This window comes from Pan troglodytes, chromosome 13 (genome assembly GCF_028858775.2).
Source record: "Pan troglodytes isolate AG18354 chromosome 13, NHGRI_mPanTro3-v2.0_pri, whole genome shotgun sequence".
NCBI lineage: Eukaryota > Metazoa > Chordata > Mammalia > Primates > Hominidae > Pan > Pan troglodytes.
The window spans coordinates 142,197,312-142,340,027 of record NC_072411.2 but is presented as its reverse complement, the minus strand read 5'-3'; the positions used below and the strand labels follow the sequence as shown (position 1 = coordinate 142,340,027).

Genomic DNA, 142,716 nt, shown 5'->3' with positions numbered 1-142,716 from the left:
CCAGGCTGGTCTCGAACTCCTGACCTCAGGTGATCTGCCTGCCTTGGCCTCCCAGAGTGCTGGGATTTAGGCCTGAGCCTCCATGCCCGGCCCCTACTGAAAGATTTATAAGTTGTTTCTTATATATTTATAATTTGTTTCTTATATTTCCATTGTTTCCTAAGGGACTGCAACAAAAGTCTGTCTGCACCAGAACAATGATTTTTGGAGGCGAGATTCATAATAATAGATGAAGAGTGTCAGAAGGTAGGTTCCTTTTACAAGGGCTGATAAATTATCCTCCAAGCATGAAATGCTAATTAACACTTCAAAGTGCTGAGTTGGCCTATTTCCCCACAACCTGTGATGATTAAATTTAATTAGTATTTTTGAATTTCAGCTACTCTGACAGGCCCAAAGAAAAAATGGTACTTCAATGTTATTTGTCAAACCGTATTCACTTAATTTTAAGTGATGTCAATCATATTTTCTTACATTTATTGGCCACTGATAATCCTTTTTTTGAAGTTTTAAATCATATTCCGTGTTTATCTTGGAATATAGAAGCTGTTGGAAAGTTTACCTCTCATGAATCCATTTTTAAAAATTACTAGAAATTTGACCAAATGATGCTTGACTTGGGATAAAACATCAATTTAAGAAAAATAAATGTTCAAGAAACACAGCAGTGAATAATGAATTCAGAGGCAGGACTTCCAAAATGGTGGCATGAGGGTTTCTATAAATCTGATCCTCCAGGCCAGGTGCAGTGGTTCATGCCTGTAATCCCAGCACTTTGGGAGGCCGAGGCGGGCAGATCACTTGAGGTCAGGAGTCTGGCCTGGCCAACTTGGTGAAACCCCCATCTCTACAAAATATACAAAAAAAATTAGCTGGGCATGGTGACAAATGCCTGTAATCCCAGCTACTCGGGAGGCTGAGGCAGGAGAATTGCTTGAATCCAGGAGGGAGAGGTTTCAGTGAGCCAAGATTGCACCATTGCACTCCAGCCTGTGGGACAGAGACAGACTTGTCTCAAAAAAAAAAAAAAAAAAATTCTTCCATTAAAGTAACAAGAATACTGGCAAAATTATCAAAGTCAACTTTTTCAAAATTCCAGAAATTAGCCAAAGTTCATGACACTCTGAAAAGCGTTTACAAAAGAAAAATGACTGAAACTTGGTTAGAATAGCAAGGGCTATGGCATTTTAACTTGGTATCTCTCATCTCATCTTTCCCACCACCATGGTGTGGTAGCCTGGAAAACCAGCGGCCTTGCAGCCACCAAAAGGGAAAGGCTGGTTTTGAAACTTCTCAAGAAGACAACCCTAGAGCATTGTCACTGTGACCTGCAGTTCCCCAAGAAATCCGTATTTATGTCATGGCTACTGGATCTGACCCAGAGTAAGAGTCAGCAGCAATTGTTTACCTTTGCAATTGCCTAATGCTGCAATATCATTATTTCTAGGGCAAATAAGAACTCAACTAAAAATTTAAAAGAAAGACATGGGGTGTAAGATATCCAGAGGCTTTGAAAAGCTCCTATGTATTCCTGGGGATCTAGAAGTCTGCATATAAGCATATGTCTGCATACCTGCCCAGGAAAGACTAGAGGAGCCCAGTCAGTCACCTCTGGCTGACCTTGAGGCCCTGTACAAGCAGAAAGTAAAGGTTAAGACAGATTTGAAGGAGTGACTCTAACACACACAGATACCCTTAGGAAAGGGTGGAAGACTTACTGGCTGATGGCATTTAAGAAAATCTAAATGAACATTGACTGACAATTAAGTCAAGGTGAGTCAAGGGTGACTCTTAGAAAGCCAAGCTTAAAAATAAAAACCAAAATTTAAAAAATACCCAGAGGCTTCTGTGGCCATAAACTGTAGAGAAAACAGACTCTACAGAATAATCTGAGGAAGTTCATCAAACAAACAAACAGCAACAAAACCACCTACAACAAACCAAGGGTGGGCTTATACCAGAGTTGTCACATTATATTATTTAAAATGTCAATGTATCAATGAAAAATGATGAGACACAAAGAAACAGGATAGTATGTCTCACACAGAAAAATAAAGCTGTCACTTAAAACTGTTCTTAATGGTACTTAGATGGTGGTTTGTCTAAAACTTATTAGACAAACACATGAAATCAGCCACTGCAAACATGTTCAAAGAACTGAGGAAAATCATGTTTAAATAATTCAAGGAAAGTATGTACAATGATGTCTTATCAAATGGAAAATACCAATACAGAGATAGAAATTACCCATCATATTATTATATATAATATACATATATATATATGAAGATATATATATATGTATATCCCCAAATAGAAATTTTTGGGACAAAAAGTACTATAACTGAAATAAAAGAATTTACTAGAGGTGCTCAACTATAGAAAAAAGAATCAGCAGACTTGTAGATAGGTCAATAGAGATTATTCATAGTAAGAAACAGAAAGACTATAGAACGATTAAAAATAATCAAAGCATCAGAGACTTACAGGATACCATCAAGTGTACCTACCCATACATACTAGGAGTCCCAGAAGGAGAGGAGCAAATTAAGCATAAAAAGGATTTGAATAAATAATGGTGGAAAACATCCCAAACTTGATGAAAAATATTAATCTATAAATAGAAGAAGCTTAATGAATTTCAATTACAATAAATCCAAAGGGATCCACTCCTAAACATATCATAGTCAAACTTTCAAAAGCCCAAGACAATAAGAGAAAGCAGCAAGGCAAAAAATGGCTCCTCATATATCTAATACTCAATCAGATTAATGCTTAACATCATCAGAAATGATGAAGCCAGAAGGTAGTGGAATAACATATTCAAACTGCCAAAAGAAAAATTATATAACACTGGAATAACCTAATATAACACTGGAATAACCTAACATAACACTGGAATAACATGAAAAATGGCATCTGACTTTTCGTTGTACACAATGGAGGCTAACAATGGAACAACATTTTTAAGGTATTGAAAGGAAAACACTGTCAGCATAGAATTCTATGCCCAGCAAAAATATTCTTCAAAATGAATGCTAAATGAAGACATTATCAGGCACAGAGAAGCTGAGATCATTTGGAACCTTCAGGCCTGCACTAAGAGAAATTCTAAAGGAAAATCTCCCAGCGTAAAGAAGATGATATTAATTGGAGCCCTGAATCTTCAATGAAGGAATAAACAGGACTTGAAAGGGTAAGAGTGAACATATGAGCAAAGGCAAAATAATTTTTTTAGAAAGCAAAAAACAAACAAACAAAAAGTTCAGGAGGGGAGTACATGAAATTATACAAATGTAACATTTCCATATAGTTCATCTTATAGCATAGTATTAATTGAAGATAGACTGTAATATGTTAAAGGTACATATTTCAACTTCTAGAATAACCCCCTGAAACTAACTGTATTAACTTCCTATTGTTGCTGTAACAAACTCTATTATCTTACAATTCTAGAGGTCATAGTCTAAAATGGGTCTTATGGAACTAAAATCAAGGTGTGAAAAGAGCTGCATTTCTTCTGGAGTCAATTCAGAAGAGTCTGAGTTTTCCTGTGTCCAGAAGCTGCCCATATATCTTGGCTCTTGGCTGCATCACACTGGCTTGGGTTTCCACCATTATATCTCCTTCTGTGACTCTTGCCTTCCTCTTCCATATTTTAAGGACTCTGCGATCACATTGAACCCACGAAGATAACCCAGGGTAGTTTTCCTATCTAAGGATCCTTGTCTTAATCACATCTGCAAAGTCTTTTTGCCATGTAGGGTAACATTAGCAGATTCTGGAGATTAAAATGTGGACATCATTAGGGGAATATTATTCTGTCTACCACACTAACAAAAGAAATGTAGCTAAAATATCAATATGGAATATAAAGCAGAACATTTTAGAAGTGCATAATTTATCCAAAAGAGGAGAGTAAAAGAGAAACAAAGAAACAATGAACAAAGGAAATAGACATTAAAATGGGAGGAAATAGAAAGACATTAAAATGGGAAACTTAAGACATGTCATTTATTGTATTAAGTGTAAATTGAGTAAATACTCTACACAAAAGAGTTAACTTTATTTTTAAAAAGCATTTAAAAATTTTAAAATACGTAACTTTGCTTAAAAGAGGCAAATTGTTTTGAAACAATGAAGTTGAGTGCTGTTGACTCAACTACTCTGTGCTGAATTCAAAGAGATCTGTCTCATTTCCTTAGTGGTTTCCTGAGCTCTAATAGATAGGAACAAGCATCTTTCTCCTCAAATATCCATTGCAAAGGCTGAAAAGTATTAAATTAGCATTTTCCCTTTCCCAGGAAGAATGGGGGATGTAGGCCAAGCAAAGCAGAAGAATTTTCCAAAAATGCTTGACTGTGAAATTCTCAGCCCAACACAGGTTGACCAGTCAAAATAATTTTCATCCTATAATTAGCTCCAAAACTCAAAGACTAAATAGACAAACTAAAGTAATCCTTGTGGTTAATATTGCTATTGCATTGCTTAGAAGGAAAGCTGTTCCAATAGAATTCTCTCTTCTTCTGAGAGCAGGAACCTAACAGAGATCCAAGGAACATTTAAGTTTAGCAAAAGGTTATTTCAGAAAGCTAGCAGAAAGGAAAGTTAGTGGAAAGCCAATCAGCTCAGACATTTTGTGGTGCTTATCCATATTTTCGCCTGCATGGAATGCCTTACCTTTCTGAAAAATGCCTTCCCGCAACACTGGGTGGTTTGAATGGATGCTGCCATCTTCTGACACGTTTGGAATCTTTGTCACTTGTGTTTTGCCAGAAGAAGGTACCTAATAGCAAGTGGGGCCTAGAGGACTTCCTTGAGATTTTTTGAAGCTCATAACCAGACGAGCAACCCCCCGAGGAGGTGAAGTAGGATAAACGAAGCATGGAAACTGTTGGCAACTTTCTTGCTGTACAAAGAAAAATCATCCGGGACAAAAAAGGCCAACTGATTAACAGACTGTATGAAATTCGAACATCCCTTGAGCCTTGTGCCCAGGTACCCTTGAGACCAGCTGGTCACCTGCTCTGCCTGCCGTTCCACAAACCTTTCAGCAAATTCCTATTCTTCAATGTCTTAGTTGCAGTTGGACTCCCTTCCTTTCCAAGGTAGAATATATGATATTTTTCTCATGAGCGACTCTTCCCCAAGACACCAAATATTTCTCTCCACCTCAGAGGTGACTCTGTTGCAAGTAGTTAATAGTCATTCCAATTAGAGCTGAAGACCTCATACTATGATTTGCCTTTCTGATGTAATGTTTACTTTCTAGCTTCTGAGCTCATAATTGACAATGACATTACTTTTATTTGCAGCAGGATTTCTAGATGTTGCAAAAATCATTAATGGGTTTCTTTGATTTAGGTAGTTATAAAAAGTGAGAAAAATTAAAATGGCCTTTTTTGTCTGTGTCAAAGACTGCCAATATTGAAGATGACTGGAATTGTAATAATAGTATGCCAATAAATTCAACAACATATTATTTTTAAGATAGAGACCGTGTCTCGCTCTCTCACCTAGGCTGCAGTGGTGCAATCATTACTCACTGCCACTTTGAACTCCTGGGCTCAAGCAATCCTCCTGCCTCAGCCTCCTGAGTAGCTGGGACTACAGGTGCGTGCCACCAGGCCCAACCGAAATCAAAAACTTCAATGAAAAGGCCAAATATTTTTAAAATGTACCTAATCAAAACGGAAACAAGCAGAATAGAAAACCTGAAACAGCCATGCATCTATTAAATACATGGAATTTGTAAACAAAACCTTCTTACCAAGAAAATGCCAGGACCATGTGGTTTCATTGAAATTGTTAACAAAAAATTTAATGACAAATAACACCAATCTTACAGAAATTGTTTCAGAAAATAAACGCGGTGCTGTTTTCCAGCTCATGGTTGAAGCTAGTAAAACCCTGCTATCAAAACATGAAGAAGACGCTACAAGAGAAGGAGACTTCAGACCAAGCCTTCATTAACATAGACATAGGCACAAGAGTCTCTAAAAATATTAGCAAACAAATCCAGCAATACAAAACAGGGCATCTCATCATGACCAAGTAGGGTTTCTTCCATGAATTCACCATTAGAATACCCATAATTTACCATATCAACAGAATAAAAGAGAAACACCATACCCCTAGCATCTCAATAAATTCAGAAGAAAAAAGGCCTTTGACAAAAATTCAACACACATTCAAAGTAAATATTTCAGAAAATAGGAACAGAAGAATTGAATAAAACTGTCTCAAGCCAGAAAAAGAGCATTGACAAAAACTTAAAGCTGACATCATGCATGATGTTGAAAAACTGAATGTTTTTCCGCTAAGATCAGCAATAAGGCAAGGATATCTGCTTTTACTACCTGTAGTTAACATTGTGCTGAAGCCTTCGGCAAATGCAGAAGGCAAGGGAAAAACCGCATAGAGATTGGACCAAAAAAAAAAGAATTTAAATGTTGTTTATTCACAGCACAATTTTCTACATATAAAATACTCAAGAATCTATAATTCAACTATTAAATCTAGTAAGTAAGTTTGGTAAGGCCATGAGCCATGATTATACAAAAATGAACTGTTTTTCTGTAATTAGCAACAAACAAATAGGAAAAATAAAAATTTTAAAAGGTATGGAAGATGCCTACCCTAAGAACTGCAAAACATTGGTAAGATAAATTAAAGAAGTCCTAAATAGAGAAATGTATGATGTCCATATTATTTAAATGTGAATTCCCCCTAGTGATCGCAGATGGAACCATCAAAATATAAAAATTAGTAAAGAGTAATTGAAGTATTAATAAGTAGGTAAACAATTATTAGCTGTTTGAACAATAAGAGCAAGGACACATACTTTAAGATTTATGTAGAATTTTGTAAACGTTGAGAAAGATGAAATGAAATTAAACTATTTTAAAGTTCTAACATTATCTTAGTGGTAATAAATATAATTAATCTTAATAGATTGTAATAAGAGAATAATGCATGTTGTCTTTTGTAGGATAGCCAGAAAATAATAAAGAATATATAAAAATTTAATAAAGGAAAAATTGAAATACAAAAAACAATTCAAGTGAAAGTAGATAAAAGTAAAAGTAGGGGTATAAAAGAGAGGCCAACTTTTAAAAAATAGGCAAAAGATGTCAACAAAATTATGTCAGCATTTACATTAAGTTATTTAAGTATTCTGTTTAAAAGACTGAGATTATCAGGTTGGCTAAGACATACCTTAAATATAACGACACAGGAAAAATGGAAGCAGAAGTAAGGGGAAAATCTATGTCATAAAGTTAACCAAAAGAAATCTTGTACAGCTATAGCAATATCAGATGATTCTACCTTAAAGCGAGAAGCCATTCAAGAAATAAAGAGAAATGTTACAATGATAGAGGTGGGTTTGTATGCTGTGCAACCTAGGCAGGTTGTCTTACAGCCCTTTATGAGCTCAAAATTTCTTGGCAGTGATGGAAACTCACCTGATGCAGTATCCACCTGAACCACTTAACATTATCCTTGTGGTACCTGGGAATAGGCAAGGGGAAATGATGCAAGCATGAAGTTTATACATTCTCCCATATCATGAGTAGTAAACTCTGTTGTCTCTACCTTCTGTCGGCATCCATGAAAGTGTGGCAGACTTAATTGGTAGCTCATAATTAGGTAAAATCTCAAATTCTTCACAATTCCTGACAAATATGGATGGCGAATAAACCCATGAAAACATGCTCTACATTGTTAGTAATTAGAGAAAAGGAAATTAAAGTCACAACAAAATACCTGGCACATTCACTTGAAGAGCTAAAGAATGGCATTACTAAATCTAGGTTAGGATGCAGAGCAATTAAACCCTCATATGTTGTTGGTAAGAATGTAAAATGGTACAGCCTATGAAAAGTTGTATGTAAGGTCAAAATACAATTTCTGCATAACCAAGAAATTGCATGCCTTATGTATTTATCCAACAGAAATAAATCTCTGTACACACAGATACATACACAAATGCTCATAACAGCTTTATTCATAATAGCCAAAATATAGAAACAACTCAAATACCAATCAACAGATAAGTAGATTAAAATATGTGGTATATTCATATGCTGGGGATACTATTCAACAATAAAAAGGGAACAAATTATGCACCCAACAATATGGATGAATCTCAAAAACATGTTGAGCAAACGAAGCCATACTGTATGATTCCACTTACACAAAGTTTTAGAAAAGGCAAACATAAATCTATAGTGACCAAAAGCAGATCAATATTTCCTTGAGCAGTGGGTAGAGATCATTTGCTGCAAATGGACATAAATGAACTTTTTTGGGATGACTGAATGTTCTATCTTGATTGTGGTAGTATTACACAACTTTATACATTTGATAAAATTCATAAAACTCTACACTTAAAATAGTGTATTTTAATACACTATAGCTCATAAGGTTGTATCAAAAGGAACATTCCAATAAGAAAAATCTATAGCAATTTGATACTTGGTCAAATATTATAAGTTCTCCCACCACACACACATGCACACACACACACACCCCCCACACAAAAATATTCAGGTTAATTTATTCTTATTTCCATTGTTTCAAGATAATTTGTTAAAGAGGCTATCTTTCCCCATCAAACTACCTTAGTACTTTTACCAAAAATCAATTTACCATTTATATGTCATCAATTTCTGAATCATAGCATATTCTATACCACTGGACTACATATCTGTCATCATGCCAATCTCACCCTGACTTTATTACTGTAACTTTATAGTAGGTGTTGAAATCAGGCAGTAGATATCCTCCAATGTTGTTTTTCATTTTTTTTTTCAAAATGGTTTGAACTCTTTCTTCAAGGTCCTTTCCTTTCTACACAAATCTAGAGTCAGATTTTCAATTTGTGAAGGCTGCTAGTATTTTTATTGGGAGTGCTTTAATCTATGGATCCATTTGGGAAGAATTAATATCTTAACAATATTGAAATTTTTAATCCATGAACATGGTATATCTTAGTTTAGTATGGTATATTTTATTTTAGGCCTTTGTCATTTTCTTTTGGCAATTTGTTTTAGTTTTTGGTGTTTCTCTTATCAATATTTTGCAGTACTCAGGCTGAGAATTGACAAAGCAGTAGGGTCTTCTGGCCCAACAACTGGTTGGAGACCCAAAGTCATATGTACATGTGTGGGGAAAAATGGCTGAAAGGTGAGACTAATTTTTCTGGGACCCCTTGACACAGGAGCCCAATGCACTGTGGCTTCAAACCTGTTGGTAAAGTCCAAATGGGGGCTACAGTTAGATTGAGTAAATTGGACACACTAAACGAGAATCCATAGAATTTCCAGAACTCATAGAGGTTATTAATTTGAAACAATATAGAACACCTGGTAGACAGAAAGAGATGACCACTTTAATTGACAACAGAAGCTGGAATGGTTATAAAGAGATTGTTTGTTCTATAGCTTTGTGGGGCCTGTGGAAAGGTAGATGGATCATGGACACTATCGGTAGATAATCAAGCCTTAAGTAAAGTGGTGAAGCCAATAGCTTCAGCAGTTCTTAATGTGGTTTCAATAATGCAAAAAAATACAGCAAGAAAAAGGAGACTATGCTCAGTGACTGGTCTTGGAGGTGTTTTTTCCTCAATCTCAATCTCAGAAAAGAGCCTTTCATGTAGAAAGGATCTCAATTTACATTTATTGTACGGCTACAGGGTTGTTTGAATTTACCAGCTTACTGTTATGATTTAGTTAGAAGAGATTTCAAATTGATGCAGGTCTTGAGTGTAATAAAACATAAAAAAATTGATATTGCAATAATATCAGAAACTGAAAAGCAAGCTAGAACTGACCTAAAGAGGATGCTGATACACGTGACTAACAGAGGCTTGTTGATAAATCCAACAACAATAGAAGGACATGTCCAAAGGGTGAAATTCTTAGGAGTAACATGGGCAGAAACCACTCTTGACACTCCACAGGCAACTCAAATTTAATTGCTGTCATTGCCTAACCCTGAAACTAAGGAAGAAACACAGTGCATGATTGGGACATTTGGATTTTCAAGGATGCATATTCCACAGCTGGGAATATTGGTAGCTCCAATCCATGACACTACCTGAAGGAGGCCACATTTGAACAGGGACCCGAACAAAAAGCAGTAGCTCTATCGATGTTCTTGAGCCCTAATGAGACACACTCAGACATAATTCCAGAATTATCTGCCACTTACACTGCATGCAGGAGCTCATAGCTAAAGCCTATGAGTGCCACCCAGTGGCAAACACAGGGATTTTGAATCAGAATATTTCCAGATGCATCAATATGACACGGACTATTTGGGAGATAATAACTAGTTTGCTATTGGGCATTCATTGACACTGCCTCTGTGATTGAATGACAGGAAACGATCTTGAAACCTGAAATGCCCATAATGTCTTGGGTGATGTCAGAGAAATACTGTCATCAGGAGAGCAATTCCCAGAAGAGTTCCAGAATAAAATGGAAATGGTTTACACACGAGCATGCTACAAGGGGATGCCTGGAAAGTATTCATTGTATTCACAAAACAGCAGCCTCTTTTCCTCTGTGGCTGACTTTAGGACCACCTGAGGGACTGCTAGATCCCATTGCCACATGGGAGGTGCCCTATGAGCAGCCCTGGATTGACCAAGGATAAGCTGCTTGGTTTAGGGACAGCGGTTCCAAGGAGGATGGGTAGCATCCTGTTTGGAAGGCTGCCACCCTATGACCAACTGATGGAAAAACTGATTGAAGAAGGTAAGAATAAATCAGTTCAGTCAGTGGAAGTGCATCCTGTTTTCCTTGTGGTACTGGAAGAATTGAACACCAGTAAGAGCCCTTGTGTTTGGGTGTTTACGGACTCATGGGCAGTGGCAACAACCTGGCTATGTGGGCAGGCAGGTGGGCCATGGAAACTGCACTATTAAAGAATTGGGTAAGACCCCATAGAAATCACTATGGGAATTTCAGGGAGTGCATTAAAGGACATATCAATGTCTGAAAGAACTCCCTTCCAGGATCAGAAAGTGATTGGAACCAGCAAATGGAAAGCCTGGTGCACTCACTTGAGGTGGCCACCAGGGCCCATGGAATGAGTGGACGTGGGGGCTGGAGCTGTGCAAGGAGGGAGTGCACCTGGATATGCCCCCCCCACACACACACACACCCTCTGAGGCACAAGATGCCAGCAACAACTGTCCTGTCTTCAAAGAAGAGGGACGGAGAATGGAGATGATATGAAGCAGACTCCCTGGGTGGGCGCGGGAAGGGGGACGGCCCCACACATAGCTGGGCAGTAGACTGTCACAGCACTACTGGTCACTCCAGGACATTATAAATTGGCCATGCAGGAAGAGACACTTGCTCTGGACTGGGCATTGCATACCCAGTGGTAAATGCAAATGCTCAAAATACTATGAAAGGACTGGAACAGAAGATGCTATACCAGTTTGCTCCATGGAGTTACGTTTCCTCAAGAAAGAGCCTAGGAGAGCCAGAGTGACACCATTTTAAATCAACTCCATCTTAAAACTAGCAAGGAACACTCCTTGCCAGTCATGACCCATGGTCCTAAGATGTTTACAGCTAAGGAGGCAGCTTGGTGCTGTCTGCAAAAACACACTCCTGCAACAACAGAAAGTCCAGATGTGCTGATGCCCATAACAATATAGGCTTTCTAGATAATTCTAGCTATGCTTTGATGGACTCACACACAAAAATGTTAAGGACAGTTTTCTTTAAATCAATAGAATAATGCATTTTGTCATGCTGTCAGCTCACCCGCACACAGACACAACTTAGCTTAGTCATTGCGTGGACGAGACACTTACATAAGAAAAAACTTAAAACAAAGCTGAGGTGCTCCCCATCTTGCTTCCTTTTTTTTTTTTTTTTTTTTTTTCAGACAGAGTCTTGCTCTGTTGACCAGGCTGGAGTGCAGTGGCGTGATCTCGGCTCACTGCAACGTTCACCTCCTGGGCTCAAGCAATTCTCCTGCCTTAGCTTCCTGAGTAGCTGGTACTACAGGTGCACACCACCACACGCGGCTAATTTTTGTATTTTTAGTAAAGACGGGGTTTTACCATGTTGGTCAGGCTGGTCTCGAACTTCTGACCTCAGGTGATCCACTCACCTCTGCCTCCCAGAACGTTGGGATTACAGGTGTGAGCCACTGTGCCCAGCCCCCATCTTGCTTTCTGAGGATGCCCTGCTCTGTAACAGAGCAGCTTTCAATGAACTCTTCTCACTGCACTCTGTGACTGGCCTTGAATTCCTTCCTGCGTGAGACCCAAGAACCCTCTCATGGGGTCCAGATCAAGACCCCTTTTTTCCAGTAACAGATGCAACTAAAACCAGGTGAAAGGCTTGAGCAGGTACATCAGGGAAGGAACCAACTGGCCAAGCAGCAGTGAGCAGGTGTCAGTGTTATTAGCAACAAGAGGAATGCACACTGGAAACACAGGCAGATGCCCAAATGGACAATAAAGATAGAAAATGTGAGATTGTCCATGTTGTGTGGATCGATATTCATTTGTTCTGATTGCCAAACAGGACCCCAGCATACAGATGCACTCCAATGTGCTTATCCATTGACCTGCTGAAGGGCAGCAAGGCCATTGCCAGCTTTGGGAGATGATGGATGGGGCTGCTATAAACATTCGTGTGAATATAGCTTTTGTGTGAATATACGTTTAACAGAAGCTGTGAGACCATTTTCCAGAGCAGCAGTAACATTCTGCATCCACACCAGCAGCGTGCGAGGCCCCAGCTTCCGTGCCTCCCAGAGAGCATGTAGTGCTGTCCCTGTGTTTTATTTCAGCTACTCTGATGGGTGTGCAGTCGTGTCTCATGATGGCTTTGATTTGCATTTCCCTTGCGGCTAATGGTGATACACATCTTATAAATCCTCTTTGATAAAGTGACTGTTCCAGTCGTCTGCCCATTTCTTTTATTCTTTTTTCTTTCTTACTTTCTTTTTTTTTTTTTTTTTTTTTGACAAGGTCTTGCTCTGTTGCCGAGGCTGGAATGCAGTGGCACAATCACAGCTCACTGCAGCCTCTACTCCCCTGCTCAAGTGATCCTCCCACCTCTGCCTCCCGAGTAGCTGGGACTACAGGTGCGTGCTGCCACGCCTGTCTATTTTCTTTTTTTGTAGAGATGGGGTCTCACTATGTTGCTTCTATTTCTTAATTGAGCCCTCCTTCGCTCTGTCTACTAGCCTTCCTGAGAGTCAGAAAGACCTTGGCAAGTTGGAGTATTTCTTTACAGGAATGCCCACCCTCCCCCACTGCCTTCTCCTCTCTTGCATTGGGCTTCTCTCCAAACAGTGTAGCTCCCAGACTTCCTAGGCAGGGACAGGCCTCTGGGTGCTCCCATTTCTTCTGCCACCAGAAAACTATCTTTTGGAAATATTTGCAAGACCGACCTGTTTGGGCTAAGACTGATACAATGATGTTTATGTTGGCTGTATATTTGAGAAAAGAAATTATCTTATGTCAGAAACTCAAATTTCCTTGTCCCCTTGACAGTGACAACATTCCTGGATTCTGGAATAGAGTATGGTCCCTCCCTGTCCATGTTCCCTGGACCAGGTCATGGCCATTGAGTCTAGAAAATGCCTCTGTCCCCAAGCAGAAGTCACACCCCTCTCTGACCCCAAAGAGAGAGGGTAGCAGAAGTTGTGGTGGGAACAGGGCTGTATGGGTGGACTCTGAATGGACAGGGGAGGAAGGTTGGTCAAGCGGCCTGAATGTCTGGACAGGGCACCAGAGATGGTCAGCAGTAAATGGGGTGAGTTTCTTACCATCCAGGGTTGGGGCCACTCCTCAGCCAGGCACCATCCCACACATAAGATTCCAGGCTAATTGGCAGTGTGGGGCAGTGACTTCTCCGTGGCAGGATAATTGGACCCTGGAGTCCCTACATCTGTGCACAACGGGGAAGGAAGACACAGCCCCTTCTTCCCTGGTGCCGCCTACAAACCAGCTCTCAAGACTGGCCGGGCTGCCTCAGAGGCCGATGGGCCACAGGTGCCAGTGGGCAAGACAGAGGGAAGTGCTGGGCTGCACCAGGCTGAGGACAACCACCGTGACTTCCGCAGCTCTCCAGGGTAGGTTCCTTCTGCCAGTGAAGTGACTGGGTCTGGGGGGCAGCCCCAGGATCTGATCCCTCAAGGGCAGTGGTCGGGGTTGAGATCCCTGCCCCATGACTGGCCCGGGACGTGACTGCACAACGTGGGACTCCCCCTCGTAGGGTCCTGCCTCCCACCTCAGCTTCCTCTCCCTCTGCAGTCTGACATCTTCACCCAGGGGCACAGGCACAATTCCCATTCCCATGTGCCCACCCTCTGGCTTGCCTGCCTGACCCCCAATGTAGAAAGATGGAAGAAGCCACTGCAGGTCTGCTCACCCCGCATCTGTGCCAGGCATGGCATGTGGGTGGCACCTGCTCTGCTTCGCGCCCTCCCTGCCTGTCCACCACACACCGCCTCTCCCTCCCTCCTGCTGCAGCCTGCTGAAAGCATGCTGGCAGGCACATTTCTGAAAGGCCATGTTCACTGGGTCTCATGCCAGTGACCGGCTGCAGGGCCTGAGCAGGCAGGGCTGTTCTGGGGGGCAGGCGCGGGAGGTGGCAGGCTGGAGCTGCTGCCAGAACACCCACCTGTGCCTGTGCCCTCGAGACGCGGAGGGACCAGAACTCAGGTGGAGGACAGCCCCTTGCCTGCTCCACCTCCTCCTCTCTGCTCTTCCTGCTCACTCTCTGTCTTCCTCTCTCCTCTTTTGCCTCCCTCATTCGAATTTCCTCTTATCCCATCTTTGATGAGGCTGAAAATGACAGGAGGTTTTCCTCTCAATTGGGAGGTTTGAGGGCTGCGAGAAGGACAAACAGACTCAAAAAGCCCTGAGCTTCGCTTCCCGCAAACATGATGCTCCAGCCAAGTGGATCAAGGGTGCCAGGGAGGTGTCCGTTCGGAAGCAGGACGGTTCCCCTGACCCTGATCCAGCCACGGGCCTGACCAGTCCCCCTGTCTGACTCCCACAGGGAGTGACGGCCCTGAACCATCACATGAGGCCCCAAACTCAAACCTGTATCCAGTCCCAGACCCAACCCAAACTCCATCAACAACTAGCAGCTAGGGGGCGCCCCTCATCCCCTCACATTGGGCCTGGGCCAGACTTCGCCGTCTTGGTGATTTTGGGGACAGGCGTGACAAGGGATGGGCAGGAAGACGTAGGTTTCTAAGACCCTCCACCGCCTAGACCTTGCTGCCGTGTCCCCTCCAGCCGCACGCTCATCTCCACTGCAGCTCAGAAGCATGCGTTCCAGGCATCCTCCCTGGGGACAGATCTTCCCCAGAAACACATTCTGGAGGACTCTTGTTTGGTGTTTGTACTTTCCATTGTGATATTAACTCCACAGAACTGGGTTCAGAAAAGCTTTCAAGTAAAATACCTACTTACACTTCAAGACACCAGAAGTAAAAGGATGAAATGTTTTGGGAAATGGTAAATTGTGAAAGTACACCAAATTGTATCACTGTTTTCCTTCCTCCTGAGAGGCATCTGTTCCTGCTAGCTCTGTGCCACTTCCTTTCCAATTCTGCCTGCCCCATTAACATTGAGCTTCTGCCCCCAAACCCTCCCTGATATGCTTTCCCTCTGCCGTTACCAGTGGCCTCCTACCTGCCAATCATGCTCCCTCCTCTTGGAGGGGCCCCCGTGTCCTGGCTTGGGCCACATGTCCCCGAGTGTCTCCCCACGTCTCCCACCGCCTTCACCAGCCCCTCTTCTTCCTCCTCTTCCTGCTTCTAGAGGGGGAGGCTTCTCAACTTTTATTCTTGCCCTCTTAGTCTTCACGTTTTCCTTGGTCAATCTCATGCACATCCCCGCAGGCAGCACAGATTGACTTCCTGGTGTCACTTTCGATTCTCAGGGACCCAGCCAGGAAGCCTCGTTGAGGCTGCCTTCAGCACACACTGGACAGGTTTGTCCTTCCCAAGCCTCCTGCCCTGGCCTGCGCTCCTGCAGCCTCTTTCCCTGATGACCTCGGGGTCTCTGCACGGGCTCCCCCTCCTCACCTGACTCCTCCAGCCTGATCTCAATGAGGTGGTCAGAGTCAGCCATTTACAGTGTGGGTGGTGCCATGCCACTGCCATCAGAGTGACAGCCAACGTCCTCACCATGGTCCTCACCACCTCAGGCTCTGAGTGGGCTCCTTCTGCTCTTGGTTGTCACTGTCTCCTGCCACTCCCTATCACTCTGCTGCAGCCAGCCTTGCCCCAACCCCCTGACCCCCTTCTTGCACTCCCCAACCTTCAGCCTTTGCACCGCCTTTTCTCTCCACCTACGTGTGTCCGACAGACAGCCACAGGCTAACTCACATCTTCTTCGAGACTCTGCCCTGGTGTCACCTCCTCTCTGGCACATCCCCACCACCACCCCCCAGCCCACCCTGACCTTCTGTTCCCATCCACTCACCACCTTCCACACTCTAAATAATTTCCTTACATATCATGGGTATTATTTATTTTTCTAATTATTTATTTTTCTGACTTCTTTCCTGCCTTCACTAGAATTTACATTTCATGAAGGCAAGAGTTTGGGACTGTTTTTTCTCCTGATTTATCTCAATTGCCTGAAACAATGACTGGCACATATTAGACACCTAATAAACCTTGGACCGACCCCCTACACATCTTGACATCTGACCTCAGTCTCTGGTGGGCGTTCTGGATGTCAGGGGTACTCCTGGAGCTCTCTACAGGGTGTCCCATAGGCGCTGCAAACCCAGCATGCCCCAAACTAAGCCCCTCATCTTCCTCTCTCTCCTCAAGTGCACTTTCCCCCTCTGCAGGGAAACCCTAATGAAAGCAGAAGCCTGGAGGCGCCCTGAAATTCCTCATCTCTGGGAGCAGCTAATAGCATCGGGAGCTCAAGTGAGCCCATCAGGAAGAAGCTACGTCTGAGGCAAGTCCTGAAGGGCAACTGGCAGGACAGCAGTGGGGACTGAATCAGCACGGTGCTCTCATGGCACTGAAGAGGTGCCTCCTGCAGCAGCCAGGGATTCCAGGAGGGGCAGGAGCAAGAGAGGCAGTGAGGCCATAGAGAGGCTGACTCATGAGCAAGGGGCTTATGCTAAGAACATGCGATGGACGTGGCCAGGAGAGAGGTCTGCGTGTCATTCCCTGAATGTCATTCCCTGCTACTGGGATGATGGATCAGACAGAGTCAGGAGAGACTGGAGGAAGACCAGTGAGAGAGCGGTGACAATAATCCAGCCTGGGAGGGACGGAACCTGAACAAGGACAGGGTGGATGGCAGCCCACGAGCGTGGAGACAGCAGACCTGATTCTGGAGGCATTTAAGACGTGGGGCAGAAGGACTCAGGCTTGCTCGGGTGTGGAGGGAGGGGAGGGGAAGGGTCCACACTGGAGCTCAGTGGGGCATCCGGGGGGAGTGGGCAGCCGCACCACTCCCTGAGAGGAAGAGCACGGGGGCAGGGGCTCCATGGCCAGGGGAGGTCTCGAGTCATTGGCTGGACACAGGAGTTGGTTCTGCAGAGGGATCAGGGGCAGCCTGGGAGTCATCAGCTGGAAGTGACCACAGGAACCGCAGGGGCGGGTACGTTGTTCTGAGTGTGGACGGTGGGGACGGAAGGCTGGGGCCACAGCGCCAGACACTGAAGGAAAGGGGAGCAGAACAAGAGCCAAAATGTGGGCCCAGAAATGAGCAGAACGTCGCTGGCATCTGGGGACAGCCAGTCCCCGAGGTACACGGCGACAGAAGCCGCATGGCAGTGGGAGGAGGGAGTATAACTGCCTGTGAGTCTTCATGTATGGGAGGAAGAGGCCTCATCAGAGGCATTCGTGGGAATGTGCACCCCAAGAAGACAGGGGACATGGGGACCCAGAGGTATCTGAGTAGGAGCAGAGACACATCATTGCCTGCCTCGTGCCCTGCTCTGCAGCTGCAATCAGGTAAGCAGTGGGCAGACGGGGCAGGGGCTCCCAGAGAGAGGGGCCATGATGCGAGCAGGGTGCATCTTGCACTGTCCACAGGGTGCATTGTGAGTGCAGGACCTTGAACGGTGTTGCCTCAGATCTTCCAGCTTTTCGAAAGAAACCAGATATCGGTGCCTCTGTGTGAAATGTTCTGATTTTCAAAAACAAAGGTCAAAGTGAAAGTTTTAGAGAATTGTCCTTCTGAAACGTGCAGGATAAATGACATCCCAATATACCCAATATACAGGCGTGTGAGGAACGGGCTTGAGAGGTGCTCAGAAGCCACTGGAATTCTCGGTCTGCCCCACCATAAAATCTGTCTCCCTATTTATGTTTAAGAAGCAGTGGCTCATGCCTGTAATTCCAGCACTTTGGGAGGCTGAGGTGGGCGGATCACCGGAAGTCAAGGGTTCGAGACCAGCCTGGCCAACATGGCGAAATCCCATCTCTACTAAAACAGACACAAAAATGAGCTGGGCACCTGTAATCCCAGCTACACGGGAGGCTGAGGTGGGAGAATCGCTTGAACCCAGCAGGCGGAGGTTGCGGTGAGCCGAGATCATGCCACTGCACTCCAGCCTGGGCAACAGAGTGAGACTCTGTCTCAAAAAAAAAGAAAAGTCACAAATAATCTTTAATTGGATTATTCTTTAAAAATCAGTGCTGAAAGGAAATCAACGAGCAGGCTATGCGTGTCGGGCCCACGGGCTTCCAGCTTGGGCTCTACCCTGTCGTGTCCACAGAATAGCAGCTTAGGAGAGGCTGGAGGACCGGCAGGCATCGCAGGCTCTGTCCATCTGAAATGCACTTTCTGATGTAACATATGAAGAACAGACCCAGTTGGTTTTTAGCATGGGTTTAATGAACTATCTTGACATCACGTTTAACACAATCCAGGCTTTCCTTGCTAATAGTATCACAGAAATCCTCAGCTCTGACATAGGGCTTTCTATACTTTCTCTATGCTGTTCCATTGACTTTATGGTGGTGCTCGTTATCTTTAATATTTATTTTATTAAGTTATTCTTTTATTTTTATTGTAGTTTTTCTATCCAAAATAGAAACGCCTCTTCATTAACCTGCTTCTCTTTTCTTCTTCCTGAATTATTTTAGCTATTCTCATCTGTTTATATTTCCAGATGATTTCAAGAATTATTTCATCCTGTTTCAAGAAAAATAAAATTTGGTGAGATTTCAAATAGAATTGAGTTAAATTTCAAAATTGATTTGGAGATATTGACATTTTTACAATATACTTTTTTTTAATCTAAGAATATTCTAATTAGTCATTGTTGGTATATAGGAAGACTACATTTTTAATATTCATTTTGAAACCCCTTAATTATAATAGTGTAGCAGATTTTTCAGCTTAAAAGTCCTGCCATCTGGAAATAATGATAATTTTGTCTACTTCTTTATTCTGTTCTGTGGTAGCTAGTACAATGGCACATTGTTACGTAGCAGTAGTTACAACAAAGAGCCCTGTCTTAATCCTGACCTTGGCGGAGCAGGAATGATCCTGGTATTTAGCTGTGGGGATGCTGTAGGCTGTTGGTTGAGGCTAGTATTATTTATCATGTTAGGAAAAATCACTTCTTTGGGGATGACAGATGCATGAAAGTTTTGGGAGAGTTTTTAATCAAAGCCTTTTAGCATTAGCTAGACTTCAAATGTGATCCTTTCAGCAGATTTGCTGACCTCGAAGTCTCTTTGCACCGCTGAAATAACCATGCTAGTGCAACGTGAGCTCTTCTAAAGTGCTGCTGGGTCCTAATTGCTGACATTTTATTTGAGTTTTTTAAGTATAGTAAAAAAGAAAAAAATCATCGATACATAGTTTTTCTTCCCTGCAATCTTCATCAGGCTTTTGTATCAGGAATTTGCTATTTTGTAAAATGAATTGAGACTTTCCCATGCTCTCTAAGGGTTTACCTAATGTAGGAAAGATCTGCTCCTGGCATAGCTAGAAGCTGGGCACAGGCAAAGTATCTGGGCCTGTCGGTTTTCTCGGAAGCAATTTTAACATCATGATGCTGTTGAGCTTTCTGTCTTCACTCAGTTTTCTCAAAAATAGACTTTTTCTTGACTTTAACAGTCACTCTTATATGATTGCTCTTAATCATCTTCTAAGCCCCCAGTCTTCCTTGTCATCTGTAAACTGAAGCTGGAAGAGGACCACTGAATAGAATACATATTGGGTGCTTAGTAAATAGCGCCAACCCTTCCCCTGTCATTTGGTGGGTCTCCATCTGCAGTTTACTCTTTTTTTAGTCTCTGAAATTGCGTTGCATGCTCATATTTTCCTGTTCATTAAACTAGAGTTTCATCTATTTTACTGTCCTCAACTCTAAGCCTACTTCAGAACAAGTTTTTGCTGCTATCGATCAATTCTATTATTTTTTCTAATTCATAAAAAATGATTTTTATGCCATTGTTTTAGGGAAATGTGTTATCTGTGATTCTGCTTTGGAGACAGATTGAACATTTTTCGATGCCATTGCCGATGATTTCTCCACATTTTCTAAACAAAAGTGTGTATTTTCTCAAGGTTGTGAGTTTATTATCCCTCAAATCAACATTTCAAAAATTTTACTATTCTAATTCCAATACTTGGCATTCTAATTTGTTTTTACCTTAGAGATCTGTCAAGTAGTGAGAGGCATGTACTAGAGTCTGCTGCTGCTACTTTATTTCTGTCTCTTTTTTTTCCTTTTTTTTTTTTTTTGTCTCTTTGAGACGGAGTCTTACTCTGTCACCCAGGCTAGAGTGCAGTGATGCCATCTCCGCCCATTGCAACCTCCGTCTCCTGGGTTCAAGTGATTCTCATACCTCAGACTTTGGAGTAGCTGGGATTACAGGTGCCTGCCATGACGCCAGGCTAAGTTTTGTATTTTTAGTAGAGACAGGTTTCGCCACATTGGCCAGGCTAGTCTTGAACTCCTGACCTCAGGTGATCTGCCCGCCTCGGCCTCCCAAAGGGTTGGGATTACAGGCATGAGCCACTGCGCCCGGCCCCTGTCCATTTCTTCTGATACTAAAGTCAGGTTTTTGCTGACTCCGTGTTGAGGTTATATTATTCACTAAAAGGTTTATAAGTAAAACAGACCATTTGGGGTCTGAAATTTTACTTGATCAAATGTTAATTCTGCAATCATGCTTTCTTTTTGTTTGATTATACATCTGAGCCTATGGTTGTCATTTCAACCTGAGTTGAAGTTTTTCGTTGTGCATCTTGGCATATAACCGCAATTACTTTTGCACCAACCTAATACAATAGATTTTTTTTTTTTTCTATGACTTGGGCATTTTTTCCTTTTACCAGGTGAGTTTATCCTACATACATTTATTGTCACAACTGATTTTTTTTTTACTCCAGTCATTGTTGTAGTTATTTTTGGGTGCTTTCTTATGATTTCCTTTATTTCTATATTTTTTGTTCTTTCAAGATTTATAGGATCTATATCCTTTTAAAAACCATGATTTACTATTAAAATTTTTAAGGACTCATATTACTCTAACAATAAACTCCAGGAATATAACATACCCTTTTGATTATCTCATCTGAAAATGAGGCAAAAGACACTTTTTTTCTTATTACAATCTTATCCTCTCCCAAGGTTTTCCTCTTGGAAAAACAATTAGATAATCAGTAATTGTTTGGAAAAAGAAGAGTAACTGGTTTAAATCTAGTTACTGGCTTTGACTGTATTTAAGCCCAGTTTCTCTTTTTTTCCAAACAATTACTATTTTTCATTATATATTATTTCGATTAACAAGGAGAGACGTTTGCATTTTGTTTTGTAGCTATCCGGACAACATTTGCTAGAACTGGATACGCTGTGTCTGAATGTGTGTTTCTTCACTGCCCGTGTTTTTACGCTGTGAAAGTCTTGATCGGGGATTGTTATTATATCTCAGGTTAATACCTGTGACATTTTGAGTTTCTTATTGAGGAAGAGTTTAAAACTCCTACATTCAGACCAGGTGCTTGTGCAGGCTGCCTCTCTGCTACCCTCAGGCGTGAATAATTCCAGGTCTGGACACAACATTCGAGTTTCATACCCTCCAGCCCTCGCTAGAAGTTTCTCTGCTGTTTTCTGGACTCAAGTTTTTGATGAAAACTAAAGCTAACTCAACGGATCTTCTATTTTATATACAAAAAATATACTTATTTTATTCTGGCTGGATGCCTTTAGGGTTCTTTTTCCTTGAAGTTCCTAAACTAGCCATGCTCTCCCTGGTACCTGGTGATAATCCTGCTATCCTTAGTCTGTTTACAGCCACCAAGCGGCCCAGCCAGTTGCCTCTGCCCTTCTTAAATTTTGCTGATTTGTAGCCATGAAAGGACTTCCAAATAGAGTTTCCATCAGCCATACAGCCCACTCACACCCAGCCCTCAGCCCTCCTCCCTGCTGACCCAGAGAACTGTGAGATCCAGACTCCCACCATCCATGTCCCCTGGGCCACAGAGCTCTCTGGGCACCCTGGTGAGGCTTTCTGGACACCTTCTTCCCCCCCATGGGCTAGAGGGTGGTAACATCCTCAAAGACTCTTGGCTCTGGGCCGCCTTTCTTCACTAGCTTTTTGTGTCATGAGGGTAGCCCTCTAGTTGTACATTTTATACGTAATTTCTCCTTTTCTTTAAAGATCCGGGATTTAAGGACTAAGAGGAGAGAGAAGAGGGGGCAGGTGGTTGTGGTGGTGAAAAGAAACACGTGCCATCACCCAATCGGCCGGCTTTTGCTGCACCGTGTTAGTTTGGGCAGACCCTTGTCACTCCTTTAACTTTCCCATCGACACTCATTCCCCTACGGCTTGTGGAGTTTCTGCTGCATGGTGGGAAGTGCTCTTGGTGCCTTGGTCAGTAGTGAGAGGGGCATAGCTCCTGTCCTCAGGAGCATGCGGCCCAGTGGGTGCGCAGCAACAGGTGCTTCACAAGCACCTCCCAAATAGAGAGCTTCCACCAGCCCTGCAGCCCGCTCGCACCCAGCCCGCATCCCTCCCAAATAGAGAGCTTCCATCAGCCCTACAGCCTGCTCGCACCCAGCCCGCATCCCTCCCAAATAGAGAGCTTCCATCAGCCCTACAGCCTGCTCGCACCCAGCCCGCATCCCTCCCAAATAGAGAGCTTCCATCAGCCCTACAGCCCGCTCGCACCCAGCCCGCATCCCTCCTCCCTCATGAACACAGCAAGTGCAACCAGGAGAGACAGTGCGGAGATGGGGGTAGGTGTGGGGTGATGGGAGCCCAGAGGACGGCCACAGCAGAAGCAGCCAGAGTGGGGACGGGGCTGGGGGGCATTCCAGGTGCAAGAAAGGATGTGAGCAAAGGGCCAGGGACTCCACTTTATACAGTTCTACGACGTATACTACTGTGGTTTAAACTCATTTTGTGTTTAATCGGTGTACTTAAAAGAAAGCTCTTTTATTAGATTTCATTAATGTAACTCCTATGCACAATATTGCTACCATTTATGGAACGAATACTGCATGCCAACATGAACCAGGCATTTTAACAACTCCCTACATTTCCTATGTGTTTTCTTTAAAGATCTGTTGAATTCATATTACTTATTTATATTCTTAATCATTTACCTACTTATTCATGCTCTAACAGATGCCATCAATATATTTCTATTTCATCTTCATTTTCAGTTTTCTTTTCTGTATTTCAATTTCTCTGCTATTTGGGGAAGCAAACTGCTGTTGATATTATTCTGTCGTTTCTGATCCATCCTCTGTTTTCATTAATTATGATATCTGTGCAATATCATAATTGAAACTTTTGTCATTTTTAAAGGCACACGATACACTGCGCAATACACTTTATTCTCATTCAGTCATTTAATCTATGTGCGTTTTTCAGTATAGATTTGGAATTATGGCCTGGGAAAATGTTGAGTTATTGAATTTTTAATCCAGTGCATAACGTTTTCTTTTTGAAGGAGAATGTAGCAATTTAAAAATAAGTCACGGATCACTATTTTCAATAAATGTACACTCACGTGAAACAAAATTCAAAACGCAGAAAAAGGGTTGCCATAAAAACATCTGTGTTCCAGTGACCTGCTCTGCCCCTCAGGACAGTGAGTGTCCCCACCACCTTGTACCTTCACGGGTCGTCCGCCCTATTTACATACTTTTACTTGTATGAGCGGAGGCATACGATCCGTGCTGTTTTGGACATTTAAAACTGTGGCTACAGACCTTGGAAACCATTCCGTATCTACAGACGGACCTGCCCCTTCTTTTCAGTGACCACATAGTGTTCATAATAGGGATGTGACAAAACTTACTTAGCCCATCCCTTATTAATGAACAATACGGTGGCTTCCAAGTCTTTTGTTTATTAATTTAAATATTTGCTTTAGGTTCGTTCAACCAACCTATGCCCTATATCCCTGTATTTCCTTCTGAAGGGGTCTTCTCTGCCTTTTTTCTGAATAATACTATTTATTTTGTGACTTTGTGTTTTCATTGCCTGTTAGTGTAGTGTCACAGGGCAACCAACAACTGAATCTACACATCTTTATAATTCAAATGTTCTAGCCCATGTCCACATGGGTTCACTGCTTCTGTTGTGGAAACCACATTGGAAGGGCAGCGGCCTTGGTGTTAGAAGATTCCAGTCTGTGTCCTGGTGCTGCCCCGGCCCTGGGTAAGTCCATGAACCTTTCTTTTTGGGTCTCAGACTTTCCATCTCAACTTAGAGATGTAAGCCTTGTTTTTCCCAGGACTGTAGTGAGGATTAATGGATGTGTTTTATATAAAAATACACACTCAGGTGTGGGTGGACGGCTCCTCCCTCAGCCACAGGCCCCTCGAGAACGTTCTAGACTTCCTCCTCTCTGCTGCCATCTGTTTTCTCTCTTCTGGGATTGCACTGCAATCTCTCCCTTGCTGATATTCCCCTCAGATTGACAGGGATAAGGATGTGACCACTTTCCCTTCTTGGCCTGGGAGGCTCTGGCTGCTGCTGTGGATGTGCCTGAGTCTGGGATCTGGCCAAGGTGGACCTGGGCCTCACCCCTGCCATGGTGTCACTTCCTCCTGTAAAATCAACCCTAAAACCAGGTAACAGGTCATATATCTACCAATTTAGAAAGAACAGACTCAAACAATACATCCAGAAGCCTGGGGCAGTCAGCGCTCATCCCCTGGAGTACACCGGACACCCTGTGGATGCCCTTCATGGTTATTGGGTCCCTTGGAGAAGTCCAGGTGGTGAAAAATAGGACACAGCTTTGAGAGATGAGGGAGACTGGTGGTGACAGGCTCAGGAGGGCATTCCAGACCCAGTGTTACAGGCTGAGACCTAGAATCTATATCATCAGAGGTTAGTGCTTAACATGTATCCGGGTGGGGAGCTGCTTTTGCTCCCCACTGGTGCTCTGGGGAGCCACGTGGCCTCTCTTTACACCAAAACTCCCTATCTGGGTCCAGCTCCACTCTCCCTCTGCCCCAGCTGCCCTGCAGCCCTTTCCTCTTGCTCTTTGATGTTTTGTAGGCGCGCAGCTCCCAAGCACAGAGGCATGAGTGGGGAGAATGTCACCAAGGTCAGCACCTTCATCCTGGTGGGCTTCCCCACGGCCCTGGGGCTGCAGTACCTGCTCTTCCTCCTCTTCCTGCTCACCTACCTCTTTGTCCTGGTGGAGAACCTGGCCATCATCCTCACCGTCTGGAGCAGCACCTCCCTCGACAGGCCCATGTACTACTTTCTGAGCTCCATGTCTTTCCTGGAGATCTGGTACGTGTCTGACATCACCCCCAAGATGCTGGAGGGCTTCCTCCTCCAGCAGAAACGCATCTCTTTCGTCGGGTGCATGACGCAGCTCTACTTCTTCAGCTCCCTGGTGTGCACCGACTGTGTGCTTCTGGCCTCCATGGCCTACGACCACTACGTGGCCATCTGCCACCCGCTGCGCTACCACGTCCTTGTGACCCCGGGGCTGTGCCTCCAGCTGGTGGGCTTCTCCTTTGTGAGTGGCTTCACCATCTCCATGATCAAGGTCTGTTTTATCTCCAGTTTCACGTTCTGTGGCTCCAATGTCTTGAACCACTTCTTCTGTGACATTTCCCCCATCCTCAAGCTGGCCTGCACGGACTTCTCCACTGCAGAGCTGGTGGATTTCATTCTGGCCTTCATCATCCTGGTGTTTCCACTCCTGGCCACCATGCTGTCATATGCACACATCACCCTGGCTGTCCTGCGCATCCCCTCGGCCACCGGCCGCTGGAGAGCCTTCTCCACCTGCGCCTCTCACCTCACCGTGGTCACTGTCTTCTATACAGCCTTGCTTTTCACGTATGTCCGGCCCCAGGCCATTGATTCCCGGAGCTCCAACAAGCTCATCTCTGTTTTGTACACAGTTATCACCCCCATCTTGAACCCCTTCATATACTGCCTGAGGAATAAGGAATTTAAGAATGCCTTGAAAAAAGCCTTCGGCTTGACTTGAGCTGCGCCATAGAGGGGAGGCTTTCTAGTCTTCTAGAACTTCATCTCCCAATATACAGCCAGCCTCTCTGAGGAGGCCATTTGACTGTTTGCATTATTGTAGTACCGCATTTATTTAAAAATTACTTCCAAATCTATTTTTCTCCTTCAGGAAAAAAACAGAGGTTGAGGTTAATAGCGTAGGTATTGTTGTTGGTGTTGTAACACCAGTACTTTCTTGTTTTTGTAGATGAGCAAAGCTGTAGTTAGTAAAGCTTAATGAATTTTCCTCGCCTTTAAAATTACCATGCACATTTCAGAAAGCAGCAAAACATGTCAGATCATCTGAGATTTTAAAGTCCCCAATAAATTGCAGTGTGTTAGAGTACTAAATATTTAACCATGTGGCAAAATGAGCTCCAGGTGTCCCTGAAGCAAAATGTGTCTGGGAAAAGTAAGGGCACGTAGCCTTCTGTTTTACACCCAAGGAATGTTCTCTGATTGTCTTGGGTGGACGCCCCCTCTGCCTTTTTCCTAAATAAACCCCTACTCCATGCCCAGTCAGCTGCTGAGAAAATAAAAATTGTTTTATTATTGCATGAGTTGATTCTGATTGAACCTAAATATACGCAGATGCCCAGGCAGGCAGGGCCACCTCTGTCCTATTCACTGTTGTACCTGGCAGCCGAGCACCTAAATACACACAGATGCCCAGGCAGGCACGGCCACCTCTATCCTATTCACTGTTGGACCTGGCAGCCCAGCAGAGCATCTGGTGCCCGATGGGCATGCAGGAGACAGAGGCTGGGTATGGGCTGGGTGGGACGTGTAGGGGATCAACAGTGCAAGAAGAGAGAAAGCAAACCCAGGTGGGGGCTGCAGGGAGGAGTGGAAGAGGGCCACCTGGATGGCATGATATCTACACCTTAAAACAGGAATGGAGGTTATTCAATTTAAAGGGTGGAAAAGGAAGGGTGTTCCAGGCAATTTCGATGATAGCAAAGCCTCAGAGGCAGGAAGCAGCATGGAGCTGTGCAGAGCTCAAAGACGCAGCCTCATAGGAGCCTGGTGTTCACCAAAGGGGAGACTTGAGACAAAAAGAGGACAGAGCCCCAAGAGCTCACATGTATGGTGGGTAAGGTCAGAGCCCAGAGAGCTCCCAGGTGTAGCGGGCAGATCAGGACCCGAGAGCTCCCAGGCGTGGTGGGCAGATCAGGACCCCCAGAGCTCCCAGGCGTGGCAGGCAGATCAGAGCCCCGAGAGCTCCCTGCATGGCAGGTGGATCAGGACCCCCAGAGCTAACAGGTGTGGCGGGCAGATCAGGACCTGAGAGCTCCCAGGCATGGCAGGCAGATCAGGACCCGAGGGCTCACAGGTGTAGCAGGCAGATCAGAGCCCCAAGAGCTCCCTGCATGGCAGGCGGATCAGGACCCCCAGAGCTAACAGGTGTGGCGGGCAGATCAGGACCCGAGAGCTCCCAGGCGTGGCGGGCAGGTCAGGACCCGAGGGCTCACAGGTGTGGCAAACGGATCAGGACCCCCAGAGCTCACATGCGTGGCGGGCAGATCAGGACCCGAGGGCTCACAGGTGTGGCAGGCGGATCAGGACCCCCAGAGCTCACATGTGTGGCGGGCAGATCAGGACCCGAGAGCTCCCAGGCGTGGCAGGCAGATCAGGACCCGAGGGCTCACAGGTGTGGCAGGCAGCATGGACTCATCTGGCAATTAAGGTGGGGGTAGAGGTACGTTCAGTTTCCTGCCTTGGACCGTCTATTTGGCAGGTGTGTGACAGATGGAGAGGGGACCCCGTGGGAGGCAAGGAGGCTGTGGGGGAGGCTGCTGGGATTGTGCACGTGAGGGATGAGCACTACCCTGGGTTGAGCAGTGGATGCAGGAGTTGGATGCAGTGGCCGGGCCCATTTGAGAGCTATGTAAGTGTTCAAATCAGCATTTGGGGTTGGAGTGGGAATAGGAAGGAACTGAGGAATGCATCCAGATACCTGTTGGGGACCGAGTGGACGCCAGAGCTGAAGGAGGATGTGCAGATGAGTGAAGGCTGTTGAAGGCTGAGGGAGTGGGTTTGGGCTGTAACTGCCACAGAGGCCCCCAGAGAGTCGGAACTGATCGCACCTGATCTTACAGTAGGCAAAGGGGTAATTCCTATCAAACGGGTAGAAATCAGATCCAGGTGAAGACTTCTTCCAAGGCCAAAGGAGACATGGGATTTCATGGGAGGGCGGGATGGGGTAGCAAAGGGCTTTGTGGGGTCTGATTTAAGGGATCAAGCTGACTTGGGGTCAGGAATTTAGAGCCTGCCTCTCAGTGGGTTGAGCAGGAGAGGGCATCGGGCTTGGGTTTGGCTTGCTCCCAGTGAAGCCTGGTGGTGCCTTGGCCACATGCATGCCTGTTCATCCACAGCTCTTCATCCACGGCCCTTCATCCATGGCTTTTCATTCACAACTTTTCATCAACAGCTCTTCACCCACGGCTCATCCACGGCTCTTCACCCACGGCCCTTCATCCACGGCTCTTCACCCATGGCCCTTCACTCATGGCTCTTCACCCACGGTCCTTCACCCACAGCTCTTCACCCACAGCCCTTCACCCACGGCTCTTCACCCACGGCCCTTCCTCCATGCCTCTTCACCCATGGCCCTTCGTCCATGCCTCTTCACCCACGGCCCTTCCTCCATGCCTCTTCACCCACGGCCCTTCCTCCATGCCTCTTCACCCACGGCCCTTCACCCATGCCTCTTCACCCACGGCCCTTCCTCCATGCCTCTTCACCCACGGCCCTTCCTCCATGCCTCTTCACCCACGGCCCTTCGTCCATGCCTCTTCACGCACGGCCCTTCCTCCATGCCTCTTCACCCACGGCCCTTCGTCCATGCCTCTTCACGCACGGCCCTTCCTCCATGCCTCTTCACCCACGGCCCTTCCTCCATGCCTCTTCACCCACGGCCCTTCGTCCATGCCTCTTCACCCACGGCCCTTCGTCCATGCCTCTTCACCCACGGCCCTTCCTCCATGCCTCTTCACCCACGTCTCTTCATCTACACCTCTTCAGCCACAGCTCTTGCCCGGTGGGCTTCTCACAGCAGGGCAATGTCTTGCTGCTGTCTGCCAGGGCCACCTTCAACACCTGTCTTCTTGTTTCTAACATGTACTTTCTAATAATCTCTTACTAAGTCTATCTTTATCAACTCTGGCATCCATTCAGTCCTCTGCACATTTTTTGAGCCAGAGACAACCAAGAAAAGCTTCTTCAGCTCATACTGTAAGCTTCAGCCCACTCTAGAATTGGCCTTGTGAGTCTGGTTTTAATATAGAAACTGTTTTGTAGTCAATCGCGCATCCTCAGACTGCACAGGGCCCTGAAGCCCACTCCTCCTCTGGACCAGACAGTTCCCTGCTGGCTCCCAGGCGCCCAGGTCTGCTCTCACTCGCCAGGGGAAGGGACACTCGGACCCCTGGGAACCCAGTTGGCTTGGAGAAGCTGTCTGGGTAGGAAGGTTGCACAGCGGTGCTTCAGCCACCACTGTACGTCCCAACACTGGGAAATGATGAAGGTCTAAAATCTGCCTGTATCTGTATCTGAGTTATGGAAAAGTTGCTTTTCCTCCTCTGTATTCATTCTGACTGAGTTTGGATCCATTTGCAGAGCCTGTGTCCACCCCATTAAAACCCACTTGTCTCTTCCACATCTGCCAACCTCTAGGCTGCTGCTGGACACCCACGTTGTTGCACAGAAGCACCACTGTCCACTGACTGTCCACCTCCAGCTCATGTCCTTTCCAGAGTCCACTGCTCTCCTCTAAGTCTCTGGCGCCCTCTCAGTTGGTACAGAGTGAGCGCTGAGACTTCCTGCCATCCACAGTCAGGACCTCCCTCCTGGGTCTCCTGGGTGTCATGACCTTGGGTTTGCCTCCTTCATGTGCAATTGATCATCTGGGTCTCCACCCCCACTTGGCCTGCTGAGTCAGACCCCATGTCCCTGCCTTATTTGGAGGAAGGGCTCTAGGCTGGGTAGCCAGCCCAGGGACCCAGGCACAGGCTCAGAGTGATGCTACTGGTGCCATTCTCAGGGCTGTGGAGAGCTGATTTTCCTCCCCAGGCAGCTGGGCTGGGACATGGTTTGTCTCCTGTTAAATTACTCCATCTTCTCTGTCCATACCCTTCTCTGGTCACAACCAACTGAGTCATTCATTCATTTACTCATTTATTCATCTAAGCACCTACTATGTGCCAGACACTAATCTAGGCACTCAAGGTAAATGATGAACAAAATCGACAAAAATCTCAGTCCTCATACAGTTTACAATCTATTAGATGAGAGAGAAATACACAAAATAAATAGGTAAAATACTCAGAATGGTATTCAGGGATACATGCTAAGGAAAAAAAAATATATCAGCTCTAGTCAGCTGAAAAATGGCCCCAAAATATAGGTCTATGTCAAATCTCTGGAACCTGTGAATACAACTTTATTTGGAAAAAGGGTCTTTGCAGATGTAACTAAATTAAGGATCTGGAGATGGGGAGATCAGTGTGGATTATCCAGGTGGGCCCTAAATGCATTGATGAGCATCCTTATAAGAGACACATGGTGGGGAATTCCAGTTCTTTAATGATGGCATAGAAGCTGGCTTCTCCACCTGCCCCTGCCCCCATACAGAATGAACAACAAATACATAGCACCAAGAGTATCACCGGCAACATCCAAGAACTCAAATATGAGGAGGAAAAAGATCGTGCAACCACAGAAAAGTGAAAAAAACTCCAAGCCGACAATAAGAGAATTGGACTTCCATATTCACGACATCCCTCTCCCCAAAACTGCCCAGCACAAAGGACACGGAAAATGTCCCCCTGACTCACAGTTTCTACGCTGGAAAAAGTGAGATTGAGGTGGACAACCAGCTTCCTCACTCTCTTAGGTTTCCTGGCAGGAGATCTGCCCCAGCCTCAACCCACAGGAAGTGCTGCTAGCACTGCTAGCACCTGAAGGGAAAAACAGCCTTAAGGCCAGCAGAGACAAAGCGGGAAGGTAGGACTACCAACCCCAGCTCTGGAGACTCTGTTCTGTAACTCAGCCAAATAAGATGTCAAATCAGTGTGGCAGTTCAGCAGCACCATGCTGTAGGAGGTTTGTTCCACACCTTCCCCGGGCACAGACTGTGAGCCAGCCTTCCCACACTACCAGGATATCCCCTCTGGGGCCTCCCTCATTTGGGATGGTTGGCACTCTGACTGTTTACTAGAGCTGAGGCAAACCTGGGCTTAAGGAATCATCTAGTGTTGAAAAGAAAGCAGCAACATAGTGAGGTGGCAGGGAGGGAAGAAAGAAAATCAATAGATAAATTACAAGGAGTCTCTAAGCAAACAAATCTAATAAAAGCCAAACAAGCCAGACAGAGAAGACTGGAATAAATAATTAACCCTTCAGTGAAAAACTATAGATGTACATCTATGGGAGACAACAGCAAACAGAAAACATGACCTCCTTAAATGGACAAAGCAAGGATCCAGTGACAGACCCCAACAAGACAGTGATATGTGAACTCTCTGAACAACAATGCAAAATTGCAGTTTTAAGGAAACTCAGTGATCTCCAAGATAACACAGAAAAACAATTCAGAAATGTATCAGAGAAATGTAACCAAGAGATTGAAACAATAAAAAAACAAACAAACAGAAATCTTGGAACTGAGAAATACTTTTGCTGAACTGAAAAATTCATTAGGGCCTCATAAGAGATGAATGGATTAAGGAGAGGAAAGAATCAGTGAGCTTGAAGACAGGTTATTTGAAAACACTGAGTCAGAGGAGAAAAAAGAAAACAATGAATAAAAAGGAATGAAGATCACCTACTACCAGATACAGAAAATTACTTCAAAAACCTGAACCTAAGAATTATTGATGTTCAAGAAGGAGTTGAGCAAGGGCAAGGAATAGAAAACTTATTCAAAGAAATAATAACAGAAAACGTCCCAAAACTAGAGAAAGAGATAAACACCTAGGTACAAGAAAGTCTAAGAACACCAAACATAATCAACCCAAGTAAGACTGTGCCAAGGCATATAATAATCAAACTCTGAAAAGTCAAGGACAAAGAGAGGATCCTAAAAGTAGCAAGAGAAAAAAAGCAAATAATTTATAAAGGAATTCCAATTTGTCTGGCAACAGACTTCTCAACAGAAATCATACGAGTCAGGAGCAAGTGGGATAACATTTTCTAAGTGCTAAAAGAAAAAAAAAAGGTCAGTCAAGAATACTGTAGGCAGCAAAGATATCCTTCAAATATAAAGGGGAGATAAAGTCTTTACCAGACAAACAAAAGCTGAGAGAATTCGCCACCATCAGACCTATCCTACAAGAAACACTAAAGGTAGTTCTTCAATCCAAAAGAAAAAAACATTTCTGTGCAGAAAGAAAGCACGTGAAGGTATAGACCTCACTGGTAAAATTAAATACATGGACAAATCCAGAATACTATAATACTGTAATTGCAGTGTGCAATGCATTCATAACTTGAGTATGAGGCCCAAAAGACAGCTCTATCAAAAACAGTAATACCCACAGCGACTTGTTAAGAGATAGGCAATATAAAAATTTGTAAATTGAAACAACATAAAGTTAAAATGTGGAGGGGGATGGAGTTAGTGTAGAGGGTTTTCATTTTTCCTTTGTTTCTATTCTTTGTGACATAAGTCTTCATCTTTAAAATAATAAACATCCAATATCTATAAGATATTTTTGTAGCTTCATGGTAACCACAATGCAAAAGTTTATAACAGATTCACTAAAAATTAAAAAAGCAATAAATTAAACATACTACCAGAGAAAATCACTTAGCCACAAAGGAAGACATTAAAAAAAAAAAAATGAAAATGGGAGTTACAAAACACCTAGAAAACAAGTAACAAAATGGCAGTAGTAAGTCTCTACTTATCAATAATAACATGGAATGTAAATGTACTCAATTTTCCAATTACAAGGCACAGAATGGCCAAATAGATGAGGAAACAAGATTAAACCATATGCTGCTTACAAGAAACTGACTTCATCTATAAGGACACAAACTGAAAGTCAAGGGTTGGAAAAAGATATTTGATGCAACTAGAAACAAACAAATATCAGTAGTAGCCATACTTAGATAACATAGGCTACAAATAAAAGACTGTAAAAAGAGACAGACAATGTTACTATATAATGATAAAGAGGTCAATTCAGAAAGAGGATATAACAAGTTTAAATAGCTATGCACCCAATACTGAAGCTTCCAAGTATATAAAGCAAACATTAAACAGATCTAAAGGGATAGCAGGGGACTTCAACACTCCACTTTCAGCAATGAACAGATCATTCAGACAGAAAATCAACAAGGAAATGTGGGAGTTAAACTATGCACTGGACCAAATAGGCCTAACTGACATTTATAGAACACATCAGCCAGCTGCTGCAGAAATACATATTCTTTTCAGCACATGGAACATTCTCCAGAATAGGCCACATCTCAAGCCATAAAACAAATCTCAACAAGTTCAAAAAAGTATAAATCACTTCAAGTACCTTTTCTGATCATAATGGAATAAAACTAGAAATCAATAACAAGAGGAACCTCAGAAAATACGTGAACACATGAAAACTAAATAACATGCTTCTGAACAACCAATGGATCAATGAAGAAATTAATAAGGAAATTTAAAAAATAATTGAAACGAATAAAAATGAAAATATACCAAAATCTATGGGATATAGCAAAAGCAGTACTAAGAGGGAATTTTATACCAATAAATGCCTATTTCAAAAACGTAGAAAGACTTCTAATAAACAACTTATTGATACACATCAAGGAACTAGAATAGCAAAAACAAAGCAAAGCCAAAACCAGTGGAAGGAAAGAAATAATAAAGATCAGAGCAGAAAGTAAATTGAGACTTAAAAAAAATACAGAAGATCAATTAAACAAAAAGTTGTGTATTGAAAAGATAAACAAAATAACAAGTCTTTAGCTAGACTAAGAAAAAAAGAGAGAAGACCCAAATAAATAAAATCACAAACTAAAGAGGAAACAACAACTGAGACCACAGAAATACAAAGAATTATTAGAGACTGGTATGAAGAACCATACACCAATAAGTTAGAAACCTTGGAAGAAATAGATAAATTCCTAGACACATACAACCTATCAAGAGTAAACTATGAAGAAATAGAAAACCTTAACAAACCAATAAAAAAATAACTAGATTGAAGATGTAATAAAAGGTCTCCCATCAAAGAAAAGCCCAGGACCCAGTAGCTTCAGTGATGAATTATACCATGCATTTAAAAAACTAATAACAATGGTACTCAAACCTTCAAAATATTGAAGAGGAAAGAATACTTTCAAACTCATTCCATGAGGCCAGCATTACCCTTGTACCAAAACCAGGCAAGCACACAACAAGAAAAGAAAACTACAGGTCAATATCCCTGATTAACACAAATGCAAAAATTCTCAACAAAATACTAGTAAATTGAATTCAACACGTTAAAATGATCATTCACCATGATCCAGTAGGATTGATCCCAGGGATGAAAGAATGGTTCACCATACGCAAATTGGCACATGTAATACATCACATTAAAAGAACCAAGAAAAAAGACTGCGATCATATCAACAGATACTGAAAAAGCATTTGAAAAAATTCAACATTTGTTTATGATAAAAAACTGGGTTTAGGAGGAACATACCTCAAAATAATAAAGGCGATATATGACAAACCCACGGTTAACATCATATTGAATTGGGAAAATTTCAGAACCTTCCCTTTAAGGTTTGGAACTAAACAAGGATGCCCACTTTCACCACTTTTATTCAAGCATAGTACTGGAAGTCCTAGCCAGAGCAATCAGGCAAGAGAAAGAAATAAAAGGCATCCAAATTGGGAAGGAGGAAGTTATATTAGTCTTGTTTGCAGACAACATGATCTGATAGTTAGAAAAACCTAAGAACTCCACCAAAAAAAAATGTTTAGAACTAATAAACGAATTCAGTAAAGTTGCAGGATACAAAATCAACATGCAAAAGTCAGTACTATTTATATATGCCAACAGTGAACAATCTAAAAAAAAATTAAAAAGCAAACCCATGTATAATCACTATGAAGAATATAAAATACCTAGGAATCAATTTATCTAAAGAAGTGAAAGATCTATAAGATGAAAACTATAAAACACTAATGAAAAAAATTGAAGACGACACAGAAAATGGAAAGATACTTCATGCTTATTAGTTGGAAGGATTAATATTGTTAAAATGACAATACTTCCCAAAGGAATTTGCAGATTAAATGTAATCTCTATCAAAATACCAATGATATTCTTCAAAGAAATAGAAAAAAAATCCTAAAATTTATATGGAATCACAAAAGACCCCTAATAACCAAAGCAATCCTGAACAAAAAGAACAAAGGTGGAGGCCTCACACGATGTGACTTCAAAATATACTATAAAGCTACCGTAACCAAACCAGCATGTTACTAGCATAGAAACAGACACATAGACCAATGGAACAGGATAGAGAACCCAGATATAAATCCACACATTTACAGTGAACTCATTTTCAACAAAGGTGCCAAAGACATATGATGAGGAAAGGATAGTCTCGTCAATAAATCGTGCTGGGAAAACTGGATATCCATATGCAGAAGAATGAAACTAGACCCCCATCTCTCACCACATACAAAAATTCAATCCAAATGGATTAAAGACTTAAATCTAAGACTCAAAACTATAAAACCACTAGAAGAAAACATTGCGGAAACACTCCAGGACATTGGTCTGGGCAAAGAATGATCTTGTGTAAGACCTGGAAAGAACAGGCAACCAAAGCAAAAACAGAGAAATAAGATTACATCAAACTAAAAAGTTTCTACACAACAAAGGAAACAATCAACAGAGTGAAGAGACGACCCACAGAAAATGTTTACAAACTATCTATCTGACAAGGGATTAATAACCAGAATATATAAGGAGCTCAAACAACTCAGTGGCAAAAAAAAAGCAAAAAACCCAAATGATCTCATTTAAAAATGGGCAAAAGATCTGAATATATATTTCTCAAAAGAATACATACAAATGGCAAACAGGTTTGTAAAAAAACGCTCAACATCACTAATAATCACAGAAATGTGAATCAAAACCACAGTGAGATGCCATCTCATCCCATTTAAAATGGCTTTTATTTTAAAAAAGACAGGGAATAATAGTTTTTGGTGAGAATGTAGAGAAAGCAGAACCCTCATTCATTGTTGATGAGTATACATTATTTTTGGTGGAGTTCTTAGGTTTTTCAAACTATCAGATCATGTTGTCTGCAAACAAGACTAATATAATTTCCTCCTTTCCAATTTGGATGCCTTTTATTTCTTTCTCTTGTCTGATTGCTCTGACTAGGACTTCCAGTACTACGATTGAACAAAAGTGGTGAAAGTGGGCATCAGTACAGCCACTATAGGCAACACAATGGAGGTTTCTCAAAAAAATAAACATAGAACTACCATAAAATCCAACCTTTCCACTACTGTGTATATATCCAAAAGAAAGCAAATCAATACATTGAAGAAATATCTGCACTCCCATGTTTATTGCAGCCCTATTCACAATAGCCAAAATATGGAATCAACCTAAGTGTCCACCTCAATGGATGAATGGATTAAAAAAAGTGGTACTATATGCAGTGGAATATTATTCAGCCATAAAAAGAATGAAATCTTGTTATTTGCAGCAACATAGATGGAACTGGAGGTCATTACGTTAAGTGAAATAAGCCAGGCACAAAGACAAATATCTCATGTTCTCACTCATATGTGGGAGCTTAAAAAGTGGATCTCATGGAAATAGTAGATTGGTGGTTATGAGAGGCTGGGAAGGGTATAGGGGACTGCGGGATGAAGCGAGGTTGATTAATGGATACAGATGTATAGTTTGATAGAAGAAATAAGACTGAGCATTAGAGATCAGTAAGGTGACTATAGTTTTCAGTAATCTATTGCATATTTCAAAATAGTCATAAGAGAAATAATTTGAATGTTTCTGGTATAAAGAAAAGACAAATATTTCAGGTGATGAATAGCCCATTTACACTGATTTGATATTTACAAATTATAATTGCATTCAATTATCATATGTACTCCAAAAATATATTCATCTATTATGCATAAATTTGAAAATAATAAACACTCATATAAGGAGACACACAGAAGAGATCTGACACACAGATCATGGGAGGTGATGTGACCTGAGATGTAGAGATCAAAGTGTTGGTGCCACAGACCCTGAAGCCAGGAGCCCCCAGAAGCTGGGAGAGGCCAGACAGGGTTTCTCCCCTGGCAGCTGGGAGAGGCCAGAGAGGGTTTCTCCCTTTCCTCATCTGGCAGGGGAGGAAAAAGGAATGTCCTGGCTGGGTGTGGGATTGTAGGAAGTGAGGGAGGGGGCGGGCTGATGCGGAAGGAGAACATTCCAGAGGGCACAGTGAGTCCCAAAGCCCCAAGCGGGGTGGCAGGAGCCAGCCTATCTGAGGAGCACCTGGGGCCATGGAATTAGAGTGGAGAGAACAGGGGAGGTCGGAAAAATTGGACCAGAGAGGAAACAGAGGTCAGGTGGGACAAATTCTTCCCTCAGAGGGTGCGGGCTGTGCAGGAACAAGGGTGGCCCATGGACAGCAGCTCCTCCAGTAGGGAGTGTGGGAGATAGATAGCCACTGAGGAGGGCGAAGGGCCCAAACAGGGAGCCAGGAGCGGGCTCAACAGCCTCTGCTTGGGTGCCCTCAGCCAGGCAGGGGCCAGCCTGGCCCCAGAGGCACAGGCTCACCTAATTGGCAGTGTGGGCCTTTCCATCATCAGGGGGATAATTGGACCCTGGAGTCCCTATGCTCATCAGAAAAAGCCACAGTGGTTTCTCCCCAGTGCCTCAGGCAGCCCACTTCTCAAGAGCATGTTCAAGGCTTGTCTGGTCACTGTGGCCAGACTAGGAGTTGCTGGACACAGGCAGAAGCCACTCTTCACTCCTGCAGGCAGCTGCAGACGTTTGCAGTGAGGCTTCCAGACACCCCAGGTAGGATCCAGCACTTTCCATGTTGCCGATGGGCTCCTTTCGCTGTGATTTTAGGGTACGTTGTATTCCTTGCATGGGGAGAGAGCTCTTCTTTTATGTGTGTGATTGACACTCCCCACTCCACATGCCCCCCACATACAGTCTGGAGCAGGGACTCCCCTCTGCAGTCTCACGGCCAGCACCAAGCAGGATGGCTCATGGATGCTCCATAAATGGCCCTTGCATTTTTGAGTACTGTGCTGGGTACATATTCATAGGCATTGGGTTATGCCCTGATATCTAACATCACACCCAGAATTAGCCAGCAGCCTCAGGTGGCTGAATGGGGCAGACAGCATTTGCTCACTCATCATTGACGAGGACTGGTTCTGGGTGGCTCTGTCAGGCACCAGGGAAGGCATCAGAGTAAATGGCTGCAGGCTGATGGTACGTGCAGCCGGGAGGAGCTACTGCAGTACCCGTCTCACGGACCACCCCAAAATACATCCGTTCTGTGGTATGGAAAGCTTCACTTTCCTCTCTCAGATTGGAGACCTAGGTTTGAATTTGTGACTGGGCAAAAACAGTCTTTGTAACATATTGGAGAACCTTGTTTACGATGAAAGGATGCCAGCCTCCCTCGGCAGCGTCCGCTTGGACTTTCAGTCTGTCCACAGAAACCAGGGAGGTACAGCCAAGTTAAAAAGGCAGCCATGCCCGCAGCGATGGGGTACCCTGGAACAGAAACGGGCACTCGAGGGAAAAAAAGATGAAAGCCAAAGTCTGGAGTTTAGTCCACAGTAATACCAATGTCAATCCCTTACTGTGACAAATATGCCCTCTTCATGTAGGAAGTTAACCTTGGAGGAAGCTGAATGGAGGGTCTCCCAGAGCTCTCTGCACTCTCTTCGTAACTTTTCTGTAAATCTAAAATTATTCCAAAATAAAAAGTTTATTTAAAAGAAAATGCAGCCATTGTCTAACAAGTTCAGGGGATGGAGAGAGTGTGCTGTAAAGGGCCCTGAATTTGTAAAGTAACACAGTTTCAATTTAATGAATCAATCCGGTATTAACTAGCCAACTCATTAATGATCAGTTACCACTATCCAAATAATCAAGAGAAATCTATAGGTGCCTCTACTGTTCTGGGTTAAAAGCACAAGAACCAAAGCTCGCTACCCCCACCGCCAGCTCTCCCCAGCAAACCCAGTCAACAGGTGGGGGCTGCTGGCCTTCCAAGGAGCTCCTGTGGACCCCAACTTTCCTCCTTGTGGACTTTAAAGCCCCCTGTGGCCACTCAGCTGGGAAGAGGACACAGTCACCATCCTGGATGGTGTCTAGAGAGGCTACATTCAGACTCACAGCTTGAGACCCCTTTAATGGCAGGGGTTCTTATTGCTTTTGTTTTGGGGAGACAGTAGGCGGTGACTGGAGTGAGTAGTAAATGCTTGTGAAATTGATCCTAAACTCTGAACTGCACGCTGGCATTTTAAGGCAGGGAATGGCCATGCCGCCCCAGTGGATGATCTTGGGTTCCCACAGAATGCTCACCCTAGACGGCAGGAGTACAGGTGCCTTTCCAAGTGTAAACCTGTCCCTGGGCAATTCCCTTCTAGAAGTTTGTTTTTCAGCCTGCAACTCTTCCATGAACTCGACTTGTCTAGCCAACCCCCTACACGTCACCATGAGGCTCTCCAGTAAGTGCCGTGCACCACACCTCCCCAGCACAGACTCCAGATTATTCGGCACCCACCTGGCCCTCTCCTAGTCTTCTCATCAATTTTTAGCATCCTGGGCCAGAAACCTGGGGTCACCCTCCCCAGCTGTGAGCTGGTGGAAGTCTGCCATTCAACCCACCTAGACTGCCAATGAAAAGAACCACCAGATGCCCTGTGGGGCAAGGGGCTGCGGCTACCCTCTCTCTCCCCCACCTGTGGACCAGGTCCCCGAGAGCCAGGCAGCCCTTTCCTGGGAGCCCTCCCTGCATTCCTCTGGCTGGTTAGCCCAGTTTGGGGTTCTGCCCTGGTAGGCTGATAGCCCCTCACCTCATGCCGAGGCTGCTGCCCTGATTTGCAGGAACCCTCAGATGAAGGACCCTAAGGAGGGCCAGCTCTGTGTCCATGCCCACTTGGATCTTGAGAGCTGCCCCGAGCACGTGTGGACTGGTAGTGCCCCTGGACTCAGAGCTTTGGGTTTTGCCCACCCTGGAGCTGCCCGGCTCTGTTCCTCAGCATATACTCTCTTCCTCATTCCTACTTCATGGTTATATGTAAATGCAAGCACACAGAAGTTTTCTACTTTAAAATTCAGAAGATGAGCAGATCACTGCTCTCTCCTGGTGCTCTGGGGAGCCACGTGGCCTCTCTTTACACCAAAACTCCCTATCCAGGTCCAGCTCCACTCTCCCTCTGCCCCAGCTGCCCTGCAGCCCTTTCCTCTTGCTCTTTGATGTTTTGTAGGCCTGCAGCTCCCAAGCACAGAGGCATGAGTGGGGAGAATGTCACCAAGGTCAGCACCTTCATCCTGGTGGGCCTCCCCACGGCCCCGGGGCTGCAGTACCTGCTCTTCCTCCTCTTCCTGCTCACCTACCTCTTTGTCCTGGTGGAGAACCTGGCCATCATCCTCACCGTCTGGAGCAGCACCTCCCTCCACAGGCCCATGTACTACTTTCTGAGCTCCATGTCTTTCCTGGAGATCTGGTACGTGTCTGACATCACCCCCAAGATGCTGGAGGGCTTCCTCCTCCAGCAGAAACGCATCTCTTTCGTCGGGTGCATGACGCAGCTCTACTTCTTCAGCTCCCTGGTGTGCACCGAGTGTGTGCTTCTGGCCTCCATGGCCTACGACCGCTACGTGGCCATCTGCCACCCGCTGCGCTACCACGTCCTTGTGACCCCGGGGCTGTGCCTCCAGCTGGTGGGCTTCTCCTTTGTGAGTGGCTTCACCATCTCCATAATCAAGGTCTGTTTTATCTCCAGTGTCACGTTCTGCGGCTCCAACGTCTTGAACCACTTCTTCTGTGACATTTCCCCCATCCTCAAGCTGGCCTGCACGGACTTCTCCACTGCAGAGCTGGTGGATTTCATCCTGGCCTTCATCATCCTGGTGTTTCCGCTCCTGGCCACCGTGCTGTCATATTGGCACATCACCCTGGCTGTCCTGCGCATCCCCTCGGCCACCGGCTGCTGGAGAGCCTTCTCTACCTGCGCCTCTCACCTCACCGTGGTCACCGTCTTCTATACAGCCTTGCTTTTCATGTATGTCCGGCCCCAAGCCATTGATTCCCGGAGCTCCAACAAGCTCATCTCTGCCGTGTACACTGTTGTCACGCCAATAATTAACCCTTTGATTTACTGCCTGAGGAACAAGGAATTTAAGGACGCCTTGAAAAAGGCCTTGGGCTTGGGTCAAACTTCACACTAAGACAACTAAATGTCCTAGAGTAAAATCTGTAGTGATGAAACAACATTGTATATGGCACTTTGTGCTCTAAATTAATTTTTAAGTTAAATTTAACAAACCTACAGAACTAAGTGAAATTTAACAAACCTACACAACTGTGCACACGTAACAAGCCTTCGTCTGCATATGTTTTCACAAAAGGACTGTGCTCATGGAACCAGCTCCCAGATCAAGAACTAGAAGCTGCCTTCACGCCCTCTCCCAGTCATTAACCCTCCTCCACAAAAAGCACTGTCCTGACTTCCAAAACCAGATGCTAGCATTGGTGTTTCTGAGGGGCTTACACATAAAGTATGTGCCCTGTTATGTTCAGCTTCTTTCATTCACCGTGCTGCTTGAGTGAATCCTTGATGTTTTTGCATGTAACAATAATTCATGCATTCTCATTGCTATCCAATATTCATAATAAATAATACATTTATACTGTATAATACACAATGCATAATACATTCATACTGGGATAATACATATACTGGGATAATGCATATACTGTATTATGTATTATATACACATAATACATTATGCTGGGTGAAACCCTGTCCCACCTGTCCCAGCAGGTGTGAGCCACTGTGCTCATCCATAATTTATGCATCTAAACACAGATAAGGTAAGTCAAAATATAATGTCATAATCTTATGGGACCACCATCTTATGTGCCGTTCAGTTCATCATTCACCAAATGTCATTGTGTGGTGCACTACTGTGTCAGTTGAGAATATTTGTGCTGGCTTATTTCTGGATCCTCTGTTCTGTTAAATTGATCTACGTATCTATCAATATCACACCCTCCATCCATACCACACAGTCTTGATTTATATGATTATGTAGTAAATCTTAACACTGGAAGAGTGACTCCTCCCACTTTATTCTTCTGCTTCAAAATTATTGTGGCTATTGTACAGCCTTTATATTTTTATATAAATTTTATAGTAAGCCTGTCAATGTCTACAAGAGAACCTCGCTGAGATTTTGCTAGAAATTCCATCAAACCTAAAAATCAATTTGGGAAGAACTGACTTCATTACTCTGTTGAGTCTTTCAATCCATGAACATAGTAAACCCCTCCAATTATTGAGGTCTTCATTCTTTAAATCAGTGTTTTGTACTTTTTAATATGCAGACTCTGTGTGTGTTTTGCTGGATTTAGACCTAAATATTATATTTTCTTTGAAGCAACTGTAAATGGTATTCCATCTTTTATTTCCGTTTCCTTCTGTTTGTTGTTAGTACATAGGATGCAGTTGATTTTCATATGTTGACATTGCAGCCTGCAAACTTGCTGCGCTCACTCATTAGTTTCAGGAGTTTTTTTGTAGATTCCTTTGGGTTTTCTATGTGAACAGTCATGTCAACTAAAAATAGACAGTTTTATTTCTTCCTTTCTGATCTGTATGAATTTCATTTTTTATTTTTTGCCATACTGCATGGCCTATTACTAGAACTTCCAGTGCTCTGTTGAATAAGAGTGGGCAGAGCAGATATCCTTGCCTTGTTTCCTCCTTAGAAGGCAAACATTCAGTCTTTCATGATTAAGTACAATGATGCAGAGTTTTCATGCATGTGCTTTATCAAGCTGAAGCAGCTCCCCTTTAGTCCTTATTTGCTGAGAGCAGTTTTTGTTTTTATCATAAATGAGTATTTAATTTTGTCAAGTGATGCAGAAAACTGCATCAGGCAATCTGGTCATAGATTTTGTCTTCTTTCACCTGCTGGTAAGGTGTATTACATTGGTTGATTTTCAAATACCAGATTAGCCTTGCATCTTCTGAATAAACCACCTTGGGTTGTGGTGTATGATTCATTTCATATAGTGTTGGATTCAATTTGCTAACGTTTCGTTAAGGATTTTTGTGTCTAAGTTCACGAGAGATATTGGTCTATTGGGGTCTGAAGTTATTTTCATGCTGTCTAATATAGTGTGGACGTCAAAGCGACCTCCTAGAGAACATTCCTAGCTCTCAGAACGTTCTATCTGGGGAGGGAAAAGGGAAAAAGGGGGGCGAGAAGCGGAGGGACGGGGAAGTATATAGTAATACTTCCCTTGAACCAGTAAAACTGTAATGCCCAACCTGGTTTTTACTAACTGTTTTCAGATTCTCCCTTTTCCTTTAATCACCTAGCCCTGTTTCCACCTGAATTGACTCTCCCTTAGCTAAGAGAGCCAGACAGACTCCATCTTGGCTCTTTCAGTGGCAGCCCCTTTCTCAAGGACTTAACTTGTGCAGGCTGACTCCCACCACATCCAAGAATGCAATTAACTGGTAAGATACTGTGGCAAGCTACATCCGCAGTTCCCAGGAATTTGTCCGATTGATAACGCCCAAAGTCCCGGGTCTATCACCTTGTAATAGTCTTAAAGCCCCTGCACCTTGAACTGTTCACTTTCCTGTAACCATTTATCCTTTTAACTTTTTGACTACTTTACTTCTGAAAAATTGTTTTAACTAGACCCCCCCCCCCTTCCTAAACCAAGGTATAAAAGTTAATCAAGCCCCTTCCTCGGGGCTGAGAGAATTTTGAGCGTTAGCCGTCTCTCGGTCGCCAGCTAATAAAGGACTCTTAATTCGTCTCAAAGGTGGTGTTTTTCTAACTCGCTCAGGTACAACAAAACATCCATGCAAATAGGTTGTAAGAAGTTACGTCTGCATGCTGTGATACCTAGAGGAACCACTACGAAAACTATACATAATGATATTTCCCAAGACATTATCAGTAAATCAAGATGGAATTCTACAAAAATGTACTGTATCCATTGGAAGGTACAAAAAAAAAAAAAAAAAAAAAAAGGCAAAGGAAACAAGACAAAAAACAGCAGACATGAACCCTAAAGCTTGTTAAATGGATTTCAGGGGCCCCCAGGATCTAAAAACCAGACCCTCCTGCGTTGGGGACCGGGAATCCGTATTTTTGACAAAAAGCAATTCTTCAATTATAGAAACATCCATAGAACCGGCCTTAGTTTACACAGCTGCATTCCCACTGTTTTACAATCGCATGATCATTTCTGAAAAGTTGAAAACAAAGTTAAAGAATATTTAAGGGGTTAAGAACAGAAAGCCCGAGGAACACAAAAGATTATAAAAACCCTTCCAAACAGCAGGCATACTTGGAAGGAAACCTCACATGCAAGGCTCCTTCGTGGAGCCCAGAGCCCAGGTCCTGACGGGAGCACATTTTAAGAGATGGACTTGCCGGCGCGGTGGCTCACGCCTGTAATCCCAGCACTTTGGGAGGCCGAGGCGGGTGGATCACGAGGTCAGGAGATCGAGACCATCCCGGCTAACATGGTGAAACCCCGTCTCTACTAAAAATACAAAAAATTAGCCTGGTGTGGTGGCGGGCGCCTGTAGTCCCAGCTACTCGGGAGGCTGAGGCAGGAGAATGGCGTCAACCAGGGAGGCGGAGCTTGCAGTGAGCGCGATGGCGCCACTGCACTCCAGCCAGGGCGACAGAGCGAGACTCTGCCTCAAAAAAAAAAAAAAAAAAAAAAGAGATGGACTTGGAGCGTGTGCTTTTGTTTTCTATGCTATTCAATGTGTTCACAGCAGGTCCCCTGGATGAGACCACTTAGCCTTCAGCTCCGGAGGCGACCCAGGCCGGCCTTGCCAGGTCCCTCTCCCTGACAGGCGCCCCTCGACAGGGGTCCCACCCCGTCCCTCCGCTCCTCGCCCCCTCTTTTTCCACTTTCCCTCCCCAGCGAGAACGTTCTGAGAGCTAGGAATGTTCTCTAGGAGGTCGCTTTGACGTCCACACCGCGCCTGGGGGATTCTGCGGGGAGCACAGGACCCTGGGACGAGACGCAGAAGTCGCTCCACGCCCTGGGCGGCCTCAGCTCCCGCGACACCGCAGCAACTCAGAACCCAGGCAGGGGCCGGGCAGCCAGCATGCCGCCCCCACGTTCACCTCCAACTCCCACCTCTCGGCCCTCGCCCCAACCCGCAGGACCCTAGCAGCGCGCTGGCGGTCTCCGCGGAAGCCCCCGAGGGCCTCGGCGCGGCCCCGCCCCCTGGAAGGTTCCCGACAGGCGCCGCGGGCACCCCGGCCGTGACGTCACGGCAGCGCGCCGGCCGCGGGAGAGGGCCCCGTCGCGACCGCGTCCTCTTGGGTCCTTGATTCTGAGCTGACCGGGTAGCCATGGCCTTGCGGCTCCTGAAGCTGGCAGCGACGTCCGCGTCCGCCCGGGTCGTGGCGGCGGGCGCCCAGCGCGTGGTGAGCGGGCGGCAGGGTGGCGGGGTGGCGGGGTGGCGGGGTGGCGGGGTGGGGAGCAGTTCCACATCTCCCCCGGCCTCTGGCGGCGGCTCCCAGGGTCGCTCTCCGGGTGGGTTTGGGGGACCCCTCCTGCCTCCGGAATTGTTTGGTCTTTGGTCGTGGACAGACCTCAGGGGGCCACGAGCTTCTCCAGGCCATTTTATCTCAGCTTTAAGCAAAACGCTGGAGCGCGGAGGTGATCGGCCCCGAGGCTGCCCTGATGCGGGAGGCCCGTGTGCAGGTGGCAGGCCGGGGGCACGCGCGCTTGTCATTCGATAATTCACGTAGCGGCCCTGTCAAGAGCCGTTTAAAGGTCGGGCCCTGCTAGGTGCTTGGGTGATGCCATGTTGAGCAGACACGGAGTTCAGTGCTTGTGTCCTCTTCCTTTTGCCTTTACTCTTACTGACTACTCTCATTGCTTAGCACTTTGCCCCCGCCTTCTTCAGTGAAATTGTTTCATACATTTGTAACACAGTTGGATTGCTTTGTCACATTCTGCCTTACATCCTGGGATCCTTCTACCTAATGCGTTTTTTAAAATGTGCATACATTGAGCGCATTCTTTGTGCTATAAGGTTCTATGGATTTTTTCTTTGTGCCATAAGGTTCTATAGGTTTTGACACGTGTGTAATAGCATGTCTCCACCATTATAGGTTCGTACAGAGTAGCTTCACTGCCTTAAAAAATTCCCCTCTGCTTTACCTATTAAACCCTTCTTTTCCTCCAACCCCTGACAACCACAGATCTCATTAACATTTCCATAGTTGCCTTTTCTGGAATGTCATATAATTAGAATCATACAATATATTGCCTTTTCAGACGCCTTGAATACTTGGAAATATCTATGTAAGATTCACTTATGTCTTCGTGGCTTGGTAACTCATTTCTTTTTAATCACTGAGTAATATCTCATTGCATGGATGTACTTCAATTTATTCAGCAATTGAAGGGCATCTTGGTTGCTTCAAGTTTTTGGCAATTATGAATAAAGCTGCTGAAATCGTGTACATGCAGATTTCTTTTTGGAAATACATTTTTATATCATTTGGGTAATACCTGGAAGAGTGATTACTCATGTAGTAAGACTAGTTTTCTAAGAAGCTGCCAAGCCATCTTCCAGAGTGACTGTGCCATTTGACTTCCACCAGAAGTGAAGGCTGTCCGTCGCCAGCATGCGGGGCTGTCGGTTACTTTGGATTGCTATCCATTCTGATAGATGCGTAGTGGTATCTTGTTTTAACTTTGGAATATCTCATGACATACAGTGTTCATCTTTTCATATACTTATTTGCTATCTGCGTTAATTTCATTTGCGAGAGGTGTTTACATCTTTTGCCCATTTTTAAATTGGATTGTCTGCTTTGCCTTGTTTTGTAACTTGTTTCTTCCTTACTCTTCAGTTATCAAATCAAGATTGAAAAATATCTTGATATTTTATATTCTCCTGTTTTATTTAAATTTCACTATAAAGTATTTTAATATTTTTGTGTTTTCCTGAGTACTTAGTATTCCATAATATGGATATGCCTTAATTTTGTTTAACTATTCCTCCGTTGTCGGACATTTAAGGGTTTCTATTTGCATTTTTGATGTTACATCATACTTCATTGAGCATCCTTATAGGTCAATCTTATGTATATACTCTTTGAATGGATTCCTAATGCTGTAGACCCAGTGTCCTCTAGGTTTCATTACCATTAGCAGTTTAGGATGGTACTCATTGTCTTGTCCTAACTCTGTAATCATTTTTTAAATTATTTCTCATTTTGACACATGAAAAACTAATGTTTCCTTGTTAATAGTCTTTTGTTTTTTTGTAGCAAGGTTGACCACTTTTTCATGTGGTTTTTGGCTATATTTTATAATTTTAAAATAAGCTGTGCGTTTTTATTCTTTGTTTTCTTATTGTTCTGTACAATTTCTGTATATAGTAAGGTTATTATCCCATCATATCTGTTGAACTTTTTCAGTTTGTTTTACTTTTGGTTATGTTTCTTTTCTTTTTTTGGAAGGAATGTTTTCACTTTAGTGTGGAGAATAAATTGGGATGCTGGAGACAGGCACTGAAGCAGGCCTTTGCCTTGTAGATGAGAGGTGTGAAGATGTCTACAGAGTCAGCACATGGCATAGGGAGGTGATGCAGTGTCCAGAGAGTTTGGAGAGTTAGGATTTTGTGTGTAATTCTGCAGTTGAAGGAAGGAGAAAGGTATCAAAGACGACACTCAAATTTGCTCTCTTTTGCTTGTTAGGTAGTGGATATTCCTTGCTGTGAGGGAAAGCAGATTTGGGGGCTAGGGTATGGATGTTGCATTTCACCTTAGCTCTGTTACCTTCAGGTGCCTTCAGGACATCTAGGTGGAGCTGTTTAATAGGCAGTGGGGTAACTAGGTCAGGACCTGGGGACAGAAGCTTGGATTAGAGAAATGTTTTTTATTCCCTTCCCTTCACTCCTGAGCTTCCCTCCATCCCTGTCTTTCTTCCTCCCATCTGTCCGTCCATCCATCCATCCATCCACCCCTCCCTCCCTCCCTCCCTCCAATTTTTATTGAACATAGTAAACATATTTAATAAAAATTTCAGGCATTGTTCCAGGGCCTGAGGATTTAGCAGTGAACAAACAGTATATCTGCCTTTAACGAAACTTACATGGACAGAGTGGTGGGGGATAGACAGATAATTAAACAAATTAATAGGCAATGAAGATGTAGATGTTGGCATTTTTATCACCAAGAGGTTTCTTGGTATTTTTACCTAATAGTTACTAATGCCTACAGGAACCAGAGTGGTCACAATGTGCTGCTGTGTGATTTTGTGTTTTTCAGAGAGGAGTTCATAGCAGTGTGCAGTGCAAGCTGCGCTATGGAATGTGGCATTTCCTGCTTGGGGATAAAGCAAGCAAAAGACTGACAGAACGCAGCAGAGTGATAACTGTAGATGGCAATATATGTACTGGAAAAGGCAAACTTGCAAAAGAAATAGCAGAGAAACTAGGTATGATTTTATGTTACACAGAATGATACCTTTTTCTCAGATATATGGTTGCTTATTTCACTGGTTTTTCTTCAATATTAATATTAAATAATATTAAATATTTAATAATTGGGCCTAAGGTGGGTATTTTACATTTTTGTTTATTGAAAAAGCTGTTTTATAAAGCGAAACAAGAAAAAGCTGTTTTTAATCTTTTATGTTTGGAAAATTTGTGAAAATCCATGCTGGTTGTCAATTTGAATTGGAATTTTATGTGGGCAGTGTAAGCAGGTCACTTCCACGTAAACTGTCGTGTTTGAGCTTTGTGACAGCCTCTGAAATAGAGCCAAGGACGGTACTCACTCACAGATGGGTGTACTCCTCAGTGAGCAGATGCCACATAGCTGGGTCCCAAAGCCAAAGTTAGAGCCCCTTCCTGACTCCTGGTGCAGCTGAGTGTCCATTGTACCTTTCTGTAGCACCTGCATGACAGCAGCTGCCCGCTAGAGGGGGCTCCTGTGGTTACAGGGAGCAGTCCTTTCAGGAGGAACCTGGATAAGGGCACTGTGCAAGCTCTTTCGCTCACATGCTTGCTCGTATATGTTGTGTGTTCCCTTCATACGTGATGAAACCCAGGCATGTAGGTGACTTTCTCTAGGTCTTTGGCTCCATCCCTGGCGGTGAGATTTGGGCGGGCTGTGTGTTTTGGCTAGTCCCCACTGCTCCCTGCGGGGAGTGAGTGATGTGCATCAGACTGCATCCAACTGTTTCTCCTTTCAGGCTTCAAGCACTTTCCTGAAGCGGGGATTCATTATCCAGACAGTACCACAGGAGATGGGAAGCCCCTCGCCGCCGACTATAATGGCAACTGTAGTTTGGAGAAATTTTACGATGATCCGAGAAGCAATGATGGCAACAGTTACCGCCTGCAGTCCTGGTTGTACAGCAGTCGCCTGCTGCAGTACTCGGATGCCTTGGAGCACTTGCTGACCACAGGTGCAGTATTTCTGGGCAGTTAGATCTGTTCTGTACTTGAACACTATTCTAGAATTCAACCACGTTAAATTGCCACTGAGTCGAGCTTTCCTTTAAGGGTGTTTGATGAGGTGAGTTCTGTCTTTCCAATAAGATCATGAATTTCTTGAGATTGTGTTATTTTTGCTTCAGAATTAATTTAATGCTGTTTCACTATGGATACTGGAGTGAGATTTATGGATTGTATAGAATTCTCAAGGCACTGCTTTAAGCTTCTATACTTACATATTCATTTAGATATGAAATGTGTCAAAACAAAGGGGAAAAGAGAGCACAGAAGTGTCCAGGAGGAAACGGGATCACACTTATGAAGACTGTGCATGTGCCATGCAGACAGAGATGTGGATGCCAACAACATAGGGTTGTCCCGGAGGGCCCAGAGATAGGCCGGAATCACCATAAAGCCACGAGGCAGACGTGAATCTTGATAAGATGACGGGGGGAGGCAGAACACACAGGGTCCCATAGGCCAGTGCAGTAGGGGAGGATGCTTCCCTTGAAGGTATCCAAAGCAGAAAGGAAGAGCTGTGTACTGGGGAGCCTGGGAGACGGAAACAGGGATCAGAAAGTATAGTTAGGAGAGGAAGGGAAGGTGGATGAAAGGGCATGGACATGGACTACTTGTGTGCAGAATGAGGTTAGGGTCCAGGGAGGGGTTACTGTAATCATTCTGGGAAACAGCAGTGCATGCTAGACATCCTGAGAGTTGGACGACAGATGCAGTGCCAATTTTTGGTCAAAGCTACCATGCCACGGCGGTACTCAGTTCACAGGTAGCAGCAAATGGCACATCTGTGTGCGGAGAGAGGGAGATGGGTGGATTCTTAGGGCCTTCGTGTCTGTTTTATATTGCAGTGCTTGCTGCTTTCATTGATTGGCAGTGCCCCTGATGAGCTTCTCACACACAAGCTCAGCCGCCACTAGGGTTGGCTTCATGGGGTCTGAGCCGTGAGAACAAGAATGTGGTTTTCACTGGGAGTGGCCGGCTCACGGGCTTCTTCTCAGAGCTGAGCTAGGAGCCGCTGCCTATGCTCCTTCAGGTCTCCACGGATGCAGTGTGTGTCCATGACACGTATCTACACAGTTGTACGGCGGTGGAGTTATTGTCTTGCTTTGAAAAAGTTGAAAACATTTTATTAGTGCTTCTTTTTTTCTTATATGAACGTAAACCCTGATCTTGGTTAGTGTTACTCCTAAGAAAACAATGTGGTGTGCTGTTTCTGGTTTGAGGTTCTTTACCAGGAGCCAATCCAGGAGCTGATGTCGTAGTGTGGACTTCACACTGACATCCGGGCTTACTCCACGTTCTTTTTAAAGCATTCTTCAACCCTGTCTTCTGACTACTCATTTCTTAAAATGAAAAAGAAACATTTTACTTGTTAAATAAAACCTTGCTTTTTTTGGTGCTATAGTAACCTATTTCCCATTTAGAAAAAAAAAGTGCAGCTTGCTCCCATCTCAGTATTCTTGGGGCAAATTGGAACTGGGTTAACGTATTCATTAAATATTTAGTGCATGTCTGCTGTGTGCCAGACCCATTCTGGGAGCTAAGGGCGCCACAGGGAGGGAAGCCTGTGTTTTAGTAGAGGGATGAAGACTCGATGTGGAAACAGGAATGTCTTGCCCCAAGTGAGTGGTGGCTGCTCTGAGGAAGGAGGCTATGGGGAGAGGCTGGGTAGGAAGATTAGGGGAGGCCTCTGCCCAGACACAGCAGGGCTGACTGCAAGGAGGCTGGCTGGGGACCCTGGGGACTAGTGCTCTGAGCTGCGCAAGTGTCCGTCGGGGCTGCTGTGATAGTAACACAGCCAGTGAGGCTGGGAGTGGACAGAGGTGAGGTTGAGAAGTAGCCCAACATCAGTAGATCTGACTGGAATGGTGGGGGCAGGAGCAGGATGGGGGTGGGCACCGTAGGGGTGGAATACGTTATTTAAAAACAAGCACTTTTTGTATTAACTGGATGCTTTCTGTTATAGCTGACTTAATGAAATGATGTTATATTGCTCAAAACTGAAAAGATACTTCAGTTTTTGAAAATGGTTTCCCACTTACAAACATGTATATGTTCTTTTCAGTATTTTGGTGTGGAAATGGAATTGTAAATGATATTTTCTTTTTTCTGAAATGCGGTGATCAGTTGACAGTGCTTTGCTATCTGTCTGATTTTCAATTTCTGTTTGCCTATGTTTAAACAGGACAAGGTGTTGTGTTGGAGCGCTCCATCTTCAGTGACTTTGTGTTCCTGGAGGCGATGTACAACCAGGGATTCATCCGAAAGCAGTGTGAGTCAGCATTGCAGACCCACTTCTGGGTGTGTGGTGCGACTTTGCAAAGGCTGTGATAGACTCACCTTGCACTTACTGTGTTTATGAATGTCTGTTAGATAGATGAATAAATGCCATTACTTAATCGGTCTCCGCTGGAAAAAGGAACTTCCTAAGTATCTTCCACCCTTTCTCCCTCCTGAAATAGGTGTCTTTTGTGCTATCATGTCTCCCTGTGAAAGCAGATTGGAGCCCTGGACCTCAAACACACGCAGCTTAAAGTGCAGCCCCCACAGCCTCCCGTTAGAACCTCCCCTGCTCTTAGCTTGCCCTAGCAATACCTAGGCTGTAGCTCTAATTGTAACAGACTTTCCAGTTTCTAGTGTGTGATTTTGATGAATTGGGATGTTAGCCCTGCCAGTTGCCAGCATCATCACAGTGCTTCCCTCTGACACGCTGCCGTTTTTCAGGACAGTAGCTTTGTGTTGCTGTATTGGGGAAGGTCTGACAAGTGGCAAATGGAAAGGAACAAAGACCCCCTGGTTTGAAGCAGGCTGACCTTGAGGAGTCAGGGTGGGGTTGGGGTGTCTGTGACTAGGACTGTGTTGGGCGGTGCGTTGAATAGGCCTGGTGGATAGTCTGACTGACGGCATTTTCATCTGTAGACTGGGGTGGCTGGAGCCAGTGGAAAGCTGGAATCTGGGAGCTCAGAGGAAGTACTGTTGATTAATGAAAGAGGAGGCCGAAGCAAGCCAGGTGACCATTCTGTGGAGGAGGCGCCTGCTTCTGGCTGCTTGTGTGTCCTGGTGTTGCCGGTACTCCACCTGTGAGCTTGCCGCCCGCAAGAGCGCTGCAAGCCCGTGCTTCTGATAGGGGCTGATCCTCCCTGGACATGCTGAGCAGCGGGTCAGGTCACCAGCAAGTGTTTCTGGAGTGCCTGTGGTGTGGCAGGCTCTCTTAGGTGCTAGGGATATGAATATGAAGAAACTTAAGACAAGGCTCCCACGGGCCTGGGGTTGGGGGCTGTTGAACCAGTGGGGATGGTTCATTGTAATCAAGTGTACTTAGCACTCCTGAGCATTACTCCTGGGTGCTTTGGGGGCACATAGGAGAAATGTGTAACCGGCTGGGAGATGGGATAGTGTCAGGGACAGCTGTTTTGATGAATGGCCTGTCATCTGTAGCGCAGTGGGAGTGAGGGACATGTGGGGATGGTGGAGAAGCCTGCGTCTGCCACAGGCTGGTGGTGGTGTCCTATAGTGAGGGCTGGGTGCTGGGGGAGAATGATGCTGGATGAGGCTGCACGAGGAAGGAGCTGCGCCTCGGCGAGGATGCTTGGCTTCTGTCCTGAAACTAGTGAGGGACCACTGGAGGATTTTTAGCATGGCAGAGACATGGTTAGATGTAAGTTTAAAATGGTTGCAGGCCTTCATCTGAAGGATGCATTTGGTGAGGAGAGACGGAAGGGGAAGGAGCCTATCTGGGAGGAAATTGGGGTGGGACAGGCGTGCACAGCAGGGAGGCTGCACTGGGCAGTGGGAGTTGCCGCTCAGGAGGGACACTGGGCAGGCCTGGGTGGGTGCTTTCCTGTGTGCACAGTGGGGAGTGGCGTGGACCTGCCCTGGCTAGTGGGCCGCTAAGGGGGAAGGATGCACAGGGGCAGTGGACCGATGTGGCTTCATGTTTGGGTGTTGGATTCCTGAGTGTGAGGTTCCCGTGGCAAGGTGGCAGGAGATACCTGTCGGCATCTGCTGAGTGTCTGCTGAAGTCTGAGGACTGGCCTGGGCTGGAGTCTGCAGGCGTTGGGGGTCCAGCACTGACCGTGAGCATGCTTTCCTTGGGAGAGCCCAAGGGGTGATGGGGGAGGGCTGAGACCAGATCCTTTGGGGACCATTTCTGGGGTGATGAGACCCCCACTGAGGGATTGAAGCTGAATGATCAGAGGTGCACAGGAGGAAGCAGAGGGGATGTGGGGAGGGTTGGTTGTTGGTGTCACATGTGCTGTGACTCTGATGGGAACTGAGAAGTGACTGTCGCGTTTCACCTTTCGGGGGCTGGTGATGTTAGCCAGAGTCGTTTGAGTGCTGGGCTGGGGGAAAGCAGATCATGTTGGCTAAAGGACAGGTGGCATAGAGCAAGGTGGGGACCACCTGAGAAGTGGGTGTACTGACAGGAGTAAGGGTGAGGGTGGGAAGCAGGGTGAGAGCAGACTCGGTGAAGGGAGGTTTTACCTCAGCAGCAGGAGAGACCGGCCTGCTACCGGTCCAGCAGTCAGGAAGCAGACCCGAGGTCCCGTGTGCTCTGCCTGGCTGCGGGTTTGTGTTTGTATGCTCAGGTGAACGGTACTCCACTGGCAGCCTCCATCCTTTGCTTTGTCACACCTCCTCCTGGGTGGTCTTCCTTGTTCTTTAGCTCATGCCGTTCCTGACCCTGAGCCAAAGGCTCATCCCACAATTGCCTCTAGAGTGAGGTTACTAGGAATGCTCACTGGAACTTTTTTTTTTTATTTAATTTTTAAAATTTTTATGTATTTATTTTGAGACTAGGTTAGGAGACTGGCTAATGTTTGTATTTTTGGTAGACATGGGATTTCACCATGCTCCTCAGGCTGGTCCTGAACTCCTGGGCTCCAGTGATTTGCGCCCACCTCGGCCTCCCAAAGTGCCAGGATGACAGGCGTGAGCCACTGTGCCCAGCCCATTTCCTTTAAAGCAAAATAGTTGTCTTTCTGTGGACCCTAGCATGGCCGTCTGTCACTTCTGGAAGGTTCCACACGTGAAAAGCTGCAGAGGGGATGGCTTCTCAGCATGGCCTCTCCACATGCACTGGTGTGCACTCTCTGTTGGCTTCTGGGAGGTCGGGTGTGCATGAGCACGTGCAGGTGCAGAGTGCTCTGAAGAGCGGCAGGGTTCCCTTGGGTGGCACGGGCCCTGCGGGTGCCGTCTGGATTATGCATTCTGTGTAGTGATCACTTTAGGAGAATTATTCCTCAGCCTTAGCTGCTTTCAATTTCATTTTGTCACTAAATCTGACTCAGTAGATACTTCTGTGCAGCTGATTATACTACTGAACCGGGATAAATGTAGCTTGATGATTTTCAGCTGAGTTATTTGAAAAATAAAGTATTTAAAGCTGTTCTTTATTCTTCAGAGAAGACCAGACTCTTGTATCTATTATTACTATGAAGAAATATAGTAGCATGTATACTATATACCTGCAACATATATACTGCAAGTATATGGAATATATTTCAGTTCAAAGATCACTGAACTGTGACCTCCATCTTGCGTGACCTACGTCTTGCCTCAGGAGCAAAAGTGAACCCTTAAATGTGGCTAAGATGTGCTAAAGATCTGTCTTTTAGGATGATTAAGGTCACAGTTTAAATGCTGGTATTTTACTCTGTGTAAGTAGCTTAATTTTTCTGGGCCTCAGACCTTTGGTTTGTAAATACAGTGGAGGCGACAAGCCCTGTTTGCAGGGTTGTGGGCACCACAGCTGCTGTCTGCACATGCCCTGTGGCACCTGGAGCACAGTCACATGCCATGTGTGTGGTCAGTGCTTAGAACTGTGACCGAGATAGGGTTTGTAGATTGGTACGTGGCTTTGAGAATTGCATGTATGTTTGCCCTTTTATTCAAGGAGGAGTGTGTTTTGGAAACCTGTGTGGGGACTGGTAGGTGACAGTGCCCCTTTCTCCTATGTGCCAGGTGTGGATCACTACAACGAGGTGAAGAGCGTCACCATCTGCGATTACCTGCCCCCCCACCTGGTGATTTACATCGATGTGCCCGTTCCAGAGGTCCAGAGGCGGATTCAGAAGAAAGGAGATGTAATGCAGTTTTCAATCAAAGGCCAAGCATCTCTATTTTGAATGTAGATCAGCACTAAAAGCCCTGTTTTAATAGCATTTATACTAATTCCTACCAGTCCTCACGAGGAGAGTGACACACACCCTGTTCCCACTTGAGAGAGGGCATCTGCAGGGGTGGAGGGGAGACCCCATGGCTGGGCCTGGTGCCACAGCCTGCGGGCCTGCCGCCCTCCAGTGCTCTGCGGTCCCACTGTGGTCCCCGAGTCCCCTCAGCTGTTTAAACTTGGGAGGCTGGGGAGGGCCTCCTGGCAGAGCGTCCTCCATCCCTCTGTCACGTACCTTTCTGTTCTCTGATGAGGTTTTTGTGTCCTATTGTTTTCTTCCACATTGGAAGCAATTTCTAATATCCCTTGTCACTTCAATCTATTTAACGCAAATCGTGCCTCTCCCCCTTTTTCTTACTTACCAATTCTAGAACAGTAGAGCAGTGATATCCACACACATCCATTTACTCTTTGTAGTTTTCATTGGATCTTAATTAGGTGGCCTCGAAGCAACGCCTTTTGAAGTGACCCTGTGGCCGTCGGTAGCTCTGTTGGCGGCTTGATGGAGGATCCTGAGATGAAACAAAGACCGTCTTTGCCCTATGGCGAGTTCTTTGTTTTTTTTTTTTGAGACAGAATCTCGCTCTGTCACCCAGGCTGGAGTGCAGTGGCACGATCTCGGCTCACTGCAAGCTCCGCCTCCCGGGTTCACGCCATTCTCCTGCCTCAGCCTCCCAAGTAGCTGGGACTACAGGCGCACGCCACCATGCCCGGCTAATTTTTTTTGTATTTTTAGTAGAGACGGGGTTTCACTGCTTGTTTAATACTATGTTATTTTTTCCTGGAGGAGAATATGGTCTCCTTTTTGATACTGTGATGAAAATGCAGGGCTACCTGCCTGTTCCTCACTCTGATGCCCATCCTCAGTGCTGGAATTCTTGTAGGTGCTCAGGAAATACCTCTCTGGATGGTGGGTTCTTGTCAGGGCAACAGTAAAGCTCTGGTTATTTTTTGCTGCTCCTGAAAGATCCATGGGACTAACTTTCCTTCTCTGTTGCAATAGTAGAAACAGCAAGATGTCTATGTATGCCTTTCTATTGCCACTCTGGAACTTGTATTGTTTAAGCATATGCTTGTAAGTATATTGTATAGCTAGACTTCTAAGAACCTTCCATCAAGTGGCAAAAGGAGGGAACTACAAGTTCAAAATGTTTGTTTCTCAGTGGACTAACTGGACACCTTTGCTTATTATGCTGACATTTATTGAGAAAAACAAAGTCATACATTTAACATTCTCTAGATAATTCTTTTGTTATCTGGGAAAACAGTATTTCAAAAATAATTCTGAGGTCTAAAGTAGAGCTGTCAACTTTTTAATTTTTCCAAGTAAAGTCTTCAATACTGTCATCAGCTAAAATTACCCCATTTTATAAAAGACATCACATTATCAGTAAGTCTGTGTTCTTATTTTGATTTTTATTTCAATGCAGTCTGTGTCTCAGTATTGCACCTTTTGGGAATAACTGATAGGAATATCCGAAAACCATTTCTAGATTCTAAGAAAACAGTCAAAGTGATCAATAACTACATATTTTATCAAGTAACTTCAGGTCAGAGTTCTGAGATGGTTGTGTTATGTTGCGTGTTACGGGCTTATATTACACTAGAGTTTCTTTTATAATCAGTTAACATTTAATCTTATTCTACTTGGCACATAGCTAATGATAGAGATTTAGAATCATATCACCTCTTTTATACTTTTGTTGATTTCACTCACTCCTCTAATACAGAGCACCTCCTATATGCAAGGCGCCTGTGCCAGGCACCTAGGAGGCTGCAAAGATGAACAAAGATGGTCTCTGCCCAGACACCAAGTCCTTATTGGAAAATAGAACTCCCAATTACTGCCTTTCCCCCTTTTGACAGAGCAATGAAGTGCAGCATTGCCTGTATCATCCTTTCCCTGTGCCCCGTCGCATTACTAGAATTAATACATGTTCAGTAAATATTTATTCTTTGAATGATAGGGTTTTTCTTATTTTGAACAGCTTTAATGAGGTATAATTTATGCTCCATAAAATTCACCCATTTTAAGGGTACGACTGAATGATTTTGGGTAAATTTACCAAGTTGTTGCCACTCTTGCCATAATCCAGTTTTAGAATGTTTTCATCATTTTGTAGGTTGAAACCGCAGGCCTATTCGTTTCTTTCTTCCTTCCTCTCTCTCCTGTAAGTGTTGATTGAGCATCCACCCTGTCCTAGACCCTGCTTGGTGCTAGGGATATACCAGTGAGCAGGGTGGATGAGGTCCTCACCCGTGAGCTCATATGCTGATGGGGGAGACCTACAGCAAGCAAGGAGATAAATAATAAATACATCAAATAGAGGTAAATGATGTGAAGAAAACAAAACGGGCTGAGAAGATAGTGTGAAACTGTAAGGAGTTTTAAATTTTAAAACTTGCTACTCATAATTAGATTTTCAAGTTTCTGAAATTGGCATAGTGCATTTCAGATGATGAGAGAGGTGACAGCCGTAGAAAGTGGGAGAAGTGGTTGCAGGGAGATGGGTGAGCGATGGAGGTGGCGAGCAAGTTGGAGAGATGCAGGGAGAGCCAGGTGACAAGAAGAGAGTGTGCTGAGGACAGATGGCGGACAGACAGGCCACTGCCCCCAATTTTTGGTGCTCTTTCATTCCTGCACTCAGGCACGAGGCAGACAGGAAAGACAGGCAGTGCTGCTTCGTAACAGGCATCTTTCTTGCCCTAAGTATACATCTTAGAATGTGTGGAGAAAGTCACGCTATGGGAGCACTTGGGCAGGCTCAGGTGTTCACTGTAGTAGAAGGAGAATGACTCTAGCTGATGTTGGGACCCTTTACTGTCACCCCGCAGTCCCCACACTGCCCCGTGTGAGTTGTAAGAAAATGGTGCTCAGTGATTGTCTTCGCATTTTATATACGCACAGGTCAAAGAGAATGAACTCTAAATGTTTCCCAGTTTGATTTTTCTGCTTTTGTTTAGCCACATGAAATGAAGATCACCTCTGCCTATCTGCAGGACATTGAGAATGCCTATAAGAAAACCTTTCTCCCTGAGATGAGGTGAGCCAAACACACGACTGATTTACGGGGCTAAAACTTCTTCGCCACTCGTTTCTTAGGCCCCAACAGCCCAGGGAGTTTTCTGTCTTATTTACTGCAGTGGATATTGTCTGAGATGTTTAATCTGATGTTTATAAATAAGAAAAACAGGAGACATTTCAGTTTGATTTTTGTGGGGTTTATTGGTTTATTTGTTTCGGTTTGCTTATCTTGTCAGTACTTTTGCTCTGCTATATTTCTGAATTTTTTTGATGCTAGAAGTAAACCAAGCTCTATTCCATGACAGGTTTTACCATAGAGAACTTGTGTATTTTTACTTCAGGTGGCAACTAAACATTCGTGTTTACCTAGAAGGATTGATTGGAAGTGTATTCATGGAGAAAATTCATGAAAGATAACACTTTCTCTGGACATTCTTAATTGATGTCCTTGAGAGATGTTTGGATTAGATGAAGGAAACACCACCAGACTGTTTTTCTTTCTTTTCCCCCTTTCTTTCTTTGTTGAAAGCACGTGGAAAATGTGGTTTCACTCATCCTATGGCTTGTCATTCTGCACTTCTTGGGTATATTCGTGTGTAAGGAATGTCTGCCACACTCATTCACGTCCAGTTAAACTCAGATTGTTTGAATAATGCTTGAAATGAAGATTTTTATACTATTTCTCATACTTTTTAAAACCCTAAGCCTCTTTTGGTGCCTAAAAATCTCATGTTCTTGTTGTTTAAAATTTCAAAGTAACTGTGAAGTTGTGAATAAAAACAAAAGTATAGCAATTTTAGAAAAAAAGTTTTATTTTTAAATTTATTTTAGTTAAATACTGAATATTTACAATGAACAGCCTTAGAAGATAATATTGTTAGACCATAGGTAATAATAAAATCGAAAGTGAATAAGAGAAATGTTCTATTCAGGGAGTTTTTTCTGTACCGTAAGTATTAACGTTTATGTCATCTCTGCTTGTTTGTGGTGAGCGTTTCTTTCTTAGGTGGTAAGAAGACAGGGTGGCCTCTGGCTTCCTTTTAACCTGTTGTACTGCCCTGTTTCCAAGGCCACAATACCAAGGGAAGTATCTAGAGCCAACGTGAATAAACAGCATAAACAGAGATAGTTGACCCTAGAGTTTCAGGCTCAAAAATTACTCTTGGAGATCTTCTGGCTTCAAAAACATCACTGAGAAAGAGCTTTGTCATAAGTTCTCAAATGGAGTTTCTAGCTACAGCATCAGCAAAATAATGGCTGGTTTCAGCCCGCGCACAGGGCAAGAGTTTCTTTTACTTTGCCGCCCTCATAGACTCGTTAAGCCTCAAGCATTTATTTCTTACCACTTGGTCTTGCTGTGTTTTTAGCTCCTGTTTTAGGAACAGATACAGTCTCTGTTCATTGTTAAAGTAGATCTTACCTGACAGCTCAAGCCATATGGATTGATGGGAGCCACTTGATGTAGGGGTCATTTGTCACACATTGAAGAATGAGTACCAGATGTACTCTATGCAGTATGCATTATTTTAAGTGCTGAATTGTAGACCAAGATCAAACTGCAGCTTTGTGATGGACTTGGATCTTAAAAGTTTTCTCATAGAAATTCACTATGAAATTTGGCTGAAACTATTTTGTGTAAAATTGCAAGAAACCTATGACGAGTTGTATTTTAAAATTTATTGGCCATTAGCATTTTAGAATTCAGGAGTTATTTTCCAACAGAAACAATATTAGGTTTCCCGGGCTTGTATATTTAAACCATGGTTTAGTTAAATACTGAATATTTTTATTGTTAGATCTTAGGTTAGACCTTAGAAGACAATATTGTTAGATCATAGATAATTAATAAACAGTAAAATCAAAACTAAATAAGAGAAATGTTTTTAGTTTTAATACTAGTATTTGAAATAAAGCAGATTGACCTGACAAGATGATGGCTCCGTTGAAGTTCTGTGTCTCCTGTCTTTGAGCAGTTCCTCCTGTGTTAGCCCTTCTCTTTGTCACGTGCTGATATATGGTGATGTTTCACTGTTTTTGTATTTGTTGCTTATGAATGCATAAAGAGCATTGCAGCCTTTTCCAAAATATTTGTATTGTGGGATTTTAAGAGGTACAATGAGCTAACTCTCATAGGAATGTGTATTTTCTGGCTTTGTCAATATTTGTGACCCAGATCTTAGGCGTACATGTCTTTCTCCTCATTACCTGAATTGTGAATGTGTTAATGAGTATCAACTTAGTTTCACCAACATTTGGCCATTCCCGTGTTCAACATATATTTATTTACTCAGCTCCAACACTGCTAGCTCCCAGTGTCAGTGTTAGCTGAGACACAGAGGTACACAAGACAGGGTAGGGAAGGCCTTTTTGAGAAAGAATCATCTCCTCTGAGATTTCAGAGACAAGAAGAGGAGCGCTGAGTGACCAGCCTGACATGTAGCGAGTTTTGTAACTGTCTTTATTGTTTCAGATTGTTCTAAGGTGGGTGAGGAGCTGGGGAGGCTCTGGAAGTATTGAAGTAACTTGGGGGTTCAGTAACACAGCTTGTGGCTCTCCTCGGCCCTGAGCGACCTATAGGAATAACCACCATTGAGGTCGCACGTGAACTGCTGGCCCAGCCCTTTATGGGGGTTTCCTCCAGATCCCTGACTCCACACTTGATACCTTCTTATTTTAGGCCTCCTTTCACAAGGCAGTGGGAATGAGAGGCAGGTGTGACTGGACGGAGGCGGTTTTATTTGTCTGTTGCCGAGGTTGTTAGCATGCTGAATGGAGGCGCACAGAAGATAGAAAATGGACTCTCCAGGTTACTCTCATCAGGTAGTTTGGGGTCTGGAGCTCATTAAGGGCAGGAGCCCTGTCTTCCCCACCTTCCGTACCCCACACAGCACCTGGCTCCTGGTGGGGCTTCAGCTAATGTCTGTTCAGTTATGTGTGTTGAACGAAACTGTCACATCATCCTGATCTCTCATGACCACTCTTGTGCAAATACGTCAGATAGTTTGTGACCTTTCATATTGCTGTGTGAGAACAAATAATGTTTCTGTGCCAGCCCTGTTCATCAGGGATGTTTAAGACCTCTGTCTCCTATACACTTCAGTTGAATATTCACTTAGGTGACTTGCAGAGGGAATTATTCTCCTTTGTCACTTTGTGCCTTTCTCTTCGTAATAACAGTGGGTAGCTGTAGAGGTTCAGGAAGCAATACAGCAAGTCCTGTAATTAGCGTGGCCTTTTCCTTGCCAGCCCTAATGGCAAATGCAGTAAGTTACTTTCCTCACTATGGATTTATTGTTCACTCTGCTTACAGTTTCTGACCATTTATGTTGATCTTAAGGGTGCTGTGAGGAGTGCAGTGATCTCGTTGCAGTAAGAATCTATTATCCAGTTGTATGACTCTGTGAATTGTGAGTTATAGACTTGTGTGGAACAGATGTGTTACTGAGTGATTGTAGAGCTTGAAGACTTTTTTCTTTTTCCTACACTTTGGAAGTGATGTGAGTCAGTAATGATGAGACTTAATAAAATACAAGCACTTTACCTGTACTACGTAATTTAATCAACCAGTGGTCTGTTGAAGATGGTCAGCAGAGTTGGTGAAGTTTGTTTGGTACCATTGTAGGGGTCAGATGCTGATTTCAATATGAGAATAAATAGCTTGTACGTTCTTGGAGTGTTTACTTACCCTGTATGTTTACATCCTAAATGTGTGGAGGGTGCTGTGGTGCAAAGATGCCCTCTGCCTGTGCTCGGTTAGGCCCTGGCCTGTGGAGGGTGCTGTGGTGTAAAGATGCCCTCTGCCTGTGCTCGGTTAGGCCCTGGGCTTCGTTGTTCTTCCCTGCAGCGGGCACTGCATTTGGCGATGGTATGTGCAGCTGCTGACATGGCTCATGTACCTTGCTCCTGTGGACAGTGATGGCTGTGGCCTGTCACGCCCTTGGCTTGGGGGCAGTGTAGTCAGGAGAAGGGAAACGAGGAAATGGTCTTGCTGTTGTCACTGTCAAGCCAGCCATGAGAACATTCTGGCTTCTTTTAACATGTCCTCCTGAACCAGTCAAGCTCTAATGCACCCTCACATGCCCAGCACAATGCCCAATGCAGAGAATGTGAGGTTTTAAATTTGAGCAGGAGACTTTAGCGGTATGTATTCATTTGTACATTTAACTTCAGCTTGGAAAAGTTTACACTGAATTTCATCTTGTTTTTTCTTACAGTGAAAAATGTGAGGTTTTACAGTATTCTGCAAGGGAAGCTCAAGATTCAAAAAAGGTAAGAAAATGGTTGAAAAGTTGAAAGTTATTCCTACATTTGATTCATGTGTAAGGTTCTTGCAAATCAGATCGTCAGTTAGATTCCCACTGGTCTTAACAAACATCACTGTTTTATCACCTGAAAGCAGTGCCAGTCAAACCCATCATCACACTCGCCTGGCCATGAGGTTTCGAGTTTCTTTCAAGTAATTCGGTTTCTACGATCTGAAAATTACAGATGTCACAGAATCTTGGGTCATCCACTCCACCATTTTTATTAAAGAGATGGAAAATTGAAAGTTGGATTAGTTAATGGGAAAGATTTACATGTAAAGATAACAGTTTTCCTTAAATTAGTGTGTTTTGTGAAAGTCTAGTAAATCTTGGTGTAGTTTTCAGGGAACTTTATGAATAACAGCCAGACAAACATTAAAACATCTGAAGAAGAATAACGAAAGAACATTTGCCCTCTCACATACAGAAACAAACTATACGATTGTAGTAAGGAGAGCATTGTGGTGTTAATGCAAGAATTAATAAAGAGCTTAATGGAACAAAACAAGAGTCCAGAAACATGTATGCACCTGTGTGTAAGTATCTTCAGTTTGGCAAAGTTAGTTCCTTAAAGGATAATTACAAAAATGAAGTAGAGGAAAATTGTTTCCTAAATGGTACTGAGGCAATTGAGCATCCATTTGTTAAAAAACAAGTTTTTTATTTTGTATTTTATATATTAAGCATAAATTACTAAAAACAAAATGAGGTGTAACAATTCTAGAAGAAAATACAAGTTTCAGGATCTGGTCTTGAAGTGTGAGTGGTGCCTGTGTAACAGAGAAGCTTTGCATAGTTGGCTGCTGGGGTGACAAGCACGCTTCAGTTGCCTCTCAGCATTGGGAGGGTGAGAAGAGGGAGGTTAACTGAGCTTTTCTGCACAGAGAGTAGCATTCTCCTTGCAGAGGGAAGCCCTGCATTCTCGCCCAGGCTCTCCTACTGCCAGTTGTAAAGTTCTTTTGAGACCTTGGTTTATTCTACTCAGACTGATTAAATTACATTTCATTTTCTCCTCCGCCTTCTGTTTCTGTTTTTAGAGTATTTATATACCTTTGAGAGACTGTTTAGGTGGCATGTATCTTAGAAGAAGAATAATACATTTTGTCTCTAATAATATGTTATTTGAGTTCATTTTTGAATTTACCCAAATTCCCGAAACTAAAGAGGGTTCATGAGTTTGGCCTGTTGTGAGGAGAGAGTGCGTATGGAAAGATTACTCCTCTGGAAGGTCAGACTGTGTAGACAGCCAGCCTTGAGGCCGGGCACCTAGATCATTAGGTCTCTCTAGGTAATGGGTTTCTATCTTATTCTTTTGTCATTTTGAGGCGCTAGGTTTTGCCTTTTAGAAGGAACTTACTTGGGAAGAAATGAGTAGCCTGTCCTGAAGGCTGATTTTTCTCCCCTAGTCTTCATTGTTCTCACCTGTCCTTTTCTCCCAGCCTGCAGGGTAATGTCTGTCCTACTTGATCCCTGAGTGTTAGCTAGGCAAGGCCATACTGTGATGCAACTCTGAACCCCACCATTTCGTTAAAGGTCAGCCAGCTTCACTTCCATTCTGTTACGGTGTGATTCTTCCTGCCAAATATTCATAGCTTATAATGTATTAAAATGTTACCTCGTGGCCAGCCATGGTGGCTCACGTCTGTAATCCCAGCACTTTGGGAGGCTGAGGCAGGAGGATCGCTTGAGCCCAGGAGTTTGAGACCAGCCTGGGCAACATGGCGAGACCCCATCTCTACTAAAAATGCAAACATCAGCCAGGTGTGGTGGCGTATGCCTGTAGTCCCAGCAACTCGGGAGGCTGAGGTGCTGAGGTGGGAGGATTGCTTGAGCCCAGCAGGCCAAGGCTGCAGTGTGCTGTGATTGTGCCACTACTTTCCAGCCTGGATGATAGAGCCAGACCCTGTCTCAAAAAAAAGTTATTTCATTTAAATTTCTAAAATGGGGTTCTCTGTTTAAATTGGAATTTTTCCTGTCTTAGGCGGTAGAGGACATTGAATACCTGAAGTTCGATAAAGGGCCGTGGCTCAAGCAGGACAATCGCACTTTATACCACCTGCGATTACTGTAAGTGCATCTGTGTGGGGGCTGCTGCATGTCTGGGGTCTACTTGCATGATGGGGAAACTTAGGGAAGTTTGAAATAATTATGTTTCAAGTTAGGTGTTAGCAGCACCAACCCAATACTTAGAGGTATTTTCTCTTCCAAACAGCTCCTGAACCCCCTGGTCTGATACTTAATTTATTGAGTGCCATTATTAATTTAACAGGCATTTTGCTTCCACTATGTGCAACACCGTTCCAGATTTAAGAGATACAGTGTCAGATAAAATTCTTGATGTCTTTGAAAATGTGTTTTAGTAGGGGAGACAGAGTAAACAAATAGATAAACTGCGTCAGGTCACAAAGGCCAGGGAGAGAAGTAACCCTGAGTAACAGGGTGGTGAGTAGCTAGGGGTGACAAAGGGCCTCTCTCGGGATGAGGCCTAAGTGAGGCCAGGATTAGGTCCTGTGGGCTGTGGGGTGAGCAGAGGGCAGGGGCTCGGCAGGTGCAGAGGCTCTTCAGGCAGGAGTGTGGTGGGAAGGTGCGCCCAGCAGCCAAGCCAGTGTGGCCGGAACAAGTGTGGGGAGGGGAGGCCACAGCAGAATGGAGCAGGACTAGGAGGGGAGGCCGTGGCGGAAGGGGGCAGGACTAGGAGGGGCGGCCGTGGCGGAATGGGGCAGGACAAGGAGGGGAGGCCACGGTGGAAGAGGGCAGGACTAGAGGGGAGGCCACTGCAGAAGGGGGCGGGACTAGGAGGGGAGGCCACTGCAGAAGGGGGTAGGACTAGGAGGGGAGGCCACAGCAGAAGGCGGATAGGTCTTGGTGCATTTGGTGGGTTTTCTTCTGATGAGATGAGATGCCGTTTGGGGGTTTGAAGCAGAGGAGTAATACGATATGACTTATATCCATTCAGCTATTGTGTGGATTCTTTGGTATCTATTAAATGAAAAACAAAAACCATACCGATTAGGTAAGGTTGAAAAAAGCTGTCTTTGTCTGCACCACTCTATTGAAACTGCTCCTGCCAAGGAGACGGCCTCGCCATTCCAGATGCGGCAGACCCTTGTCTGTCTTCATGCTGCTCCCTGGCCCTGGAAGCAGCACCGCTGCCCCTCTTCTCCACTCCCTTCTCCTGGTTCCATGCCCTCCTCCTCCCCCACTCTCTCACTCCTCCACCAGCTGCTGTCCTCTGGGGCCGGGCTCTCTTTTTCTGGTTCCTTCTGCCTGCTGCCAGGCTCTAGCAGGCACAGTGACCCCGGGCAGTGTCTCGTCCATTGAATTCAATTTCTTGAGGACGTACCTAGTCACACAGCTGTGGATAGCGTGGATACCACCGTAGGTCTTGGCGCAGACCTTTACCCTGCACAGCCAGCAAATATCCCTCGGCTGCCTCTTGCAGTGTCTCTGTGCGTTGACCTTCCCACCGGTGATCCCCAGCTCTGCCTCTTCTGTCCTGGCTGGTGCTGGCCACCTGGGAATCTCATCCTGCTTGGGTCTGTCCTCCACCACCCACCCCCTGCTGCTTCTCATCACTGCAATGCCCAGTTCCTGGTATGGGCCTCATATCCAGCGTGCACTCAGGAGATGTATCTGGAGTGAGTGACTTTGATTTCTTTTAGGGCTATAAATTCTACAAAATTCAGAGATGATTTTGTAATGAAAAGTGCTGTTGTATCATAATTCTGATTATTTATAAATCAAGATTGGAGTAATTTGAGGGTCTTTGACTTGTGAAAATGCAGGAAACATGAGTAGCTATTTGGGGATCTGCCTTTTGTGTTAAGCCTCGAGCCCTTGGCCTGAGCCTGCCCTGTGCTGCTTCCTGCCTCTACCCAGGATGCTCTGCGCAGACTGCACCAACACTTTGCCTCTCGAGGGCCTGGAGGCACAAGGATGGCCGGGGCACTCAACTTCCCTCTCCTCAACGTTTGGAAGTAAATTAGGAAGTTGGTGCCTACAGATGGCAGCTCTGTTCTTGGCCCTGTGATGTTGGTGTTCTTAGGCCGTTGGTGCTTACCTTCTTTCTCTACCTGATGGGATGTGAGTGATACAGTAGTCTCCTAGGATGACCAGAGGGACAGCTGGCTCACTGCACATGTCACTAAAAGTTCACTGATCAAAATGTAAACAGAATGTGTAATAAGTTTACTTCTGGCCAGGCAGCATTCACGTCTGTAAACCCAGCACGTTGGGAAGCTCAAGCGGGAGGATTGCTGGAGCCCCGGAGTTCGAGACCAGCCTGGGCAATATAGTGAGACCCCATCTCTACAAAAAATTTAAAAATTATCTGGGTATGGTGGTGCATGCCTATAGTCCCAGCTACTTGGGAGGTTAAGGTGGGAGGGTCACTTGAACCTGGGAGGTTGAGGCTGCAATGAGCTGTGTTCACGCCACGGTACTCCAGCTTGGGCGACAGAGACCCTGTCTCTCAAAAGAAGTTCACTTCTGTTTGATGTTTTTAGTACAGCATTAATAAGCAAAAAATAGGTTTACATTAAAAAAAACTAGTCATTCTACTTAGTTTGTTAATTCCTGCCCCACTGTTAAAATAGTATTTGCAAAATCAGTTTTCTAGTTAGTGGAATGGATACTGAAGGGTGAGCGAGGTAGGCACACTGTGGGGTCCTCATGTCAGACTGAGGAGACGGGAAGGGTCAGGTCAGCCCTTAGCTGGCTGTGTGACTTGGGACAAGTCACTTTATCTGCCTGTGCCTCCATATGTAAGATTATGGCAGTGAGGTAGAGTGCTAGGCCATGTGTAGTGAAGGAAAAAACAAATATAAATTTCATATATTATATTCATGTATTGACTACTGTATAAAATGGTGTTAATCTAAAAGTAGCTTACTGAAACGATTGGCTCTCTAGAAAGTCTTTTGAAAGGAATCTAGCAAATCTTCCATTAGAAAGTAAAACAAACAACAAAACCTGCTTTCCTTGTCTTTTTTTTTTTTTGAGTCAGAGTTTTGCTCTTGTTGCCCAGACTGGAGTGCAGTGGCACAATCTCAGCTCACTGCAACCTCTGCCTCCCGGTTCAGGCGATTCTCCTGCCTCAGCCTCCTGAGTAGATGGGATTATAGGCATGCACCACTATACCCGGCTAATTTTTTGTATTTTTAGTAGAGACAGGGTTTCGCCATGTTGGGCAGACTGGTCTTGAACTCCTGACCTCAGGTGATCCACCTGCCTCGGCCTCCAGAAGTGCTGGGATTACAGGCGTGAGCCACTGCGCCGGCCTTCCTTGTCTTTCTGAGCCATTACTAGGAGATGGAAGTAAAGCACAAAGCACTGCTTTTGGCCTCTGAATAAATATTCTGCATCCTGGAGACAATGGCCAAAGGTTACAGTGCCTACTCCAGGTGGACAACACATTTCAACCTGAGGGCCGTGAGTTTGCTGATTGACAGGGCGACCGACCAGAAATTAGAGGGGTCCTCTGAGGTGTCTGAATGTAGAAGTTTCTCTGAGTCACTGAAGTCAGCTGATTATTCCCTGTGCAGCCATTTTTGTTGCAAAGTCAGTGTGTGCTTTGCTGTGAACTGTGGCAAGGGCCATCAAACATTGGTTCATTCCGATTAATTTTAACTTTAGGACAGGGATGCGTAGGTGATGGAGACCAAGAGGAGAAAATAAAAGTATATTTCTGAGAAGAAAATGATTGTTGTAATACCAGAGACTCACCATTTCATAACCAGGTCAGAAGGACCCGTTGAGAGGGACTCAGCCACTCACCTGTCACTGTGCCCCTGGGCAAGGGGCCTAACCTCTCTGAGCCTCTGTCTCCTTGTTGTAAAGCAGGAAGAAAATAGAAGCTACCTCATAGGACTGTTGTGGGGATTAAATGTGGGAATAATTTGAAAGGCTCAGAACAATGTGTATATATCATAAGTACTAAAGTTTTAGGGACTATGTTATGATACTGTTTATGGTATATTATTATACTCTGATTGTAGATGCATGATGTGTTTACATTTCTCCATTAATATTTTTGTTCTTTAATACTAAGCTTTTTTTTCTTTTACTTTTTAAGTAGTTTTTTTCTGATCTTAGAAATAATTTACATTAATTATCCTCAATTCACGCTTTATGGAAATCTACAGTGAAGTTGAACCAACCCACCTCCTAAAGACAACTGTGTTGAAGATGCTATTCATATTTTTTTCTGTGCATGCCCCAGTGCAGTTGATTGTTGTAAGCCAGAGTCCCAGTGTGCCCCGCCCCTTGGTGGGAGAGCTGACCTTCCGAGTGATGTGCTCACCACCCTTACAGGATTGAGCACCACAGGGCTTAGCACTGCTTTGTGTACGTAGTTCTGTGTTGCTTAACGACAGGGATATGTTCTAAGAAAGGTGTCGTGAGGCGATTTCATCATCGTGAAAACATCATAGTGTGTGTTTACATAAGCGTAGATGCTATAACCTGCACACCTAGGTGGTATGGTGGAGCCTGTTGCTCCTAGGCCATAAACCTGTACAGCATGGTACAGTACTGAATACTGTTGCCAGTTGTAACACGACGGTAAGTATTTGTGTATCTAAACATAAAAAATAATATGGTATAAAAGGTGAAAATGGTCCACCCGTCTAGGGCATGTACCGTGAGTGGAGCTGACGGGACTGGCAGTTGTTCTGGGTGAGTCAGTGAGTGAGTGGTGGGTGAATGTGAAGGTCTAGGACATCACCGTACACTGTGGTAGACTTTGTAAACAATGTACAATTAGGCTACACTAAATTTATATAAAAAGTTTTTTTCTTCAGTAAGAGATTAACCTTAGCTTACTATAACTTTCTTTATAAACTTAAATTTTTTTCTTTCTTTATATCCTTATTCTAGAAGTATTTTCTGATTTTTAAAATTATTTATTTTTACTTTTTAAACTTTTGTTGTTGTTGTTGTTAGTTAAGATACAAACACAGTGGCCTGGGCCTACCCGGGGTCGGGAGCATCTGTATCATTGTCTTCCACCTCCACACCTTTCTCACTGGAAGGCCTTCACGGGCAGTAACACGCGTGGAGCTGTCACCTCCTGTGACAATGATGCCTTCTTCTGGATGCCTCCTGAAGGACCTGCCTGAGGCTGTTTTACAGTTACTTTTTTAAATAAGTAAGATGAGTACTCTAAAAATCACGATAAAATGTCTAGTATAGTAAATAACCTAAACCAGTAACATGGTCATTGATGAGAATATCAGGTATTCTGTACTGTACATAATTGTATGTGCTGGACTCTTCCACGGCTGGCAGTGCAGTAGGTTTGTTAATGCCACATCACCACAGACACGGGAGTCATGCGCTGAGCCACGGCACTGTGACAGCTGCTGTGATAGGAAGTGTTCAGCTCCATTAGAATCTTGTAGGACCACATTGTATATGTGACCTGTTGTGGATGGAAACGCCATGCTGTGCATAACTGGAAACCGGCAGGAACCTGTCACACGGTACAAACAACATGGGTTTCACAGGAAAGCCACGGGAAGGCTCTGTTGTGCACTCTCCATCAGTATAACTTTGTGAATTTGCCGTAACATTTCCATTTTCCCAAAATTCAGCTTTAGCTGCAGCTGTCAGGTTCCTCGTAGGAAACAGATGGCACATTTGACCAGAGAACAGAAGAGAGTTTAGTAAAGGAACCATTGATAAAGAGCAGGGCAGGGTTGAGGGAAGCAACAGGATGGTGAGACACCCAGGCCATCCACAGTGGGAAACTGGCAGTTGAGGGCGGGGGCACTGGGTTTTGGAGTCCAGAGCTGCTGCTGCTGCTGCTATGGAAGAGGCTGTCCATCATCAGATGGAGCCCGAGGGGGATGGGGAACCCGCATGCGGGGAACCAGCAGAACAATCGTCCCCCCAGCTGCACTTGAAGTCAGAGGGCAGCAGAGCCCCTCAGATGCAAGGAGCCAGCCTCTGGGCACAGAGCACCTTGGAGGAATGGTAGAGAGGAGATCTAAAGGGCCAGGTGGAAAACAGCGCCAGACTGTCCACCCAGAGAATGCAGAGGACGGTCGGCATTCACCGTTATTCTCTGTCCAGAATGAAAACGTGCATCCCTACGTGGAACAGGGGCAGCCACCATGTCATTGTGCGGTGATGACCATTCATAGTCTTGAGTTGGTCACTGCAGGTGTTTTTCATATAAAGTAGAGGGGGAAAGAAACAACCTGCCACAGAGTTCCTGGAGTCCCCGCTTCTGTGGTGAGTTCGGAGACCCAAGTTCACTTTGGTAGCTTCCTTGGTTCCCACAGCCTCCTCCCCTCTGCCAGCAGCTCAGCTCCATGTGGTCCTTACCTGGTGCAGCATCCTGAGCCTGTGTGCTGTGGGTTGGAGCCTTGGGGGCTCCCTCTGTGGTATCTGCCTATCTCTATTCAGAATAAGATTTATCACAGTGAATGAGGACAGATACGCAGACAGATCAATACAAAAAAAGACATGTTGGACTCTGGAGAAATCCATGCACAGGCTCTTCCTCCTGTGAGGGACACTGACACATTGATTGAGCAACTTTCTCTAGCAGTGAAAAATACAGTAACATATGGGCAGTATTTCTGCCTGGAAAGCCCTTTAGACACTCAGTGCCCGTAATTTTTACTGGGAGCTGGTCACGTAGGAATCCTCTGCTTCGCAACTACTCGGGTTCCAGACTCCCAGAAAGAAGGCAGGTGTTCTCCATAACTCCCATCGTACCCTGGTAGGGCTGAGTTTGCTGCCCAGCCTCATCAGCATGGGGCACTTTTTAGAAGCTGAGTTTCCAGAAGCCAACCAAGGGCCAGCCTCGCAAGGAGGCCCTGCCACAGACAGCAGCATAGGCCTGCTCTGTGTGTGGCGAAGGAAAGGCTTTCTGAGAGCGCAAGAGCTGTGCTTCTGGCAGAAAAACTTCAGGCAGGGGAGGCAAATCCGAACCTAGGAGATGTGGTTTTTTACCTTGGGCAGAGCCTGGGATTTTAACAAGACTGAGGTTTTGTAAGAGAGGGGCAAGGGAACTGAGCACAGACAAAATCGCATGTGAGTAGTGGTGAACCATGACGCTTAGTCTGGGTAAGGAGGAAAGTGAAGGAGGGAGGGGTGAGGGGCCTGAAATGACAAAGTGGATGAGAGGCCAAAGGCACACCCTCTTGGAAGAGAAAGTCGGGAACAAAGGTTGAATATAGAATCAAATCACCTGCGCTTCTGACACCACAGTGCCAGGATTAACGGTTGAATGCAGGTTCTTCCAGTCTTTAAATATGTGTGTGTGCATATATTTCTAAATATATCTTGTGTGTATTTTTGTATTCTACTTCCAGTATTTTGAGCATGTTCCTGTTTTGTTAAACATTTTAAAATTTGATTTTTTCATGGCTCCCCATATATGCTGCACTTACCATTGATTGAGATGCAAATCAGGGCTTGGCAAACTGTTTGGCCTGTGGGCCAGATCCAGCCGTCAGCTGCTAAGAATGATCCTTACGTTTTTAAAGGATTGGAAGGAAAAGAAAGGATTATGTGATGGAAACTGTATATAGCTCTCAAAGCCTGGTATTTGCTATCCGGCCGTTTACAGAAAAAGTTTTGATTTCTCCGACACTGCATAATCTGCATAATTTACTGTTTCTTTAAAATAGATCTCTTGGATTATTTCAGTTTCTTCATGTTCATAATACAGTAAAGAGCATGTAGTACCCCTTCTTGTTCAATTTCAGGTTACTTAAGGTATAAAAGTGGTCAGAGTATATGAACGCATTTTACAGCTATTGAGTTTTTGCAAAATGATTCTCCGGAATATGTGTACCAGTATTCATACTTGGACCTGGTCCTCTGAATTTCCCTATAAAGAATATAATTAAACAAAATGCAAACAAAAACTTTCGATTCTGATACCCATACAAGTATTTGTTTTACTTTGCATTTTATAAACACTAAACTTCAATTTATATTTTTATTGGCTATTTATTTGCTCTTTGTGAATTTTCCCTTCATATTTATTAACTTTTTCGAAGAACCAGGTTTTTGTTTTGATAATTTATCCAGTTGTTTTCTGTTTTATTGATGTATACCCTAGTTTTATTATTTTTTCTCTGCTTTCTTTAGGCTTCACTTGTTCTTTTTCTATAGATTCCTAAGCTTATTGATTTTAGATCTTTTTTCTTTTCTAATATAGTCAGCCCTTTGTATCCCTGGGTTCTGCATCCTTGGATTCAACCAACCTTGGATCAAAAATATTTGGGAAAAAAAAAGCCAATAAAAATAACACAGCAATAAAAAAATAATAAAAATGTAAAAATACAGTATAACGACTATTTATATAGCATTTACATTGTATTAGATGTTATAATACTATATTATTGTATTACATTGCATTAGGTATTATGCATACTCTAGAGATGATTTAAAGCGGGGGTGTCCAATCTTTTGGCTTCCCTGGGCCACATTGGAAGAAGAAGAATTGTCTTGGACCCCACAAGATAACAGCTGATGAGTTAAAAAAGAAAGGCAGAAAACTCACAGTGTTTTGAGAAAGTTTATGAATTTATGTTGGGCTGCATTCAAAGCTGCCCTGGGCTGAATACAGCCGTGGGTTGGACAAGCTTCATTTAAAGTGTGTGGGGAGTGTGTGCATAGTTGATATGCAAATACTGTATGGTTTTATGTGAGGAACTTGAGCATCCTCAGATTTTGGTATTAGTGGTGGTCTGGGAAGGAAGCCCTGGAGAACAGAAGAATGGTTGCACATGCATCAGTGCTGTCAGTTGCCCTGTCGGTGCTGCTTTTGCTGTATCACACAAATGTGGATAAGTTGTATTTTTATTTTCGTTCAAAATGTTTTAAAAAATATTTTGAGACTTTTTCTTTGACCCACGTTATTTAGAAGTGTGTTGTTTAATCTCCAGGCATGTAGGGATTTTCTAGGTATCTTTCTGTTGTTGATTTCTAGTTTAATTCTCTTGTGGTCTGAGAATACACTGTGTATGATTTCTCTCCATTTACATTTATTAAGGTTTTCTATGGCCAGTGTTTCCTATCTTGATTAGTGTTCCAGTTCAGCTTGAGAAGAGTGTAGATTCTGCTGTTGCTGGAGTGTTGTATAAATGTCAGATCGAGCCAATTGACGGTGGTATTCAAGTCATCGGTATCCTTACTGATTTTCTCTCTGCTGGGTCCATCGGTTACTCAGAGTTGGGGTCATCAGTATCTTTACTGATTTTCTCTCTGCTGGATCTGTTGGTTACTGAGAGTTGGGTTTAAATTTCCAACAGCGCTGGATTTGTCTATTTCTCCCTTGGGTTCTATTAGTTTTTGCATCATATATTTTGAGGTACTGTTGTTAGGTACATAGTTTATTATCTTAGGTTGTTATCTTCTTGAAGAATTGGCCGCTTTATTGTTATGTAATGCCCCTCTTTTTCGCTGATGTTTGTCCTTGTTTGAAGTCAGCTCTATCTGAATTTAATATAGCCACTGCAGCTTTCAATTAGCGTGGGCATGGTGTGTCTTTTTTCCTCTTCTATCTCGAGTCTTTAGTTTTCTTGTAGACAGTAAGTAGTAATTGGGTCTTGTGTTTTAATCTACTCTGACAGTCTCTGTCTTTTAATTGCTGTATTTGGACCATTCACGTTAGAAGTGAGCGTGAAGATAATCAAGTTCCATTTTACCATGCTTTTCCCTGTTTTCTGTTTGCTGCATTTGTTGTTTCTCCCTGCCTCTTTTTCTGCCTTCTCTGGATTTCATTGAGCATTTTATAAGATTCTCTTTTATCTTTTCCCTTAACATCTTGATTGTACTTTAAAAAAATGTTTGTAGTGGTTGCTGTGGAGTTTCCAGTATACATTTACAACCCATCTAGGTCCACTTCGTGATGGTGCTGCTGCTCCATGGGGCTGCAGGTACCGACGGCACAGTCTTCTTGGCTCCTCCTGCTGTCACTGTGACATGGCTGCCATTCCTTCCACTTTTCTTTTTTTTTTTCTTTGAGACAGGGTCTTGCTCTATTGCCCATCGCCCAGGCTGCAGTGGCATGATCTTGGCTCACTGCAGCCTCCCCTTCCTGGGTTCCAGCAGTTCTTAAGTATCAGCCTCCCAAGTAGCTGATACTACAGGCGTGCACCACCACACCTGGCTAATTTTTGTATTTTTAGTAGGAATGGGGTTTTGCCATGTTGGCCAGCTAGTCACAAACTCCTAATCTCAAGTGATCTGCCTGCCCTGGCCTCCCAAAGTGCTGGGATTACAGACGTGAGTCACCGCACCTGGCCTCTTCCACTTTTTATAAGCTATAAAATCACTCAATTCATTGTTGCTGTTAGTCCAGGAAAGGCCATTGATTTTCAGTTTTTTCTTATTGGAAGGATGGAAATTACAGCTTCCAGCCTTCACCCTTTGGAGCTGAAGCTGGAAGTTCCCTCTTTGTTTTTTAAAACTCTGTTAACATTTTGGACTAGATGCCTATATTTGTGTGTGCGTTTGTGAATTTACCTAAATGATATACTCTATTATTCAAAACTTTGCTTTAAAAAACCTCCACCTTCTCTTTAAACTGCTCTATTGCAGCAGTCCCAAACCTTTTTGGCACCAGGGACCAGTTTCATGGAAGGCAGTTTTTACACAGACTGGGGCGGGGATGGGTGGATGGTTTCAGCATGATTCAAGTGCGTTACATTTATTGGGTACTTTATTTCTCTTATTATTACATTCTTATATATAATGAAATAATTCTACAACTCACCATGATGTAAAATCAGTGGGAGCCCTGAGCTTGTTTTCCTGCAACTAGATGGTCCCATCTGGGGGTGATGGGAGACAGTGACAGATCATCAGGCATTAGATTCTCATAAGGAGCATGCAAACTAGATCCCTTGTATGCACAGTTCACAATAGGGTTTGTGCTCCTGTGAGAATCTCATGCCGCGCTGGTCTGACAGCAGGTGGAGCTCAGGCAGTAATGCGAGCGAGGGGAATCGGCTATAAATACAGATGAAGCTTCGCTGGCTTGCTCGCTCACCTCCTGCTGTGTGGCCAGGTTCCTAACAGGTTGCAGAGGTTTGTGGCCCGGAGGCTGGGGATGGGACCCTGCTGAACCGTGTTTTGCTGTTATGTCTGAAATCTCATAGTTAACAGTAGATGTCAACACAGCGTCTGGAAGGTGTTTCGGAAATAATTTGTCTGTTCCACAGCACTTCTGTGGGGCGGGACTCCCTCATTTTACAAGGAGGAGACCATGACTCGAGAGCTCGAGCCTGCCAAGGTTGTGTGACTGTGTGGGGCGTCTCACCTCTCGGGCTGCAGGAGCTAGAGCTGCTGCTCTCTGCATCCTCTGCGTGGTCCTGTGTCCCGGGCCATCTTGCCTTCCCTCCTGCCGTCTGTTCAGGCTTGAATCGTGGTGGAACCTTCGACTCCTCCGTCAACCATAATCCTAGCTTGAACCCTCCTTTTTCCCTGCTGACCCCCTTATCCTCCCCAAAGTCACACCCTGCAGGTCAGTGTGCCACTTTCAGTGACTTCTTTCCCTTGTCTCTAACACTGCTGCTCCCCTTGGTGTGGAATCCCCTGGTTCTTGGTGTCTGCTCCTCTGCCTCTTTATTTCTTCATCCCACTCCCACCAGGTTAATTTTTTTAAAAAGTCACAGTGACCCCGTTTTCTCTTTACTAGAATCTTTGAGTGGCCTATCTTCATTTAGTCATAGGTCTGAATTTCCTTTCCCAGAATTAATTCAGAATCCCAGTCTGCCCTGGTTCTGCGTCTTCTACCAGGATACCAGGCAATCTCCCAGGCCCTTCTTCCACCACCACCTGCCCAGTAGTTACCTAGAAATCCTAGCAGTCTTTAAAGCTTGGACGTAATCACCCTTTTTTCTCCCTGACACCTTCCCTTAACTCTTGTAGGCTGTTACTTAAATGAATGTATATGGTATCCTTGTTTGTTAGTATTAGCTACTGCTGGGCATCATATGACATCTAACAAACTTACGGAGACAAGGGATTGTGTCTGACTTGACCTCCCTGTGGTAACAGTGTCATTTTCTAAACACAGTGTGAAATGTGTGTTGATTCGATTCTGCACCATTCATGTAGTTATTTAGTTATGTGCTTATCGGAGCATAGAGAAGGATCCTGTAATTCCCCCATAGCGTATCAATTATAGCATTCAGTTGTTTTAATCTAGCTCACTATGAATGGTTTTGTCCTTTTTTCTCCTGGTATTTTGCCTTTCTTCCTCCCCAAAGATGTTTCATAAGTTTACAATATCAATTGTGTTTATTTTCATTTGAGTACCATTTCTCAATTGAGGGACTCAAGTGATAATTATGACCAATTTTCTAACATAATTATTGTAAACATGCCGTTTACCAGTGACATTCATTTTATCCATAACCTGACCAAATTATTGGTTTAGAACATTTCTGCACCATCTCAGTTACGTGTTGCCAGTGTCTAATTATGTGTATGTGTATAGCTATGCTTGTGCTGAGAGGCAGTAATTGTATTTTTCAGTCTTGTTCATATCCACATCCCTAACTGACTGGCGCCTGCTTGGGCTGGTTTCAGTCCAGTCAGGACGTCCGAGGACACGTCAGGCCTCCAGCTGTGCAAGCTCCTCTCAGACCATCCCTGCTTCTCCAGAGCCCAGACCTTCACACCCACCTTCTTTTTGCTTTATTGCTAAGATTTTTACATGACTCCTGGAGCACGTCTTTTTAACATGAAATTTCAGTGCTACAGAAACTGTAGCATGTGAGTTTGGTTTCAGAAGTACAGTGTTTCAGATAGAACTTTGCAATTCAGGAGAAACTGAAAAATAGGGTTTGGAAATGTTATAGGACAAAGTGTTGACATTCGGTTAATTGGGAAACAGCTTGAGTCATAAAACACTATTTACAATTTTATTCTTTTTTCTGTGTTCCTGCCTTACTCTTGTTTTAAAATACGTGTCCCAGCACCTCATATTGTAACCAAGCTCTAGTATATTTTATATTCTTCTTTAGACAGTGACTTATGATATTAAAAGGATATATTATCCTCAATCAGTTTTGAATTCTTCTTAATGAAACTAAGTGCTTTGTGAAGAGAATATTTTCTTTCACTGCCTTTTGCTTCCTGAGTCATAAAATGATTCCTTGTATCTTTATTTCTTACTTAAATCTAGGAGTTTACTGGAGATATACCATGGACTCTTCCTAGTAGTCATCATTAAGCTCATAGTAATAAATTGAAAGGGTAGTTTGGTTAGGTATAAATAAATTGCAACAGATTCTTTTTTTAATCTTCAAAAATAGTTTGAAGCGTACTTGTTAAAAGATTTTCCGGGACTACATGTAATGTTGCCAAATTAAGCATAGATGGCGCTGTTGCTCTCTATACCACACATGGTCCAGGCCACTGATTGCTTTCACATTTTCTAGCATTTTCTTAGGTTTTTCAAACTGTAAAAACCATGTCACCTCCCTACATTGATATTTGTTAACATTTAAAATATGAACTTCATTTTTAGTTGGAATTTCTTATTGTGAGATCACTTCAAAAATTATCCTTATATTTGTGTTAACAGTAAGAAGATACGTACCTGTAGATTATTGACACATGCATGGAAGTGTTTAGATAGAATGCATAAGGAAAGCTAGCAGCAGTTTCCTCTGGAGAGGGAAATTGTAGTCTTACAATTAATGCAGTCTTACAAAATACAGCAACTTTATGCCCTTCACAAACTTTCTGTTTTGCTTGCTTGAGTTTTTAAAAAATATTTGAATATCTTTTGGCAAGTAAAACCAACTTAATAGTAAAACTAAGAAAACGATCTTATCTGTAAGTGTGTACATTACAGCCATTTGCCTACCCATGTGGAAACGCACATAAATACACTTAGGAAAGCAAACGATCATTGTTATCCTGGCAGCAGTTTCTTGGAGGGGCATTTGCATTATTGGATCACTAACCGTGTACGAGCGACGCGGTTTTTACTAGGACGCTCCTGACGCTATACCTACCGTCCACTCATCTTCAGCTTGCCGCAGGTTCGCAGCTCTGTGGCTGTCTGTGGAAGCATGATTCGTGGATCCCGTGAGCCTTGGGTTCTGGTCAGGTTGTTCTGTTTGTGGGAGAGCCTACCTGGGTACCGTGGGGAATAGGCCTTGGGTTTGCTTAGTGGGCCTGGACTGTCTCACAAAGTCTGGCCGAGAGCCAGATACACTCACATAATTTCCATTTGAGCCATTACAAATGAGAAATGTCTCCTGCTTTTATAACTCAGTAATGGGAATGTGACTGTTGAAAATAATTATTTTCTTTGTTTTGAGCCCTTAAGAAAAGAGACTTTATTTTAATGTTTTTTTTCCAAAAGCTCAAAAAATGCTTTTTAAAAATCTTTAAGTATAGTGGTTATATTCAGACTATATTTAATTTAAAATAAGCAAATTTTAACAAAGTATAAATATTTTAACATTCAGCAAAATGAAATGATAAAGCTAAGAGACTATCCTATGATTTGTATATTTATTGGTGCCAAGAAAAGTGGAGAATTAGACCTTTTACAAGCCGTGGTACAACAGACCATCCTATGTTGGCCTCAGCATACAGAACAGAGCAGTAAGACGCTGGCTGCAACCCCAGAGGGACTGAAGCTACTCACCGTTCCTGCCCCAAGATCCACTCATCTGGAAAATTGTTAATGGGGGCATGCTTTGTGTGTAGCACTGTCATATAACCATTTGCTTCTAGCTTTTTATTCCTGCTATTCCTGTGTTTAAAGCACACTTTGCCTCCTTTTCCTATGTCTCCAAAACAGCATTCATTCCCAGAAGGTCGTCCTATGTAGGTACTGAGGCTTTTAAAAGATGCTACCTCAGGTTCTGAGAGTAATATTAAAAAGCAGCTCCAGATCGACCATGTGGTCTTTGGGAGGAAGGCTTTGCTGCTGGGATGATTGCTTGGCAATGAACGGCATTTATTGGGATATATAGATTTTTTATATGGATGTTTAAAAAAAATCGGACTTAAACTTCTTTTATTGTATTTATTTTGATGGTTTGGTGTGATCCACATGTCTTATTTTTTAGGGTTCAGGATAAGTTTGAGGTGCTGAATTACACAAGCATTCCTATCTTTCTCCCGGAAGTCACCATTGGAGCTCATCAGACTGACCGTGTCTTACATCAGTTCAGAGAGGTAAGACTGTGGAAATGGAGAAAGCTGGCCAGTGGATGAGTCTGCAGCACCTGGGGACAATGCAGTCACTTCTCCAGAAAGGGGTTTTTGTTGTTGCTGTGTTTTGTTTGTTTTAGTGAAGGAGCCTCTTTTTCATTGAAATAATCCTCCCTTTTCCCTGTATTTCTGTGTGGAAAGCTGATGAAGTCCTCAGATGACAGCCCCAGAGCAGAGATGTTCTTCTGGAAGGTTCTTCATCAGGCATATTATCTTGATAGGAGAACACTCTGTTCATCAGCTGTTATGTCAGTTTCTTTACTGTTAAATGTTACTTCTGGTATTTTCTTACTCTTTGTCTGTAAATAATGAGGGTTCCATTTCTGCAGAAGGCCCTTAGGCCATATGGGAGGACATAGGGAGGGCAGGCAGAGCTTGGGACAGACAGCGAGGGTGGAAGTTGGTAGGGGCAACTGTGTCATTGATCTTCTTATCCAATTGCCATACCTTCTTAGTGAGTTATTTGTTCTGGCAAGATTCCATTAGGTTCGAGGCGTGTGTAAGTTTTGCTGGGAACCAGCGGGTGAGTTGCAGCCTGCACTGCAAATCCCAATGTCAGTGGACTGGGAAGAGCACGATCCATATCCGCGGCAGTGGTGGCTGTGGTTTGTTATGGGTAAAAGTGAAATAGTTGTATTAAATCAGAACTCCAAGCTATGCCTTCGACATGTAGATGAGTTGAAATCTAAATTTTTTTGCATTACTGTAATTGTCTGAGTTGATATGAGCAAATTGCCTGAAGCACCCACTGAAAGTCTGGGTAGATCCCCTTGCTTCCTTTCTTACTCTACTTGGCATTTTCTTTTAAGTAAATTTTTTGGGTTGTTTTGGAAGTGGTTTTATTCAGTGTGAGGATTTGGGGAAAACACATAAAACCATAAAGATATCTCTCAGAGGCACCTGCGGTTAATAATCTGTGTTCACCTCCTTCTGTCTTTGTACACGTGTGTGAGTGCGTGTGCTGTTTCTCCCTTTGTCCTTGTATACTTGTGTGAGTGCGTGTGCTGTTTCTCCCTTTGTCCTTGTATACTTGTGTGAGTGCGTGTGCTGTTTCTCCCTTTCTGTCCTTGTACACGTGTGTGAGTGTGTGCTGTTTCTCCCTTTCTGTCCTTGTACACTTGTGTGAGTGTGTGTGCTGTTTCTCCCTTTCTGTCCTTGTACACGTGTGTGAGTGTGTGTGCTGTTTCTCCCTTTCTGTCCTTGTACACGTGTGTGTGTGCTGTGTCTCCCTTTCTGTCCTTGTACACGTGTGTGAGTGCATGTGCTGTTTCTCCCTCTTTGAGTGGGGCTCTGCGGATTTGCTGCTTCCCTGGCATCAACGCTGTAGCTGGTGCTTTGCTTGCTGCTCTTGTGTAGGCCAGAAAACCCACGCTTGGTGTTCGTTCCCTGTCTCTGCTTTTGGGCGTGGCCAGGTCCTGTTGCGTCTGTTTCACAAGTGGCTTCGCTTCTTCCTGTTGACATCCAGGCTGCCATCATTCCCACCTGAGCTTGTTCGGCGGCTTCCTCTTGGTCTCCTTGGGTTTAGTCTCGCCCTCAGTCCTTCTCCAGTAAGGCAGAAGCAGCCGTGATCTCAATGCAGAACCCACCATCTCAGTCCTGTGCCTGAAGTCCTTCCTTTGCTGTAGGAGGTGTGTTAAAGTCTGCCACTCTTTGTAGATTTGTGCCTCCTTTCTGTTTTGTGAGATTTTGTCTCATGTATGTTTTAGGGCTGTATGATTAGATGCGTACCAATTTAGAATTGCCTTGTTAGGAGGGTCACCCTTTTCACGATGATGTTTTCCTCTTTACCTGTAGTGGTGGTTCTTACTGTAAAGTTTATTCAATATTTATGTGGCATCTGAAACTTTCTTTTGGTTAGTATATGCATGATGTAACTTTTTCTATGTCCTTTAATTTCAAGCTTTCTGTGTCTTTATATTCAATGTGGATACCTTGTAATTTGCAGTTATTTTTAAATTTTTTATTAGTCTGAATATTTGGGATATTTATCTGTTCACATTTAATGCAATTACTGATATATTTGTAAATAGTTATCTTACTGTTTTATATTTTTTCTACCTGTTCTATGTATTTTTTTCTTCTCTTTTTTCTTTATTCCATTTACCCCACCTATTTCCCTACTACTAGTTATCATTCTTTTAATAGCTTTTTGTTACTAACCTGATAATTAAAATATTTATCTTTGGTTTAATGATGTTGAAGATCAATTAGCTTTCCAGTTCCAGAGCAGAGTACCCACTCGCATGTTTTGCATGATCTCGGTCGTCTTAATTCTCCATACGTGTTAGCCCCACAGGCATCTGCGACTGTTCGGAGCTGTGCTCGGCAGCTCTGCCTGTGCATTCGCCCCACGGCTGCCCACTCCTTCTCTGGGCGCTGCGCCTGCATGTAGCATCCTTGGCCTTCTGCCCGAAGAAGTTTTTGCTAATACTAAATTCTCACACTTATTTTTTAAAATGGTCTTTATTTGATCATCATTTTTACCTATTTGGTTTTTTTTAGTTTGGAATGTTCCAAACTAAAAAAAGAAAAATAACTTTTCCTGAACCATTTAAGGTAAGTTATTAACATGATGGTCTGTTATCTTCAGACTCTTGAATGTGATGGTTCGCCGAGTGTGGTCTCAGCGTCAGGATCATTTGAGCTGCTGTTGGGAATGCAAGTTCTCAGGCTTCAGTCCAGGCCTCCTGGACTAGACACACAGGGGATGGGGCCCAGACACGCATTCGAGTGAGTCCTCCTGTCGATGCACAGCGCCTGCTTTGAGAATCGTGGCTTGAATGTGTAATTCTCACAAACAAGGGTGTTCTCCTCCACAACCCCAGGACAGCTGTCAGAGTCAGGAAATAAGCATCACGCGTTACTGCTGTCCAGTCCACAGGCCCTCTTCATGAGCAGTCATTTATCCTAGCCATGTTCTTCTGAGCAAGAATTGCCAATCCAGGGTGATGGCCTGCATTGAATTGTTTCCTCTGCTACATCTCTTTGAATCTGGATCAGTTCCTCAGGCTTTTCTTGGCATTCAAGACCTTGACATTTTTGAAGACTACAGAACGGTTACCTTGCTGAATATCCCTCAATGTGGCTTTGAGGGATATTTGGCATATGGTTCCCATTTGTCCCATCACTGCTTTTGTTACCTTTATTGCTTGTTAAGGTGGTGTCTTCACTATAAAGTTATCTTTTACTCTTAATATTTAGTCAGTATTTTGAGGGGGACGTACTTTGAGAATATGTACATGTCCTCTTCCTCATCAAACTTTCACTCAGTAGTTTTAGCATCCATTGATTTTCTTGGCTAAATTATTACTATGATGATTGCCAAATTATAATTTTCTGTTTCTATCGTTCTTTCTGTATGACCAGGTAGTGTCCTACTAGAAGCAAGTAGTTTCCCTTCTCCCCATTTATTTATTCATTGATTTCCATATATCACTATGGACTCCCAGATTCCTGTTTATTCAGATACATCTATACTTGTTTCTGTGTTTCTATTTGTTGAAAACTGTGAATACACACCAGTGTCTCCAGTTCCAGTGCAACACATCAAGGTTCATTTTAGTGCTCTTGTGGTCCATATCCTTCTCAGATGATGAGAAAGCCAGCCCCCGCCATCTAAGTGTATTTACCTGCCGGAATCCCACGGGGCGTAGCTAGTCTCCTGTCTCTGCTACCATGGCGTCCCTAATCCCTGCCACCCAGGCAGGTGCAGGCAGGCATTCTCCAGTCCTGCAGAACAGCTTTCCATTTGAACTTGAAGGAAGGAAGGCTGTCTTCATTCCTGCAGGTTGTTTTCATTGGGTATTGAGTTTTAAATTGCCAATATTTTCTTTCAGTGCTTCCAAACTTCACTGTTTTTTATACTTCTGGCTTTTGTGTTTCTAATGGTAGTTCCTCTTCGGAAGATATTTCTTATTTCTCTGGCAGGTTTTTTCCCCTTCTTTTTAAAAGAGATTTTTCTGACTTGGTTTTATGCATTTATACTCTCTGGGGTGTGTGTTGTGTAAGTAGGTGTGCATGTGCGTCTGTACTCACTCGGCCTGAGGTTCATAACACTCTTTGAGCCTTTGGCTGGTGTTCATTGTCTGTAGCACTTTTTTTTGTTGTTGTTGTTTTTTTGAGACAGAATCTCACTCTTGTCACCCAGGCTGGAGCGCAGTGGCGTGATCTCAGCTCATTGCAACCTCTGCCTCCCAGGTTCAAGCGATTCTGCTGCCTCAGCCTCCCGAGTAGTTGGGACTACAGGCATGCGCCACCATGCCCAGCTAATTTTTTGTATTTTTAGTAGAGACAAGTTTTCACCATGTTGGCCAGGCTAGTCTCAAACTCCTGATCTCAGGTGATCTGCCTGCCTTGGCCTCCCAAAGTGTGTCTGTATTACTCTTGCCGCATTTTCTGTCTGCCTTGGCCTCCCAAAGTGTGTCTGTATTACTCTTGCCGTATTTTCTCTCTGCTCTCTTTCTGGTTCCAGTTGGTCATATGTTGGACCTTTTCACCATACACCATATTCTTCGTGTGTCTGCTCCTTTCTGTATTTCTCGTCTTTTTTTTTTTTGAGCATGCATCAGCCTAGATGTGTTCTTCTAAACTGCCTTTCAAGTTACTAATCATCCTTTCAGCTTGTTCTAATCTGTTGTTAGACCTGTATTTCTTATATTTGAGTTTTGAATTTTCATCCTGGTTTGTTTTTGATTCTAGAGTTTTCATTGTTATAATTTCAAGTTTACTGCTGATATTATTTTGTCATCTAATTTCTTAAACATATTCATCACAAAGTTACACAGAATTATCTGATAATTGCAGTATCTGTGTCTTTTGTAGGCCTGTGTGAGTGGTCTGGTCTCTCACGTTTGGTTTGGGGTTGTTTAATCTTGGCGTTTGGTGGCCTCATCATTGGTGTTTTGTTGTTTTCCAATGGCAGTCATTTTTTGTGGAGACTTTGCCTGGAGTCATCTCACCCTGGAGAGGATGCACTTTACCGTCTTCTGGCAGGCATGGAGGTCAGGGCAGGTCCCCTGAGAGCACTCAGGAAGCAAGCTGGTGATGCTGGGCTTCTGTTTTGTGAGGTCTGGGGTGTTTCCAGCTTGCGCTTACTGAGAGGCCATTTTTGCCAGGGTCCCTTCTTTTTGTTGGGTCCTGAACTGCATGTTTGGCCCCACAGTGCACTCCTGCTGCTGAAAGCTCTGCCGGGCTTCTCAGCCCCCCGGCTCTGCTGGTGGGACCAGGGAGCGCCTCAGGGATGGGAACGTGCAGCCCAGCTGTGTTTGCTTCTTCTCTGGACCTTGGCACCCAGGGCCCTCCCTGCCCTGTTGCCTTTACAGCCTGATGTTGCCTTTGTAGAATTCTTTTCTGCATTGTCCCCTGTTTGGTTGTTCAGGAGGGGACAGATGTGTTAGCCGTTTTAACAGTTACATGGTGAGCTCACCTAGCAGTTTTTCATCACTGTGTTTTATGTGGTTTTGTCTGCTTTTCAGTTTGTGAGCATTAAAGAGAATCTAAGAGAATATATGATATTGGGCTTGTGGTTTGAATTAAATGTTTAGAAATGTTAAAATTTTGAATCGTATTTAAATGACTGGGAAAATCCGATTTTTAAATTTCTAAGCATTTCAAAAAATAAACTTGAATGTTTAGAACAGTTTTAGATTTACAGAAAAACTATGACGGTAGTAGTGAGCTCTCATATCTCACATCCAGTTTCCATTTTATTAACTTCTGTGAGTATGGTACACTTGTTATAATTAATGAATTAATAATACTTACTGGGTTTTTGTTTTTTGTTTTTTTTTTGGAAACCGATTCTCACTCTATCGCCCAGGCTGGAGTGCAATGGCATGATCTTGACTCACTGTAACCTCCACCTCCCGGGTTTAAGCGATTCTCGTGCCTCAGCCTCCTAAGTAGCTGGTATTATAGGTGCCTGCTACCATGCCCAGCTAATTTTTGTATTTTTAGTAGAGATGGGGTTGCACCATCATGGCCAGGCTGGTCTCAAACTCCTGACCTCAAGTGATCTGGCCACCTCGGCCTCCCAAAGTACTGAGATTACAGGTGTGAGCCACCAAATTCAGCCCTTATTATTAACTAAAGCCCACACTTTGAATTATTCAGATTACCTTAGTTTTTCCCTAATGTCCTTTTTCTGTTCCAATACCCCGTCTAGAATATCACATGACATTGGGTCCTCATGTCTCCTTAGGTACCTCTTGGTTGTAACATTTTCTCAGACTTTGTTTTTAATAAGGAGTGCTGGTGAGGTATTTTGTAGACTCTCCCTCAGTTGAGGGTTGCCCGATGTTTCTCTAGCGATTAGATTGGACTGTGTGTTTTGGGGAGGAATCCACAGAGGTGAAGCATCAGGGGCACTTGCTGTCAGTGCAGCCTGGCACCGTGGCCCTGACCGTGGGCTCCTGGCTGAGGTCGTGCTTGTTGGGTCTCCACTGGAAGCTGCTCTTCCTCTTTCCAGAAAGCCCCATGCACACCACAGCCTTTATGTTCCTTTGTTGAGTAAGAATTGTCTGACTGTTTAGAGGATTTTGTTTAAGGAAATTCGGTTGCTTGATATTAAAAAATGATCAGTTGAAATTAAATAGTAATAAATAATAATGACCATTTCTGTAAATTCATAGAATTCCTTTTGTCCATCAGAGACATCAGCAGCAGTTCTCATTGCATTTCCTTCTGGAAACAGCATTGTGGGGATACCTGGAGGTGAATGAACAAAGCCCCTCTGGGTTTCATGTGCAGCTGTTTCAGATCTGGGAAGGTTTGTGGCTTCTCACAAAAGGCTCTCTGCATGGGTTGCAGAGCTGCTTTCTAGATTGGCTTCTCTGGGCACTGGGGAAAGCTCCCTCCCCTCCGGTAGTCCCCTCCCTTCTGAGCCTGTGCTCAGGGGGCCCCTCAGGGAGCTTCATTCTGACCTGAGTGACTTCGGTAGAGCCCTTAGCAGACAAGGAAGCGAATACTGAAATGTCTTGTGTGAAGCCTTCTGTAACTCCTTGCACACACCCCTGAGAGAGTGCAGGCCTTCCCCAGGAGGAGGAGGAGATGGAGGGTTTTTATTTCTAACAAAAGGCCCCACCCTGGTGAGAGTGGCTTCCTTTTATCTGGCCACCCGACAGACAGCTTGTGCTAGCAGCAATTTCCATCAGATGCTGAGCGGAAAAAACAACTGTTGCTCTAAAAACACGTTAAAAATCAAACCCTAACTATAAAACCCATTTTCTCCAACTCTTTTCCTTCTTTTGAAAACAAATACTGATGGTGTAATAGGAAGGCAAATGTTCATGAAAATGTAGTTTCTCTTGGATCATTTGTGTTTCAGGTTGCCTTCATCTCATTTCTGTCTAGTTCAGCTGGAGACAACAGGCATAGCTAGAAAAACAGAAAGTGTATAGGAAGAGAGAGGGCCTGGAGACAGGAATGTGTGCAGGTGGAGGTATGTCTGATCTCATCAGAACAGACGGAGAACATGCCAGAGCCCAAGGAGCCATCAGTCTCTGACACCTCAACTCGCAGAGGCCACCAGGCAAAGACAGTTGAAGTTGTTTTTAGTTGGGTCACAGTTAGAGGTTCTGAGGTTTAGCAAGAATTATTGCGATGTTTGAATTGCTAACAAAATTAAATGCTGTTTTCTATAATTACACGTTAGAAGAAACAGTAAATACAATCAAGACAAGAATCTTTTTAGAAAAGAGTTCAGGTTTTGCTTTATGAAAATTGCAAAAGACAAGTAACTAAAGAAAAGTAAAGTCGGCCTTTGTCAGAGGCGAGGTGAACAGAATTGTTTCGTCTAACCTTGTAGCTGGGGATCCCCTACCCGCAGCGGGCTGCGCAGAGTGCAAGAGAGGGTCCTGAAGTGCTTCTCACTGGTCTTTGGAGGTGGGAAGACCTTCTCATCGGTCTTCAGGTACACGTGTCAGGTCACTGGTTTGCTGCAGGGGAGCAAACAGCATTTGAGGACATTCCACAGGACGTGTGACTATTAGAGCAGAAGGTATTTGGCGGCCAGTTATTTCCTGGAGCACGTGGAGGCCATGGATGCCTTTTCATGGCAGTGGTTCTTAGAAGCCCATTACCCTGCTAGGCAATTTCTCGCTTTCTGGGAGACTTTTTTTTTTTTAATGTTGAAAATATGTGTTTTAGCCAAATTCTGCCACCAACATGAGAATTTCTATAATCCCAATTAATTTTCTAAAAATAATAAAATTACTAAAACTATGCCTTATAATTTCATGAGAAACTTAAAATATACTTGCACTGTGCTTCTGTAAATAGGTGGTCTGTGTATTGTAACACGCCCAGGACGTTGCATGCGTGTTTTATGATGGGTATTGTCCTTGTTGATACCTGGAGGTTAGGAGTTATTAGGTAGCACTTCTGATTCTTGGAAAATGAGTAATGCTTTGACCTTTATTCTTTAGATTAAGGATTATAGTCTTCGTTTTTCTTCCAGGATTTTCCTGATTTTTCTGACTTTAGTGTTTTTGTAGTTTTGTGAGATGGGTCTAGATTTGAATTTTTCTTTATGCCAGTGCTATTTGCATCTTGTTGGTAGGATCTTATTCCTTGTTGGTAATTCCCCCATTGCTTCTCTTTCTGTAGACATTTTAAACCTAGTTACTTTATGCTCTGTCTCTGGAGCGCTGCTCTGGACGCTGTCTGATCTTGTTCGTTGTTTCTTCTTTTTCTCACCCATGGTGGCTTCTTTTCTTGACTGTGTTGGAGACTTTGGGTACAGAGCTTCTGCCCTGTGGGGCTCCATCCATGGGCATTTGGTGAGAGTGGGTCCCTCCTGAGTCAGGTTGCCAGATGAAGTACAGGATGCCAAGGTAAGCTTGAACTGAGAGCAGCTAGTATTTTAGTATAAGTATGTCCCAAGGTTTTTAACCGGGTATCCTATATGATTTCCCAGTCCTGGCAGCCCTACTCCTGAAAGGACCCTTTGCTGCTGCCAGGCCTCAGATTCCTGAGGAGCAGGGAGGGATTGATGGCACCTTTGTTGCTTGTGGTATTCCAGGCCCTGGAGGTAATGCAAATTTCAACCCTCGAACCTGTGTGGAGAGAAGCTCTGGTTACGAATTCCCAGTGGAGAGTGGTTTCACCACTAGGTGCCAGCTGGGTTCTCCTTGCTGGCAGGAGGCCTTCTCCGCGCACTGAGGTGTGGCCCTTCAGGAGTCACCTCACAGGGACACCAGGCCATGTCTTGTGGCTCTCTGCAGCTCTTGGGCGTCCCGAGGGCACCGCGGCTTCAGCTCACCACTCTGGCTTTTCCACTCACTCTTCCTTCTTAGCCCTTTGTGATTTCTTGCGGAGCTCAGCTGTACATGTAGAAGCATTTCCAGAGGTTTTTATATCAAGAAGTTTTTCTGCATATTAGGGCTGCTGTTTTGCTAGAAATGGAAGGCTTCCCTATTTTTCTTTATAACTGGAAACCCTGTTTTGGTGCTGGTTCTTTCTGTAGCCATTCTGTGGAGGACCTGTCTGAATTAGAAAGTCTACATTTTATATACTCAATAGGTATTTATCCAATGAACAGTCCCCCAGAATGCAGAATTGATTAAATCCCCAACCCTGAAGGCACAGAAGGGAAACCTGGCTGATCAAAGAATTCTTGCCTTTTAATTTAATCTGAGTTCTATCCCAGAGATAGAGTCAGGCATCTTGGGAGTGCTAAGGTAGTAGGAATGACAGTTTATCTCAATACCTGCTGCCAAGCCTGACATTTCAGACCCCCTGCCCGACAGTGTCATCCCAGTGTCCTACCACTTCTGCACTTAGCCCTGATTAGATCTTTATCGTGCCAGGCACTGTTGTAAGCATTGGGGCCACACCCGAGAGTGAAGCCAAGCCCTGCCCTCATGCAGCTCACCTCCTAGTGGGCAGGGAGAACAGATGATAGACAGGTAACAGGGTGCCAGGGTCTTGGAGAAAGCACAGCCGAGGAGGCTGCCATGTGGAGAGAGGTCTCAGGCACCTGACGCAGGGGACTGAGGGATGTGGGGGTGTAGGGGAGCAGGTGCCACAGGGGAGTGAGGGATGTGGGGGTATAGGGGAGCAGGCACCGCAGGGGAGTGAGGGATGTGGGGGTATAGGGGAGCAGGCACCCCCCGGAAGGCAGGAACAGGTGGACATGGTCTGGAGCTAGAGAAGAGCCCGTCATGGTGAGGTGTGATGCGGGTGGGGTGAGCTTGAGCAGGGAGTGAGCTGAAAAGGCAGCAGGCCAAGGTCAGCCGGGGTCCACAGCTGCCACGGGGACCTCAGTTCAGCGGTACTCCTGGTGAGGTGGTGGCGTTGGTGCGCCGGAGAGTGGCATCATCTGGGTCTCAGGTTTAAAGGGTTGCTCTGCTTGCCACGTCGAGTATCAACTGTGGGGGCAAAGGCAGAGGGCCAGGGCGGTCAGGGAGGGTCCTGGTGGTGCAGGTGAGAGTGCTGGTGCTATGGGCGGGGGCGCTGAGAGTAGGCACCGTCTCTTTTCCTGAGAGCCCCCACTTAACAGGGGCATTGTTGCCCCTCCTTGCCCAGCCAAGTTGCTTCTTGCTTTTTAGGTTTTCAAAATTAAGCAGACTATTGCTGAAGGATTCCAGCAGAGGGAGTCAGGGAAGAGGTGCAGGGTGGGGAGCGGGCTGCTGAGGGCCTGGTGGTGGCCTTTCCTCACCGGACGGTGGAGCCCTGGGCCTCTGCTGTGTTGCCTCTCCTGCAGAGTTGTGTGTGTGACTGGAGGAGAGGGGTGGAGCGAGTTCAGCCAGCACTGGGGTTCTAACTATAAAGCACGTTAGAGACAGGTAGTGGCAGCTGGGTGGGGTGGGCTGTGGGGTGAGGTTCTAACTATAAAGCACATTAGAGACAGGTAGTGGCAGCTGGGTGGGGTGGGGCTGTGGGGTGGGGTTCTAACTATAAAGCACATTAGAGACAGGTAGTGGCAGCTGGGTGGGGTGGGCTGTGGGGTGGGGTTCTAACTATAAAGCACATTAGAGACAGGTAGTGGCAGCTGGGTGGGGTGGGGCTGTGGGGTGGGGTTCTAACTATAAAGCACATTAGAGACAGGTAGTGGCAGCTGGGTGGGGTGGGCTGTGGGGTGGGGTTCTAACTATAAAGCACATTAGAGACAGGTAGTGGCAGCTGGGTGGGGTGGGCTGTGGGGTGGGGTTCTAACTATAAAGCACATTAGAGACAGGTAGTGGCAGCTGGGTGGGGTGGGCTGTGGGGTGGGGTTCTAACTATAAAGCACATTAGAGACAGGTAGTGGCAGCTGGGTGGGGTGGGCTGTGGGGTGGGGTTCTAACTATAAAGCACATTAGAGACAGGTAGTGGCAGCTGGGTGGGGTGGGGCTGTGGGGTGGGGTTCTAACTATAAAGCACATTAGAGACAGGTAGTGGCAGCTGGGTGGGGTGGGCTGTGGGGTGGGGTTCTAACTATAAAGCACATTAGAGACAGGTAGTGGCAGCTGGGTGGGGTGGGCTGTGGGGTGGGGTTCTAACTATAAAGCACATTAGAGACAGGTAGTGGCAGCTGGGTGGGGTGGGCTGTGGGGTGGGGTTCTAACTATAAAGCACATTAGAGACAGGTAGTGGCAGCTGGGTGGGGTGGGCTGTGGGGTGGGGTTCTAACTATAAAGCACGTTAGAGACAGGTAGTGGCAGCTGGGTGGGGTGGGCTGTGGGGTGGGGTTCTAAGATAGGAATTTGCCGTTTGTGACAAAGGAACTTTGGTGTAAAGGCTTTAATTTAGGAATCCCAGGCATACTTCCTCATGGATCTTTTCCTGACCCTTATGTTTAATTTAATTTACTGATGGATGGATGAGCCCAGAAAGGGTTACACAGGAGTGCACTTCTCAGGGAGTGGTGTGACGCTGGGGAGGCTCGCCCACCCTGTGTCTGAGCTAATTTCTGAAATCTGTTTGGAGCTTATATATTGAAACAAAGCCGTTATTCTAACTTTCACATGAAAAGAGCTCCATGTCTTTTAAGATACTTTTTATTAGAGCTCAAGTTCTTTTATAAGCAGAAACTCCTTTTTTAGGTTTCTAAAAAGCATACAAACGGTGGGAAGACAGAATTCTTCCCCAAATCACCTACAGGTGGTTCGCCCACACCTATTTCAATAGACCTTATTTTAGCGACTCACCTTCATCAAATGGTTCCAAAGTGTTGCAGCCTAGCTTTAACAGAACAGCAGCTCTTCCTTTTCAGACGCGTAGTTTTCATAACATTTAATTAAATTTTGCAATTGCAATGACAAGTACAACTGGCGTCGCTGCTGGGAAACAGACCACTGACTCATACCACTTGGTGGGAGGGACAGAAGTGCCTGCGGGCCAGTGGGAGCAGGTCCTGCCACTTGGCGTCCTGTGTAGGCTGGCTTGTGAGTGGTCCAATTGGGGTTGGTCAGAAGAGCTTTCTGCTGAAAGGAAGAAGAGCTGGTGAAGAGGACCAAGCTTGCCAGAGTATTAGGAGGCAGGCCAGACTGTGTGGGCCCTGGGCGCCAGCAGAGGAGCCTGTAGAGGAGCTTCAGTGTCTGTCAGAGGCCGCAGGAAGGTCGGGGTGGTGAAGGTTGACCATGCCCAGGATACTGCGTTGATGACCAGGTCATAGGTGAACCTTGAGAGAAGTGTCAGGAGACTGGTGGGAATTAGAGATTCCATCTTCTATAGCTTATTATTTTGTCTTGTTTTTAAGGGCTAAGGCATTCTCAGTGTGTTTATAGGCAAAAGGGTAAGTGCTTGTGGAAAGAGGGAAAAGATGCAAGAGAGGAATGGGACCGTTGATGGAGCAGGGATCCCAGAGGCAGGGGGGCCTCTCGGCTCATCAGAGATCCCAGTTCACCAAGCAGGGATCCCAGAGGCAGGGGGGCCCTCTCAGCTCATCAGAGATCCCAGTTCACCAAGCCGGCGTGGCTGTTTGTTTCATAGGACCCCACCCTAGTCTGCTGAGGGGAGGCTGGAGGGGTGGGTGAGGGCTCTTTCCTCCCATGGGGAGACACTCTGTTGGATTGGCCATGTGTGGAGTGAAGGCACAGAACCTACATCCAGGGTGCTGTGAGGGTAGGTGAGAAAGCCAGCTGACCCATGCTGGGTGGTTGACCAGGCCCAGTGACCACGTTGGCCATTGTCATTGAAGCATCTCATTCCTTGATTAAAATCCACTAGTGCTCTTCACATCACAGGGCCAGTTCCAGACAGTAGATTACAGCCATTTGATGTGTCATATTTACGTTCTCCTAGTGTGAAAGCAGCAGTTTGTGTGCTTAACATTATAAATATGCATGGTTGAACATCCTGGATGTGATGGCTAATGAGTCTCTCTGGAACAGATTGGTTTTGGAGATGTCTTGACTGGCCTTTAAGGGGCACGGTCGTCCAGCTGTGGAGCACTCGTGGAGTCAGATCTGCACACAGTGGTTCAGGTCCCTGTGAATCCTCTCACCTGCGGGAAGGGCCTGGCTGCCTCTTCTAGGTGTCTGGGAAGCCTGCTCTTTCCCATCAACTGCACCCTTAAATGGGGACTCCAGAAACAGGAGCAGTGTCAGGGGCGAGTTAGAGGGCCTAGCACGCCACACTCAGGGACAGTGGCGGGACGCTGGCAGGAGCAGTGGCAGCTCATGGGGCTCCGGATCCCAGGTGCCTGTGCTCACCCACCTGCACCTGCCAATGGATGGGTGACTTTGAACAACACGAGAAGACAGCAGGTGGGGTCCAGCGGCCTTCGTTACTGTTAGGAAGAAGGTCCAGTTGCCCATTCTAGACTTACTGTCTCTCTTGTCTGTCTTTCCTTATCCCTGAACCTGGCTTCCAGTCTGAGTTTAGGGAGATCTGTTTGGCGGGGGAAGGTTTCCCAGCTCTTCCTGTGGCTGGATGGAGTCAAAGGCACCAAGACCTGAGTCTGGGAGGGGTCCAGCCAACTCGTTTTTCTTCTTGGGGTTCTGTAATTTTTGCTTTGCTTGCCCTTGTGTAATTATAAGAGGTGCACAGCTGCTGTTTGGGTTGCAGTTGTCTAAATCAGTGGTGCCCCAGAAGTTGCCAGTGTTCTGGGAGCTGCTCTTACTGAGAGAATCATGTCTTTTTACCGGAACTCCTTCCTAGGGCCACTCTGAGCGCTCTCAGCCTCTGCCACAGCTCATAGTTTCTGGCTCCGCATGGTGGAGTCGCCTCGCCTTCTGCTGTGGCTCCTCCTTGTCACTCTTCAGTACACTCAAGAGTGGTTCAGCCTGTCGGTTGGAGCTCCACCTTCCCTGTGCATTCATTTGGCCCCCATTTCACCGCACTCGGTGCCAGACACTGCACCAGGGCTAGAGACACAGCCCAGTTTCCACACCCTGGAGACTCGGCAGAGACACGTGCGCAGATGATACGATGGAATCCCAGAGGCTGTGGGGACCCGTGAGAGGGTAGGGATGTGCGGTAGGTTGCTGTGTCTGGGATCTCAAGACTCGCACCTCACAGGATGAGTATGAGTTTGCCAAGTAGAAAGAGTCTTGTAGGGGGGCAGTTGAGGGAGAAGGAGGATGGCTGTGAAGGCCGGAGGCTGCAGGGCATGGCCGGCAAGGGCCATGATGTGAAGGGAAAGGAGATAGTGGCCCTGGGGTGAGCATGATGTGAAGGGAAAGGAGATAGTGGCCCTGGGGTGAGCATGATGTGAAGGGAAAGGAGACAGAGCAGGTGGGGAGGGTGACGAGTGGGGCGAGATGGCACAGGGTCTCAGGGTGGACTGTGGAGCTTACTTTTCATCCTAAGCCACGTGGGGGTTACAGCAGGCATGAGATTAACCCGAGGAGTTCAAATATAACAGAATCAGAGAGCATTGCACATTGTTATATAACCAAGTCTTGAATTGCAGTGTAAAGAACTTCTTATCAGCATTGATGGGATAATTAAGAAAGGTTGTCAGAGATGTTGGAATTTGAACCAGAATTTAAGATTCATAGATACTGAGGATTTATGGGCTTTATTTAGAGTAACTTCTTGACTATTAGAAACCCTATCAGATAAATTTTAAAACAGAGACCCAGAGCTCAAGGTAAGACTACTAAATGGATGATGTGGAGTGATGGTTAAGATGACATTTTCCTGGCTGGTGCTGTGGCTTTGGTTGGGAACAGCGAGAGATACAGAACTGACGGTCTGGGATCCAGGAGGGTGGTTGGCAATAGGGAGGAAGTGTAGACACTTGATCCAGGAGGCACTTAGGATTAATCTGGCAGCCATGACCTGCGAGGTGGGGAGAGGCTGGTGGAAGGAAGGATTATGGGCTGGGGGCTGGAGTGTCATGGGCTGAGTAGGACCTGACAAGAAGGGGAAAGAGCAGAGAGACTGAGGCTGAAGAGGGCACCACTTCTGCTGCTGATCACGGTGGTAACAATACCAGGTCACCCCGAGCATCTTCTGTGTGCTGGGCATTATGCTGTTGCCACAAGAAGACACTATTATTCTTATTCCCATTTGCAAATGAGCAGTTGGACACAGTGGCTTTCTGAGGTCCTGCAGCTTCTGGGAGGGCAGGACTCACATTTGGGCAAGTGTGGCCGGGCGGCCATGCTGCTTCCCATTTCCCTGCTTCTTGCAGGGCCCCTGGGGTGAGCACCATGCACAGACTAAGGTGTGGGGGTTGTATTAGGCTGGTCTCGCATTGCTATAAATAAATGTCTGAGACTGGATAATTTATTTAAGAGGGTTTTATTGGCTCACGGTTCTGCAGGCTGTACAGGAAGCATAGCAACTTCTGCTTCTGGGGAGGCCTCAGGAAACTTACAATCATGGTAGACGGTAAAGGGGAAGCAGGTACATCCTAATAAGGCAGGAGCAAGAGAATGGGGCAGCAGAGTGTCACATATTTTTAAATGACCAGCTCTTTGGTGGCGGAGTGTCACATATTTTTAAATGACCAGCTCTTTGGTGGTAGAGTGTCACATATTTTTAAATGACCAGGTCTTGTGTGAACTCAGAGTAAGAGCTCACTCATCACCAAGGAGATGGCCCAAGCCGTTCATGAGGGATCCGCCCACATGATCCAAACACTTCCCACCAGGCCCCACCTCTGACACTGTGAGTTACATCTCAGCATGAGATTTGGAGGGGACATCCACACTCTCATTTGATGGACATGCTGGTGACACGGGTACACAGACGAGTAAAGAAAGACCTTTTCACAGCAGAGTGGATCTTAGATTTTCATATGAATAGAAGGGTTTATGATTTTTGGTTTTGTTGATCCTGTGACCTTGGAGTGTTTGTCCTGTCACTTGTCTGGCTAGTGTCCTGATGGCTCTCAGGCACCTGTCCACACTCTAGGCGACACCCAGCGCTAGGGCACTGATGCCTCAGGAATCCAAGTTTTCATCTAAAACAGCGTTTTCATTGGGTGCAGTGGCTCACGCCTGTAATCCCAGCACTTTGGGAGGTTGAGGCGGGCGGATGACTTGAGGTCAGGAGTTGGAGATCAGCCTGGCCAACATGGAGAAACCCTGTCTCTTCCTAAAAAACACAAGAATTAGCCAGGCGTGGTGGCGAGCACCTGTAATCCCACCTACTCGGGAGGCTGAGGCATGAGAATCACTTGAACCCAGGAGGCGGGGGTTGCAGTGGGCCAGAATTGCCACTGCGTTCTAGCCTGGGCAACAGAGTGAGACTCCATCTCAAAAAAACTAAAATTAAATAAAAATAAATAAGTAAAGCAGCATTTTCAGTGGGGCATGTGTACCTGGGGTCTGAGCAATATATATGAACATGTTTTTCCTTAGCGACCCTCCTCATTTTGTGCCCAGAATTGACCCTGTGTAAGTTCATGAAAATACTGAATGTGTGCAGGACAGGCTGCTGATTTTTTAAAGTCACGTTTTAAACATTGTATCAGGTCACTTTTTATTTCTGTACAGCCCTTCTTTGGATTAGACAAACTGTGATTTGGTTTCTATTTTACCAGTTCAGTCTCTTTTCAATGGAAGGAAGCCAGATGCTGTTAATATACTGTGCTCCCTCCTTGAAGCTGATCGTGTCCAAGATAGTTGCTAGGACAACAGAATCTTCTGTTTTCTCGCCTGCTATTTTTGTTTCTTTTACTATCTCAAGTTGTTTTCATTTTCAGTATTGAGTTCTCCCTTACCATTTTTTAAAATAGAGATGTTTTTATTAACTTTAATATGTTAATACTGTGTGTTCTTGCCTTTATGAAATTCACCTTACAGAAAGGCACTAGGATCAGTTTACCTAAACATGCGGGAGACGGAAGGCCAGACGTGACTGCTTTAGATTCCTCATGACATTCAGAACTTACTTGGAACTCAGTTTGGTATCTAGTTGTGTTAAAATACAAATTTTCAGTTTATAAGTTACTTAATTAGGTTTGAAAGTAAATGTGTAATGCCTTCAGTGTTCTCTCCACTTTGTGCCCTGCCACCTGCACTGTGGAAATTAATCATAGAAACTCAGCGTTAATCTGTATGCCCGAGTTATTTACATCTCTGTGTATGGAAAATTATCAGCATGTGTCCCTCGAAGAAGATGATGAGCATAAAAGGTGATCTTTACCAGGTCCATTGGTTTGTATGTGATTGCTGTGGTATGTGGTATCTGCCTGTCTACTGATGGAAAGTGGTAAGATACTGTCTTACATGCAATCTGGAAAACCAAGTGCCCTGACTTTACAGTGTGTTACATATGATTGTATTTACTTTAGAATTTTTAGAAAGCATACCATTTTCAGGTTTAAAACAAGCACTTAAGTTAGGAGCTTTTCTATTATTCACAGCTAATAAGAGTTAAGGAGGATTAAGACATTTGAACTATTGTTAATACTCATTGCAACAAATATGACAGCTAAATAACGATATATTTGTAGGAAGCTATAGTTTTATGTGTTAAAAAATAGAACACACATTTTCAAAATAAAAATATGGTTTTTGAAAGTTGACTGTTAAAAGATTTTTTGAAAATTGATGCCAATTTTGTTATATTCGATTTGTGTTCTACAGTAATGGAAATTAAGGGAAATTGTGTATCAGAGAAGTGTCTTTAATATCTATAGTGCTCTTCTTTAAAATTAATGAAAAACTCCAAGCAGAATTGATTAGCATTTATATGTTATAATGGAAAATAGGAGTTGGAAACTGGAATTTCCAAATCACCCCAGAACTGTGCAGTATTTTGAAGCTCCTTAGTGCATCTAGAGAGAGGGAGCCAGTCATGCTGGGCATAACCCATTGCTTGCCCCAGCGGAGTGAAGCCCACCCAGTACACAGGCCCTCACTCCATCGTTTTTTTGTTTAATTTATATATTTACAGTAATACAATAAAGGGTTTGTTGCTGGAATATACACATTTATTTATATGTATAATATTTATCAATATATGTATACATGTAGACACACACACACACACACACACACACACACACACACACATACACATCCTTCATGAAAACTCTTTCAGCTGGGAAACTGAGCATCCTTGAATGTCCCTGAGGTGACTACTAGGATATAAACATCCCCCAAGGGAAGTGCTTTGAGTTACATACGAAAGGACCTGCAGAAAGATTGGAGTCACCTTTATCCGGGTAGAGTGGATTGTGGACCATAACCTAACAGACACCCAAGAAATCTCATAGCTGAGACCTTGAGCAACATACCTTTACTATATATATGCTGATTGACAGATAAATGGAAAATTGGAGGGAATGAGGGGAATTCAGTAAAACCTCGTGTAAGTAGTATGTGATTGAGGAAAGAACTTATTGTGTTATTTTTAAGAGTTAGCACACTAAAAGTTACAATTTAATTCAACGAATATTTACATGCTGTAGTGGGAAAAAGATCCTGGACTTGATCATTAAAAGATCGGGGCTCCACTTTCAGCCTGCCACCAGCTAGCCACATGACCCTGGGCAAGTCAAGTCTCTGAACACCCTGTCTCTTTTAAAACAGAGACTGTGCCTTCCTTTACCTCTTGCTGTCAGGGTCACAGGAAATAACACTAGTAAAAAGGCTTCTACTTAGAGGCTGCCCACTAATATCAGTAAGTGTATCAATGATTGCATTGGACATAACTTTTCGATGAGTACCAAAGGAAAAGTCAAAGGACGAAGGGAGCTCTGAGAAGGAAGGGGCATTATTTCATGGCAGGATTCGAGGAGGCAGAGGTGGCTCAGGACAGCACTTCAAAAAGAGTGAGTGGCATAGGTGTTCAGTAGAGAAAAGCCATGGCCTTGGCCAGGAATAGCAAGTCAGCTGCCACACTCAAGGAAGACCTACTTGGAGACCCTTGCGATGTACCTGGGCGGGGAGGTGCTTGTTCAGGAGGTTTCTTTGGCTTTCTCCTGAATGACATTTCCTGAGATATATCTACTATCAAGTTAATCACATTCACTCACCAAATAAGTTCTTTTCTGCTTTCTTCTTACAAAGTAGCATTTGAGAATGTTTTTGTATGGCACTTCTTTCATTACTGTAGTTCTCTGATAAGTAACTGCCTAGAGCAATAGTAGGGCTGTTAAGTGTTAGAGGCTGTCTTTGCTTAAACTGAAATAATGACACAGAGAAGTTTGTCCATAAAAATGAATGATTCAGTGACATCTGTTGTTATTAGCCAAACCCTGGATAGGAACTTTCTTAGAGGGAGGTGAGGTGCCCTCTCTGGCTGAACTACCTGCTCCTTCTTACCTTACATTTCAACCATATATAATAGCAGGTGAGATTCACATTTACATCTTTTCCTAAGTTCTTTTTAGAATGGTTATGTACTGTAATTCCATCTTATTTCCTTTGTGGCCTTACGAGCTACCCCTCTTTATTTCATTTCTGATGATTGCCGTAGGGTTTCACCACGGGCAACTCTAACTTGTCACAGTCAATCCACACCTTGTCAGCATTTAACCGCCTCACACAGAATGCAGGTATCTGGCCCGAGGCCACAGCTGTTCCTGCCCTCTGTGTTCTTTGTGCTGTTATTCTCATATACTTTCACAGAAACCACACAATGGACTGTTTTGATTTTGGCTTTAAACAGTAAGTTATCTTTTAAAGAGATCGAAACAATCTTTTAGTCTTTTAGTCTTTTATCCTTCCCTCTACCATTTCTGATGTGCTTCATTCCTTTGTGTGGACCTGAGTTTCCACCCGGCATCATCTTTCTCCTGTGTGAATAACTTCCTTTAGCAGTTGTTATAGAACAGGTCTGGGAGCAGTGAATTCTATTAGCTGTTGCTTTTCTGAAAATATATAGTTCGACTTCATTTTGTTGAGTATTTTCTTTTGATATAGAATTCTAGGTTGACAGTTTTTTTTTCCCCCTCCAACACATAAAAGATATTCCATTGCCTCTTGGCTTGCATAGTTTCTAATGAGAAGACTGCAGTTCTTCCTAGCTTTGGTTCTTGTCCCTGATGAACCTTTTTTCCCTTTGGTTGTTTGTAAGATTTTCTCGTGATCCTTTTCTTACTAGTTTTTCATAATTTAATTATGGCATGCCTCTGCGTGGTTTTCTTGGTATTTATCCTGCCTGGGGTTTATTGAGTTTCTTGGGTGGCAGGATTATCATTTTCAGAACACATGGAAAGTGTTTGGTTATTATTTCTTCAGATTTTTTTCTATCCTCCCCCTTTTGGGGACTCTTATGTATCCATGCATTAGGTGACTTGCTATTTTCCACAGGTCCCTGTGACTCTGTCCATTTGTTTTTGGCCTTTTTCTTTCTGTGCCTAATTTTGGATAGTTTCTGCTGTTCTGCCTTCAAGCTCACTTATCTTTTCTTCTGTGGGTGTATGATATGCTGTTAAGTGCATTGTGTTGGTTTAGGTCTTCCAAGAATCAGAAGCCAAGAGATTAGATGTCGAAGAGGTCTGTTGGAAGAAAACACCTTTGAAGGATCAGGGAGAGGAAGTCTGAGGTGGCAGGAGAGCCTTTGCTCTTCCTTGCGGGACTGTGACAAGAGACAGGAGGAAAGAATCCAGGAAAGATTTGGCCAGGCTGATGAGTGTCCTAGAGCCAAAGATGCCTGTCAGGGAGTCCCATGTCCACAGGAACAGCTGGCACCAGAAGCTCTTCTGTGCTCCATCACTGACCAGGCACATTCTGTAATGTGCGTGGCCGTGGCACCAACAGGCAGCAGATCCTGAGGCTCAGCAGATGCAGGGTCAGGAGCGGCAGGAGCGTTGCAGAGGAGCACACTTTCCTCCCTGCAGTAGGAGCTCGGCAGAGCACATTTTCATGGCCACCACACTTATCCAATAGAATTGTGTTTTAGGAATCCTGTTTTTTAGCTCTAGAAATTCTGTTTGGTGCTTTTTATGTTTTCCAGTTCTCTCCTTATGTTTTTCGTTTAATTCTTAGAGCATACGGAACATTTTTATAACAGCTGTTGTAATGTCTTTGTTTCCTAATTCATCGTCTTTGTCAGTTCTGAGTTGGCTTGATATTTTCCCCTTGTTATGGGTTACATTTTCCTGTTTCATATGCCGAGAGATGTCTCATTGCTTTGCCATACGTTGCAAATTTTACGTTTTTGAGTGCTAGATCTTATTCTATTCCTTTGAACTGTGTTAGAACTTTTTTTCTGACAGCAGTTAAGGTACTTGCAAGTCAGTGTAAACCTTTTGAGGCTTGATGTTTCAGCTTTCTGGTGAGCCTGCAATGGGCTTTCTTCAGGAAGGGCTTAGCCCAGTATCAAGGCATGGCCATGGGGTCCCTGTTGAATGCTGCATGCGTGCAGTGAGAGGCCCCTCTGCTCTGGCCAGTGGGAGCTCGCCGACTCTCAGCCCTAAGTGAACTCTGGGAGTCATCTACTTGCAACTCCCTGGAAACTGTTCTTTCCCAGAAGTCGACTTTGTCCAGCTTCATGGAGTTTTACCCCCTGCACACACTGATGGCTACTCAGCCAGAGACCGAGTGGGTCCCCTGTGCAGATTTCTGGAACTCTTTTTCTGCCTAGGCCCCACCCCTTTAGTGCTCCAAACCGTAAAATCTAGTCACTGTGTCCCGCCCAGAGTCAGATGCAACCGCCAGACTCAGTTTCTCCAGTTTCTAAATGTATCTGGCTGGGAGGCAAGTACAGACCCTGTTACTGCCTCATGAAAGGAAACTGTTGACTGTTACTTGGCCTGGTGCCTCTCACTTAGGCCCTAACAGTATAACTGATTGCCCAGGAGCTGCATAGTTCACGTTAACTGAAGTCTGGAGTGTATTTCGGGAGGGGGCATTTTTCCATGTCAGGGCTTCTTTAAGACCACAAGGCTGAAGTCTGTGCTCGCTGCTCGGTGGAGGCCGTGCTCTGCGCATTGCGTGCATTTGCTGCCTCCTCCCTCCTCCTGAATGGTCACCTCTTCCCTGCTGATCCGCACGCTGTCTGCACCTGAAGCCTCTCTCCGTGTTGGTCAGGTAGGATTTCTCCACCCTTTTCGCCCTCCATCACCTTCCATCTTCTACTTTGGACTTCTCCCACATTCCAACTCGTTTCTAGGATTTTCTAGCCAGAGAAGAGAGGACTGGCTTGGTTCATCTCTCTCAAAGTAGTTAGGACACAGTGTTTCACCAGTAGAAGGAGTTTCCTCCATTAGAATGAGTGACTGTGTGTGTGTGTGTGTGTGTATATATATATTTTTCCTTGACTGATTTCTGTGTGAACAGCTGGCATTTGAAGCACTATATAGGGCATGTCTAAATTGTGCACCCAAGAGAAGAGCCTGGGAGAAGCCTCATTGTACAGCCTTGGCCCTCATGGCACAGATCCCAGGTTGGCTGTAGCATTTAGAAGTGGACACTTTTCTAACATCAGAACTCATCCAGTCCTTACGTTGAATCACACAAACTCAGTGGTGTCACTTTGGATCAAAGAACAGCACGTTTCAGCTGCCTCTGCGACCTCACCTGGAGCTGGGGAATCACCCTGTTCCCCGCTGTTGCCAAGCACAGGACCTGGCACCTGTGGGCACTTAGCCGGCACAGGACCTCGTACCTGTGGGCACTTAGGAAGTAATTGTGGGCTAAGTGAACTTAAACCACGTCGTGGACTCAGTTTTACTGTCTTGTTGTTACCTTCCTGTCTTTCTTAGGCCAGTGATCAGCAAAGGTTTCCTTTAAAGAGCCGGAGAGTAAAGGTTCCCAGCTCTGTGGGCCACACAGCCTCTCACAGCCGCTCAACTCTGTGCCGTGTGAAAGCACCACCAGCCAGTGTGTAAATGCATGGGCCAGGTTGTGCCAGTGAGGCCTCATTTACAGAAGCAGTCAGCGGCGAGATTTGATCTGTGGGCTACAGTTTGCCGACCTGTGCATGAGGCAATAAAAGGCCAAGAGCCTGGTATAAATTCATAACGAGAAACCAAGGCTCTGAATCAGCCCCGAAGTGTAAGCAGCAGCATAATGATCTGGAGCAGCATCTCGGCGTTATTAAATTCAACCCATTCCGATGGCTGCATCAGCATCTATTGCTCTGTTTATTGTTTTTCCTTAAGCAAGCAGTTCCATTTCTAGAAATTTATCTCAAGCACATAAATCTAGAGGGGGCACATCGGTGTTATTTATGACGGGAAAACTGGGAACAGACACAGCCCTAGGCTGGAAGAGGCACAGAGTGATGTACAGTGTGGGCCAGTGGTTAGGAGCAGACTCAGGAGCCAGGGGACACGGCTCCAATTCTAGCTCTGTGAACACACTGGCCGTGTGCCACCCTCAGCAAGTTACTTAATCTCTCTCTCTTAGGAAAAAAAAAAAAAAAGGAAATCCTTGCACATGCTGTAAAATTCAAAAGATGAGAGTAATGTTCCTTCTTTGTTCCCCAGCCGCCCAGGGCCCCTCCCTCAGGCAGCCTCGTTCAGGTTTCTTTGTAGCCTTCCGGTTGGTGGGGGAGAGGGTAGCACCTGTGTGTGTGTGCCATTCACCCTCTTAACTGTGAGGGTCAGGAAAATCATCATGTTAGTTTACATTAAGCGTGGACTTCTGACACACGGATTTGCACGCAGATATTTGGGGGAAATCACGAGTGGGTTTGATGAGAGTGTCCAATACTGTCTCTTCTCCAGTCTTTCCTGTATATGAATCAGGATGCACGGGTGGGAACAAGTCCGGTCCTGTGGGGTTTTCCGGGAGAAGAAAGTACAGATCCACATTCCCAAACAGGCTGGGCCACATCCCCAAGCAGGCTGGGCTGCAGTGTGCACACCCTCATGTGTCATTTTGTATCTGCTAGTACAAATGTGCACACCCTCTGCAGCCTGGAATGGAAGCCCACCCTGCTCATTCTCCATGTCTGGGCTCCATCGGGGGCCGGAGGGGGGGGGGTTGTCATTTCCAGCCCAGCCCCCCCGTGACCAGCAGCTCTTAGGGAAAGGAACTTGGTTTCTACACTGAGTCAGCCCAGGTTGCCAGTGACTGGGCAGGGTGCCTCCCAGTGCACTGTCTAAAATCCCTTCCCAGCTCCAAGCCTCGCCCTGGAACACTCCGGGTGGGCCACCAGGGACTGACACACGCCAGGGTCATGGGTGGAGGGCAGCTTAGCTGCTTGGCTCTGGAAGAGGACTTGGAATGTTTGGCTTTGTAATTTATTGAGTTTTTTTTCCCTTCAATAAACTTCCTTTTTGATTTCTAATGGAAAATGGAATACAGGGAAAGAGCCTCCTGAAAGTGTTAAACTTATCAGAGCCCTGTGAATCTAATGAGTCCAAAATGCCTTGAATTCAGAGATCCAGCGAGGGAAACTCCATTCGCATTGTACGGTAGAGGGGATTGCGGAGGATGAGCATTGGAGGCGTTTGTTCCTTTTTCTGTTAGGCGCTCTTTCTTCTTTTGCTCCTTAGGGATTCTTGGTTTGCTCACCCGGTATATACTCGGCAGAAGCCCTGACTTCTGACAGGAGGAAAATGATTTTCTTTTCATTTTAAAGTGGGTGTACGGCCTTCATAGTTCACCTGAGATAGTTCACCGCATGCCCTTTGCATCTCAACCTTTGGACGCACAGCCACACACATGGGTGTCACGCACCCGGGCACCGTGAACGAGCAGATCCGGGAAAGCGTGGCTCGGGAGGAAGGTCTGACGAGGCCCGTTGCGGCTCCCGGAGTGAGGCTGCCCTGCGAGGGAACGGGCTTTGCTGCTTTCCTCCGAGGCGTTACCATGCGCGTTTTCTCATGTGATGAATGAGCACTGGGTTTTGGGGGTGGAAGGCTTACTTTAAATTAGCCGATACAGACGTGAAGTAGTCATGTAAACAAAGTGGATGATTTTGCATTTTCCTGGTGTGAGATGTTGCAAATGAACCCCTCCCCCCCGCATGGTTCTCTGTTGGCCTAAAACACTGAAAAGAGACCCCCAGGATCTGAGAACCCTCCTGGGTATCAAAGGCCAGTTAACTGCTGCCCGAGAAGTCCAGACACAAACTTTCCGAGACAATTAATGGCCACTGGCTGGACTTAGCAGGTTTGGTATTCTGCTAGTTTCTATTATCTGCTCTGATTTAAAATTCTATTTGCAAAGATGAAAACGGAGCCAGACTGTCCCAAACCCAGCCCTTCCTCTGTCAGTACTGCTGTGAACAGACCTGCGTGGCTGGTCCTGTGTTTGGGTAAAACATTAAATGACAACTTTAATTGAAAAACCCTGGGGAAGCTGACCCAGGGCGTCTTAAGAGAGGCGCCTGCTGGCCGTCGTGTGGGTTTGCAGCAGGTTGGTTAAACGGGAAAACCTTTCGGTGATCTTTTGTTCAGGTGTCAACTTTCTGTTCTTTGGGCTTAATTCTGCAGTTGGTCCTTTAGGGAAAAAGAAATGAATTTCTGGCAGGACCACCTCTCAGATGTGGAACCAACTACAGCGTTACCGTTTCCTGGCTGCCGCAGTCGTGTTTGAGTGTGGTTCTGCTGGAGGTGTCCTCGCCGGCAGTGTTCCTGGAGGGCCTTGCTGCTTTCACAGCTCTCTGGCCTGCCCCTCCCTCCGGGTTTGTGTTCTTGGGGTTGACCCACACTCTCCTGCATCCTCGACCTGTTCCCCTGCACAGTTTTTTTCTTCCTGGTGTACAGACGTGACCCGGTATCTCCCATCATAAAAAGCAGACACCCGGCAGGAGTTGTCTGTTGCTGCTGCTGCCAGCTACCACTCTCTAGCGGCTTAAAACAGTACACATGCATCCTCCTAAAGATCTGGAGGCAGAGGTTCTAAAATCAGGGTGCAGGCGGGGCTGGCTCCTTCCGGGGGCTCAAGGGGAGATTGGTGTCCTTTCCCTTTCCAGCTTCTAGAGGCCGCCCACATTCCTCAGCACCTGGCCCCACATTACTGTGGCTGTTGCTTCCATTGTCACATCTCCTTCTCTGATTTCTGAGGACCCTAGTGATGGCCTGGGGCCCACCCAGATAACCCAGATGATCTCCCAGTCTCCTGCTGCAGAGGCCCTTTTGCCAGGTGAGGTCATGGGTTCACAGGTTCTGGGGGCTGGGCATCTGGAGATAGAGATCTCCACCACTTCTTGATGCAGAGACCCCGCCTACCAGCCCCCTGCACATGCATGGGCGTGCAGGCATAGACATACGTGCCATTACCTGGCGTGTGAAAGGTGGCCCAGGCGTTGTGTCCCCTTCCTCAGCTGCTGACTGCTTCCCCGCTAGTGTAGTCTCCTCCCACCCTGCTCCTCCTGTCTTCGTGCAGAGCTAGTGGCCATCTGGTGACCGTGACGCGAGGCCCCATATGTCACGCGTGGTCACACCCAGCTCCTGCGGTGGCCTGTGCGCCTCACTCCTCAGTCCCTCTGCAGCCTCAGGCCTCAGCCATGCAGTGCTGCTCTTCGGCCTCTTCTCTTGTCCAGCACCCTGGATGGTCGGCTCACATGGCGCTGCCTCCCTCAGTTACTGGGAGGTGGCTCCACAGCCCTGTCTTCTAAGCCACAGACGCAGGTTTCCAACTGCCCACGGGTCATCTCTATGGGGCAACCTGCCATGTAGCCCCCACACCCTGCACATATTCTATAAGCAGACCGGACACTTACCTTCCCTGGGGCTGACCAGCTCTTTCTCTCTGTCATCCAGGCCTTCCTGACCCCGTCAGGCCCTTTGAGGCCAGCCCCAGGTGCCCATCACTGCTCCCCAGTCTAGAAACAGCACCTACAGCCCGTCTGACACAGGTCACACCTTACGCCAAAGGTCTTGTCAGACCGTGAAGCCAGAAAGTCACGTCCCTCTCCTGCGGTCTTCCTGCCACTTGTAGACACCTGTAGTTCGAGCAGCAGTGTTGGGGGATCCCCCTGACCCTGGAGGGTCCCTCACTCTCCTGACGCCTCCCTGGACTCTGCCAGACTAGCTGCCTGCGCCCCCTGCTGGGATCCCAGAATACCAAACCCCCTGGGCTGTCTTGGCATCACTGGCTGAATGACCTGGGCTTTCATCTCAGTCTCTTTTCGGATTTCAAACTCCTGAAGGAGCTGGGTTTTTCTTTTTTCTTGTGTGTCCCAGAATTCTCCTGGTACCCAAACAAAACCGTCTGTATCCACACTGTGTCCTGGGCCGGAAAGCTGGAGGCTGGCTGTGCCACACCGCCCCCCCCCCCCCCCGCCTTTAGATAAGCATTGATGTAGTTAGGATGTCTGTCCCTCCAGATCTCACATAGAAATCTGATCCCCTGTTGGAGGTGGGGTCTGGTGGGTGGTGTTTGGGTCATGGGAGTAGATCCTTCATGAAAGGTTTGGTGCCCTCCTTGAGGTAATTAGTATGTTCTCACGGAGTGCACGTGGGACCTCTCATTTTAAAGTATATGGCAGCTCCCACCCCCCACCCGCCTCGTGCTCTTGCTCCCACTCCCACCATGTGGCGTACCTGCCCCTGCTTTGCTTTCCACTTTGATTGGAAGCTTCCTGAGGCCTTCCCAGAAGCAGATGCTGGCACCATGCTTCCCACACAGCCTGCAGAACCATGAGCCAATTAGACCTCTTTTCTCTCTGCATTTCTCAGCCCCGGGTATGTCTTTATAGCAGTGCAAGAACGAACTAACAGAGCACCGGCCCCTCCACTTCCAGGGCCCACTTTGCAGCTGTGCACCTAGGAGAGGAGAGGCTTTCTGGGGAGGAGGAAGGGTGGCTCCTGGGCCTTGAAGATCCTAGAGCTCTGGGGTCCTGTGTGTGAGATGGCTGGTCTTGGGGCGACCTGTCTGCTGCTTCATAGGATGCGTTGTGTGTTCGTCTGTCACTGCGTGGCCACTGTGGCAGAGGCCAGGCAAGGCACATTTCAGTGACTTGTGATCCAGGCAGCCATGGCTGTGTGGATGGCTATGAATGCCTGCTGCTGATTAGGATAAAGGAAAAGCTGATTCTTTTAAAAATGGTTTTAGTACCTGTTCTTAAGGGCAGAATTTGGAAGGGGTGTGTGTGTGTGTGTGTGTGTGTGTACACAAATTGGCTGTGTACCCATGCTGATTTGAAAATATGAAAAAACTCATCATTTTCCCACCTGCCATCGCTGGGCGACACACACCGTGCTGGGCGCTTTCTCCTGGCTCCGCAACGAGGTGGTCCTGCGGAGCAACACTCCTCTTTCCGCCTCAGCCAGCCCTGTGCTGGCCGCCTACCCTCATGAACAGGCGTCTTTGTGCTGGCAGGGGCTCTTGTTGCACCCCAGATCTCCCTGTGCCCTGTGAGGTTGGCCTCTGTGGACCGCCACCTGAGCCCCTGACCTCTCCCAGATGGTGGGAGAAGTGGGGGCTGTAACATCCTTTCTGCAGCTCCGTCACTGCCAAGCTCAGCCCCCCGCTGCCCTCTCTGGCAGCATCCGCTCCTCCTGGGCTCTGTCGTCCTGTCGCTCCTGGATGTTCAGTGGCTCCCGCTAGGGTCAGTCCTGCAGTGCTTCCCCCTCCTTTGCTGGTTTTCCTGAACCCTGCCCATGTCTACTTAAAAGGCCTGGATGAAACTCACTTTCCTACTCCGCCAAGGGCCCCTTACAGCCAGCGGCCCGGCCTCTGCAGGCCCTCTTCAGAGGGGATTTCACCCGGGGCTTTTTCAGAGAGAACTTGGTGTTTCAGATGGTGAACTGTGGTTCCTGGGTCCCAGCCCCACCCCTGTGTCTGCGTGGCTGTCCCTGCTCAGGGCCTCCCCTAAGTGCCACCCATTGCTCTCTGTCCCCCTCCCGTGGCTCTTGTCACCCTCCTGACATTAATGAGAACACTCAGTAGTTCGTTTCCATTTGTGGCTCCCAGCCCTAGGACAGAAGCTTCTGGCAGGCAGGGCTGGGTTGTGGTTTGTGTACCTGTGGCATCCTTGCACTCACAGGAGACCCTGCCACAGATCATGTGCTCACCAGCATTGCTGAAGGAACTCATGAAGTACAGGCATCTGCCGGGTAGACATTGAACTATGAGCTGGGGAAACATTCATTCACGTTAAACAGAATGCACCAATGCCTTTTTCCCCCACAGCTGCCGGGCCGCAAGTACAGCCCTGGGTACAACACCGAGGTGGGAGACAAGTGGATCTGGCTGAAGTGAACGGGCCGCCTTCTGCTCCAGCTGCATCACAGTGATGGCCAAGCTGCATCAGCCGCACTCTCCTGGACGCCATATAGCTTTAAGATCGGGGGAGGGTAAATAATGCAAAAATTGCACAGTGGAAGAAGGGGTCTCACAAAAAGCAATCCATCCTGTAGTATAGGTAATGGAGTTGGGGGAAGCAGCTTCCATTCTGGATGTTTGGAACCCTTTAGCTTTGTTTTGGAATGGCCCACCATTCTCACTGGAAAACAGTGGTCTGCTGTGAAAGGCCAGCTCTCGGCGGCCCCTGTGGTTTCAGCGCTGCCGCTCTGTGTCATTCAGGTTGTGTACATTGTTTTTCTTCCGACTTCCAGAAATAAAAGTGTTTCCATGGGAATTTCCCCATCGTACGTCTGTGTGCGTGCGGGCACGTCGAAACTGCACACGTGCACACACGCTGCTCTGGGCCCTGACTGTTTGGTGTGGTGTGGTTTAATTGAGGCTTACATTATGCTGAAGAGTTTTTCTAAAGGCCTACTGTATTTATTTTAGTAATGTGCTACATTAGAGTAGAAAAAATAAGAACGTGAAGAAGAAATAGCAAAAGGAGAAAATTACCACAGATTTACAGAACAATATGTTTTAAGAGAGACGTTGAGAAAGATTCACGTGGCCGGCCGTCCTCAGCGTCTCAAACTCCTTTGAAGGGAGATTTGAGCTTAGGCTGTTGATGACATAAGATGCAAAAGCAAAATAATACACTCTCTTTATTACCCAGAAAATCAAGTTGCCAGTCAAAACTGAGAAATGAGAAAGAAAATCACATTTCTTTATTCATCTCTGTTGAAGCCTAGAAAACCAAAACAAGCTGGTTGTGGTTCAGCATCATGGTTTAGGAATCAAGCTGCCAGTTGTGAGTCCTACTGAACTGTGGGTTTTCCACTGTAAAGCTCCACTGTGTCCAATATGGTAGCTCCTAGCCACATGTGGGTATTGAAATTTAAATGAGCTAAAATGTAATACAGTTTAAAATTGGGTTGCTTGGTTGCACTGGCCATAGTTCAGGCGCTCCACGGCCGCCCGTGGGCAGTAGTTCCAGTGCTGGTGCAGAGGACGATGCTCTGCTCCCCGCGGAAGCTCTACCAGGCCTCGCTGCTGCGGAGCATGCGAAGAAGACGCACACTCCTTCCCTCCTTGCGTCCGCCTGCCTTGTTCCCGCTCCCCTTCCTTCCCTCCTTCTTCCCTCCTCCTTCCCTCCCTTCCTTCCGTCTGTCCTTGTTTTCCTCCCTTCCCTTCCTCCCTTCCATCTGTCCTTGTTTTCCTCCCTTCCCTTCCTCCCTGCCTCTTTCCTTGTTTTAAGAATTTGAAAATAAAGTTTCCCAGGAGTTTTGAATTGGAGTCGAGATTCAAGTGGCTGAAGTTTTGCATTTCACTAAGAAACCAACAGCTTTAATCATGAAATGAAAGCACAGCTGGGCATTGGGCCAGTCACAGAGTGTCTTTTGCTCTGAGCACTTCACAAACCCATTGTGGAGGGAGGAAAGAAAAAGAAAGCCATCTTTAATTATCTTAGCTGTTCCTAATGTCTTTGGCTGCAAAGAGCTAGCTGTTCCCTTCAACCTTGGTGGTTGCATGGGTAGTGTCCTCAGCAGTGAGAGGGCAGGTCTGCCCTGTGGTCAGGATTGCCCTTGTGAGGGGCAGAGCTCTCCAGCCATGCAGGGCTCGGTGTCGGCATGGTGTGGACTCGGGTGCTCTGATCGTCCCCTGTGTTTGCGTCTGACCCTGTGTGGTTGCATTCCCTTGATGGAGTGGGAAGTGTGTAATTTGTAGTGCTGAGGACATTCGTCTGTTTGATTTTCTGGTGTTTTCAATGACATGCATGTTCAGCAGAGAAAGGTGAATAAACACTGTCCAATTCTTCTCTCCACATAGAAGCCTCAAGAAGAGGTGAGGAGATGCCCCGATTTCCTTATTTCAGAGCAGTACGTGAGTTCGTCTCACGAAAGCTCTTACAGCTAAAACAACAGCAGCAACAAACCAGGATCAGAATCATCGTGCATTTTCCAGGATTCCATGTTGGACTTCTCAGTGCTTTGGAGATCAGGAAATAATCATGCTGTTGCAGCAGTATGGTTTTGTGTCTGGATTTTATTCATACAGGCATGTGTTTACAGGCATGAGAATTCTGTATTGAAAAGAAAGTCCTTGTTTTTTTCTAACATATCTTTCTGTTCCATCAACTGTTAAAACCAAATTGTTAAGAACATTGAGCTTCTTAGGAGAGATTACATGCAGCTACTTAGGACCACCTCAGCAAAATGGGGTTGCCTGGGTAGATAGCAGCAGCAGCTCACCAGCCCCACGCTGCCAGGCTGCTGGCTGCTGTCCACCAGGCAGCTGTGGAACCTCCATGTTCCGCCTAGGTGTTGTGGCAAGAACAGCAGGGAAAGAGGCGGCCGCCTCCAGGCCACAGGTGGACCCAGGGACCTTCAGTTACGCCGCTTCAATTGAATTCGTGGTGGTTTCTCTGCTACAGCAGAAGTGGAAGAAGCTCTTGTCTTGTTTGGCATTTGTCCCATTTTTTGGCTAATAATTGGCTTTGAATCTCTCTGTGTCCTGCTTACCAATTATAGCTTTCTGGATTGGCCGTTCTTAGCAGTGCAAATGTCAATGCAAAGAAGCAAGCAGGCGGCTACTTTCTGGGAAGAAGCATAGTCCGTGCTCACACTGGATGCAAATCTGCAAGATTTGGGGGTTTGGCAAAATAGGGGTGGAGGGAAAGCTGCCATGGCTGTCAGAAATTGGGGCTTTTTGAAGAAAAGCTTGTGTAGGCAGCAGCCACTGGCTGGCCAGAATTCCATGAATGGAAGCAGGTGCCCGAGTGATCTGGGGCTTTACATCTGGATATAAATAGGAGCCGGGAGCCTGAGGCTTTGCTTTAGGAAAATCATGAGCCAGAAAACAGAGGAGGTGATTGTCAGTAGTCACCTCACGCCGCTAGTGTTTTCTAATACTCTCTCGAATTGTCAAAGCAAAGGACCTTATAACAGCAACACGTGTGTGACTCGAAGCAGCGAGCTTCCCTTGGGAAAAGGAGCCTCTTCTCAGCAGAGGATCCCAGCCTTTCTGTCCTTCCCCATCGGAATGCCAGGCTCTGTTAGTTTGGATGTTGGACATTGCCACCTGAATTCCAGGAGGCCGGGGAGCTCCAGTGATGGACTTGTCCCCAAAAGAGTGGTGCTATTCTTAGAGCGATAAATGTTCCACTGAAAGTGTCTGTCCCCTGGCTCATGCTGGCTGCACTTGCTTGAAGGAGGCTGATTTAAGGGTTCTAATAGGAAGACAAATGAAACTATCAAATTTTATCTTTAAGCATGTGAGTAAGTTTGCTCATTCGCTTTTACTATTGATGTATAGTTTTAAAATTCTTAATTTAAAAATTATTTTAATAGTAAATTTTTCACAAGTGAACACTTTTTATCTTTAAATTAAAATTCTGAAGCTCCCTAGTTAGTTAGATCCAATTGCTGGTTACATTTTGGGAAGCTCTCATTTTAGTGCTATGTAGTTTCATTGAATAAACATGTTTTTAATGAGACTATACCTGGTGATTATATTAAAAATCCCAGCTTTTAATTTGTAAAAAGCTGTTTCCTCTGGCATGTTACGCGTGGTAGTGTGGGTTTTCTTACAGTGAACGTTGATGGGGCCTCCTGCATCCCGGGCAGCATCTCAGCGCTGGACACGTGGCAGTGAGAGCAGAAATGCTAGCGGTGGCTGAGGGGCGAGGCCCGGGTGGAAGCCCCTGATGCAGGGTTGTGCATGTGCAGAATCTGAAAGCTGTGAGACTTGGCGAGCCCGCAGTGGAGGGGGGTGTCTGAGCCGCAAGGAGGGTCTGGCCTGAGCTGCAGGGCACCCCCCCAGAGCCCACTGTAGGTGTTGGAGGGCTGAGGAGAGTGCAGAGGGCCTGGGAGGCGAGGGAAGGAGTGAGGCGGCCAGGCTGGGTCAGGTGCTCCACACGCGTCAGGGAGAGGAGGACCTGCAGGGACTGTCGACGTGACTTTGGCAAGCTCTGTGTCCGCAGAGCTGGAGCTGAGCTGGCTGGGGCAGGAGTCAGTGTGGGAATTAAGGAAAAAACAAGCAGGTAGGGTAGAGAGCCAGACTACCATCAAAGCATGAGTTTTCTGCTGTCCGGCTCCGCCGTGACGCCACTCCTCCCACCAGAACGAGCGCGTTTGTCTCCACACTCTCCCCTGCTTGTCATTGAGCTTTGTTCGGTTTAGGAAGCACGAACAGAAAGGTGGCTGTGACAGGCAGTGGGCTGGAAAGTGCATTTCCACCGGTCTGCCCTCTCCTGGGACAAGGTGAGCTTGGTGCTTAGCACTGGGCCGTCCCGACTCCAGGAGAAACGCCAGTCCTCCAGGCACGGGAGGCTTTTCCTCCTCTCAGTATTGCAGCAGGCAGCGCACAGCCCTTCTGTCCAAATCTGGGAACCTGAAAGACCGTCGGAATCTTGCTGTTTTAGACGTTGTAAGAGGAGCGGGTAGGACCCCACGCGCTCAGGCCCCACGCTTTGGATCTACCCCCTCTGCAGCCAGAGGGACAAGCAGCTGCTGTGCTGGTCATGGCCTCATCCCGTGTGTGACGATGGCCACTCACGTCTTCTCATTCTACAGAATTTATCACCATGCGTCAGACTTTTATTTGGATTTTGTGCGTCTTGCATGTATGGTGGGGATGACCGGCCCCACCTCCAAGTGTAGGCGCTGGAGCCCCTGGGGACGCAGCGCTGCTTGTTCCTGACAGATGGGTTGCACCCGTGGGAGGGGTCCAGATGCGTCAGCTCTTGGGAGTCAGTGATGGGTGTACCGGGAATGGCCTGGCGTGCATTTCCATTCAGAAACTCCCAGTCCCTGCCTGGAACCTGGCTCCTTTTGCTGTTTTTTGCCCCCTTTCCTGTCCCTTTCCTGGGTGGCTGGTCCCTGCTGTCGCCCCTGCCTCCCTGGCTGCAGAGCTTTCCTCTGGAGGACTCCACACAGAGCCTGCGCCGTCTCTGACTCCAGGCTCTGCTGCCCTGCCCCACTTTGGTCTCTCAGGTTGGAGTTGAGGTTGCATCTGCTGAGAGCCGTGCCCACAGGTGAGGTAGCATCAGGGTCCTGAGCCAGTCTACTGTCCCCTGGCCGTGGGTTTGGAGCTGCCAGCCACCCTTCCCTGAGAACCCAGCCTATGACTCGGCTCCCCTTGGGCCTGCCCCATCTTTCCCTCCTGCCCCGGTCTGTCCTGCGGCCCCCTCAGTCCTCATGGCCAAGTCAGCCAACAGCAACCCACACACAGAGGCCACTTCTGGATGGGTGTCTGGCAAGGTGTGGGTCTGAATTCAGCCTTTTGCCTCGCGTGCCTACCCCCGTGTCCTGGGCTCTCCAAGAGCCACCTTAGGAAGATGGGGAGTGGGTCTGGACCACTGAGCAACTGGTCATTCTGCATCAGCTCCTGAAAGTCCCTTGTGGACCAGGACCCTGATGAGGACAAGCTCTTAGCTCAGAACAACACAGAATCCAGCGCTGGCCATAGGACGGCTGTCTAATGGTCCTTCTCTAGAAACCTCTCTGTGCCATTCTGAAAGTGGAAAATGCTGGCATTGGTCATGCGACCTTGCACAGCTGACTATTTTCATGGTCTCTCCACCGACTCTGGCCCCTTCGTGTTTTGTGGAGAGAATAGCAGACCCCGCCCCCTGCCCCAGTGTTAAGAGGTGACTTAGACACCCTCACCTTGAAGTTTTCACATATTTTCTATCTATAATATTTGTATACTTCACACGAAGCCTTATTAGTGGATAAATATAATAAACTCCTTCCTATTGAAATAAAATTTGAGAAGAACATGGTATGTGCCAGCCAAAGCCCAAATTCAAATGAACCCTTCTGTGAAGGGGAAGAATCAGTCTTGTTGAGAGAATGTAATTTAGATGCAGAAAGAATCCCAGCTGCCTAGAAATCCCCGTTGCCAACAGCAGGCGAAAGGAACCACTCATGGGAGGGAATGTCGCAGGGCATCGGCAGGTCGGGCGGCAGCGCAGCAGCCGTGAGAACGCAGGACTCTCACTTCCGGGCTGTGTCGCCAACATTGGCAACCAGTCGTCACCTGCCAACAGTGCCACCCACTTGGGGGAGCATGGATGGTATTGGTCGGGCTCTATCCAGCTGTTTGTTAGCAGTGAGTACAAAAAAATAAAAAAATGATATTTTTTAGCTGGTCAGAAATGACTTGAAAGACCTCAGACTGTTGAGTTAACTTAAAACAGCCCCTCCTTTGCATCTAACAAAGTAATAAAATTGTGTGTGTTCATCCAGTGGGTAAATATGCAGCCTCTGCTGTTTCAAGGAAAGTGAAAGGCTCCGCAGTATGTGTTATCTTGCCCTCCTTAAGGCTGCTTTTCCTCTGAATGTCCTTGGCTCAGAAAGCTGGTTGTCAGGGAGCTTCACTGGGGTCTCTGAGGGGACTTCTCCAGAGGAGCTGGTGAAGGAGCGCGTGAGGACACAGGAGAGCAGCATCTCTGGCTGGCACTCTGCCCGGCCGGGCAGGTTGAGCCCACTTTCACAACCCTGAGGCGGTCACAGCCGGACCGTCAGGGGGAACCCACTCTCACAGTCCTGGGTGGTCACTCAGCTGGCCTGGCAGGTGGCACCCAGTCTCACAGCCCTGAGGCAGTCACAGCCTGACCGTCAGGGGGAACCCACTCTCACAGTCCTGGGGTGGTCACTCAGCTCTCCCGGCAGGTGGAACCCACTTTCACAGCCCCGAGGCGGTCGGTCACTCAGCCTAGCCCAGCCCAGCAGGTGGAACCCACTCCCCACTGTCACAGCCCTGAGGCGGCGGGGGCGTCCTCCACCCCGCTCTTCCTGGAGAGACGCCAGTGTGTGGGTTTGGAAGTGGAGTCTATTTTAAGTTTGCAGTTCCTGAAGGAGCCTGTGTTTGCTGTGCTGTCTCCACATGGTCACAGCCTTGAAGCCTCCAGCCTTTTAAGGGCAAGCCTCTGCCTGGCTGCCTGTGGTCGGGGCAAGCCGCTACTTACGTTCCCTGAGGTCGGGGCAAGCCGCTACTTACGTTCGCGGTGCCTGTTGCATTTTCCCACCTAAGAGGACACAGGAGGTGGTGGAAGGGGAGTGGAACTAAGGCGGGGGACTTGAGAGCAAACTGTGAGTGTCCAGAGCTATAGGAGGTTCGGAGAAAACACCGAGGGCTCCTCCTGCAGGGTGAGAAACCCTCCTGTTTCTGATTGCCTCATGCACCACCATGCTCAGGTCACCCGGCAGGCACCCCTCCCTGGGGCTGAGCCCAGATCAACGCAGAGCAGTTTCCTAGGGCTGCGGTAAGCAGCTGCCTTGCACTTTGCGGCTAAAGCAGCACAGATCTATTATCCTAAGTTCTGGAGGCCAGGAGGCCTCCAATCAAGGTGTCAGCAGGGCTGGTCGCTCCTGCAGGCTCCTGGCCTTCCCAGCTTCTAGAGGCTGCCTGCGTATATGGTCTTGTGACCCCTCCTCTAGTCACCTCTCCTCTCTGCTGGCCCCTGCTGCCTCCCTTTTGCAAGAACCCCTGTGATGACATTGGGCCACTCAGTCCAGGAAACCCCCCATCAAGATCTTCAACCCCATTTGCTCAGCCCCTTTGCCACCCGAGGTCCCATGTCCCAGGAGCTGGGGATCAGGATGAGGCTGTCCTTGGGGCCCTGTTCTGTGCACCACAGTCCCCACCTTGGGCCGACAAGAAGGCCCTGTGGAGACTGGCAGCCACAGGCCCTGCTCTGGGTGGCCCTTCAGCTTCTTCTCACCTCCCATGTGGCTGGAGAGGAGGGTCTCACCCACCACAGAGATGGGCCTTCTGCCTCAGAGAAGGCATGGAGCAGCGGGGCTGGCGTCAGCAGCTGTGCCTTGCGTTTTCTGGCAGCTGTGAGCAGCCCTGCCTTGCCAGCTTGGTCAGCAGAGCCTTGCGTCTGCCGTGGGCTGGCTGCACCCCTCCGGGGCCCTGGCCCAGGCCCATCCCTGTCCCCACGTGGTACACACCGTGGGGAGAGGTGGACATAGGCTGTCCCATGTGTGGTGACAGGTGGTCTCCATAGCCATGTCTGGCACAGGGTTGCCCATCCGGGGGAGGGAGGCCTCTGGGAGGAAGAGAGGGGAGACTGTTTTGTCCATCGTGGAAGTTCAAGAAAACCAGAAAAACCCCTACAGGGGTACCTGGAAGCTGTTGGTGCTCAGAAGCTCTTCCCACCTACAGATCTTGTGATGGGGCCTGCAGGTGAGTGCCCACCGGCTGCCAAGGAGAGCCTCAAGCCGCACAGTTGGGGCCCTGCCGGCCAGTGGGGGTAGGTTTGCTGCGGGCTGCACAGTGCTGGCCTCCTGAGCCCTTCACCTTCCACAGACAACAGCATCCTCATCTCTGCCCAGGAGGTCTGCTCCTTTCTCCTGGGCCCCCCTCCCCACTCTGCCTTCAGAGCCCCTTGTGCTTTGGCCCCCACCCTGCCAGCCCCCTCCCTGCGCCCCCCTCCTCACCACCCAGTCCTTCATGCAGCCTTTCCTCTCCCTGGGCTTGCAGGTCTGCCCCACCAAGCCCCCATCCCAGGACGCAGCCAGGCTGTCTGCCCTCTGCGAGCAGGTGTGGCACACGTGTTGCTGGTTCATCCCGTGGGCTTACAGGGCGGCTCCTGTGCAGACCTCTAGTGGGCGTGGGACTTCAGGCAGCAGCCTTTGGCCCCTGCCGGCCCACACCCCAGGACCCATGCCACAGCGCCTACTGAGGGAAGGAGACCAAAGGGCATGCACCATATCAGGTCTCGAGAGGGACAGAGCCAGGCAGGAGCCTGGGCAGGCGTCAGCAGGGCCCTCATGTGTTCCTGGGTCCCACTGTCCTTCCCGCTGCCCAGGGCATGGCCAGGCCGGAGGCCTCGGTGTGCCGTTGGGACCAGGCCTGGGAACCCCTCTGGCTTGTTTCCCCTTTTTAGTTACACAAATACTTTATTATCACTTCTTAAAATTTAGGAATTTTAGGAAGGAACAAGGAAGATAGCTTTAGAGTTATATACATTTTCTTTTACTTGCCATTAGAGTCTTCCTAGACCCTGTTTTTTAAAGATGCCTGACTCTCCACGCCCGGCTGTGACCAAGCCTGCCGCCCCTCCATCATAGCTGCTGCTCAGTGTCCGGCACATCCTGTACTGGGTGCTGAGGGGACCCAGGGAGGGTGTGGTGAGAGGAGGACCCTGGCCAGGCATCCCTGGGACACGGCTGCCCAGCACGGGCATTTTTTCTTTTATGGAGGCTCAGAAGTGAGGCCTGAGAACACAAGAGAAACGGCCTCGGTAGACCCTGGCCCCACTTTCTTCCCAATCTCAACCACCTTCGACGACTCAGTCATCCATGTCTGCGTCTCTCCCCCTGCTGTCCTCTGTAACCCACGGGTGACTGACGCAGCCATTGTCCCTGTCTCCAGGGCAGCGGCACAGGAGCGTGTGGCCCTCCCGAGGCCCCTCCCGCACGCCCTGTGGGCACCCTGGCTCCCATCGCCGCAGGGTTCCCTGTCTCAATAGTAGCCTCGCCTTCTGATGTCTTGTGGTCAGATGTTTGCTGGAAAGGGCCACAGAGCCCCAGCGAAAATCCAGACTCAAAGATGAGACTGAAACGGGAAGTGTCAGCATTGTTTTAGGGTTTTTCACTTCAAAAGCCAATAATCCTCTGAAGCAGGGCCCTTCTGCACTCCTTCCAGGCTCAGCAACTACCTGACAAAGGAACGAGGGGCTGAAGCGGAACGTACTGGAAGCCCTGGCCAGCAGGTGGCCAGTGGGACGCTGACTTGAAGCCTCTTTGAAGCAGTCATGGGAGCAGTGGGAACAATTGCCCCGTAATTGTTGGACAGTGTCACACAACTAGACAGGCACCTACTTGAATCACAGAATGGAGCTGTGTGGTGTTTCTGTGACACTGGGATGAAGCTGCAGGCACGAGCAGGGGTCTGCACAGCCGACCACGGGGACAGACAGGCGTGCGGCTGCCACTCACCTGCACGTGGTGGCCATGTGACATGCACAGGCCCTTACACCACCCCAAGCTCCTATCCGTACCAGTGTTGGAAGAAGCCGCTCAATCAGCAGTTGGTTTGCTTTGATTTTACCTTAAAATCCTGACGCTATCCTGGTCATAATGAGCTCTCATCCGTGTGTGGGGTCCTTACACTGAGGACACCAGGTCTAAACACAAGTGGGAAACGTCAGTGTTTACATCTTACTTCAGATGCCTAAAAACAGAGTCTTCGGGGAGCAAGGAGGAACCGTTCCTCAGATTTCCAAAGGTCATGCCCCGAGGGGGCAGCTTGGTGGACTGGAGCCGTCTGAAAAAGAAGGTGGTGGGTCGGGAGCCCTGAGCCTCCTGCTTGGGCCAAGGCATGCCCACAGGAGACCTCTTGCCCGCTCACGGACTCGGGGGCCTGAGGGATCCCTGAGGAAGCTGTGAGTGGTGGGCAGCCGTCTGGCTGTAGGAGATGCATCATCTCAGCTTCTTTATAACAGGGCCAGCCTGTGCTGCTGAGGGTGGACCAGAGCCACACAGCATGGGGCGGAGGAGCTGTAAGGACTGGAAACCTTTCTAAATCTCTGCCACCACTTCGTGAGCCCACTCTGAGGTGTGCCCCTCCCTAGATTCTCACAGCAAGCTTGGCTGCAGGTGGGGCCAGCCTGATTTTTCTCCCATCATGTACGTAAGAAAATGGGCTCGAGGGTGGGACCTCCCCAGTCTCCCAGATGGAATGTGGTGGGTCCCGGTTCAGGCTCAGTCAGGGCTCTCCTGAGAACAGGACGCACGGGATGAACAGATGTGGAGACAGTTACGAGGATTCTGGAGGCTCAGAAGCCCCAAGATCTGCTGTCTGCAAGCTGGAGACCCAGGAGAGCCAGTGGTGCAAGTTCCAGTCCAAGGGAAGACCAGTGTCCCACCTCAACAGGCCACTGTCAGGTATGGTGGCTCGCGCCTGTAATCCGAGTGCTTTGGGAGGCTGAGGTGGGAGGATCGCTTGAGGCTGAGTTGGAGACCAGCCCGGGCAACATAGATGAGGCCTTGTCTCTTCAAAAAGTAAAAGTGTGGTGGCACACGCCTGTTGTCCCAGCTACGTGGGAGGCTGAGGTGGGAGGATTGCTTGAGCCCAGGAGTTTGCACTCCAGCCTGGGCAACAGAGAAGACCTTGTCTCTAAAAAACAAACAAACAAAAGCAAAAAACACAAAACAGGCAGAGAGTGGGAATTCTTTCTTCCACCAGCTTTCTGTTCTTTCCAGACCCCCAGTGGACTGGAGGATGCCTGCCCACGCTGGGGAGTGCCGCCTGCCTTCCCGAATCCACCAGGTCACATGCTGATCTCATCCCCCACAGATACACCCCAAAAATCACATTTGACCAAATACCCGGGCAGCTGTAGTCCAGTCGGGTTGGATGTCTAAAGCTGATCTGTACGATTGCTAACTCGCTTCGCCCTCCGAGCCGTGCATCTCACTCCTCAGACACAAATGCTGGTGCTCATTCCTGCCCCAAGCTCCTATCCGTACCAGTGTTGGAAGAAGCCGCTCAATCAGCAGTTGGTTTGCTTTGATTTTACCTTAAAATCCCGACGCTATCCTGGTCATAATGAGCTCTCATACATCCGTCCCAAAGAGGGACATGTGTCCATTGCATTCGTGGGGTTAAAGCAATGAGAAAGCCTGCAAGGCAGGAAGCTTGGGGTTGGGGGCTCCAGGGGAGCAAGGAAGGGTTGGGGGCTCCAGGGGTGGAAGGGGGTGCCCTGTGACTTCTGAGACACTGCATTTGAAGTAGAGAGCCTTCTCTTCTGGACTCCTGCTCGCTTTATCTTTGTATGAACTGTTCCCTGCAAAATAAATACACAGGCCTCTGCTGGCTCCTGCCTAGGCCAGGATGGCTCGAGGCTTGGTGAAGTCCCCAAGGAGGGAGGGCCACCTCCGCTGGCTCTATTTTTTTCTGTCCCAGACACACTGGAGGCCTGGATTTGTGGAAGATGAAGGGACATACTGAGTTGCATCATCAGGCTGGCATCTGAGCCGCCTTTGCAAGCCCTAGTTTGTCCTTGTATTTGGAATGCTGGAGGCTCGAGTCAGGATCCGGGTCCCATCGACGTGTATTTGTGCTTTCAAGATGGCTGGGGCTTTTAGCCTTGGCAGCTTTGCTCGGGCAGGCCTGCTGCTTTTTACATTGGGTTTTCCAGCGACTCCACTTACAGCTGCAAAATGGACAGTGGGCTGTAGACCCTGAACAACGTCAAGTGAGTGCATGTTTTGAACGCCTGTTACTTTTCCGTCGCCACTCATGGAGCGGAGGCTGTGGAGATGTCGGTTACTTTCTGTCCCCTGGGGGCTCAGGACCCAGCTGCAGAGCCAGCCTTGAATGAGACTACAGGGAGCCTCTGAACAGGGCCTTGAGGGGCCAAAGGGAGAAGAGCAGCCTGGAGGCCATTGTCCGGAGCACAGCCTGGCTTAGTCTCTGGAATGCGTGGCTGACGCTGGGAAGAGGGACGTGTGGGCAGGGCCCAGGAGGTTCTAGCTCTTAAGTGTTGGTGGAAATGAGCTGCTATTTCCCTAAGAATTGTGCACAATCCTGAACCTTGCTGCCGTTAACTGAACCTCTGGACTTTTGCTCAAACAGCTGTAGTGACGACAGAGCTTGTCCCCCGACCTCACCTCCTCCACCTCACCACCAGAGGATGTAAATTGGCTAACTTGGCCTTGGAAGACCAGCTTGGAGGGCAGGGCCACCTATGCACATGTGACCTCCATGTTCACCCAGTGCCCACGCTCAAGAAGGGCCCACACTTGATTTAATGTTCAGCTGTGGCCGTCCTGAAAGTCTGAACAAGTTTTGGAGAAAAGCCTCCCGTTTTCATCTTGCACTGGGGCCCACAGGTTATGTCGCTGCCGTGGGCGTGTTGAGGCACCACCCCATGCTTCCTGGAGCCCTCATCCCTCTTGCCATCTGGCAACAAGAGCTGGGCTGGCCTGTTGCATAGTCTTTGAGGCCTTCAGTGGATGGAGGAGCTCACGGCAGCAGGAAGGCCGGTGTGTGAGAGGAGCCCCGGGGAGGACCCTCACAGGACCCTGGGTCTGGAGGCCTGGGGCTCGGCGGGGAGGGCGGGGCTTGCTCTGGGCCTCAGAGAGTCAGGAGCCGTCCCTGTCTGTGTCTGGTGCGCAGAGAGGGCGGGGCTTACTGGGCTCTGGTGAGGCAAGGACTGTCCCTGTCTGTATCTGGTAGCAGCTGCCTCCCGGTCTTTGTCCAGCTTCTTCCTTAGGCCGAGCATTTGGCTGTGGCTGCAGGAAGCCCAGCGGGGCGTGCAGAAGGCAGGCACACAGGACAGTCACTGAGCCATTTTCCTCTGTGGGCCTCAGGAGCTCTGTCCCTGGGGGCTCTGGGAGTTGGTGTGGGATGTAGGCCTTAGGCACCTGCACTGGTATAGGGCTGTCCTGGTATGACTTCTTGGTATTCCCAGGCTCGGATGCCTGCTGCCAGATAATGTCCAGGGCCTTGGTCCAAGCAGTGTGAGCAGGCTGGACGGCCCCAGCTGGCCTGGCCTAGGCCTCCAGGGATTCTGTCCCCATGAGGAAGGGGCTGCACTGCAGCCTGGATCCCAGTTCCTTACCCGGGATCCCACCCACACTACCTGCTGAGCACCGGGCTTCAGGACTGAGGAGTCCCATGGGAGGCACAGCACCCACCACCGTGGGCTGGGCATCCATCTCCTGGGCACTGCCCTGGCACTTCACACAGGGTTCCCTCCTTCCACCAACCCTTTGAGGCCGTGGCCTTATCCTCATTTCACCAAAGGCAGCCTGAGGTTCAGAGAAGTTAGGCAGGACATCAAAGACACACAGCAGGCATTTCCAACATGGGGCCCTCTGGCCCCAGAGCTTGTGCTTGCAGCCTTCTCTCTGCCTGCAGGAACCTCACTCTGACTTTCCCCAAAATCTGACCAAAGGGAGTGAGTGCATTTAGCACACCTGGGCACACATCCATGTCAGGCGTGCCTGACAAAACCTCGGTCCTGCCTCCTTCAGGGAGGTCCTGCACCAGCGTCAGGAGCCGTTGAACTCAAAGCTTTTATGTGGACGACAAAGGGATTCATCGAGATGAGCTGCAGCTGGGCTGGAGAAGGTGTAGCGTCCATGAGTGTTGACCTTGATACCTGAATGATGTGGGGGTGTTTGTGATTGCAGTGAGCCCTTGGGCTTGAGGCTCACTCCATGGCCCTGAGCGCAGTGCCTGCGGGGAGGGCCCCGGAGGCATGACTGAGGGGTTTGCAGGCCCAGCACCTCATACAGAGCATGCGGGTTAACGAGCTAATTCCGTAGAGGGTGGCAAGGGACAATGTCTTCCCCTAGTAACACACTACCCTTTGGAAACCCTCCCAGCTCATCACTGCACCCATCTCCCCGTCTGCTGGGGCCGGAGCTGTGGTATGGAGTGCAGGGCTCATGACCACCTGGGATTTGAGTGGCTCGAGTGGCCAGGTGCCTGCCTGGGAGGGTGACGGAGCCCCAGCTGGGGCTGAGGAGGAGCAGGTGGGAGGAGCGTGCAGCCATCCTTCCTCGACTTCGAGAAGTCGCTGGAGCAGGGGCCGAACACACACAGCTGCCAAGGTGTGGCCCCTCTCTCTGGAAACCTGCAAGGGACACGTCTGCCCTGGAAGCCTGGGCTCCCTGTTCAGAACGGAATCCCTGGGGCCCTCCTCTCCTGTCCTGGTCTGGGGGTGCAGCTCATCATGTGAGGCTCTGGGCTGCTTCCTGTCCGCAAGCGGATCCCATTCTCAGCGCAGTCTCTTCTCCCACCCTCCTGCTCCAGGCACCTGGGTTGCACACAGGGTGCTTCTGGCTTGCAGTCCCGGAGCCCTGTGGGCCCTTGCAGCCTGGGGACGGCCTTCAGGGGGGTCTGGAGTGGTCCACTCTGCACGTTTGGCCGTGATGCCTGGTTGGGCTGCAGCACTTCTCTTGGTGTGCACATTCATTGTGTGTTTAAAAAATACAAAGTAACTGGGTGGAAGCTCTGGAGATGCCTCTGCTCTGACATGCTGGCTTTCATCCCAGGGCCAATCGATCCATTCCATGAGAAACTCTTCATGAAGGACCAGTGTGTGGCCAAATCCTCCCTGGAGGGAGCCTCAGCCCCCAGGATCCTCCCAGCCTGGCCATACGGGGTAGACTGCAGCCCTGACCGGCTCGGTGGGGCGCAGGGAGCCTCGCGGTGCAGCCTGTGTTCCGGTTGGGGTGTCCGCTCTTCCCCCGAGGGGCCTCCCAGCGTCTTTGAATGGAGCCGGGGCGACGCTCAGAGGTGAGGAGCTTGGTCTTGGTAGCGAGGAGGCTCTGATTTCCTGTCTCCACTCAGCAGCAGCGTGACTTTGGGCAAATTGCAGATCTGTGAGCTCGTGTCTTCCTGGCTGCAAAGCAGGAGGAATGATGGCGCTGCTGCCGAGGTTGTGCAAATGAAGGAGCCCAGCATCTGCAGAGCGGCCTGCTCAACGCCTGTCGGTGACCTGAGAAGCGGCTTATCATTTCCTCCCCAGTCAGGCCCTCCTGTGGGAGGGGTGCCGGGGCTCTGATGGCTGTACACGTGCCTGGGTTTCTGTAGAGGATAGAGAGAGGAGAGGCAGGGAGGCTTGCCTGGGAGGCTGCTACCAAAACCATGGAATTCTGTCTCGGGGACGCACCTTGCAATAAAGAAGCAGCCTCCACAGGCCCCCTGGGAAGTCACCCCCGTGGCCGTGTCTGGAGATGAGCTCTGGGCGGGGTGCAGCCTGGGAGGGCCAGTGTGCCCCCCACCTAGGGTGGTCCTGCAGCCTTTGCCTTCTATTGCGGATGGTGGCGGGTTGGCCGAGCTTTGGGGACCAGTTCCCTCCAAAGTTACTATGGCCCCAAGGCTCTGGGGACAGGGGCAGGTGGCTCTGGGCATGGACAGAGCTTGCTCCTTGAGCAGGAAACCCTGGCTAACGAGCGAGCAGAGGCCCTGGGGCCACCAGGGGCTGTCGAGCTGCACTCTCCAGGCTGCCAGAGGCTTCCATTAGGCACACTGATGTTTGATTTTGTTTCCTTGGAAGACCTGGAGTTTTTGTCGGTTCTGAGTCATTTTTCTTGATCTGGGCTGCCAGTTCCACAAAGAAAATCACTTTCAAACAGATGTGGAGGAAACTGCACCTCCTCGCTTGTCCAGACCCGGCCTGAATTCACATGGAAAGGAAATCATTTCCCCCATGAGCTCACTGAGAGTCCAACAGCACTGTGAGGGGAGGTGGCCAGCAAGGCACCCAGCCTGAGCCGTGACCAGAGGTCCGAGCCAGAGGTGCAGCCTTGGGATCTCAGCCTGCGGCGCTGGCCCTGGGGCCACACTCAGCATGGGGGACGCCAGGCTGGAGCAGAGGCCAGGCCCAAACAGCCGCTCTGCCCCCGGGGACTTTGGCAAGGCTGCTGCCTACGTGAAATGATGGAAAGGTCTAGGCTGGCCCCAGGTCCTTTCTGGCATGGCCTCAGGATCTTGGCAGGAGGATAACAATGCCAGGAGGGGGTGTGCTGAGTCATGTGCCTCCTCTCAGGGGCCTGGCTGCAGTGGTCAGGGGCAGGGCGGCTCATTGTGCGGGCACCGGTGCCCTGCACCTGGGGGAGGACCAGCAACAGGACTAGCCAGGCGGCCGCAGGCCCTTAGGACACAGGGGAGGCCCAGGATTTATGGGAAGGAAGGAGCAGAGCACCTGAGTCTGGGGACATCTCGGGACAGGCACTGCCCCCAGCAGCCTCAGCTTCCCCCCATAAAAGGGACAGACGCTGCCAATGCCTTTAGCTCCATCACTGTCCAGGGACAGGGACTAACCCTAGACCCCTCACCCCCAAGGAGTCTTGGGCTGCAGGTCCAGCTCTGCAGAGGGGCTGCAGGGAGCATCCAGGGCCCATACTCGTCTGCTCATCTCTCAGTCTCTGTGTTTATGGAACACCGGGGGATGCCAGTGCTGTGCCAGGAGGGGCGGTCGGTGCTGAGTGAGGCCCGCTTCCCAAATCAGACACATTCTTATGAGACTAAGATTTGTCCCTGCTCATGGACATTAAAAAAATGTCAAAGACAGCAGGATTAAGCGGAATCACAGTGTCCTGCCCCCAGTCCCTAACAGAATAGAAAGGAAAAACTAGAAAAATAATCCCAGCAGAAAACAAACAAGGCCATACACTTTGAAAATTTGTAGCCAAAGACCAGGTGTAGTGGCTCACGCCTGTAATCCCAGCACTTTGGGAGGCTGAGGCGGGAGGATCACTTGAGCCCAGGAAATTGGGGCTGCAGTGAGCCCTGATTGCGCCACTGCACTCCATCCAGCCTGTGTGGCACAGTGAGACACCATCTCAAAGAAAAAGAAAGAAAAATTAGTGGCCAATAAAATAAGCAAAAGATTTCAGAGTAGAGCAGAAGGCAGATTCGCGTGGCTCTGACCTGCCGCCAAGCCTGAGTCCCGCTGGTACACAAGCGGAGCCCCAGGCTGCCTCTGTGCTTGGGATCTGGAGACAGGGAGTCTTGCAATGCCTCTGGCAGACATGGGAAGATACCTGTGAGTTGAAGCTCTCCGTAAGAAGTGGAGGCTCCAGGGATGCGTTGGCCTGTGGGCATGGCCTGAGACCAGGACTGGATGCACCACTCTCCCTGTGATGAGGTGAAGCCAGCTCTGGTCTGGGCCATTTCACAGGATTCCAGAAGCAGGAGCAGAGCCTCAGCATTTGAACAAACCTTCTTCCACTTCGGCTGAGCTCCTCCTGCCACCACCATCCTTGCAGCTTCCCGAAGGTGGCCTGAACACAAACTGCCTGGGCTTCCTGTGACTAAGAGGGGAAGACGAGCCTTTGCCAGGTTTTGTGGAAAGAGTTAAAACCCCTCCAGTGCTGTGTTAAAACATATGAGGACCCAGTCAGAGCTGCTCAGGCTTGAAGAGAATGGAAAGGCAGGGAAGGGGAGGGCAAGTGACAGGCAAACGTCCCACAGAGAAACCCGTGACTCAGTGCTGGAGAAGGGACCACAGCATGCGCAAGATAAACATGCGGAAGGCAGAGGACGCACAGCTCGTGAACAGAAAAAAAAAATATTCCTGTGCTTTGCCTAAGAGAACAGTTTGATAAGAACATGAATTCAATAAAATAAATGTCAACAATGTATAAGACTAAGAAATGAAAATAAGATGTCAGACCTCAGGAAGCAAACAGAACCGAAACAGTGTCAGTACCAAACCAATACATTTCAAACAGCAACAAACGACATAGCAAGGCTGAAATTGCTATTGACAGAAATCCATCGTTCTCCAAGTGTGGCTCCTGGACCAGCGGCCCCAGCCCCCACCTGGGAGCTTGTGGGAAATGCAGGTGTCTAGGCTGCACCCAGGCCTGCTGGCTCAGGCGCCCTGGGGGGTGGGCCCTAGCAGCATCTGTGTTTAGCAAGGTGATTGCAGTGCACACTACCGCGTGAACACTGCTGCCCTAGAGGAAAGGCTGAAGACAGCCACAGTAAGTAAAGGTAAGCGTGGTAGAGGGATGAAAACTGTTATGAACTTTGTATATGTAAAACTAATTTATAGGAAGATGGACAAAGGCAGTCCGGCAAAAGAATCATTGGTGTTCAGACCAAAGTGATTCCAAGTGAAATAGTTTGTGCACACATGGGGTGATCTTTCAATATGCAGAATCCATTTGTTTTTCTCATTTCAGGGGATTTTAAAATCTAAGGTCCATGCTGTTTGGGTGCAGAAAATTCACTAGTTTTACTTTCATTTGCTTATGTTGAAAACTGATATTAAAATAAACTAAGTGTAATTTAAAATAGCATTGATAGATCTCATTTCATGAAAGCATACCTGTCTTTCTGTTGATATACAGGCATACAAATATCAGGATGTTGTTCACTGATGTAGATGGTTTTTCTGAAGAGAGGAATTTGGAATTTTTTTTCCTTTCTTCCTTGAACCTTTTTTTTTTGAGACAGAGTCTTACTCTGTTGCCCAGGCTGGAGTGCAGTGGTGCGATCTTGGCTCCCTGCAAGCTCCGCCTCTCAGGTTCAAGCATTTTCCCACCTCAGCCTCCTGAGAAGCTGGGATTACAAACGTGCGCCATCATGCCCAGCTAATTTTTGTATTTTTAGTAGAGATGGAGTTTTACCATATTGGCCAGTCTGGTCTCCAACTCCCAACCTCAGGTGATCTGCCCGCCTTGGCCTTCCAAAGTGCTGGGATTATAGGTGTGAGCCACCACGTCCTTGAACTTTGTCGTTTTGATGTCGAGGAAGGAACCTCTGACACCGAGGGTGGAACAGCCACCGTTCTGTGCCCCCGGTGCATTCTCATCATCGGGCGTGGGAAGTGTCTGTCCCTGTTTGTGAAGATACTTTACGCTATGTGCCACTCCCATTGCCCTTGTCCAGGGAGGCCAGCATTCCCTGTGCTTGACAGATCTTTTTGTTTGCCTATGTTCTGACATAATGTGTTGTTTCCTGTGTTTGCATTTTTAAGGAACGTAAATGGTTATGGGTCATACGTCTATTGCCTGTGTGTTTTCACTCAACACTGCCTCTGTAAGCTCCTTCCTTGTTGCCGTGGGTGCATCTGGCTTGCCTGTTTCCGCACCTTGTAGTGACCTTGCTGCTGTCCAGTTTCGCTTACGCTTCCTGGGTGGTGGGTACCCAGACGCCTGCAGTGCTGCAGGAAGAACCTCACACATGGAGAAGAATATCTGTGGTTCACAGAAAACTGTGCATTGCCTAGAGGACACTCGTCAAGGTTATTGGATTCTACTCTGTCATCATTTAGAACTATCTTATAACTCTGTTCCTTGTAGGTCACTGATAGCGGTACAAAAGAATTCATATAGACGGGAATGTTCTGTGCTATGTAGTGGAAATCCAGTGAATACCTCCCATCCCCAGGAGAGAGCCCGGTTTGCCTTCACTTGCATATTGATTTAAATATCTCTGATCTCTAAGTGTGGCTGTTCTTTGGATTCTGTTTTGAACTGGTGATAACATCTGTCTGATACCTTCCTTGATAAGTGAATAGACTAAATTTCAAATGTGTTCCTTTTTATATTTCTATGAGAGTCATGATTTTACTTTTTTTCTGAAAATTAGCTTTTAACACACATATCTCCTTATGGATCTGTGTAGAAATTTACTTGGAGAAATTTATCAAAGAATAGCATTGCTGGATGTGCTGGGCATTACTGATGTTCATCAATATTCAATCCTTGCCTCCTTCTGGAAACTCAGAGCGTACTTCCAGCAGTGTGGCTCATTCTGTCCCCAGGCTGGGAATAGCCGTGACAGTGTCATTAGTGGGCCAAAGCAATGATAAGCCATGGTGAGATCCTTATGCCACACACTCTCTTCCCTTGCCACAGTGACTGCCAGTGTTTTAGCTCAGGGCTGGCAAACTGGCCCGGGGGCCACATCCCACTCACCACCTGTTTTTGTAAATAAAACTTTATTGGAACACAGCCGTGACATGTCATCTGTGGCTGGTTTTGCCTGGAGTTGAGTATTTGTAGCAGAGGCTGTATGGCCTGCAAAGCCGGATGTGATGTCTTTACCCTCCAGCCCTTTACAGAAAGTTTGCCAACCCCTGTTGTGGATGTTGGAGCTTTCAGCCGCCTGGGTTCCTCAGAGGCGGCGGGAAGCAGAGCCTACCCCCACGTCACACCAGACACCTGAGCAAGACATGACCCTTCCCCGGGCTGAGCTGCCAAGCCTGGGCAGACTTGTTGCCAGGCCTCTCCTGGTCAGCCCTGACTGAGTAGGGCTGGCTGCCCCGTGGAATCGCAGCTTGGCCTGCACTGCAGCCGGTTCCAGGAGGGGCCGTGTGGCCCTCGTCTCCCACACCTGGGATTATCAGCTTTCTGACTGTCCCCAGGGCCAGGCATAGCTGTGCTTCCAGTGGGTAGTGCCCTGTTTCCGTGTGCCTGGCAGCCCCTGGATTTCTTCTTTCCATTGCCTGTTTGCATCCTTTCCTTCTCTTTGGCTAGGATAGCTGTCCCTTCCTTGTCGATGTGGAGAAATTCCTTTCCTATTTGGAAACTTTAGACATTACAAATAACCTCTCACCATTTCTTGAATATTCTGCATGGCTCAAATCCTTCATAATGAACTTGTATAATCTTTATCCCCCCCAAAATGATTCTCCTTAAAAATGCAAAAGCAAACAAAAAGTGTGGCAAAAGCAGAAATGCCTTCAGCAATGGCAGACACGTTGGAGTACGCGGGTGGCCCCCCAGGGAGCTGTTTCCACTGCAGCTGCGTCACTTCCTGGGACAGATGTGGGCTTTGCTCCTTTGTGGTTCTACCCCTCTCTCTCCCCGAGTTCCACTCGCCCTCCCCACAAACCCAGGAGCATTTCAGCAGGTGCCCTGCTGGGGCTGGTTTGAATAAGTCACCTCTTTGGAAAGTGTCCAGAAGACACTGGCTGGCATGTTGGGGCTCACCAAGGCAGGAACCCGACAGACCCCCAGGCTTCCCTTTCCACTCAGTGAGGATCATGACAGTGCCCGGGGCATGAAACGCGGGCAGCTGGATCCTGACTGTCCGCGGGTCCGAGGATCCTCCCCACGCCTGGGCGCTCAGGGCCACCAGCTTACATCTGCCTAAGCCCTGCGAAAGCAGAGCATTGCGGGGCCTCCTGAGGCAGCGTCTTTCCGCCGAGGAATGTTTCTCCAACTCAACGGCTAAACAGGAACCAAGCCGTCCGCGGGGGCCGCTGACCCTCTGGCTGTGCTGGGTGTGTGTTGTTCAGCTCATGCACTTGTGCACCGATGCTCGCTGGATGGTGCATTCGCTGCGCCGTCTTCTCTGTGCCGTTTGGGTGAAACTTCCTTACTCCCGCCAGGATCTGCACCCTCCCCTGCCTCGTTTCCTAGCCGCCCCCGTTTAACTGATTCACAGGTCTCCTGTGCCGGCATCTGCGCGAGTCCACCCTGCAGCCCCCCAGGGCAGCTCATGTGAAGACAGAGAGGACACTGAGATCCAGAGATCATGGCAGTGGATTAACCACAGCTGCCCGGGAACAGACCCCACTGGGCAGGAAGAGACACTGCCCTGGAAGTAGCCGCCTCCCAGGGCATCCTGGAAGAGGCATCCTGAAGCTCACACACAGAAGAGCTTCTCCATTCATCATACAGCCTCTGACAAACCAGGAAGCAACTGACCTATTGCACAAGTTGGAGACCAAAAGCATAAACCCCGTGTGTGTCAGTGGCTGCCCAGGCCAGCGGCCACCTCAGTGCAGGTGAGGTCTGTCCTCAGGGGGGGCCTGTGCAGCATGCGGAGTGGCGGGAGGTGTGGGACGGCCAGCCTGGACAGCCGGTGTCTGTAGTGGGCAGAGCACTGCCATTGCCATGCTACGGGTTTATTCCATATCACGGTGCTGTGAGCTACATGCTGTTATCACCCCCATTTGCAGATGGAGAAACTGAGGCCCTGACAGATGGGGGAGCTGTCCGAGAAGAGAAGTGGGGGCTGCTGGGGAGTGGGGTGCTGGGGTTGCGGCCGAGCACTGGGCTCCCTTCTCTTATCCCCGAGGCTGTCCTGGCGTCAGGGATGCAGGGAAAAGGCCACCAACCAAACAGAGCCACAGAAGCACAGCAGTGAGTATTTGTGGCTGCTCTCCAAGGATTTAAACCATGGCTCGGTGGCCCCAGCCAGTGACAGCGTGGCACATTGGGGTGCTGTGAGCAGTCATGATCAGCTGTGAGGTGTGTTACAAATAATTTGTTACAATTAAAGTCGGGCTTCCACCAGAGTGGCTGTAATAAAAAGGTAGATGGTAACCAACGTTGACAAGGATGTGGAGAAACTGGAAGCCTTGTGTGTTGTCAGTGGGGTGTAAAATGGCCCTGCTGCTTTGGAAAACAGCTTGGTGGTTCCTCAAAAAATAAATGAGTAGAATCAGGATCAACTCAAGAACACTCAACGCACATGTCCTCACAGAGTCTCGTACATGGATGTTCAGAGCACATTATTCACAATAGCCAAAAAGTGGGAGCAGCCCACATACCCGTCAGCTGATGACTGGATGAGTGGACTGTGGTGCATACACATAGCTGATGATTGGATGAGTGGACTGTGGTGTATACACATAGCTGATGATTGGATGAGTGGACTGTGGTGCATACACATAGCTGATGATTGGATGAGCGGACTGTGGTGTATACACATAGCTGACGATTGGATGAGCGGACTGTGGTGCATACACATAGCTGACGATTGGATGAGCGGACTGTGTTGTATACACATAGCTGACGATTGGATGAGCGGACTGTGGTGCATACACATAGCTGACGATTGGATGAGCGGACTGTGGTGCATACACATAGCTGACGATTGGATGAGTGGACTGTGGTGCATACACATAGCTGACGATTGGATGAGCGGACTGTGGTGCATACACATAGCTGACGATTGGATGAGCGGACTGTGGTGCATACACATAGCTGAGGATTGGATGAGCGGACTGTGGTGCATACACATAGCTGACGATTGGATGAGCGGACTGTGGTGCATACACATAGCTGACGATTGGATGAGCGGACTGTGGTGCATACACATAGCTGACGATTGGATGAGCGGACTGTGGTGCATACACATAGCTGACGATTGGATGAGTGGACTGTGGTGTATACACATAGCTGACGATTGGATGAGCGGACTGTGGTGTATACACATAGCTGACGATTGGATGAGCGGACTGTGGTGCATACACATAGCTGACGATTGGATGAGCGGACTGTGGTACATACACATAGCTGATGATTGGATGAGCGGACTGTGGTGCATACACATAGCTGATGATTGGATGAGCGGACTGTGGTGCATACACATAGCTGATGATTGGATGAGTGGACTGTGGTGCATACACATAGCTGACGATTGGATGAGCGGACTGTGGTGCATACACATAGCTGATGATTGGATGAGCGGACTGTGGTGCATACCCATGGCAGACTCATTAGGCCATAAAATGAATGAAGCTGGGATCGAGGCCACCGCGTGCATGAACCTTGACAACAGCCACAAAAAGCACATAGTGTATGATGCCAGTTACTTGACATGTCCAGAACTGGCAAATTCAGGAAGACAGAAAATAGATGAGTGGTTGCCAGGGGCTGGGAGGAAGGGGAACGGGCAGTGACTGTCCATGGGCATGAGGCATCCTTTTCAGATGATGGAAATGTTCTAAAATCATACCGCAGTAGTTAACGCAATTCTGTAAATTTCCTAAAAACATCATTGAGTTGCATACTCGAAATGGGTGTATTTTATGGTATAGAAGCTATGGCTCAGTGACGTTGCTTTTAAAAACTGATGGCAAAGTAGAGTGCATGGGCTCATGTTGGCAGGTTCTTGACCATTTTGCAATGACAGCTGTGCGGTGAACGTCTCTGGGGTGGCCACTGCGGACTGCCCCCAGCCCTCCCCTCTGCTCCTGATTGGTCAAGAGGGGGCATGTGGCCATGGACACACGAGGGGAGGGCAGCTGGGGCTTCCAGAAAAGATTACATCACTTGTACTTATTTCTTTAAGACTTATTTCTTTTTTATTTTTATTTTTTTGAGACAGGGTCTCTCTCTGTCACCCAGGCTGGAGTCCAGTGGCACGAAGGTGACTCACTGCAACCTCCACCTCTCAGATTCAAGCAATTCTCCTGCCTCAGCCTCTCGAGTAGCTGAGATTACAGGCATGCACCGCAACACCCGGTGCCTGGCTAATTTTTTTATTATTAGTAGAGACAGGGTTTCGCCATGTTGGCCAGGCTGGTCTTGAACTCCTGACCTCAGGTGATCCACCCGCCTGGGCCTCCCAAAGTGCTGGGATTACAGGCATGAGTCACCACAACCTGGCCAAGACTTACTTTTTTAAAAGCAGGTTTAGGTTCACAGCAAATCTGAGCGTAAGGCAGGGATTTTCCCCATGCCCCCTCCTCCACGCTTGCATCCTTGTTCCCCACCAGAGTGTCCCTGTCCTGGTGTGTGAGCCTGCACTGACCCGTCGCCATCCCCCAGCCTGCAGTTTACTTTAGGGCCCCCTCGGTGTTGTGCCTGCTATGGGTTTCAGCAAACGCATAATGACACGTATCCACCGTTTCAGTGTCACGCAGAGCAGCCTCCTGCCCTAACAGCGTCTGTGCTCTGCCTGTTTATTTCCCTGCCCCCACTTACCTTTAAGGAGACACCAGGAGCAATGCCCATTCTCTGCCTGGGGACACTGCCGCCTCTACCATGTCCCGCTGCCCTGCCATCCTGAGGAAAGCCAGCAGAGACCCTGGCAGATCCTGGGGCCTGGAAGCTGCTTGTGTGAGTCAGCATGCACAGGGCATCTGCTGCCCACACCTCCGCTTGGCCTGACCAACAGTCACTGTTCACTCTCTTCCTGCACCCTCATGAGTGCTCTTGAACAGGAGAAGTTCTGGGGCTGGAGCCACAGCTGCCCTTGTAATAACTGCAGGATCCCAGCACCTGGTTCAGGCTGCCCAGCCCTGGGGGAGCCGGGAGTAATAACAAGGTCTGTATTGAGAAGCACCTTCCAGGTATTGCAACACAGGGCGTTTCTGAAAACAACAGTTTCCCTGTGTGTTAGTCTGTTTTCACGCTGCCAATAAAGACATACCCAAGACCAGGTATTTTATAAAGAAAAAGAGCTTTAATGGACTCACAGTTCCATGTGGCTGGGGAGGCCTCACAATCATGGCAGAAGGTGAAAGGCATGTCTTACATGGCGGCAGGCAAAAGAGAATGGGAGCCAAGAGAAAGGAGTTTCCCCTATAAAACCATCAGATCTTGTGAGACTTACTCCCTACCATGAGAACAGTATAGGGGAAACCACTCTCATGATTTAATTATCTCCCACCAGGTCCCTCCCACAACATGTGGGAATTATGGGAGCTACAATTCCAGATGAGATTTAGGTGGGGACAGAACCAAACCGTATCATCCCGATCAGTTATGTCAGTGGGAGTGAGACAGGCAGGGAGTCCCTGTCCTCAACTCTGTGGGAAAATATTACGCACCATGAGCTGAGCGATGGGGACAAATGCAGAAATGGGAAGTGCAGGCTGCTCCCCGAGGCCCGATCTCTGACCCCCACACGGCCCTGTCGGCCTGCAGGGCCCAGGGAATCCGGTCAGCGATGAATTGTAATTTTCCCATCCAGTGGCACAGGTCACCATCCACATTACAAACGTGGATTTTCACTGGATGAGCTAAAATCTGTTCACCAAATGTGTTTGAGTGGCCTTTGGGTTGGCTCTTACTTTACACTTAACACCACAGGGCAGGCAGGGACTGGGGGAAACGAGGGCCTTCCAATACTTGCCAGGTCCTGCAGGGCAGGGCTGGCCACAGAGGGAGGCACCCCGTTCAATTTTGCATCCTGGGAACCAGCGCTGAGAGACAGCCAGGAAGGACATGGCAGGTGCTATTTCGGACCAGAGGCGAGAGAGAAGGACTCTCCCAGGAAGAGCAGGCAGCGTCCATGCAGGGGAGGCCTCCATTCCAGGGGCGCCAGAGGTGGTTCTGAGGCTGTGGGTAAGGCAAAGTGGGGAGGGCCAGGCTGGTGGGCACGCGGCAGCTGCACCAACTACACTCCTAGGCGCCAGTGGGAGCTTGGATTGAAACCTGGTGAGCGAGAGGGAGTGGGGTTGTCTGAGTTGCAGGCCCATGTGTGGAAAACGGGTGGGGGCGGAGGTGGCTGGTCCATGCGGTGGACAGAGAGAGCCAGAGAAAGGAACGAAGTGATTCATGCTGCACGGAGGTCACAGTGAGAACGGTGCGCTGAGACCTGTCAAAGGACAGACAATCGCAGCTGACAGGACGAATGAGGTCCAGCGCCCTCTACCGCTCTAGGATGACTCTGCACTTACTAATCACGTGCAGCTTCAAACAAGGAGGATGTTGAATGCTCCCAGTACAAAACAGGGATAAATGTTTAAGATGATGGGTAAGCGAATTACCCTGATCTGATCACTGTACATGATACGGATCCAAACATCATGAGTATGTACAATTCGTCAATAAAAAAATAAAATGAAAAGGTGATGAGAAAAGAAGCCAGACGTCAAGGACCCCGTATTGTTACAATTCCTTTCATGCCAAATGTGCAGAGTGAGATTTGGTTCGTGGTTCGTCAGGCTGGGGGTGGGGGTGGGGAGGCAGGAGGTGGAGTGGGAACTAGGAGAAGGTTAAGACCCACCTGCCCCCCACTCCCTCCCAACATGGCAGTGACTCTGCTGAGAAGTGGCTGGTGTCATCACATGTGGGAGGCAGAGTTCATGGGACAGTGTGGAGACTAGGATCCAGGGCAGGAGATGGTGCCTATTAGTTTACTTAAATCTGGCCAGGCGTGGTGGCTCACACCTGTAATCCCAGCATTTTGGGAGGCCAAGGCAGGAGAATCGCTTGAGGCCAGCAGGAGGATCGCCTGGGGCCAAGAGCTCAAGACCAGCCTGGGCAACATGGAGAAACCCCACCTCTACAAAAATTAATAAATTATCCAGGCCTGGCGGTGTGCACCTGTAGTCCCAGCTACTCTAGAGGCAAAGGCAGGAGGATTGCTTGAGCCCAGATGTTCAAGGCTGCAATGAGCTGTGATCGTGTCACTCCACTCCAGCCTGGGTGACAGAGTGAGATGCCCTCTCTAAAAAAATTCAAAATACAAAACTGGATCATTCAAATCTATGATCCAATCCGCTTATGGAATGGTGTTACCTTGATTAGTCTCTCTTCCCTGTAATTTTGGGACGTGCCCCTGTTTCACTGACTTCGTTCCGTACAGGGCCCTACATATCATTCCTTAGATCCTTGGAGCACCTGATGCCTGTCAAAGCATTTTCACACACAGGGTTTTACAAGACACTCCCCGTAGCCCTGGGAGGAGGCTGCAGGGACTTTGCAAATGTAGCTGTGCAGTAAGGTGGAGGCTCTGAGAGATCCCGCCACTGCACTCCAGCCTGGGCGACAGAGCGAGACTCCATCTCAAAAAAAAAAAAAAAAAAAAAGCAGAGGTGCAGATGAAGGGCAGCTCTTCAGAGCCCAGCACTGTGAGTGTGATTTGTCCAGAGGGATGGAGGCTCTTGGGGAGCCCCAAGGCAGCTGTCTTCTCACAGGACGTTACAGCCTGGGGGCCGCTATGGCCTGTGGGCCAGCCTTCTCATCTTGCTGAGCTTGTATTCATTCACTGAGTAAACACTGACTGGGCACCTGCTGTGTGCCAAGCACTGGTTTGGGCACTTGGAGATCTGGAGGGCACAGTGCAGGTGGAGACCCTGCTTGGGGGAAAGACGCTGTGGCGAGGAGACCCCGCTTGGTGGAAAGACACTGTGGCGAGGCGAGTGGTGTCCCCAGAACATGTGTCCACCTGGGACTTGTGAATGTGACCTCATTTGGAAAAGGGATCTTTGCAGATATATTAGTTAAGGATACTGAGATGAGCTCATCCTGGCTTTCAGGCACACCCTCATCCAATGACAAGTGTCATCGAAGGAGAGGGAGGGGGCTGTGTGAGGACAGGGGCAGGGGCTGGAGCGAGGTGCCTGCATGCCAGGGGTGCTGGGCACCTCCAGAGAGGCCCGGAACAGCTTCTTTCCTGCAGCCCTGCAGACACCTTGATTTCTGCAGAAGTGAGAGAGACTACATCACGTGGATTAAGCCGGTCTGCCCCAAAGAGCTCATGCCTGTGGCCAGGGTGAAAGTTGCTGTTCAGATGCTCACAGGGAAAAAGCCAATGGGACCAGAAGCACTCAATTTAGCAAATCAAGTCACTGCTCTGCTCAAAACCCTCCGAGGCTCCCACGGCCCTAAAAAGCTAAACGCCATTCTCCACAGGGCCCTACTGCCCCCCGACCTCCCTCCCTGCCACACCCCTCCTGGACTCTGCCCCTCCTCCTGGGCATGCTGTACCCGTCCACCAGGACCCTGCGGCCTCCTGACCTCCCTCCCTGCCACACCCCTCCTGGACCCTGCCCCTCCTCCTGAGCTCGCTGTACCCGTCCACCGGGGCCTCCATGCCTGCTGTTCCCCTGCCCGAAACTCTTCTGCACGCCCTCTGGTCCGGCTCCCGGTGCATCCTTGCCTTCCACCTCCCTGTTTCCCACAACCCTGCCCTGTGTACCTTTCCTTCCTGGTGCTCACCACTGATTGGCCAGGTGCCACCTGTGAGCCTGTAGAGCTCTTTGGGGGTGGCAGGCAGGGTCAGCAGAGGCTGCGGACAGCGGGGTGCAGAGGGACTGGAGCCATTGCCTGCAGACAGGCAGGACCGTCTTTCTGCTTGGTGTGACCTGGTCATTTCTCTCGGCGAAGTGGCGATCAGGACGGGATCCATGGGGACGGGGTCAGGAAAGGTCTCTGAGGAGGGCATCCTGGGAGATGATCTGCATGCACGGCTGAAGGAGGAAATTTGCAGGGGGTGTGAAGGTCATGGCAAAGGTCAGAGCAGGGGCAATGGAGGAGCAGGGGTGGCGGAGGAGCAGGGGTGGTGGAGAAGCAGGGCTGGCGGAGGAGTAGGGGCGGTGGAGAAGCAGGGCTGGCGGAGGAGCAGGGGTAGTGGAGAAGCAGGGCTGGCGGAGGAGCAGGGGCAGTGGGGGAGCAGGACTCGCTGAGGAGCAGGGGCAGTGGAGAAGCAGGGCTGGTGGAGGAGCAGGGGCGGTGGAGAAGCAGGGGCAGTGGAGGAGCAGGGGCAGTGGAGGAGCAGGACTGGTGGAGGAGCAGGGGCAGTTGAGAAGCAGGGCTGGCTGAGGAGCAGGGGCAGTGGGAGAGCAGGGCCGGCGGAGGAGCAAGAGCAGTGGAGGAGCAGGGGCAGTGGAGGAGCAGGGCTGGGGAGGAGCAGGGCTGGTGGAGAAGCAGGGGCGGTGGAGGAGCAAGAGCAGTGGAGAAGCAGGGGTGGTGGAGAAGCAGGGCTGGCGGAGGAGCAAGAGCAGTGGAGGAGCAGGGGCAGTGGAGGAGCAGGGCTGGGGAGGAGCAGGGCTGGTGGAGAAGCAGGGCCGGCGGAGGAGCAGGGCAGCTTGCTGGAGCAGCAAGGGCTGCCGCACTTCCCGGGCTTGTGAGGTGCACTAGCCTCCCACAAGAAGGAAAATCACCACTGATTAAATAACGTTGAGAGGTGAGGAAACACTGCCATGGCTTGTTTATTTTGCATTCCTTGCAAGAGCTCTTTTTGACTCATTTTTTCCTTTTTATGGAGGCTCAGGAGTGAGACCTGAGACCACAAGAGAAACGGCCTCGTGAGACCCTGGCCCCTCCTTCCCATTCTCAGCCACCTTTGACAACTCAGTCATCGATGTCTGCGTCTCTCCCCGGTACCATCCTCCGTAACCCATGGGTGGCTGATGCAGCCATTGTCCCTGTCTCCAGGGCAGCAGCCAGGCCACGGGTTGGTGCCAGGCACACACACCACTGCAGTGTCAGGGCAGCGTCTCGCCTGGGTGGCTGCATCCCGGCTTTGGAGACGCCGGGTGGCGATCTTGTTACGATCTCGTTAGCCAAGATGCAGCGTTCTCTTCATTTTTAAAGAGCAGTGGGAAGGCACGGGAGGGGGTTCAAGCCTGCTTTGGTTCTTGTCTTCAGCTCACCGGGCACCAGTGGGGAGCACTGGACAGAGACAGGAGTAGGTGCAGGAGGAAGAGTTGGGGGCTCCTAACGTCGGGAGTGGGATCCGGGTGGCCGCAGGGTGTTGGGAGACAAAGCGTTTCGGAGTCAAGGCTGGGAGGATTCGTGGAGGATCCGCTGATGGGAGGAGTGGGGTAAAGGAGCAACCACAGGCTCCGAGGTTGGGCCTGGGCTGCTTGGAACAGGGATACCACCTGTTTGGAAGGGATGCTGCAGGGAACGCAGAAGGGTCTGACATCCATGCACAGAGGGACCTGGAACGGGATGTCCGGTGGTTGGCTGGGTGCCTCTGGAGCAGGTGAGGCAGGGCTTGGAGACAGCTTGGGAATCACAGGTGAGAGTGTCCCCCAGGGTCCTGGATGAGGTCACCTGTGGGGAGAGCATAGTTGGAAACGAGATGTCGCTGTCACAGCTCCAGGGTGGGAGACAGGAACTGCATTAAACCCAGCAGCGGCTCGCGGTGGGCCAGGGCCGAGGAGTCTGGTGTGGATTCGGGGGATTTCCTGCCATGAGGAACTGACTTCACAGAATAATAATCATAATAGAAGTAATTTTCAGATCGGAAGTGGTTTTCCTTTTTTCCTCTTTGTGTTCTCTTTCCAGCTCTATATTTCATCTTGTCTTTTGCCTTCTTTTCTTTAGTCATGATTCATGGAATTCATGTGCTCCTTTATTTCTTGGAAAACATAAAAGCAGTTGAGGTATACATTTTCTTCTGTTATGGAACAATTATGCCTTCAAAGTGGCATTGGTACCTGCCTTTTTTTTTCTGTTACATTTGTTTTCTTCTTTTGTTATTTTTCTTTTTAAAGTCCTGGAATCTTTGTACAGACCTTCTGCCCCTTACTCGCGTTTGTGGTGGGTGCTCTGCTGGGGTCTGCTGTTTTCCCATGTGGGATGGGAGGGCCCTTCTTGACTTCAGTCCCTGTTTACCTGGGTACTGGCGTTTTGTGTCTTTGCTTTTAACTTTTAATTTGATGACGACACATGCACAAGAAATTGCAAACGCAGCATGCAGAAGTACCCTGTGTCCTTGCCCAGCACCCCCACAGCCACCGTATTGGGGTACCAGGGACCTGACAGTGATGGGCCCACCAGCCTTGCTGAGTTTTTGCCAGCTTTCCTCACACTCATTTGTTGTTCCATGTGGTTTTATAGAATTTTGCCACTTGTGGCGGCTGCCACGCTGATGTCATCGTGTGAATCTCCCTCAGGCTGTCCCCAGTCGCCACCCAGGCTCCTCCCCTTGCCCCACCCCTAACCCTGGCAACCAGGAAGCTGTTCTGCAGCTCTGTGATTTTGTCATTTTGAGAATTTTGTATAAATGGAATTGTGCGGCATGTGACCTTTAGCGATTAACTTTTAAAATTCAGCCTAATGCCCTTGAGCCCCCTCCAGGCTGTGAGTGTGGCAATACAGTCATGCTTTGCGTAATGACGGGGATACATCCTGAGGACTGCACCGTTAGGTCGGTGAGTCAGCCAGTGGGTGGGGAGTGAACGTGAGGGCCTGGGACATGACTGTGCACTGCTGCAGACTTTATAGATATTGCACACTTAGGCTAAACTCAATTTATCGTTAAAAGTTTTCTTTCTTCAGTAAGCTAACCTTAGCTTACTCTAAGTCTTTTACTTCATATACTTTTTGATAGTTTTTAAC

The 142,716-nt window shown here is 47.1% G+C and overlaps 4 protein-coding genes across 6 annotated transcripts; all 4 read left to right on the top strand.

Moving 5' to 3' along the window:
- The first annotated feature begins 17,920 nt into the window (after positions 1-17,920).
- On the top strand, positions 17,921-27,041 carry LOC107973742 (olfactory receptor 6B2). Its single transcript, XM_016949563.2, has 3 exons — positions 17,921-17,982; positions 24,555-24,663; positions 25,513-27,041. Exons 2-3 carry the CDS (start codon positions 24,566-24,568, stop codon positions 26,462-26,464), a joined length of 1,050 nt encoding a protein of 349 aa, XP_016805052.2. The 5' UTR covers positions 17,921-17,982; positions 24,555-24,565; the 3' UTR covers positions 26,465-27,041.
- A 10,999-nt stretch (positions 27,042-38,040) lies between these two features.
- LOC470698 (olfactory receptor 6B2) lies at positions 38,041-41,942 on the top strand. Its single transcript, XM_016949562.4, has one exon. It carries the CDS (start codon positions 40,779-40,781, stop codon positions 41,940-41,942), a length of 1,164 nt encoding a protein of 387 aa, XP_016805051.3. The 5' UTR covers positions 38,041-40,778.
- A 4,173-nt stretch (positions 41,943-46,115) lies between these two features.
- Positions 46,116-110,383, top strand: NDUFA10 (NADH:ubiquinone oxidoreductase subunit A10). The gene is made up of 10 exons (NM_001071805.1): positions 46,116-46,190; positions 49,053-49,221; positions 49,981-50,196; positions 52,428-52,514; positions 56,207-56,328; positions 59,379-59,458; positions 63,654-63,708; positions 65,725-65,810; positions 80,807-80,915; positions 110,315-110,383. Exons 1-10 carry the CDS (start codon positions 46,116-46,118, stop codon positions 110,381-110,383), a joined length of 1,068 nt encoding a protein of 355 aa, NP_001065273.1.
- Positions 80,922-140,368, top strand: LOC107973995 (uncharacterized). Of its 3 annotated transcripts, none has more exons than XM_063790968.1 (2): positions 80,922-82,579; positions 120,128-140,368. In XM_063790968.1, the coding sequence occupies exon 2, from the start codon at positions 133,401-133,403 to the stop codon at positions 134,589-134,591; it is 1,191 nt and encodes a 396-aa protein (XP_063647038.1). In that variant the 5' UTR covers positions 80,922-82,579; positions 120,128-133,400; the 3' UTR covers positions 134,592-140,368. The 3 variants fall into 3 exon arrangements, with proteins under 3 accessions (XP_063647038.1, XP_054535611.1, XP_054535612.1); XM_054679636.2 differs by lacking the exon at positions 80,922-82,579 and adding an exon at positions 113,999-117,621; XM_054679637.2 differs by lacking the exon at positions 80,922-82,579 and having other exon boundaries at positions 113,999-121,368; positions 121,687-140,368.
- The last annotated feature ends 2,348 nt before the right edge of the window (positions 140,369-142,716 follow it).

Bases quoted from the DNA above. Each gene is read 5' to 3' on its own strand.
- LOC107973742 (XM_016949563.2), top strand. From the start codon at position 24,566: ATGGGTTCACTGCTTCTGTTGTGGAAACCACATTGGAAGGGCAGCGGC. The intron at 24,664-25,512 runs GTAAGTCCATGA...GATGTTTTGTAG, and splicing joins TGGTGCTGCCCCGGCCCTGG to GCGCGCAGCTCCCAAGCACA.
- LOC470698 (XM_016949562.4), top strand. From the start codon at position 40,779: ATGGTTATATGTAAATGCAAGCACACAGAAGTTTTCTACTTTAAAATT.
- NDUFA10 (NM_001071805.1), top strand. From the start codon at position 46,116: ATGGCCTTGCGGCTCCTGAAGCTGGCAGCGACGTCCGCGTCCGCCCGG. The intron at 46,191-49,052 runs GTGAGCGGGCGG...TGTGTTTTTCAG, and splicing joins CGGCGGGCGCCCAGCGCGTG to AGAGGAGTTCATAGCAGTGT. The intron at 59,459-63,653 runs GTGAGCCAAACA...TTTTTCTTACAG, and splicing joins ACCTTTCTCCCTGAGATGAG to TGAAAAATGTGAGGTTTTAC.
- LOC107973995 (XM_063790968.1), top strand. From the start codon at position 133,401: ATGGATGTTCAGAGCACATTATTCACAATAGCCAAAAAGTGGGAGCAG.